Genomic DNA, 144,179 nt, shown 5'->3' on the forward strand with positions numbered 1-144,179 from the left:
CCACGCGATGAGCAGAATCTCAGAGAACTGGAATTGCAACGACTACTGGCATCAGCTGGGAGAATCTTCACTAATTTGTAGCTGGATTAAGCAACCTGATTAAAATGCCAATCTCGAAGCTGCTTCACTTGGATGTCAAGTGTAGTAGCTTGCAGTAACTTAAAGTTGCACATCTTAATTTCAATTTATGGATTAAGAGCGTCAAATTGCAAACAGTAGCTCATGTTCTGTCGACCTGAGCGGACGGAATCTGCGATCATTCAGTTAATCATAGTTGATCATGAAATATTTACTGTAAATATATGTTCTGAATCTCCAGTCGACTCGAGCTCCTTTATACAAAAGAGAAATGTCTTTCTTAATAATGATAAGGCGTTTATAATGTTAAACTCGAGAAAAACGATTGGAATATTACGTGATGACAACTATACAGGTCTTTACTTTCGCAGGTTTCATCTAATTCTTGTTAATCTGTTTGGATATAACATGTCAATGTGAAATGCACCAATCTTTTTAACATCTGTGAATTTTATTGTCTATTTTTTATTTTTCAATATTGAAAGTTAATTCAGAAGGTAAAATGTAAAGTCTATATAAATAGATATTGATTCTCTGACGATAAGAAAAGTTAATGGATTAATTGCAATCTATTTAGAAAGTCAATATTGCACTTAAACATATAAACAAATATAACTATTTCTGACTTTTATACACAGTTTTTATACCTTAAAAGTATTCTTGCAATTGAATTTTTAACGTTGAATATATCATTTACCTGTTAAATCAACTTCATCATCTCAGAATCGTTAATTAGAGACCCAGCTGATCTTAAGGGAGAATGCATTTAAATGGAAACATATCAGTTTCTTTTAAAAATGAACATATTTAAACTTAACGGGAAATAGTCGGCATTTTCGGGGTTGATTTTGGCCATGAATATATGTTAATAGTCTTCAGAAGTACTAGGACTGTACGAAAATCGCATAATTCCTTCGAATATACGCCAAACAAGAATTTTCACTTCCTATCTTTATATAAGATGTAGTCTCAAGAAAAGAAGAGTCGTCATTTTAACTTTCAAACATGATTCTCGAATGATTAAATTTCGACGGTGAGATATGAACGCTATTAAGCTATTGACCTGCTAAGCTAAATAAAATCATGTTTCGGAGACTAAGGTATGATAATTGGTCGAACGAATGTTTCCCTTTAAATAAAAAAATATTGACTCTTTGAGACTATGAAAATGTACACAACCAGACAACTATAAGTGCTACATTAACATATTTAGATAGATACACTTTTTCCATTTTAACTATATATAGAAAAAGACACAATTAACTTTTAAAAGAAATAATGCAAATTTTTAGACTTTTCAAACATTAGACACATCTTGCCTATTAATTAATTGGACACATTATAACCAATTAAATTGGACCCATTTAAACTATGAAAGTAACCATTTCTTGATATTGGGTCAAATCAAAATTCAAATCACTTCAAACATAATATCTAAAAGTTTGTCCTCCATCATACAAGTACTTTTATTTCTCGACAATATTTATATCTCTTCGGTGCAATGAAACCTATTGTCACTCGAATTAACAATCTATTCGGCTATATTTACAATGTAGCATGCTCTCTATTAGCATATTTTGTCTAAAAAAAAATCAAACAAGATGTGTAGCCTCTTCAAACTCCTAGTTTTTCCTAGATTGTAAACTTTATTCCAAAAGTGAAAAGTCAAGTTTTCTTATCGTTGGTTAAGTGTTTTAAAAATTTAAATCGTGACAAAGTTACACCTATAATCAAATGAACAACGCCTAAATTAAACTATATAATGCATTTCTTTCATATATTATGAAGTTCATTGCACTTTTTATTTGTTAAAAGAAGTACGTTATCGTTGACTACACTTAAAGTAGGATTGTCTTCAATGAAATGATCCGTTTTTTTTGTAACGTGTGAAATAATCTGTGAAATAACTATTTGTTATAGTTTTTAAAATATTTGTTATAATTTATGGACAGTTGGCAATACATTGACTTATTATAGTACTTTCATGGAGACACGTTGATTTTAAGATGTTCAAGATCAGAATAAATAATGCAAGTGTCGCTTTGATATTCATTCCATGCTATGTCATGTTCCTTTTTCGTTTCCAAAGTTATGTAATATTGAATTTCTAGGTTATCATTCTTTAAATATAAAACAATACATTATTAAAAAATCAAATAGATGATTGATAAGCCTATTGATATAACATTTCTACGCCTTCTTAACCAGGTATCCATTTTGTGTATTTATGGTTCTCCCTCGAGAAATTTAGCATAATTATGCACTATTAAAAAAAGATAGATTATATCACCTATTCCGATACAGTGACTGAAACATATTGAATTTCTAACAATTTTATACCGGGGAGTCTGAATAAAACCTTCCGAGCCTTCCGAAGTTGGGGGTACGAAGAGGGGGCAGACTTACTTAATGAGGAGAAAACTATCTTCGAGGTTGAGATTCCAAATGCGGAAGCTATGTGGAAGTAGCATAGGCGCAAGTACCCCATGGTGTCTCTGGGTGAGTTTTTCCAAGGAAATTAAGAATCAACGTGGTGCATTCTAACGCATATTTTAAGGCGTAAACATATAAAAATCATATTTTGTTAGAAATGAATTGTGGGTACCACCCATCCCCCACTCCGTGCCACCACTGGCGCTGTCAATGTTTGATTCTGTCGGATCTTCATTCGAGTTTTGGACACAGAATCAAAATTGTTTTATTGTTAAAGATTTAACAAATGGACAAAACCTACCGTAAACCTTATAAATATAATTTTGTTTATTCTGTTCACATAGATTTCTTTGAAGAAATGTTATTTTGAAATATTAAATCTAAAGTCGGTTAATGGACAGTATAAGTGTTATATATATTTGGTATTCAGTATTATACAGATAATTTGTTCTATTGGGAGACAGTATACTTGTAAACAATAATTACATGTATATTAAATCCATCCCACACAACAATGGCCACTCAGAACATTATGACGTCTAAATGTATTGCAATTATGAATTAGAGAATAAAAATTATTATTCAGTGGCGTAACTTTGTCAAGTCACAGTGACGTACCAGCAGGTGGTGGGGTAGGGTGTTGGTTAATTATTTTGAAACGAATACTTATGTAATAAAGTCACGCTGTCAAGGGAGTAATAGACGTGATACATTGCTCGGTGCTGTCTGACACGATGCCGAATTCACCTCCTATACTTCTACAGTAACTCCCGCTTATAATACACCGGACACCATATCTATTCACAGGTTTACCAGCCTGATTTGACTTGCTATCCAAAGAAATAAAAACGGAGTAGATGATAGTAGAAGCAAGCGCTACACTGTTCCAGGCTAGTTTTAATCTAATCTAAACTAATTTTTCAACATTTATAAGAAATGTGGACAGTATGAGTGGGAAGTGAAACATATTAAATCAAATTGGATTCAGATCTTGCAGATTTTGCAGATTTTTGTAGCCCTATGACTTCGGTTTCCCTTTTCAGCTGCTTAAAATGCTATTAGGTTTGTGGACTCTGTAACCATAATTCAATTGATAAACCCAGTCGCAGAGTGATATGAGTGCCAATCTTGTTGTCCCACTATGTAATCATAATATATGTGACGATACTTCGCAAGTTATAGTTTATGCATTAATTCACCTAAATATTTAGGTTAAATAAATTGATCTATTCAACAGTGTAGGCGCTAACAATTACAATATCCTAACCTTTTTTATGTAAATTACCGTGATGAAATAATTTAGAATATTTCTGCATGTAGGCCTTCCATTATTCTTTTAAATCTTAGATTCTGGTGAATATTCACATTTCGCTTTCGCAAACTTCGCTTTCAAAACACTGCAGTGTGACTTCTGATATTCTAAAACTCTCTATGATTTCTATGTTTTTTTTTTCTATCTTTGAATTTGCCTTATTTCCACTGAATATCAGTTTTTAAGGCCAATTATCTTCTGACGTCATGTTTTTTTTTTCTCTTAATCATAGAAAGACAAATATAGATTTTTACCCTATGGAATCATTTCAAAGGATTTAATTTTAAAAATACATGTTCTCAAATTTGACATCTGAAAATCCAAATATAGATTGTGAATTTTTGATAGATTTTTTTGAAGTTATGTGATTCTTTATGACGTCATAACCAGTATCATCAGCCCATCAAGTGCATAATGCAATATAATTCAAAAAAGTGAAAAGGTCGACAAAACACGTTAAAGGGTTCATTTGTTGCTTAGCAGCTTACCGAATATTATAATTATGTTAGAATAGAGATCACCGAATTATAGATTTGCCCGTTGGAAACAGTAAGGAGAATTTTAAAGAATGGCCATCATCCGACAAGATTTCTAGCAAAAACAATTACAAGCTGCAGAGAGTAGTGAACATTTTGGTTTGAATTAGCAAAGGTATTATCTTGTCTCAAGGCTTCCTGATCAAACTTTTTTAAATTTTAAATCAAGCCTTCTATTCAAGGCGCTGTATTATCAAAAAATGTTATTAAGTAGAAAATGCAACCTTGACAATATTTTTTGATAAGCAATCAATAAATAATATATAATATTGATTTGAACAGCTGTAAACTACAGCACACAACCAACATACGTCACGCATCTTATTTTCCCTTATAACACACAAACTAGGTTAACAAGATGAAAAAAAAAAATAAGTTGAGATTTTGAACACGCGCATTGTTGTGACTTTTGAATGTACACGATGTAAGACACATGCTGGAAATTTATTACGTAGGTTCTTATGTCATTAATTTGAAAAAAAGGTTTGCTAACCATGGGAACACAGACTAATAAAACGAACTGAAAAATAATTGAATTGAGTTTCATGTCCTACTTTTCTGCAAATGATCAAGAAGAATAAAACCAAACTGTATTGCGAAAACAGTGAATTATATTTACCACGACGATGTACAAATCAAATCAAATTGTAACGTTTTATATACGTTTTGTTTCAAGGGGAAGAATTCTCGACAATTTCATTTGACCATTGAGGATGCTTATGAAAATTGTTTAATTCAATGTAAATTGTCACTATGATCTACGGTGCGATGCCTTAAGGGGGTAATAAAACCCATATTATCCTCTCTGTTCACCACTCCTGCCTGATCCACCCACCGCCATGTGAATTCCTCATATTCTTCTTGTAGTGCCCCTCTTTAGTAACATCCTATGAAAGCTTCTCTCTTTGAAACACTTCTTTCCACCATCCACTCTGACCTCTTCTTCCTCACACTATCTCATTGGTCCAGTACCTTCTCTCTCTGTATATCTGTATCCATCTCTGCCTCTGATAATTCACTACCCTTTATCCAATACTCCCGTCCCTTCTCTCTCTCTGATTAATATTCTCCCTCGCTAATTTACATGTACATGTATTACTCTCCTTTCGACCTTCTATTCCCCTTGTTTCCCTACTTCCTCTATACTTTTCAATCGTTCCTCTTCTTCTCATGTTCTCTTCTTACTTCCCATTTTCTCTCTCCCTCTTCTCTCCACTTCTCATTTTCGCTTCTCCCTTCCCTCTACTTCGACCTTCCCTCTACTTCGACAAATCATTGTTTATTTGTTCTATTCTACTACCACTTGTCTGTTGTTCCTTCCTCTCTACCTCTTAGTCCAGAGATAACCAAATCGTTTATAAAAATAGACCTTTTTGTTCTTGGTCATACTTTTTACTGTTATGGTGACAATAAAGACAATATACTTGTTCTGGACTTGTATCCTGATGGTCTTGACTTACTACCGATGGACATAAGAGTTTCCTTTAGAGCATGCATACTGTAAACAAGAATATTTCTTTTTAATTTCGCCCTCCACTTAAGAGGACTATAAACGGAATTGTCTTAAACATTCAATGTATTAAGAATTAGAATAAATATGATTATAAATTTAATCCTACAAGCACGATATAACTCTAATATTATTAAGATATTATCTATTTGGCAGATAATTTTTCAGTATTTGTATAATCTTAATGATTTATTTTTTATACCTATTTACTTCATTAAATTTTAATTCGTGTTTTTAATTTTTTTTTAACATTTGTTTACGGTTTATACTGATTACACTTAGTGGTTATTATGATTTGTTTCTAAAGCTTCAAATCGTGTCGACAAACACTGTAAAGCTTCAGAAATTATATTTCAACTAATCCGATTGTCGATAGCAAAGTCGTAGAAGTTGTTGAAGTACATATTGGAGATAATACAAGGCTATATTTTACCTTTTTTCAAAACGTACACCATCCTTTAATTTTTTTTTAAAAATCCATTTAGTCAACCAGCATCTTGGAATTTCTTTTGAAAGGGTGATTTACCTACTGTTAGTTATTAGTAGTTAAGGGGTGAAATATTATCTCATTCCTGAAAATATTTGATCGATGAAATTGTTCAATCAACAAGGTTCTGTTATAATCGAAGCATAGGCAAGACAACCTTCTTCTATTGACGTTTTGTCAAAGAGTTAAGTTATCAATAATGCAGATATGACCCAGAAGAATAGCCAACACACGGTAGTCAGGGTTCTAGCATTGGCCGAGAAGAATACCTGACATCCAGTGGTCAAGGTTCCAGAACTGACCGACAAGAATAGCGTAGTAAAGGTTCCAGAGCAGAAGGAGAATTATAGCTGACGTCCGGTAGTCAAGGTTATAGAGCTGATAGAGAAGAATAACTGACATCCAGTTGTCAAGCTTCAAGAACTGACCGAAAAGAAAGAACGAAACCAAGTAGTCAAGGTTCCAGGACTAGAAGAAAAGTCGACATCCAGTAGTCAAGGTTCCAGAACGGGACTAGAAGAAAAGTCGACATCCAGTAGTCAAGGTTCCATAACGGGACTAGAAGAATAGTCGACATCCAGTCGTCAAGGTTCCAGAACGGGACTAGAAGAATAGTCGACATCCAGTAGTCAAGGTTCCAGAACGGGACTAGAAGAATAGCCGACATCCAGTAGTCAAGGTTCCAGAACGGGACTAGAAGAATAGCCGACATCCAGTAGCCAAGGTTCCAGAACGGGACTAGAAGAATAGTCGACATCCAGTAGTCAAGGTTCCAGAACGGGACTAGAAGAATATCCGACATCCAGTAGTCAAGGTTCCAAAACGGGACTAGAAGAATAGCCGACATCCAAACTTCGACTAACTTAAGAATTTTTTTTATTATTGTTTTTCTTATAAAGAAGCAAAAAGACAAATAATGCACGTTATTTAACATGTATTTAGCATAGTTTTGGTTATACAGAACTGTTTATTTATAAACGTAATTTGATCAGCTGGTGATATTTTCAGACAGCTCAGTACAGTTTGATTAAAAAATCAATGAAATGTAATAGATAAATTATTATATGCATGTTAAAATATGATAGCAATGTACCGGCATATTAATTAGATATAGGACATTTCAAGCAAGGTTACACAAATGTTAATTTGATAAAGCGCTGAAACATCAAATTTGAGTATTGGAAATAAACAGCTTTAGAGTTGTGCCATTTTTGACCAATCATACTTTAGTCTCGGAAACGGGTTTTTTTTTTTTTCGCTTAGTCAATCATTAACAGCTCAACGGCGAAATTGGACCTTTCTAATCCACCTGTGTCCTACACTACACTTTATAGAAAAGACATGTATAGAAAAAGAAATTTGAGATATTTTTGAGGGAATTTAACGACCTTCGTCCATTTCTAATACTTCTGAAGACTATAAAGTTTATTGCTGTATTATGATTTCATATTCATATTTTATTTAGACGCAGCGACTCGGTTACCTGAGTCCGATTCCGACGCAGGTCATGATTTCTGGTTTCCCCTCCTTGTTCTCCTTAATATCTAAGATATGTCTAGTGGTTCGCATTGGGAAAAACTCCGTGTGCATAAAGTTGAACATGGTAAAGATCCCGCGACGTGGTGTAAGCCTGTCCGTCGGTAGTCATCACATTACATTTACGATTACATACTTCTGGTTACTTGACTCGATCTGAGTACATCCACTTGAATTGTGACTGGAATGTCGACATGGTTTTTGACAACCAATATAATTTTTTATAGTATAACAAATAATCTTTTGATGAGCATAAAAATGCAAACTTTATTAATTAATTAACAATTAACTATATTAGTATTTGTAAAAAAATAATTGTCTGTTCCAAGCAGAAATGCGTTTGAGGAAATACTGGACAAAACTAACACCAAACAAAAGGATTGGTTTCAGTCAAAGAAATCTCAACTACATCCGTCAGTCACGAAGTTAATTAAAGTTGAGATGTCATGATATCGTATTTATTTCTCTATTCCATTAATTTGGTTATAATTGGATTTTAATATTATGTAATTATTTTCACAGACAAAACTCACGTTGTACATGACAAGTCGGTCAAAGGAAGTACGTGTATACGCTGATGTAAACATGTTAAATCCATTCAGTGTTGTTTACACCATACAGTTGTTCTCTCCATTAACACCACCAAGACAATCAACTAACTGCTCATACTGTGATCAACAGTACTGGATCATCCCCTAAATACGTCAAAGTTGTCGTAACTGTTGAAAAACCAAGTTGTTCTCAGATTCTGTTTGTCTCGAGGTCAAATCGTGCTGACCTTGCTGAGGGGCTGACATGGATAAAGCGTCTAGTCGTTCGGATGGGACATTAAACCGAGGCCCCATGTGCTACAGGCTGTGCACGTTAAAGATCCCTCGATAGTTGGAAATCGAAAAAGAGCAGGCTAATGCCGCTGGCCTGGCAAAATTTCCATAAGTGCACCCTGCATGGCGTTGCCCGTCTTCATTAGCACACATGGTGCAGAAAAGTAGGACGTATAACTCCATTCCTTACATATCATTTCATTTTGCAGCCTTTCCCATATCAGTCTGTATCACTGGCAATGAAAACCGGGACAACAATGGGGGCCTTGTAACGGGATCTAACTCCCCGCCTTCAGAGTAGCTAACAAGCGACTAATTGAATCACAATGATTTCTGAATCACAAGTTCTATCATGGAATAAGAATATCGACTCGTTTTGGAATGATGCAATGATAGTTTGTTTTTCTGACTATAACTCCTACAGAAGACCGACCACGTCAAGATGTAAGATATTCATCAGATTGATGTAATCCCTGGACGCTTAAAATCAATCTATTTCAACTTTGGTATTTATCTTTCACAATAACTTTTACTAATTAGCAATTTAACCCATTTTCTCACACCAAAGATGACTTTCGACTCTCATTATTACTTGATTGATTTTGTTTATCACAAGAAAAGGTTTATCAATGTAATCATAAAAAGATGGATATCAATGGGTTCTCAACACAAACTATTGTTTATAGCATTTTGAAAAGACAAAAGATATAAAATTCTGGTTTCAGTCCGAGACCCAGTCATTTGGTGTAATGATTCTGTATGTCCGGGCCCTACAAAAGTGTGCCAACCTTGAAAATAGCAATGTATTTTTTCAATCATTCAATACTGTCAACTATCAGAAAACCTTTACAATCGTATACATGCCTGCTTTAAATGCCTTGCGCAAATGAGACCACTACCTGTACATGTAGCTGAAAGATCAAAGATTGGAGACTTGATAAGATTCATCCGTTTTTCACCTGTCTAGTTCGATTTTCCCCTATCATTTAGTATTGAACTTCCCAATCGTAGTATGGCACCAGAAGCTTAGTTATCACAAACACACTAACAACAATATTGATACGAATACAAAAATTATGATTATAATGAGTGATATTTTAGGAAACAAGAAGTATATTTTAAGATCACCAATATCTAGCGGGTATATAGAATTGTATTTTCTAGCTGATTAACCGACTTTACTCACATCTAGTATAATGTTATTTTGGTCCTAGCTTTTAAAAATAAAACTTAAGCCTTGAACCCCAGAACTTACCTGTAAACTAAACTGAAAGTAGGATGGTCTTCAACTAATGTCTGCGGTAATTTCACCATCGAGGAACCAAAATTATAAAGAATATATATCTATTAAATACAGGTCTCAATATTACATATTAGACTTCACCACATGGCAAATTACTGAAATTAGTTTAATAGTTTGCAAATAAAACAGAGCACAAGAATTCAGTTCAGGGAATTATATCCTCACAGCTTTTGGAATCATCTACTTGCAGTTCAGGGAATTATCCACTCGGAGCGCCTGTCCCCTCTGCCACTCCTTTGGCTCCGCCACTGCAGAGAAACTCATTGATATTACAGAAAGTGTGAATAAGACTTAAAGAAAACAGTTGAAGTATTTTAACACGGTGTGGTAGGAGTGGGAGAAGATAAGAGATTATTATTACACAAGTCGAATTCACATGATGTGACAAATTGAAGAACACTTTAGACTATTAATACACCACGATTTCATGATCTTGCACACCATTCCATTCCTTTACTTCTATAAAAAAAATTAGTAATTTTAAATTCTGAATGACAATAACACGGACATAGTTCATCTGGTCATCAACTAATAAAACAGTTACTACGGTTGTGAAACTCAAAAACTTACTGATTAACTTATTATTATCAATTTCACGGGGTTCCTGTAATCCCCAGAATAAAATATTTTTTAAAAAGAACTTTTGCAAATGCTCTTTTTTCTGAAAGTAATCATAATCAATTTTCTAGGGCTTCAGAAGAATCGCACGCCTTGGACAGGAAATCGTACTAGTGTAAATGACGCAGTAACTAGATGTGCATTCATATGTTTGCGAATCTCAACTGATTATAGATCATAATAATAAAAATAATTGTCGGGACACGAAGACGATCTGTTATAATTAAAAACGGTCAAAATATAATTTATTAATGAAGTCTGTGAAAACGACACATGGTAGCCCTGGGGTTAAATCTATTTCTGGAAAAAACACCCTTATTTAAGGAAATAATCAATATATTTGTGTCCATTAATATAATTAATAATAGTAAACATCGACGTCTGGAACTTTCTGTTTTTTTAAAGAGACACCATCCCACGCAAAAATGAAGCCATATAATAAACAGTTAGCAGTAATTAATAATAATTAGTTGGCGCTACAAACAATCTATCTTTACAATGTCAAGCTATGAGCTTCGTCTTATACTGCAATAGTCACCTTTCAAGTATCTCGAAAGTTTGTAAATGCATTGATTTGGTTGAGTTGTACGTTAGTGAATACATTCAATCAGAGATCTCGAAAGAAAATCCCTAACTAAAAAGCGACGATATTAACAGTCGGTCTGTCGAGGGTTATGATTGGTTGTATTCGCTGGCGTACAATCCAATCATATGGCTACATTCCATGATTAAGGAAAGGAGCATAAAATGAAGTTCGCAGTAGCTTGCCATTGTTCAGATGAGAACATTCTTATCTTTTTGATGTATTGTTGCCCATGGTATCCCTCCTCGTCCATCATACGCCAAATTAAGACTACAACCGAATTTAATGCATTATTTTCAGTTCGTTATGATATTGCTGTCAATTGTTTTGTGGGCAGGATAAGAAATGACACCATTGTTTCAACCAATATCAGTCCAGATAAGTAGGCTGCTGCTTTAAGATATTCCTGCTGTTTCAGACGGTGGTCAAACGGAAATAGGATTTACCAGTAGTGGGTGGCAATCATAATGTATAATCATCAATGAATATTATCACAGCTTTATACTTTATATAATATATTGATTCATTATACCAGTCACGTTACATTATTTCTGCTTCGTGCTTTCTACTTCCGGCTTTCGAGCAGTCCTTTGTCTTTGAAACTCCCATCACGACGTCTGCAAAAAAACTTATGATACAACTCGTCAGGCCGTAAGAAATAAAGACTTAGGTTTTATTAAGTAATTTCTGTTATAAATATTTTACATTAAACAAAATTAGGCTCTCAATTAGACGAAAATAATTTCGCCCACATCTGCCAGTTCATGTGACGGGATTGCAAAATAGTTTTGTAGCTGATGTATGTGTATGGACACTTAAATTACAGTTTGTTTATACATAATTTCTTATTTTCGGCCAGCCTGAGGTTTGCAGTCACCTTGTAATACTATGAAACCAAAAGCAGATTATGATGTCACTATCGTGAAAACCATTCAAATCAATATTGAAGATATGGATATGTGAACTGTTAGCCTCATCTGAGATGTATCTGAAGTGATTGTTTCTAAATTCTCTTTTAGGATGAATACGGCGCTGGTATCAACATCAAATAGTATACGCTGCCATTTCTGATATATAATCCACTATATAATTGAGTGAAATTTAAATAGTCAGTCCTACACAGAGGATGATTTACGTACTCCATTTTCAATTATATGGCAATATTATAATATAATTTACTATAAAAGAAGATAATTTGATATAATTTTCTGTAATTTGAGTCTATAAATCTATTATGACCCTATCAATAAACTCGATTGGAAAATGTTAATCTTATGTCACACGTATAAGCTGCACCATACGACCGGGTAATATTACAGCATACTCTCTAATTCCATAATATCCGTCGTAAAGAATTAACTTATTGACCCTTCTGGATTACTTACAACCTTCTGATATTATTGGGCTTGATGTACAAAACGCGCCAACGAGAGGTATTTCTGACATTAAGCTATTCCCAGCGACTAGAGACAGAATTTCTGGCATATATTCAATATTTTTCGTGTTTTTGGAAACTCAAATTACCATTGTTCTTTAGCCAAAACAGAATAACGCAAAGGCCTACTAAAGCTTATCTATGATTTCACTCACATATATAATTCACTAGCGTCATATCCGGTTGTTTGAAAGCATGCCGCACAGACAGGTAATTTGCGTATAAAATCAATAGGTTTTGGACTACATGTTGTATTAGCAGACGTAAGAGGTCGAGCTGCACTAATATGACCAATCTATTATAACCTAGTGACGTACGTAACAGATCGTTGACCAAGTAAAAAAATAAAATAAAAATAAGTAGTCTGAAAGGAATTTAATTTTCTTTTGTTTATTGACCTATTGAGTATCGAGGATAGGCCTACGTAATAAAGTGATAGCCGTTAAGATCGCACAGAAAACCTTATGATAGCGATATTTACACTATCATATCTTACTAAGATTTACAGTACCGGTAATTACAGAAAATACAGTCTTCGTGGATGAAAATAGAATATTTACAGGTTAATGGTGTTATTATGCGCACCTTTAAGTATAATTTTGTTCATCCCAAAATCGTTTGATTTAACGATGTGAGATTTTAAGTATGAATCAATCAATCATTAAGTAATTAAATTAAATGACTTGTAATGGTCAAGTTCTAACATGTCGTTAACTTGTGTAAACATCAATAACCTGACAGGTTTAAGTCGGTCAACTATCAATAGAGATATACCTTATATATAACTCTATAGATGACATAACATCCTATATATATATTTTACTAATAAGATTTCACATTTAAATAATTCCAATTATGTATGAATTAATAAATTTCCATATATTGAGTTGTTCGATATGAAATGATTTGGTGTTAAATATTCTATATTTTTGAAAAGCCAAACACCGTCGAGTATTTAAAAATTAAAAGTTCATAGTCTAATGTCTTTTAGATCAGACTTTCTAGATCAGACTTTCTAGATCAGATCATAGTCTAATGTCTTCTAGATCAGATCATAGTCTAATGTCTTCTAGATCAGATCATAGTCTATTTCTAGATCAGACTTTAGTTAAATGTTTCTTGCGTAAAATGTCCTTTAAAGATCATAAGTTATATAACACATCAGTTTAATATTAATACAGAATGACATGAAAAACAACAATAATAATAAACTATGGTAATGGTATGAAATATTGTAAAAAATAATACAAAGATATATGGATCCGAAGGTACATTTTGACGAAATTGATTCGGACGGAATGCTGATTTTATAGTTCTTTGGATGGAATGCTGATTTATAACATAAGATTTTGGCTTAAATACTGATTTATAACAAAATGTATTGGCTAGAACGCTGGAAATTTCCCTGGCATTTTTAAGAATAAAAATAACTTTTCATCAAACTTATGAAGAAGTAGGTGTGTCTTAATAATTACCATGAGGAACTAGTCAAATTTGAATCTGAATACTATTTCTGTAATATTTTACTAATTTTTGAATAATTTTTCATTTCTGAATAATTACTTATTTCTGAATAACTACTTTTTTCTGAATAATTACTTTTTTCTGAATAATTGCTCATTTCTGAATTAGGAAGAATTACTAAATGCTAAATAATTACTTATTACTGAATGTTTTGTGAGATAAAATTTGTCCGAATTTCTTTAAGTTCTGTTTAATTGAAAAAAAGTTCCATTTGGCAAGTAAGATATTTTTTCAATTACAAACGCCACACGTAATATAAGCTTTTTTTTTATGAAAAAATAGAATTTTTTTTTTGTTTTAGTTAATTCTGTAATTCACTGTATGAATTATAAATAAGAAAACTCGGTCAGGAAAAACAATAAATAAAATATCACAACTTGAAACAATTAAAAATATAACTTAATTATCAACAATATATCAGCTCAATATCTAATATGGTCGTATGGTGGCAGATAATCCACGTAAAGCCCAGCGTGAGGCTGCTACTCCCTCACGTCTGACATCCATTTCCATCACAGGATCTCTAGAGGCTATACGCGAATTATATACCGGACATTGGTAGGTTTCATAAGATTTAGTAGAGTCTTGAGCACCATGTTTTTCAGTAACCGGTAAACATGTCAGATGAACAACTGGTAAGGTAGCACAGCTAGTACGTGGTGGAGCATCTTGTAGTTCTCCGGTTGTTTTCTCCCAGGCACAGCCCCACATATATATACCATAAATAAACATTCCTTCGTGGGGAGGATCACGTAACTAGAAAATAATATGAATTTCAATTTGGACATCTTAAAAACTCTGCTACGGTCTGGTGGCATTTATGAGGTAAAACTTAAAAGGATGTCTAATGATTGCATTGTTGCAAGGGAAACAAGTACCAAATACGAATTGATATCTCAGACCACAATAATTGTTTTGTCACAGTAAGTTGTAAGCTTAAATGGTAAGATGCCAGGCTGTAGGCAGACAAAACCTATTTACTTTACAGAATATCTTAAAACTTTTAAAAGTCCTTATGAAATGAGGTTATAATAGGAGAATCTATTACTACTTACGTGATCTTTATCTCTAGAAGTAACCTCTGTTTGAAATGTGAATTGTTCAAAATTTCCAGATCTTTCACCAGAGAATTGTTTGGTATATTCTTGTTTTAATAGACTGAGTAAACCTCTAGGATTAAAGAAGGCTCCTAACCAATATGCTGGCATCTTTTCTCTACCCTGTAATGTTCATATTCAAATTCTATAAACATTATACAAATAACTGCTAATAATAACTACATTAAAGAAATAAATGGATGGGACTGGGAAGGTCATCTGAATAACCTCCAAAACTAGATTTATTACAATATCACTATTACTATATTACTATTACTATATTACTATTACTATAACTATATGCTTATTAAAACTACAGTGACCAACCATAAATTATGAAAGTTTTAGTTATTGTTTCAAAACTGACTACTTACCAAAGTTAATATTTTCTCAAAATGATAACATCTATTCTGTAATTCTGTCAACCATTGTCCTAAACCCCAGGTCAATGGTGGAGCAGACACACCAGACATGTCACACCATATTTGGGGAATACGGAAATGGTACAAGTCGTCTGCTACAGATAATATATGGTTTGAGACTTGATCACCCAGTATGTTTGTCTCAGTTGCCAGTTTGATCGCCTGCAAGAAAAATCATTGCAAAATTTGTGATTTAAAGATGCAACAATCAGATCAAATTCCTTCAAATTACAAAATATCATAGCCATTATGCAAAATAAGTAAATAGATGTGTATACAACTTTGTTTCGCCTTCAGAAATAAGGATTATGAATTGAGTATATTTATGTAATTAAAACATGAAAAATAGACAAAAATAATTCCCAAAAGCAGAGTCTTACTTGTACAAGCATTGCTGCATTATAAGTATGTATGAAACAAAACCAAGAAACTTACCTGCATAGATCCCTTAATTTCTGTCAATAATTTATACATAGTTTCTAACTCTCTAACAATGAAGTTATTAAAAGGTGTAAAACCTCCTATCTTCTTTAATTTGTCATTAATAAACTCCTGAAATAATAATCATTACAATTTACAATTAAACTTGAATGTGTACATAATAATCTAATCTACCTATATGTTTAAATGTCTACAATTATTAAGTTATAAAATCAGTAACTAAAAATCTTATTTTCAATTTCAAGACTTTACACATTAAACTATAAGAAAATCACACAACAACGCACTGATGTATATTAACCAGAAATAATCAGTAAATCATACCTTGGTATAAGCTTTTGGAACCTTGGATAACATGGTATGACATATTTCCCATAATTCCACATCCTTCCTCATTTTAAACGTAGCATAACTTGCTGTAGCAAATACTCCCTGTCCCACCACAGACGGATTATTACTTTGAGAACTAATTCCAGCTAATGGTGGTCCTAAAAAAAAAAAATATTAAATATTAATCACAATGAATGATAATTTATGAATTTTTTTTTCACAATGCCAAAATTTTACATATAAACTTTTCTGTATCTTGTGAACATAATATTACTGGGATGTAAGTTTTGAGATTCTAAGGAATAATCTATTATAGTTATAATTAAGAAGTTACCTTTAAAAGGTGTTGGTGGTCTAGGGAATAATTTATGAGTTAAAGTAGGTGAAGATGGCATTGCATCAAATATTTTATTTAATCTTGTAAAGATGTACTGATCATCTCCTAGTAGAGTCTGAAATATAGAAAATAAATTTATAGATTTTACTGAATGAGACCAGGAACCTGGCTCCATAATTTTATGATATCCTATTGTTTTCCTTTTTTTTAACGATAAATTGAGTGATAATGTACACATCAATATAAGGTATTAGTTATTCCCAAAGTATAGTCAATTGAAGATGCCCATATCGCTAATTTTATATTTTATAGATTAACATTCAGATATATTTTTGTTAAAGTCAGATTGTCATTACAAGACTTTAGATTAAGACTTCAAAATAATAGATGAAAACTTTGTAGATAAATGAAGAAAAAAGGTAAACTGAAATTGTGAGATCTTACAAATAAATAATATGTATATGTTTCTTTTACATAGTACAATTTTCACCAGTCATATTGATATATGTTTGTAATTCTATCAAACATCCAACACTTTTGTCATGCATACAAGCTTTATTAAATGTCAATAAATATTGCTATTCTAACATGAAATTAAAAGTTTTCTGATAGTATACTACTTTTGTGTCACTTTATTTTTAGATATATTATTTTACTTCTTATCTACCTAAAAATGTCTCTTAACATTAAGAATTAAAAAATCTACACTAGCTATTTTACAACAAGGTACAATCTACAAAAATATCTAAATAGCAAGAAAAGGAAACAAACCCAGTTTTCTATGTCCTATAGAGAAAATAATGAATACACATAATTTCATTACATCAAGCCAGTTAAGGGTGCTTTGAACTACATATATAGGAAAGCGTGCATTTTGAAGAGATATTTGTGGAAATATTTTATGTTATCAATCCAGATATCTGATTTATACATAAGAGATTTTTCCAATGAAGGAAAGGAAAGAATAAATAATAGGTTCTCGAGGATCTCTGTAAGGTTATCTCAGACCATAGTCCGAATAACTAATATACAATATAAAGAAAGTGGTCTTGTGTTGTACAATAATTGCATGTGAAACTTATAACTGCTATTCTTATTCACAACCAAATGAAACTGGTGATCACTATGTACATAGCAGAAATTGGACCAGCCTCTTGATAATTTTTTTTTTTCAGATTTTTCCCATTTACATCTGGTTGACTGGTACAAAGAAATGAGGAAAAAGGACTTAAATAACTAAATATATATACCTCTACATTAGGATGAAGATGACATGCTTCAGGTACATCTAAATAATGATGATTAATACCATCTAAAGCCTGTATCAAAGTGTTCAATCTGACATTGGTATTAAAGAATGCTGATGGTACACGATACTTCACTGAAATTAAACAAGACATAAAATAACTCAAGCTTTCAAAATCAAAATGGAGGAACCTTTGTGAAGGTGTTTGTTGATGCATTTGATTCTTATTGATTTAAATCATGTTTACAAACCTCCTTGTTTGAAGTTTTGTGTTTTGTTTATTACACTCCCTTAAAGATTATATTTGTTATTCAAGTTTGAAGAATTGTTTTTGTTCAAGAACAGTTGATACTTACATCTGGCAACTTCAAAATCTTTCTTGATAGCCTGTGGTGACAGCCAGTAGTCCACAATAGCACATAGACTTTGTTGATCATAGCTGTCTGTTATATGACTACCATATAGAACCTCTGATAAGATGTATCTAGCACCAGTCCAAGAGGTAGATCTGGTAACATTGGAACCGTCTGCTCCAACTGAGACTATAGGATCTTTAAATTCACTAGCAGTAAACCTTAGTCCTTCCTGTAAATCAAAAATATTCTGTCAACTGTGCCCAAAGAATAAAGCAGAATACAATTTCATGACCAGTTAAGCCTGAGAAAAACTATAATAGCTTACAATGTTAATGTTGAGGCTCAAGAGGCCAACTGTGTATATATCCAGTTCTTTGGTATTCAATTGTTCAGCTGCTGGTGTTTAAACAGTTAAATTCAAATACTGTTATGCTCTATCAATAAGTAGTCAGGGTATATATAAAATTCCATATAATACTAACCTGGAGTTCAATAAAACCAATTTGTTTGAAATCTTGTGGACAATTCCATCCACCTTGACCAAATCTAGCTCGTAACTGTATAGTAGCATGTAGGTAACATAGATTATGTAATATAATAGGCCACTCAGCTCTATTACCCTGTTTTAATACATCATAATCTAACGATGCAAATGATCGAACTAAACTATCTCTCATTGTCTGGAATGCAGTAAAATATTATTAATGATACAATTACTGTTAAAATAATTAAGAGATAGTTCTGCTAGCAGTCTGACCATTGTGAACATGTTTACCAGTACTTCCTGTAGAGATTGTCACATTATCAAAGTCATAATGTAGCATTAAATACTTGTAGCTAGTGTCCTATATTTACTATGCCATGTTACAATCAGATAACAAAGCCAGGGTAATATATTGATAATGCCCGAGAGGGGGCAAAAAATGAGGCAAGTCCTGAGGCTTCCCAGAGCCAACAGAAGGCCTGAGCATTTTGAGGGCTTAATTTTCACATCCAAATAAGACTTATCACAGGCTGGAGATAGGGGCCATGACACAATGGCCAAAATAAGTTTAAGGAAATAGTTGTATGTTGCTTTCAAGAGAAAAGTTACAGATGCTGTCATTCTTTTCATTCTATTAATTCTATTCTCAATTGTGTTCTTGAATATACTCACCTTGGGTGTATCTATAACTGTTTTAACAGATTGTTGTAATAATCTATTGGGTATAATTTGAGGTGTTGTTTGAGATGATATCCACAATCTAAACTGTTGATCACATTGTTGACTGCCTTCACTTAATAACTGTTCTATAATCAGCAATAATCCACCAGCATTGTGAGCATTATGTAGCAGAATCCAGGAGCCCTGAAATTAGTTGAACACATTTCAATGAATACACAAAAGGCTCTTTTAAACGACACCCACATAAGTAAAATTAGTGTCAAACAGGCCTAATTTTTTCTTCTCAATATAGAAAGAGTTGCAAATGTAGCAAGATGATGATTTACAAATTATGGAAAGTACTTATAAACACATCAAAAGCAAAATTGATGCTAAGAACTTCCATAGGGCTATCCATTAAGTTTAAATATAAGCAGAATTTTCTTTTGAAATGGGTGGTTACATTGAATAATAATGGGATTTCAAAGGTATGATTTAAAAAAAATTACTTTTTTGTTCATGGGCACTTGTATTTGAAAGCATTTTGAACACTACATAGTCTAATCATGAATAGATATGAAACTAGGGAGTAGGGTAATTACCTCAGCCATTGCTTTCTGTATTTGTTTTTTAACATATTTATCAGTAGCTGGTGAATAGTCAGTTAGGTTGATGACAATAGATTTAGCTTGTTTACGATTAGCGAAATCAGTAAACAGTTTACTAGCTAGATCACCCTCAAAACTAAACAACAATATAATAGGTATACTGGTACTACTCTGTCTCAATAAACTAGGCAGGTCTAGTGGTATTTCACCAAAGAATCTGAAAAATAAGTAACAGCAGTCTAGATAAAAAGTTGAAGTTTATAACTTATCTCTTGAAAGCACAATGATGTCATTGATTTGTACTATTCCAATTTTTAGTCAGAAGCGTTACATGACCTTGCATGTGCAAAACCTATTCAAGGTTCTTTGTGATAGTTATTTCACACAACTCAGGGTTTAAGTTTGATTTGAAATTGTAAACACCTAGTTTTAGTTATCAAGAAATCAACAATGTTTAATCCTGCAATCCTTGTCTTAATACCAAAATATTAAACATAAAATACATACTTCTTGCCCAGAACATTCTGTATGAATAAAGTAGAGGCTTGTAATAATCTATCACTCCTTATAGCACGTATTATACATAATCTCTGGATAGGTTTAAAAAATTCATCCATTTTATCGGGTAATGGTACAGTTTCAGGATTATCACTTTCACATAGATTACGCCACTGTGTTTCACGACCATCTTTAGGCATTCTGTCAAACATTTCTTGAAACCAATCAAAATGTGATGCCAAGACTTGTAGATTATGGAATTGGTCATCTGTCATCCAATCAAATGGTTTTTTAGCTTGTAATACTTTACTATCTACACTATGACCTGCAGTAAAGGCTGACATCACAACTGACCCAAAATTAGGTGAAATAATAAATTCTCTTTCACCTGGTCCCACATGACCGTGTGATTCTTCAACCTACAGTAAGACATAATTGAAAAATCAACACATCATCAAAACAATATATCAAAATCAATTAGACATTAACAATAGTCCACTCTGACATCATCTTACTATGAATTAGGGGAAGTATGTAAATGTTTCAATAATGTTGTACCAGTACTCTTCCTACCTCAATAGCTAATAGTAGCGCATATATCTGTCTATCTTTCTCTAGTAAACCTCTAGCTGTAGAGAAAAATGAGCTACTTGTGATCTTCTCTATTACAGCTTTTATAGCAGACCTGAAATATTATATATCAGTTTTATAATTTATATCATATAACAATGCCTTACTAATCTTATTGAACTATGATTTTTGTGTTCTTCAGTCCAAACATGTGAACTAACTCGATTCAATTCAACTTAACAGTGAATTCATACAAAACAATGTAAACTAGTGTCCAAAAGAAACCACCTGTTTGCAATGACATAAAAGAAAAACTAAACAATGCAGAAGTTTAGGATTGGTGTTATGCTTTTGAGAAATCCTTTCACAACATCTGTACAAAAATTTCATTTCAATAAAATCTGTACAACCAATATGACAAGCCTTTAAAGATGGGTGGGGTCAAAAAAAGAACATTTCGTTAGAACACTGATCACAGAAACAACGGGAAATGTCACACCACACGTCACAAAGTCAAGTCAGTAGCGGGTATGTCCACCGTGAGCATCAATACATGCCAGAACACGCCTACGGACTGATGCCGTCAAACGTATGATGACGTTGGGAGTGATGCGTTGCCATTCCTCGAGGAGACATCGTTCCAAGTCATGGACGTTGACTTGAGGCACACGGCGACGTCGGATTTGCCGATCGAGGTGGTCCCATAAGTGCTCGATGGGATTCATGTCCGGTGAACATGCGGGCCATGGCAAAACCTGTACGTTGGCGTTGGCAAGGAAGTTCTGTGCCAATCTTGCTGTATGTGGCCTTGCATGTTGGAAAAGGAGTCCACGAGGCTGTTGCTGAATAAAGGGCACCACAACAGGCCGTAGGATGTCATCAATATAACGCTGTGCATTCAGGTTTCCACGAATTACGACAAGCCTCGTTTTGATGTCACCACATATGCCACCCTAAATCATTAACCCTCCACCTCCAAACGGCCGGACCTGTTGGATACAGTTAGGCACCAAACGTTCACCAAATCGTAGGTATACAAGCTGCCGTCCATCGTTTTTGAAGATGAGGAATCTGCTCTCATCAGAGAACATAACATGTGCCCAGTCCCGCCGTTACCAACGTCGAACTCGCCTGGCCCAGATCAGTCTGTTGTTCCGGTGTCGAGGCGTCAGGAGCGGTCCGCGGTAGGGATGATGTGGCCGGATACCATACTGCCGTAGTCTCCTGTAGACGGTCTGTCGACTGATCCTGTGTCCCAGTGCTGAAGCCACCGTGGACGTCGCTGTTACGGTGCGGTTCCTCAGGTGTAATACCCGAATGTAACAATCTTCACGAGGCGTGGTTACTCGTGGTCTTCCACTCCTGGGCCTGTCTGACGTCTGACCTGTCTGACGTAACCGCTGCATCAACCTGGTGATAGTGATGCGTGCGCAGCCCAACCTTCTGGCGACGGACCATTCCAACGGCTCTCTCTCTCTCTCGATGGCTGTCAAACGTGGCATATCTTGTGTTGTTTTTGTTACTGTGATATCAACGTGTCTGATCAGCCGTTTTATACAGTTTTTATGCACGTGCAGAACATGCTAGAGAGGGAAATGTCACTTACATGAAAGTGATCACGTGTTCCCGGTATTTTTATCGACTATGCTGTGTTTGGGATGTGCAATACAAATTGGCATGTTTTCATATTAGACAATTCACTTAGTAAAAAACAATTTTGAAAATAAGTTGGTATCGTTTCTTTTGGACACTAGTTTATTACCAACCACATACAAATCTATAACTTTTTTGAGGCAAGTCACTGAGGATCTAACTTGTTTGACTCTTGGTCATGTGATAGGATAGAAAAGATGCCTACAAGAACAAATTACCATGGCTAAAACAAAATTGGTCAAAATGAATTCTACAATAGAAAACCCCACAGACAGTACTTATAAGCACATTAAGCACTATGGTTTAAAGATAGCTTACCTTTCTGAATGACTAATGGCACCTTCATACAATGAAAGATATTGTTTAAATGATATCTGATACAAAGGGTTGATTTCTCTCATGTACTGTGTGGTATCAAAACAGACAGCAGCTCTCTGTGCTATACTTCTAAATCCTTCTCTAGCCTTCCTAATAGACTCCACACTGATATCTATACGATATTGACTGAAAATAAGTGAAATGAATTTTAAATTCATACTGTCCATAGTCTCAACAATAACTTCCAAAATAAGTTGAGAGCCATTTTTACTGAAGACTTGTTCAGTTGGTTTGTTTGCTCATTGCTGTGTCTGAAGATAACCCCACTTCCAAAACTAGATGTCCTAATAAGGATTCTGTATCTAAAAACATGTGTCTGTCTGCAGCCGTTTTCTGCTACTATATTTCTACAGCAGGTTTGAAAAGTGACACTATTACAGTAATGAATATAGATTGTTCAGTATTAAACTTACCTTTCCAGAGTTTCATCAAATTGTTTTTTAAAATCAGCCAGACGTTTAGTTGATTGTAAATCTTTTAATAAAACAATATCTGATGATAATAAATCTTTCATCTGTTTTTCTAATCTATCTAACAACTTCATATTCTCAAATTTCTCCTGAAAATCATTCATCACAACATTCAGAATTCTTCGCAGATCTATCTATGTACCCTTCTTGAAACAGGAATTTTTAAATATCATCTTGGAAAAGACATAAAGATAATTATTGTATGACTATAAGACTATATATATCTTTATAAGAATTTCTGGCAGTCAATTGCAAAATAGTTGAACAATTAAGGTAAGAGTGAACATTGTTCAATTTGACTATATGATATAATAGCTCATGTTTCGAGCTGACGATTGTATTTCAAGGGTTCAATGAAGGGTCTTGAAAAGCAAAATACAAAACAAAACTGTTACCTGTCTAAGCTGAATTCTTTCATTTTCTAATCGTGATTTTTCGTGTTTCATAAAGGTATCCAGTAATTCCTCTTCAACACAATATCGTGATTGTTGATAGTATAATACTGATGTATAAGCTGCTAGTTTCTGTGGTACAACATGTGGTTCTACTGTTGTATGTAAATATAATCTAAAGCCTGGTTCACATTCTACTTCATGATCTTCAACCTAAAAAAATGGCCAAAACTTATCAATATACATACATGTATCAATTTACACATCAAATAACACTGTAATAGATTTTCATGACCACTAGTCATGTAAGCACTTTTACATGTCTAAATGTCTAAATGTAAAGGCATTACAAACTCATTAGGCCCTACGCATTTTTATTATATCACAGGAGTTTGTATATTCAGCAATATGATTTGTTAGCAAACAACCTAATCAAAGTACATGAAAATGTCTAATAAAGTCAGAGTATTAGACAGAGTTTGTAATAGCTTGATATGTGAATTTCCATGAACATTGACAGTTGAAACCTCTCAAAACCAAAATCAAAAGAGCTAAGGCATCAAAATACAAAAAATTGATTCTTCCACACACCCACTTCTAAATCTTAATTTACAACTTATAATCAATACTTACAATGACTTTAAATCTGGTTTTACCACTAGTAAATTGTCGACAGTTCTGTATAGTATCATGGAATCTTTTATCTGTTTTTAATGCTACTACATCACAATCTGTGACTAACAGTGGAATACCTTCAGATAGACAATTATCTAGCTGTGATCTAAGTTCCTGCAAAATAAATATCACAATCATATATATAGTAAACTGAATTTTGTGATTTTTATTACATACCGGTACAACAAAATTCACAAGTGTGATCTTAATTCCTGTACTAAATGTATATCACAACTAATAAATAAACAATTTGCGATATTTAATTCAGAAATATTAACATCACAAACATTTTTAATGAACTAATTGTGATCTATTTTGTTTTTGTTATCACAAGACGAATTGTCATATAAAAACAAATTACTTGTGATCTTAATGAAAACAAATTACTTGTGATCTTAATGCCTACAATATAATACAATATATAAATATCACAAACAACAATATTGACTCCATATTTAAGATTCAAGAATTTATTTCAGATTTATGACAAGCTGAAAATGACTCTAAAGTCATTGAAAAGTATCATTTTCAAGAAATGTTTAGAATTATTGCTTACATGATATTTGACTTCCACTAGACCTTTTGATTGAAATCTAAGTTTTAACCACTCTATAACTCTACTAGTAGGATCACAGATTAATGGCCAAGCTGTAGTCGTCTCTTCTTGCATCAAGAAACATGAATTCTCTAACATCAGTTGAGTTGTTGGTAACTGCATTATCTTGAGTTCCATCTCATCCAGCTGTGAAAAAAATTAATTAAAACAAATATAACATCATTAACCAATATGTAATTATACAAGATATCCCTTTTTAAGCCATCAGAATATTAGTGTTGCCAACTGATAGAGTTTAATTTCAGGTATCTGACGACTTTTGGTATAATCTTTAAAAGAGAAGTACTACTTACAGGAGTATATAAGAAATCTATCAATTCTATATTTTTAAATAATAACTGTTTATGTAATGGTAATCCATGATGTTCACAAACTTGCATTGAGAATTCTCCCATTCTTTTTCTAAATTTTAAACAGAAAATGATTAAAAAATCTGATTGACAATCAAAAAGATACTTTTCAATAGATAAAAATAGACTTGGATGTGCTTCTTCAGACAAAGACCCAGTTTTTGAATGAATCTGTACAATATTTTAGGATGAATTTTATTAAAAATATTAAAATGGTACTTGATTGTATGAGGAGGAGCAATGCTAGCAGATTCACTGAAAGGGAGGCGAAGTGGAATGATTTGATAAAACTCAAATTCAAATTGATGACAAGAGATGAAAGATGGTACAGGAATCATTAAGAGAGTTGAAGTGAACTGAACTTACCTAGTATCAATGTTGGTGGCACCACAGTAAGTTAAAAAGGCTGCAGCAGTTAAACAATTAGCTAATAATAATTCATTACTATCATTATCTTTAACATATTGTCTCCATTCTTCTTCTTGTCCCTTTAAACTACAGTAATAAATTTAGATCAAATTTATAAATTCTTATGTTCTAAACATCATAAAATAAGGCCACAAATGTTCTTTTTACAATTGCATAGATCCTTAATACACACCTGCTTTGTAATATCAACACCTGCATTATGCATTATACAACTGTAAAGACACCATTTAGTTATCTGGTTTCTTGAAATTTTTTCTGGTTTCTGACAAAAGGGCTCCATTCAGTCAAATATCACAGTGTGATTTTATAGTTATGACTACTGAACAAGCGCTGTAGTAGTATAGTAGTTTCAATCTTGGCATGCTTGGTTGAGGTTAAACATATCATAGCTTTTAAAAGAAAGAATCTAGTCACCTTTCAACCAGTTCAGTAGCAGCTTTTAACCTCTCATTCATAGATTGTAATTCCATTTCTAGAGAATGTTTTTCCATCACTGCCTCATCAAATTTACGTTGCAAACCATTTTCTTCTTCTTGTATTCTAGGTAAATCATCTTCAGTTAGATTTTCATCTACTGCATTAGGCTGATCATCATTTTCAGGCTAAAAGAAATTAAAAATTCCATATGCAAGACCAGAATTTTGTATACTTTGGAAGAAATTATAAATTTTTTAAAAGCCTGTCAATGTACTATAAAACTTAGTTATATAATGAAGCAATAATTATTCTCTGTAGCTGATGTCTCAGGAACCTTATGTTTTTAATATATTACTATTGTAATTAGATCATAATGATTATATATAAGTAAGCTTTGTACAGTCTGTCTTCACAGAAATTTAAAATACAACAAATATTGAGATAATCAAAACCACTATAATCATTTAAGTTACAGTTGTGATTAAATTTTTTAAATGTGAGGATCAGCTATTTAGCAAATATTGAGTGAATTCAAAGAAACCATTTAAATAGGTAAACTAGCTAAGTTATGCTAACAAAGGACAAACATCCACAAGAAAAAAGATAAAAATCCATCTTTCCTACATTTATAACCTTATTATTTCTTAGATAAATAAAATCAAGGGAAAGAAAATAAATAAAAAATGGGCAGTGGATGTGTTTTTTTTATAATCTTCAAAATATTGTCTTAACACCAGATAAAGCTTTGATTTCATGAAATGTTATCATCAATTGTTGACGAACTGGAAGTGTTACAGATGCTGAAATTGAGCTCTGTCAGTTGTTAAAGTATTAATTTATACCACTATATACTACTAAAATACTGGAGCTACACATGGATATTAATACAAACCCTAGATACAAATCCATACTTTAAATTGAAATTCTAGATAAAAGAGTATATATTCAGAAATATATTAAATAATTGTTATTGATTATAGAAATAGAGTAAACAGTACTTCAATACAGATATGTTACTTTAAAAAATACAATTTCTATCAATATTTTGATGTAAACAAATAAATAAATAATACAATTAAAGCCAGTTATATGTAAATTGCTGCTACAAATAAAATACTTTAAAAAGCATCTACTCATTACCTGATTTTTAAGCCTTTCCTAAATATTTAAAGGTAAAACATTTAACTTCCATACTTTTTGGGGTCAAAACTATAATTTTCCCTTGAACTAATGAACAAGAGCATCCTCATTCAGTTTAATACTGTGGTCTTTATTATATATACTAGTCTGACTATTAAAAGCTATATCCCATAGCATAGCAAAAACATGCATCATTTGCATTAGTATAGCCATAGCATATACTATACGAACCCAAATATATTTCAACTATATCAACACAACACAATAAGACAATTTACTTACTTCTTCTTCTTGTTGACGTTGTTTTCTTTCATTTTCTTCTATTTCTCTTGCTAGCTCTTGTTGACGTTCTTTAGCTGCCTTCAATGGTGAACACAATCGACAGTACTCTACGATAGCTATACTATAATTAACTAAAGTAGCACAGTCTTCATTAGAATATTTAGCAGCTGCAATAGTAATACCAGCTTGTCTACCATCTGGTGATGGGGTGCGTTTATGTTTATCTGAAAAAGAAACATAACGATTTTCAAGGACAACAACTTTGGATATGAATTTTGGTCTCTAAACATATACAGTTAGATGAACTGTAATAATAAAGACATCTGAATTATTCAAGGTTACAAACTTTTAAATCCTGATTAACATCCATGACCATGATGAAAATTGTTTATCTAAGGTTTAAAGCTTGATTAAAAAGAAGAAGTGGTATGAGTTACTGAATAAGTTATTGAATATTACCTGATGTATCTAACATTGAGGCATCACCATATACTCCTAGTTGACCATCTTTACTGATAGCTAAATAACTCTCAACAGCTGTAATAAACAATATGATTCTTAATGTATTAAACTGTGACCAAGTCTTAATATTAGCCAGATATAATCAAACTTATCAGATTCAATATAGCAAGTATTTAAGGCACAAGTATCAACCAGTAAGAAAAGAAAGTTACCTCTGAGGACATCTTCTGGTAAACCATCTTCCCAGGGTACATTGCGTACCATATCAACAAACTTGACAGAATCACTCATAGTTAATAACATTCCCTTCCAAACAGATCTATCAAACCTTTCTCCTTCTTTCTGTTTAGCTGTATAAAATATATAACATCAATTAGTTTAACATTGAGACAAAAAGTTTGATAAAATTTCTTTTTTCCATTTCTAGTTAGATTTAATGTGATGTAATACCATTATACAATTGACTGAATGAAGTAAACATTAGAAAATAAAAATAGTTGTTTTGTTTTAATATTTCTAGTTTTCAAGATTTATTCTTTAAAATATTCATTCATATCCATTATAAAATAAGGGGAGATTAATTTTAATAATTTGCAAATGACATTTTGTTTTTGCATCAGTATGACTAACAACTTCTACATTATTTTTTTTTCAACTAAAGATTTAAATGTAAATCTGATGGTAAGAAAGACAAAATTCAAATGAAAGTATTGTTGATGAACTATTGTCACTAATGTTGAAGATTCAGATAAATTCTATAAACTACTCTTCAATAAAATCTACTTAGTGTTTTCATGTCAACTGTCTAAGACAATGAAAGCTAAAAATTTGTTATTTTTGGCAAAATAGAAAGATCTCACATAAAATTAACTAATTTTAAACTGGAACAAAAGAAAAATATATTTTTTTTATTAACAATTCAGTAAGATAATGAAAATAAGATATACAACTGTTAAACATACACAATATTACTAAAAAAAACCTATATTATAAGGCTGTTGAACAATGTGTCCTGTATCTATATTTGACAAGTGGTCTCATGGTGAATGGTTTTTATCAATAAGTTCCAAGAGATTCAGGAATACATATAGGCCTACTGGTATGTCAATACTTCTGTACAAAAAATTAAACAAGGGACAGATGAAGATTTGAGACTAAATAATAAATAAACTATACTTACATTTTTTAACTAGATGTTTAGTACTACTAGAACTAGAAGATATCCTACTTGACATGTCTTCCTTGCCGGTATGTTCGCGAACTTCTACTATTCTCTGTGATGGTAGACGTTTACCAATCAATGTCATCACCATCTCCATCACCTGTCCCACTAACATTGGTGGATTAGACATAGATCTTATAGTTTCTATACATGATCTATCTATCTTATTCTTCCATTCTGTTACCTAAAATACAATAAGTTTTATGTCTAAATGCTGCATGACTATTGAAGACAGTGTACAATGAGGGAACTTTTGTCAGAACATCAACATGAGCTTTCCTATTCCATTTTGATACTAAAGAAGGAATGTACACTATCTCTGATACTGAACATTTTAAAACAAACCTGTCCCCATCTGATTTAAAAGCTAAGGGAAACAAATCAATAAAACAATTTGGAAAAGGGTTCAGAATGTGTTCAAACTGTTCCAAAAAAAGTAGACAGAATTCAAAATGGAGGAGAAATGAACAGAAGATAAGATAGATAAGATTTGAATGTTGACATATCTTTTTATGTACCGTTTGGTTGAAGCCAGAATTGGAACAGAGAACAGACTGAACCTGTTCAGAACTAACCAATCAAGCCCTACATAATAGACACTATACCTGAGATTTACTGTGTTCTAATCTATGTTTACAATCTTCTACAGCTTTAACAGCTAGCGTATATTCTTCTTTAGCTTGAATATGTCTAGTTTTTAAATTAGCTTCTCTCATTTTATCAAACTCTGCATCATAATCATCATATTCTTCTACAAATAAATAGTCAAAAAGACAATAACTTAACACTGGTAAATAGTGATGACAGTTCAAAACTGTTTCCAAAGTAACTAAAACAAACATCTACAGACAGCAAACTATAACTATAAAAACCACCAAGCTTGGCTTGGCCGAAAGCTCCACTGCACTGTTCCTTTCAAGTAGTAATAGTTTATGATGATGTAAATATAAATCAATGACAATGGAGAAGTTATGTGTTTACAATGAAATGCAGAAGATAGCCATGTAATAAATCTTACCTTGTTTTAAGAGTTCATCCTCTTCAATTTCATCAGCTTCTAATTCAGTCAGATGTAGATAAGCATTCAGAGATTTACTAAGCCCTACTTTAGCTTTCAGTTTCTCTAGAACTGTAGCTTTCATTGTTAGCTGATGGAGTAAATTAGCTGTATTCTTTCTAGCATCATCAAACTTTACATTAGTTGATTTGATAGCTTTCTTCATAATTTTAGAATCAACTCTGGTTTGATCTAGAGTTCCTAAAACTTTTCTGAAAAAAGAAAATCAAGTGGTAACAGATAGAAAGTAACTTGAATCAAATAATTTTGATTATCACAACATTCAATTAGTACCCCTTATGCCTCTTTCACAATTGGTCTTGCTGATTTTTTTGGGAATTTTTTTAAGATCAATGCTTGAAAAGAGGAAAGATGACTTATTCAAGTAACCAGACTTTCACATGCCAACTGAGATTAGAACCCACAACCACCTTATCTCATAACAAAGCGTTAACAAACTGTGTTTTTAATATGGCTTTTAGCATCACTTACTTGAGTTGTTCTACCACTTGTGTTCTTTCTTTAGATTTGATATTATATAACCATCGGAATGATTCTTTAAATCTACGATAGGTAGTAGGTCCAACATATACTTCATTTTTACCAGGATTCTCATTATCTCTATGATTTAATCTGAAATACAATATATACCAATGGTTCATTTATTTTTTATTTAATCTGAAATATACCATATACTCCATTTCTATAATTTGATCTGAAATATAATATATACTCCATTTAATCTAAAATATAATATATAATCCATTTAATCTGAAATATAATATATACTCCATGTTATGATTTAATCTGAAATATAATATCTACTCCATTTAATCTGAAATATAATATATAATCCATTTAATCTGAAATATAATATCTACTCCATTTAATCTGAAATATAATATATACTCCATGTTATGATTTAATCTGAAATATAATATCTACTCCATTTAATCTGAAATATAACATATAATCCATTTAATCTGAAATATAATATATAATCCATTTAATCTGAAATATAATATATAATCCATTTAATCTGAAATATAATATCTACTCCATTTAATCTGAAATATAATATATAATCCATTTAATCTGAAATATAATATATAATCCATTTAATCTGAAATATAATATATAATCCATTTAATCTGAAATATAATATATACTCCATGTTATGATTTAATCTGAAATATAATATCTACTCCATTCAATCGGAAATATAATATATAATCCATTTAATCTGAAATATAATATCTACTCCATTTAATCTGAAATATAATATATAATCCATTTAATCTGAAATATAATATCTACTCCATTTAATCTGAAATATAATATATACTCCATGTTATGATTTAATCTGAAATATAATATCTACTCCATTTAATCTGAAATATAACATATAATCCATTTAATCTGAAATATAATATATAATCCATTTAATCTGAAATATAATATCTACTCCATTTAATCTGAAATATAATATATAATCCATTTAATCTGAAATATAATATCTACTCCATTTAATCTGAATTATAATATATAATCTATTTAATCTGAAATATAATATATAATCGATTTAATCTGAAATATAATATCTACTCCATTTAATCTGAAATATAATATATAATCCATTTAATCTGAAATATAATATATACTCCATTTTTATGATTTAACTTCATTTTTATGATTTAATAGAATCTTCACTTGTGTAAAAATGAAGCTAAAGAAATTCTTAAACTTACTTGATACGTTCTTGTAAGATCAGTTTAGAATAAGGTAGATTAGGAACTTTTACTGTACTTAATTTCAACTGATCTTTCTTCTTTTCATTGACTCGGAACATAGTCATATTAATATCTGGTCCTAGTTCACCAGCCCATGGCATCTGTTTGCAGTCACGTAATACAAAACTATGTATATTGGCCAGGCAACTTGTTACCCCAACACTGAATGAAAAAATTTATAAATATTATTATTGTCATTTACATTTAAAACCAAGCAAAAACATGTTGTGCACAAAATAGTATATTCTTGGAAGGTCAAATCAAAATTAGATTTACAAATGCAGATAGATTGATAGATCTGGTAAAAAGATTAAAATAAGAGGATCTGAAATAATGCTTATTTAGATTTTAAACTGCATTATATGATAAAAATTTACCTCAGATTTTCAAATTCCTCAGTAAGTTGATGTTTGGTGATAAAGTATGATGCTTCACCCATTAAACCTTCATGCGGCCAGTCACACATCCAGATACTTTGACAACCATTTAATATACCAGGATATAATCTATAATACAATATATATATTTCCTTTCATTTACATAACACATTTCAAATAAGTTGAATCAAAATTTGAAAAATGCATCTGAACTTAAAACTGTTATATAAAAACTGTGACAAGAATTAAGTAGACATATGGATTCTTGGCCCTGTACAAGGTAGTGATATCTTAACTAAACAGCAAGAAACAAATCCTCAGCATGCTGAAAATTTCAAGGTGATCACAGGCCACATTGATGTTTTCAAAGAGTGCCTGTGCCGTTAAAATGCTCAATAATATACTTACTCTGATGCTGATTGTAGTAAAGTATAATTTGGTGGTAAACATAATATAATATGTAAATTACACTTGACTCTGGATACAAAATATTTCATAGGATCAACAGACATAGTGGGGAATTCTCTCTTCATGGCTGGATGTATTGCCTACAATTATATTATAAAGTTCTTTCAGATTTCAAGATCAAATACCCGACTGAAAAATGCAAGTATATCCATTAAATCAAACTGTCAACTGTAATTATCTAGATACGTTTTCCTGGCTGATAGATCTCAAATTCAGCTATTTTAATTATGAAAACTGATACAGCTAATTGAAATTGAGCTCTATCAGCTGGTAAATTAAACTACCACTTTAAGTCTCAGGATTGCACTGGACCACAGTAATGAGGACAAAACCACCATTCAGTGTTCAATGATGGGAATTTTTTTATTAGAAGCAGTAATAACAAGCTTTATATTTTACTATTTGAAGCTTTCAGTTGTCTCTAGCAACAATATAACATATATAGTGTGCAGCATAGAATATTGAATATGTCTGTATCAAAATATATTATATACCTGGAGAAGGCCTTCCATTTCATCATTAGAGAATAGATGAGGATATTCACCACTAATTAATAAACTATTTATAGCATCTAAATATACTGGTTCACTTAGATCTCGGGACTAAAATAACAAATAACATCATTATACAATATCAAAAAATCCTACAAACATGTGAATAGATGATCAAAATTAAATAATGATAGAATAATAAATGTACTTGTGAACATCCTGAGGTGATTCAAACAGATACACAAGCAATTCAATATAGGGTAAAATACATATTATTAGGAACCATACAAGCCAGATCTATTTTATGTTCATTATTCCTTCAACTGCTTTAATATATAGAAAACCTATAGTGTCCCTAGATGTGAACTTATTATCAACTTGACTCTACCTACCGTAAATAATAATGTTATAATCTTGTTTTCTGAACCACTCATTCTAACAGCTGATCTTAAACCATCAAAGAAACTACTCTGTTTACTGTTATCTACTTTATGTATACCAATATTAGCTACATGTAATGCTAATTTACATAGAGTAGATAGATGACATCCCACAGCTCCAATTAATAACATGTTACCACTGAAATACAAAAACAAATAATAAGGAGTCATATAAATATATAAAATCTGTATCAAGTGAAGTGACAGACAGCTTAAAATTGATGATAACTCTCTAATTTATCCAGAAAAATTCCTATCAGCCATAGCTCAGAACCATTATATAGAGATTCAACACTTTCGGCATTTGTTTTATTCAACAAATATTGCAAGAGGTAAAAAATCTAAAAACTCAGTTTTTCAATATTTCTTCTTTTATGACAGAAGTTACTCCACAAACAAATTTTAAGTCATCATTGTCAAATTCCAAAGTAAGTCAAAAGATTTAACTTACCCATGGTGGAAGCTCAGAATTCGATGCATTTTAACAACATGAGCTATAACATAGTCAGATAACATTATATCTAATCTTACATTACCAAACTCTTCATTATACCGTGTTAAATGACTATTTAAACAAGTATGTATATCACTTAGTTTATCTATTGGTTGTAAGTTTACCTGAAATATAGCACAATATATAATATATCCTAATATTCTTAGTGAAATTACAATGGATGGATGTATGTATATAAAATAATTTCAACATCCTAATTTTCTGAAACACTGTGGGCAATATGGGAAATTCTGCAAAACAAAAACGCAAATTATTCTTCTCCAACTCTCCAACTTCACTTTGGCTGGAATAGCTAGGAAATCTATGACCTATACAGCTAATGATTATAACTGTCAATCATTTTTAAAAAACAATATACAATAGGCTCACTTTTATCTGTTTACTTGGAGCAGACGTCATTGGTCTTTGATACATTCTGGAATCTATGGGAAATGTTACAAAATGTTCATGAAGATTGCCCTCCAGTTTAGGGAATATCTGAAATAAAAGTTTTCATGTGATCAATAACATTTACAAAATAGTTTCTAGTCATAATAGAGTACTCTGAAGTTTTCAAATTTAACAAGAGCAGTCTGCATCATTGCATAGTAAAATAAATGGTCAAAATTCACAATGGTCAATTTCACAATGGCTAATATCATACAAAACCACACGATAACTTACCTTTTCAATAAGTTTATCTAATTTATCATCAAACCAATTCAAATCTGAAGTTCTACAGATTCTATCTCTCATTATTCTCTGTGTTTCATGTTTCCATAGTGATATTACCATCAGATCATCAGCTTTACTTTCATCAGCAAGTCTTTGTAAACACTGTAAGATACAAGCATATTTTTGAGTCTATATTCAATGGCAGTCAGTTAAAAGGCGAATCAGAGCTCCCCTTTAGAACTAAAAAGCATGCTATCATTCTTCACAAAATTATTAAAAATAGTGATTAAAATGAAAAGAAATAGTCAAATGAATGTCATTGTTAACATACCTGGAAACATTTAGTAATATCTTTTAATGTGAAGAGATAGTGATATCGGCCTGGCATTGGTGTAGGTCTTAATACACTCTGTATTTCTGTTAATAATTCACACGATGCCTGAACTAAACCGTTATGTAGATCTAAATCTAGACCAGTAGCATCTTGATCTGTCATATTGGACTGTAAGAGAAAATAATTAGTAGGTAAGGATTGCTTTATGTAAGAGTTTAAGGTAAATGAAACGGAGCATTGTCAGCCATTTACACCTTTATCTCATGTGAAAACAGAATATCAAAAATACAAGAAGAGTGACAATCAAACATTGAATCTGAACTAAATTAAGCTACTTACATCTAATATACCATTAACAATAGACTTCAAAGCTTCATCTTGTGGTGCTGGTAGATGGAATACAGCAAAATGGCGCTTAAATCAGAAACAGAAACATCAATAAATAAACATTTGCTCAAAGGACTTATAATAATACCTAAATCTAAATGTCCATAATTTGTAAACACCTAACTCTCAAATCTTAAACAATATTATGATAAAAATTTGTTAGTTGAAATTGTCTTTTAACAATAATTAACCAGAAATATTTGTTGAACCTACCAGTAGTCGTTCTGATATAGTTCTATTGTTAAAACCAGGATAATCACTTAGCGCCATTCCTGACAATACTGTTAAACCCTCTATAGATCTCCATTCAAATGGTTTCTGTAGTGTACACAATACCTTCTCATCTAACAATTGACGTAATAACTGTAAATAGAATAAAGGTAAAGCCATCAACCAACTGTTACAAAGCAAAATGCTTTCAAAATAATCCTATGAAGACCATTGGCTCTTCTATGAATCACATGTTATAGGGGGGTCACAAGCATTTCTTTCCCAATGTAAAACATTAAGATGATTTGAAAGCAGGGGGTGTGTGGGGTGGGCCTCAGTTTTTGGGCCCCCCTACCCCGAGAGGAAACACCACTGATCTTAACTTGTTCTATTACCTCATTAGATCTCTGTACATTATAATCATCTGGTACTGGTAAATTAACATCATCTATAAACACTCTTAATTTCTTATTATCTCTTGCTCCATACACAAATCCTGAAATAATTAGAAAAAAACAAAATTTTTAACATTTCATAACTGTGTGAAGTATATTACTACAGTTAAAACTTATGACAATTTCTCGTCTAAAGTTTGCATGTCTAAAGTCAAGAGTTGTCATAGTAACATAGTGTAAAATAGACACATGTAATATGACAGTTAGATACCGGTATACTAAATTACTACAGCATATAGATAGTCACTACAATTTGTCGTATTCCAATATAAACACTTGACCAAAATATGTTCTATGTTTGGCATCAAGAGGTCATTAATTGGAAAATGAACCGAAAGTTTCCTACCTTGTCTATGATAAATATTAGATTCTATAAATTGTTGTAATTGACTAGCTGTAGAGGCACCAGAAAATACCAAACGTTTACATATTGTTGTTTGTTGATCTGAAAAATAAAAAAAACAACACATAAAGCTTTATTGACAAATCAGTACAACAGTATGTAATGAATATTCAATAATTTCAACACATTTCAGGAGATCATTTCAGTCATTTTGTACAAATTTTTATTCAACTAACTGTCACAAACTGTTGAACTATATTGATCTTTAATATTTGAAGTATCTGTAAATGATTTACCTTGAAGATCTATGAACTCATTGATTAAACTAGTTTTTCCTGAACCATGTGGTCCTACTAGTAGTACATTCTGACCAGAAGCTGCAGCAAACTCCATCAATATTCTAGTTCTTATCTACAATAATATTAAAATAATAACATCACAAATATAAGAGATACTTAGACAAGGTGTATGGTAAGTCACACTGCCCTAAAGAAAATCAAATTGTAGCCAGTCAGATGGTTGGACTTGAATCCCTTTCTCATAAATGTCCTATTCCATGCTTGTTGCTGTCGCGAGTGGGCCATCGTAGTAAAAAAAGAACTTACTGAGTTAACAGAATCAATGAAGACTTCACCTAACATATCTTGATTATCAACAAACACAGCTTCTGGTACTCTAAATAAATGTAATTATGTATATATTTAACTAAGACAGTTTTTAAACACTGAAAACATCACACAGTCAACTTTTCATAACCATTCACCTCCAGACCATGACTTGAGAGAAAGGGAAATCTTATATCCAAATATCTCATTTGTATCTCATAGCCATATAGTATCAGTATCAAGATAAGAAGAATAAGGAGTTACCTTGAATGCCAGGGATCCCATTCTCCAGATTCATCAACATAATAATCAAATACACTGATATCATGGTCATCATCTGGTAATCTAAATATCATAATATACAAAACAATGTTACATAGTAAACATTATAGTGAAATATTAACATGTTACATTATTCCTTATAGCACAGTGGAAGACATTATCATATAAGGCATCAATGCATTTCTGGATGCTTCATTCATATTTTTTTTTATTAGTTTCTCCACTTACTTTCAATGATCTGCCCAAATTAATACGCGTCTCTAGGCTATGCAATATCCATATTATGTAGAACACAGGGAAAAAGAAATCAACCTTTTATGTCATCCCACTCTTAACAGTAATATTGATTAGTATTTATTACCACATTTGATATTGGGACAAAATTCGGCAAAACATGATTAAAACAATAACTTTGTCACATCATGGATGGAAAATGTAGTAACCACCAGAAGCAAAAACCTTTAACGATTAACACTTCTGCTTTTCAATTAGATTGCATTTTGTTACATTTCCCAAAATGGTATAAACTAGTAAACATAATAGAAAACATACGCTGATGACAATGTTTTTAATAAATCACTAAAAGCTTTTCTATCATGTTGATCTAATAGTCCACCAAATGTCCATATCAAACAAAACAAAAACATTCTCTCTATATGCATTTCACCACCAATTTCTATATTATCTGCTAACATAGCTGATAGCAATCCTAGACAGGTCTTAAACAGTCCTACTTCACAAAGTTTTAATTTGGGTCTACAAAAATAAAATCAAACACACAAAATATTAGATTAATAATAAAAAGCAATGTCATATTGTAGTCTGGAATAACTTTTTAACAAGAGTAACCTTCCTTTTAGTCAGGCAGAGTTCTGTCCCATGCTAATTTGCCCTGGAAGGACAATAGCCTTAAATACATGTTATCTGTCTGAATCCTTAACAAACCCCCTAAACATAATATTAAAGAGAAACTGTCAGTATAAAATATGTGTATTTGAAAGCATATGTATGTCCCAAGTGACTTACTTGCAATCATGGAAAACAAAGTTGATGATAGGATCTAAACATTTCTGGAAAGCTCTTTGTAATACCTGTAAATATAAATATCTAAGTTCTAGCACATGATATTTTTAAATAACTGCAATTTGTCTTCTAACTAAATGATAGAGTCAACAAGATGGTGAAAGAATTTCATTAGAGACATTCCTGCATTTACTTTATAGTTTAGCATACATACAATGTTCACCTTTAGTGGCTTTACTTCCACAGAGACTGAAGCCTGAATCTCAAAACAGTTTAGTTTCCACATTCTCAATTTGTCAACAATTCAATCTTCACAATGTCAAGCTATTGCGTCTCATACCTTGACATCATTAAGCACTTTCCTTGTATCACAGTCACTAAATGATTTGATTTGATTTGAGCCAGAAAGACTGTAAATATTCATTTTCTATGTCATCAGTATATAACATAGAATATAGCAATTATAAACAATTAAGAAGTGTATTAAGTTATTAAAGAAATATATTCCAGTGAATAATAGTCAAAACTTAGTTTAACACACCAAACTTAGTCAAATTGAGATATAATGTGCCATAATGCCAAAATCAATAGACAATATTCCTTAAACACAGAAAAACAAGATTAATGACAACATGAACTGATTACCTTCTTAGTACTTCCATTTTTATCATAAATTGTGAGCAGCTTAATACAAGAATATTAAAATCAAGTGAACATCAACATGAACACGTGCAAATTAAATAGAACGAACAAGAATGAACAAGACATGTGCAATGAAGTGAAATTGGATATAAATAATACTTCCTTTCGAGCAACTTGTACCTAATAAAATTGATAGAATTAATGTAGTGAAATAAATGAAAGTTAACTGATGATATTTTGAACTGTTGACCTTAGTTCTGGATTTAAGACTTGCATTAAGCAAGCTCTTCTGCAAATGTTCTTTGTTCATATAAAAAGCTAGTTAGAATGGTAACAGAAATCAGTCCTAAACATTGAGCTCCCACAAATAATGAAGGGTTCACTGTACCAAATCTTAAAAATCTAAGTAAAATTTTGATTTGTTGATAACTTACATGAGCTTCTTGTTGTGTTCTATTCTCTAACCATGCTTTAGCTATTGGTTTCCAACCTACAACATCTTTATCTAGATACACTATACCCTACAAATATATTCAAATTTTCATAATATTGTCCAAGGGTAACTTTTTTCAAACAATTAAGACAAAAGAAGACAAATACGCATACATTTTTTCTTGTGGCACTAAAATATTGTTTATGAAGATAGGCAACACCATACTGTGTACAATGACGCAAATTTTTTTTCAATAGCTGAGACTATTTTGATTTACAACACTTAGGCAATCTTTTTGAAACTGACAAGAGCTCACAAGACTTGTTTAATTATCCTGTCCATATGATTCGATACATTTTCTAAGCCAGCCCCTCCAACCTGCATTACTGACCACAAATACCTGTTTTACCATGGCTAACTTACCGTTCTGGCTATAGTAGATGGTGAACTATCACATAGACTATCAGTTTCAAATAACAATATAACATTATCAGATAGGAATAACTTATCACCATTCTTTAAATGTAACACCTAGAAATAACAATATAACATTATCAAATAGGAATAACATATCACCATTCTTTAAATGTAACACCTAGAAATAACAATATAACATTATCAAATAGGAATAACATATCACCATTCTTTAAATGTAACACCTAGAAATAACAATATAACATTACCAAATAGGAATAACTTATCACCATTCTTTAAATGTAACACCTAGAAATAACAATATAACATTATCAAATAGGAATAACATATCACCATTCTTTAAATGTAACACCTAGAAATAACAATATAACATTATCAGATAGGAATAACTTATCACCATTCTTTAAATGTAACACCTAGAAATAACAATATAACATTATCAGATAGGAACAATATAACATTATCAAATAGGAATAACTTATCACCATTCTTTAAATGTAACACCTAGAAATAACAATATAACATTATCAAATAGGAATAACTTATCACCATTCTTTAAATGTAACACCTAGAAATAACAATATAACATTATCAAATAGGAATAACTTATCACCATTCTTTAAATGTAACACCTAGAAATAACAATATAACATTATCAGATAGGAATAACTTATCACCATTCTTTAAATGTAACACCTAGAAATAACAATATAACATTATCAGATAGGAATAACTTATCACCATTCTTTAAATGTAACACCTAGAAATAACAATATAACATTATCAAATAGGAATAACTTATCACCATTCTTTAAATGTAACACCTAGAAATAACAATATAACATTATCAAATAGGAATAAGATATCACCATTCTTTAAATGTAACACCTAGAAATAACAATATAACATTATCAAATAGGATTAACATATCACCATTCTTTAAATGTAACACCTAGAAATAACAATATAACATTATCAAATAGGAATAACTTATCACCATTCTTTAAATGTAACACCTAGAAATAACAATATAACATTATCAGATAGGAATAACATATCACCATTCTTTAAATGTAACACCTAGAAATAACAATATAACATTATCAAATAGGAATAACTTATCACCATTCTTTAAATGTAACACCTAGAAATAACAATATAACATTATCAAATAGGAATAACATATCACCATTCTTTAAATGTAACACCTAGAAATAACAATATAACATTATCAAATAGGAATAACTTATCACCATTCTTTAAATGTAACACCTAGAAATAACAATATAACATTATCAGATAAGAATAACATATCACCATTCTTTAAATGTAACACCTAGAAATAACAATATAACATTTTACTAACATTTCATTAATCAAATTTTTATTTTTGCAAACTACACACCGCTGTACTAAGGACAGTCTCTGTATTATGAGAACCTAAATAACCAACATTATATGACATTAAGTTACCTTTTCTCCAGCTAAAACACTATTGAAATTATCAGCCCAACTTGGTATCAGTGGTCCATCTAAACATAACCATGTAGTGCTCATATTCTAAAATATAAAGTGTTCATACAATAAAATTCACTGTCATATTTACAGTTCATCTATAAAATCTGATACAATATTGTCACAAAGTCAAGATAAGTTTGAACCCAACATAAACCTTTCAAGTTTTGCAATGCAATGTGCCATCAAAGAAATTTACTACTATCAATTGCGGTCAAATGAACTACAGTTAAAAAATACAGAATACTAAACTTACCCTATTAGCTTTTTTACAAGCAGACGTAAAAATACCATCCACCCAATCATTATTCTGATTCAAATATCCAAACATTAATGATGAATCATCCACAACTAGTGGATTAATACGTAATAATTTATGGTTAGTTTCAATGGGTTTACTGGTATTACTGCGATTAGATATATGTGATTGTCTAGAGAGTCCACGAGGTTGTACACATAGAGCATCTACTAATGTCTGTATACAGGTTGATTTACCACTACCTGGAGCACCAGCCACTATAATACCTATAAAGAAATGACAAATTTGTTCATACGTTCATTAATTCAGAAACTTAGACATCATCCATTGGCTGACAAAAAAAAGGTTGCAAATCTTGCCAACCACGGTAAACCAAGGTGAAATGTAAAATGAGGCATCCCTTTCAGACAGTCGACTTGGCATTTATCAAGAATTGCTTTTGACATTTCTGACACAGATCAGACTCCAAATCACAATGAGCTGGTCCAATGAACTGAATATCTTACCATTAGAAACTTGTGATAGATTATGTAACTGAACACATCTATTAATCCAAGGTTTGGTGGCTATTAATCCTGAATCTGCTGCTTTATTTTCTAATGCTACTTCTAGATCAAATCCTCGAGATTTAGCTGAGAGAACATTTCTAGTTGTAGGTACTTCAGGTAAACCATTAAATACTTCTTTTAATATCACTTTAAACTGAGCTAGATCCTGAAATAGATAGAATTGACAGACAGCTATCTAGTCTAGAATTGCCATTTTTGCAATTTGGTACCAACTTACATTTACAATATCAACCTACATAAGATAATATGTCTCATCATTTTCTCCATCCTCTTCAATAGCTGAGACACAAGCAGAAAAAGTAAAGTAAACCTCTATTTCTTTTTACCCATCAAAATTTTATATTGATTTGATTCCAAATAGACAGTTTTAAAATACTTACTGTAGCAGTCATCCTAGGTCCTAACACCTCCTCTATAGTATTACAGACTACTGAATGATCTAATTTACCAGCAGCAGTCATTGGATTAGGTGTACCAGCTTTACGTGTCTGAGCCTGACCTGGTAATTTAGCTAGACTTCCCATACCACTTGGTCCACCTGCAAACAAGAAAGATAGATTTGCATGCTATCTTACTTAGCTGCCATTGAACATGAGACTATTCAACAGATCAAAGGTTACCACATTTACCACAGTTTAACATTCAAACCATCCAAAGTGAGATAGTACAGAATATCTAAAGACAAAACCACCTAAAACTTACATTGCTCCTTTCATAAAATCAAGTTGCAGTTTTGTTAACAAATTTGTGACAAAAAAATGAAAACTTTTAAATAAGTGATAACCTACTAGATTGTAATGGCATATTGAGTTTAACTGTAGCTTCTGAGGCTACACTTTCTGATCTTGATTCTTCACGTTTATCTTTTTCTGTTGATTTCTCATCTCTCAGATATCTTCGTTTCTGACAAGCTCTCTTTAATACTCCAACTAGAGATGATATGGTGAAATGATAGTGGAACTCATGTGGTCTGAAATTTTACAAAAACATATATAACAACTTTACACAACAATATTGAGGACAAAATCATTTCAAAAACTAAATTGAAAACCAAAAGCAAACATTATTTAATAGGCACATGCTGCATTAGGCTTTAGACTAGCATTCAGGATATGTATTATACATAATCTATAGTTTAGACTTCAGGTTTACAAAGGTGCAAAAGAAATGTTTTTGTATAAGCAATATCAGGAAATCTGTTTGAAATTAATATTCTGAACTTCTGGAAACTATATGAGTATGTAAACAAAATAATAACATGAAGTAACTTACAACTGATCTTTAACCAATTCTGATAAAACTTTGAGTCTATTAGCTAATATACCAGGAGCCCGGAATCCTAAAGCTGAACATTTACATTTTAATATCTGACCAATATCTGGTCGTATTAATGATACTGTACGGAAACTAGAGCGTAGTTCATTAGGTAGGGAACAACGAGGTGGTGTTACGTCTGGGTTAACTGTCATAAATAATCCGACAGTTGTCTTGATATAGATCTGAAATATGTAACCGGTAATTTTAATTTTTTTTTTATATTATAGTATCATTATGGAAAAGCAAAGATTATACAAAATGGCTGATGAATTTAGCAATTGAGAACTAATCTGAACCAATTAAAATCTTCTAGTTTAAAAATTCAGATACTTACGTTACATCTTGTCCTTCCATAAGACTTGTTGTTAATATACTAGATCTTAATGATAACACTGTATACTTACATCCTGTCCTTCCATAAGACTTGTTGTTAATATACTAGATCTTAATGATAACACTGTATACTTACATCCTGTCCTTCCATAAGACTTGTTGTTAATATACTAGATCTTAATGATAACACTGTATACTTACATCCTGTCCTTCCATAAGACTTGTTGTTAATATACTAGATCTTAATGATAACACTGTATACTTACATCCTGTCCTTCCATAAGACTAGTTGTTAATATACTAGATCGTAATGATAGCACTGTATACTTACATCCTGTCCTTCCATAAGACTAGTTGTTAATATACTAGATCTTAATGATAACACTGTATACTTACATCCTGTCCTTCCATGAGACTAGTTGTTAATATACTAGATCTTAATGATAACAAGACTTTCTGAGCACATTCCATTAATACAGCTATTGCTTCACTATTTAAATTCTGAGCTTCATCAAAACAACCCCAACAACCATCCTGTTTGAAATAAGTGTAATATACAAAAATTATTATTTTGTCATTTGTAAAATGAAGAAGTGTTTTTTTTTTATTTAAGGTAAGTTAGACACTTTATCACCAGCTCTCAACATAGTACCACTTGAGAGTACAAACAAACATTATGATTTATCTTCTAAATTAGCAATAGTCATCATGTACTGCAAGGATAAGTAAAATATACTAAGTCATGAAAATTTACCATGGCTAAGCCTTGTACTATTTTGCCTAGACTTCCAGGGTTGAACGTTGTAGAACAGTGGAACATTCCAAGAAAGTTGCCTAGGATGTTTGCCAAACCCTGAAATAGAAATGGAATTTTAATCAAATAGAAAACAAACAAGATGCCAAAATCACAAATAGACTAACGTATCTTTTTAATAAAATATATGGCAATCTGAAACCAGTCAATTGTTAGTTTTTTACAAAAATCATGAGCTTGATATGAATCAAGAAAGACATCTGCTGTATTATAATATCTACTGTACCTTGACTGTTTCTGTTTTTCCGACTCCAACTGGACCAGTAATAGAACTACCATGGTATTGTTTTAAAGCTTGGGACATAGTTAAGAAACATCTCTCTGTTAATGGTGTTAATGCTACACCTATATCACTACCATAGAACTCATTACCATAATCATAACTATTATCTAATATCCATATTAATGGCTCTGGTTTGTCGTCTGCAGAAGAAAAAGAAAGAAAATATAACTAGACTTCATTAAGGTTGTAAAGTTATTTGTTTAGTACAGTGTTACTTTTTCTCCTGTTGGCTACTGAAGATAAGCAACTCCATTCATTGCCACAGCATCACTAACCACATATTATCTAATATTAGATTAATTTCAACTTGATGAGGCAGAATTAATTCACATACCAACAGGATGTAAATAACATCTAATACTTCTTCTCCATTCAAAATCTGTAACTTCTCGTAACTTTCTGCTAGATAGATTCTCTAGAATATCTCGTAAGAACAGAGATTGCTGAAAACAAAAAATGTCCATTTCTTTAAGCTTTTCAGCATTATAGAAGGTGATCACAGCACCAGCACAATTTAAACAAATATATCATCATAAACACAAGGCATGACTTATGGAATGGGGCTGGTGTTTGTGAGTCTGACTATATGTTTTGCTCAACCCATGAGAACTGTAGATGTTTTGGACAAGAATTTGCAACCGACCAAATTCATTTGGTCTCTTACACTATGATCATCATTTTCAAGTGAAATTTAAAATTTTGCAGCCAAGACAATACATTTAAGTAAACATGTGCAATCACTAAATACAGATTATCCATACTTACAGCTACCATACATTCTAAACGACCTTTATGTACAGGTAACATTGCTTCATCAATACCCTTCCAAGCTCCACGTGATAAAATAGAGGATAGTTTACTGGTATGGGAGACATATTTCCTCAGTGTACCCTGTAGTGCTTTACGATCATATTTTACTTCACTAATACCAGTTTCACATTCTTTAGTCCAATGATATAACATTCCCATACGACATACTTGAGCTGGGTACTATAATGAAATGAAACAGATCATCAGATCAATGAAGACTGGCACTGCATGAGGTAATTGTAAACAATGGACATATAACCATAAGAACTATTAGTTTTCAACTAATATGGGCAAAATAGAAGGGAATAGAGATCATTTGGTTTTACTTACCATCGTCAATTTCCAGCAGTGAACAGCCCTGATTATCAGCCTGAAACAACCTTTAACAGTTCCTAACAGGACAAATTCTGATGAAGATGAATAGTGCCCAAGTACCCCACCTAATGATTTGAAAATGAACCACTAGGGTTCCAAAAGAAGTACACAATCTTATGATATGTAAAATAAGAGTGAAATATATATTTACCTTAGAAGCCCATTCATCCATTGCTATACCACTATTACAATCATTGATAATACTTAGATTCATCTGGTGTAGAGTTTTACCTACTGATTCTTTTAACTTATACAACCAACTTTCTACACCATCAGTTAATGTTACCTATAAAACAAACTCATTTTTAACACTTTGATTAGAAAGTAAGAGTGAAAAATTATTTTTTCTTGTATGGCCAAAAAAATGGATGCAACCAATGAGTAAGTTTTGCATTTTGAATTATATGGCTCATCCAGTCTATCTTCTAATGAACTTTTTTATCATTACCAGAAGACACAAAGAAGAAAAGCTATGATACAGTATAATTGTACCTGATCTTGTAAAATTAATGTTTCTCCATCAGAACTATGTACAGCTTTAGCATCCATTATAATAACATCATCTACTAGTCCTTCTGATGGTAACATAGTAGGTATGTTCTGTAGTGAGGCTGGATTTAAACTCTATATTAAATACATCAGATTATATTAATATTATGAGAAATTTCAAAGGAGATGCTGATTATCTTAAGAAGAAGGTTGAAAGTGATTTTATATTCAAATAATTATTGACATTAAATTCCTTGCCTTATCATATTTCTTGTAGCAAAATAAAAAAAAAACAAATTTGAACCTAAAACCAATAAATAAACTAAATCAAGGTAAAACAAACAGTAATAATTAACAGTAAACATCATACATCTGTACCAATACAATACTTTAGAGGATATATAATATATGCATGCAACTAATATATCATAGAACATAGCTCTAAATTCAATAGATATTGAATTAATAGTGTGCAATTTCAGATCACACGTGATTCAGAATTCAACACTGTCAAAAATCACTCTTCAATTTCTTTCCAGAATATGTTTAGTTTCAAATGTGTCATCAAAACTGAATAAAAGTTTGTAAAGCATATATAATAAATAACAACATCAACATATAACATATTTCTTACAGATCTAGATGTATCTTGACTTGTTCTAGATTTTGTTTGCCCTGATGATTTCTTAGCACCTTTTTTCTTGTCCTTAGATAAAGAAATTAATTTTATATCTTACTTAGCTGCAGACAGTCTTAATAGTGGGTTATGAGGGAAATTTTGATATCACCAATGATCACAACGCAAAATGCTATAAATGAATAAAGACCTTAACCATAAAAAGACAAAGCTAAGACCTGACAGTAAAGATTCAAGAAATGACAAGAATTTTTTCTAATTTCCTATGAAATAAAAATTGATTGCAAAAAGAGCATTTCTACCACCTATTATAATCTCTAATCATACTTAAAGCTATCATCTTTTAATTGGAGTATGATTTGTTCCTGTTTTTTTTTATTTTTTTTATTTGAAAAAAACATGTTTATTCTATTTTTCACACAACTGTTTGTCAGATTTGTTATGGTAAATTTTGCCTTGCCATTAGACTATAAAATAGCAGCTTTTAGAATATAAAAGTATAGTCAGTTAACTATTCTAAATCTATATCATACTTTAAACATGATAGCTTTAAACTGATGATTGTGAACATTGAAAATATTTGAAGCTCTCCATAGAAACTGTCATAAAAATGCTTCATGGAAGAGGAAAGAGAATAAGTACAATATATGACAATGGTCTAGAAATCTACAGTGCTGAAAGCTGATATATCTATTACATGTTTACCTCATCACCATATACATCCTATTAAGGTAAGGTCATAAATCATTAGCCTACTTTCAGCAACAATATGATCCTCAAGAGGAATATTGAATTCATTAACCTTACCCAGTCTATACATTTAGATCAATGCAAGTTATGCAAGTTACTTAAAGTGGTATAAATATTTGAAAGTCTATGTAGAGATGTAGATGAATTATACATATAAAAATCAGAGTTGCTTATTTATGAAAAGCTCGAATCTTTGGTTTTTATTTTTAACGTAACTGCAGATCATCAGGGATACTGATTCATATTGAAAGAGCATTACTGTATAAAACACATTACAAAATATAATGACATCTGTGATGTGTTATCCTTCAATCTAATTGGTTCTGAAAACTTCATAATTTCATAAATTTAAAAGTGAAGAAATAAATGAAATAACACAACTGAAAAGATGTGAAACTTACGTGTACTTGTGCTAGACGTTTATCTATTTTGGGTGGTGTATTGGTACGTGCTGATAATGGTGATATAATACTAGGTGTACGGGTACGAGGTGATGTTTTCCTACCAGAACTTAATACTTCATCGCTATCATCATCATTATTATTATCACCACATTTCTCCAGTTTAACATCATGTATCTGACTGAAGATAGATCTGAAAACAACCAATGAAATGATTGTGAATAAGGTACAAAATGGCTTCAATATTATTTCTCAGCAAGCTTATTAAACATTATGATTAGAACATTAAATTATTGAGAAATATATCAGGAAGTTCCACAAGAAACTTTTCAATTTCTAAACAAAACAATTCAGAGAAGCAATAATCACCAAAGATTTGACAAATCTATTAGGACATTTGACAGGACAGTAGAGTGATAGGGCATTTGACAGAGAGCTTTGACAATTGATATGGCATTTGACAGATCTACAAATCTTAAAGTACTTACCGTAAGTGAGGTCTAACAGACTCCAGATCATTTGGTCGACTTAATATAGATAATAATATAGTATCAGAGACAAAATAAAACCTGGGAAAGGCTTTTCTTTTATTGTCTAAATATATAACTAATGATTTAAAACAGATCTCTAACTCTTCTTGCATATGTCTTAATACAACCCCTTTAGGTACTTCTCCACCGTAACAACACTGAAAAATCAACAATAATAATACAAATTTAGCAGATGACTAAGTTCTACAATACAACAAAATATATCTAATAGTAAGGACTGCTAACTTTTCCCTGCCATTGTTAACACAATATTGATACAGGAATCTGGTAAGTATTTGTCAGATTGTAGGAGACATTTTAAATGTTCTAATACGAAGCAAACATCAAGCATTATCAGCTGGCATAGAAAACGTTTTGAGGACTATATCCTTTATGTTTGCCTTTAATATTTACACATTATTTATTTTTCCTGTTTAAACTTACTTGAAGAACATTTCTGGTATCAAAGGCTCTTTTCATCATCTTAGTCCAACCTTTATCTATTCTAGAAAATCTCTTGGCTTCTTGAGGCAACTCCTGAATAATTTCAAATGTTTTGTTTTACCACATACTGATAATCTATCTTAGAAGTCTTAAAGATCAATTGAGAAAGCCATTTTCTCAATATAACAGCTCATGTAAAATCGTCTTTCTTAACTAATATTTAACACCATCAAAGGGAAGAAATGAAATGTGTTATGGTTTGTACTCTCTAGTTCTGCCTATTTTTGTCTGGACAAAGATTCCAATTCATTTCCACATGTCAAAAGAATATTTCATGAGGGTCCTTTAAAATACAAAGCTTAACCAAACTTGATCAAAGTACAATATTAAAATTACAATAAGATACAAGTGTCTTACTTTAACAGCTAGAGAATTGCTAAAAACAGCTTCTAGATACTGCCATACATCTTGTACTTCTAACCACAACTCTAATACTTCTGCCACTTCTTTTAATTTCTCAGCCCAAGATGCAGCTTCATCTCGTAATGGACCAATATATCTTGATGTTAACATACCAGCCAACAGAGCTTGAGCATCTTCTAACTGCTCCAATAAACGCTCAGTAAATGCTTTATCTAAATACATGGGGCCACGTTTTTTGTAATGTTCAAAATTCAAGACTTGTTCTGTCCATTCTTCTTCTGTCTGTCTCATTTTAATTTCAAGTTCTAATTCTCTACTAGCACCACGACAGATATCTTCTATTTCTGATTTATATCTAGATAAATATACAGTCATATATCAAAATAAAATATTTCAAAAATCAAATGAAATGCTTATCAACCAGAAATAACAGTCTCTGTGTTTTGATAGTCTTTAAGCGATGTACTGGGCAAGGTGGGTAGTTGCTATTCAGACTTTAAAGGAATTTGTGTGCAGACATTTACAATCTTAGACTGTCTCAGTAAAATCAAGAATTAGAGATTTGGATTTTTTTGTTGTATCTGAATCTTAGATTCTTTATGCTTATCACACGCCAAAACCTTTACTACTGAGAGAGAAAAAACTGGCAAAGTTGAATCCTGCACCTTCATATCAGCCAGCAAGCATGCTAAGTCATCAAGGCGTATAATGTGTTAGGAAACTTACTTGATTAATTCAATATCTAATAGATGACATAATTTAAATACATTAGCCTCTAACTGGAATGAACTTCCTGTCACCTGCATCACTTGTAACCAATGACGATTTCTTATTTCCTGAAAAACCAGACGATATATCAGTTTTTGTACAAGACATAGTAATATGCACTTACTACTTGGCAACAGGTCATATATTTTAAGCATATTTCAGGTATAAATTCTTCATCAGGATAGCTAATAGGGATAAATACAGAAAGAAAATTGTATTGAGCAGCCTTAATATTTTTTAATTCATCTAAAGTTTAAAAATCCTAGTATGTTGGACAACACAAAATTGGTCAAAAATCTACACAAATTCTAACTTGTTTTTTTTTTTCCAAAATGAAAATTGAAAGCACTACCTGTTTCCTCTATGAAGCATAAATAATAATAAAAATATATATATATATATAAAAATACCAATTATTTATTTATCATATGTTATCAGTATAATAGTGAATGGTGCTGTGATAGGCTTATAGATATTGCAGACCCATGTTAATAAAGCAGGGACAATTTGTGATGTAGGTTCAAGGGATGGACCAAAATTGTTTTTGTCTTGCCAGGTCTTTTTGTGCTGAAGACGTGTATAATACCAGAAGCAAATAATTTGCAGACCCTTGACTAACTAATAAAAACCTATATTTCTCTTATATCATTACTCACAGTGAGTTGAAAATGTTCATCTTTTTTCTAGAAAACAGTAAACAATATGAAAACAACATTCACTCATTCACATCCAAACCTCCAAGCTTTCGACATCAGACATTATTCTTTCTTAATTTCATTTTGGTTGAAATATTAGGGCTTGTTTTTAGAAAGGTCAGAATTTAATGGTTAATATTGCTATTAAGATAAATCAACCAATGCATTAGCTACAATATTTCTTATATATTAAATTGATGTTAAGCTATACTCAACTCCACATTGGTGAGCAAAAAAACCTCATTCAAAATACAATTATTTTCAAAACATCTTGATTTTCGACAAACTCAAACAGAATTTCAATCAAAAGACAACTACAATAATCAAGATAAATATAAAACCAACCTTTGAAGCAAGATTATGTAGTAGAGGAAATACTTCTAGATATGTTTGTAGTTTAGTTTTTAAATCATTATAGGCATCCCAATCTTTGAGTTTACTTGGTAGAGCTAAACATTCATCCCAGTAGGTCTCAGTCTAAAAATAATAACAAAGATACAGGCTAAATATACCCTTCATATACTTTGAAAGTCTCATTAGTATTCATCAGTCAACTCTGTGAGAATATTGATAGGAACTCTTCTCTACTATAAACAGTACAATGCAACATAATCAAAAAAAAAACACAAAATGAAACAAAATAATACTTGGTTATGATTAGTTCAAACCCTGGTTGGAGTCACGAGGGAGATTGTCCATGTTTTAATTTAAAAAAAAAAAGCCATGATACAAAGGATGAAATATATACACATAATATTTACCTCCATTGAAGCAGCTTCTAGATCAACATCAGCCCATAACGTATCTCTAAATTTATTGTCAAATTTAATAAACTTCTGGAACAATCCATACAGCTGACTTAATAAATCTAATTCCTGAAATTAAAATAACAAAGACAGGAATTTCACCTTATAATCACTAATTTTTCTTCATTCATCAGTATACTCAGGTAACTAAATCCAGTGATTGATCAGATTTTCCTGGATGCTTCCAGTTGATAGCAGACCTACGAAAATCCAATGCTCCTAGATAGGCCAACTGTCATTAGCACAGCTTTCTTATAGCTAATGGTAGAGCTTCAATACAATAATTATTGTGGTTAGTGACGCTGACAGGAATGTCCACATTTTTAGTGCATTTGTCAACACAGAATCCCTTTCACATAACTCAATAGATTCATATGAAAACTTTACCTCGCCTGTTTTGTCTAATTCAGGGAATGGTTTACATGGAATACCAAATAATTTGGAGACAGAATCTAAAGTCTTTCGTTTGGCATCATACTGGGTATATCTATTCTGGAAGTCTTGTAATCTAGATACAGCTTCAGCTGGTGGGATACCAGGAACTGCTGGTCCTTGTGCATCAAATGCATTTCGGAACTGTATGACTTCTACTACAAATGTCTAAATAAAAGAAAGGAATTTGTTAGCACAGAAATAAATATAATCTTTATACTTGAAGGCTGTAAAAAAAGAACATAATATTGACTCATAAAATAATTGATAAAAATGGCTTTAAAAAGTTAGCTCCGAAAGATTATAATGAATTAGAATTGTGAGTGTTCACACAGTTAACTCTTTTGCTGAGTTCAATATTATCATTATAATTAAAAACATGATTACCTTGACTTGTTTATCTAGTTCTTGTTCAAATGCTCCTCTCCTTTCCTTTAATAATACTTCTCGAACTTGATCAGCTAATTCTATCAATTCTTGCCATTTCTCTCTTAATTCATCAACTTGTTCTACCTCATTACGTGGTAAACGTAACTCAAATTCTCTGTAATTATAATAATCATCCCCAGATCAATATTTATTGAAAACAGACGAGCGTCGAGCAGTCATATTTTGATATCTTTCGATGCCAAGACCTTGACTCAACTCAGTTGATTGATAGCTGTTTTATCAGAAGCACCATCAACGTTTTTGAAGAACTCATGATGTTTAATGCACTTCGATTTAACGACACATTAAGAAAAACATTTCCAGTGTATATCATACATAAGATTACAAAAATTTGTAGCCTGCCCAACAGAGCTCATAATATTTCATTTTAACACAGAATCTAGAAATCATGTCGGAAAGTCTTGCCAGAAAATACTTTGAAAGGCCACACACAGTTACATAAGTAAAGTAAAAGTAAACTTGATCATACCTTAGTTTAGAGTACATAGTTTCAATAGGTAAATAAACAGCATCTATTTTATTTTCCATATCACGTAGATCTTCTAATAGATGTAATGAACTGTTTAACTGATCTAATGATTGTACAAATTGTTCTAATCTCTTCTTCACATTCTCTCTATAACTTACTGCACTGTCCAACTTTTTCTGAAATAGGAGTACAGAGTAATATATTAATCTATTATTATACTAGTCACGTTCTGTAATTCTAATATAGAGAGTTTCTTGCCCCTAAAAATGTCTTTTCAATTCTAGCAGTTGTCTAAATTAAGCTATGTGAAGAAACATTCCATACAATTGATATATAAAATACTTTAAGAGGGAAACAAAGGCAAACTTCTGCTCATGAAAGATTTTTTTAATATTTTTCCACAGAAATAATTTTCCGAAAACAAAAGAATGTTAATGATAAATTTGATGTATGGTTTGACTTATTCACACAATTCAGATAAAATTCAAATGAATGTCAAATCAATTCATAAAAAAAGAATTTACAAACCTTCGCTTCTTCATGTAGAACTGTAGCAAATTTAGTTTTCCACGCCATAGCAAATCCATGAAGAGCATCTTTAATAGGGTCTGTATAGAGACAGACTGATCCAACTGGTAATATAGTGGGTATATTCAATACTTTCTTCTCTATAGATAGAAATCTCTCCACTTCTCTCTTGATAGCAACAATACCAGGGTCCGCAGCAATAAATTCATGGAAATTACCATGCATATCATCTTTCCATAGAAAATTATAGTAACTAAAGTGATACAGATGTTTATGAACGTAGTTTTCTAGTTCTGAAAAAAAAAAGATTAATCAGTGCCTGTGGATTATGAATCTACAGTTCCTTGTCTCAAGCCAAGAACTAAATATTTCTGCAATTCAGTCCACCTAAAATCAGAAGGGATCACCCAAACCTAACCCTAGATGGGCTCTTAGCCATCAGCTTCATGACTAAAGATGAAAAGAAGACAAACCTTCTATAACAGAAGATAACTGTTGTTGTAATTGTATCACTGTATCATCAGTTGATATCTCAGGATAAAATTCTTCATCACCATGACTACCTAACCAGCTTATATCTACAACAAAATTATAGCAATTTCAGAAGAACAAGAAAGAGAAGAACAAGTTCCAAAGTTCATATAAACGTGGAACGTTCAAGGGAATGTAACAGATTTAAATATTTAACGACTTCATATTTTAGATTAAAAAATTCATCTATGTCATGACTTAGATAATTTGAAATGGGATTTCTCATTGACATCCATAAGATACTTACTTTTATTAGCCTGCATTATAGCATTAGAGACATCAGTAATAGCTTTCTGTACCACATTTAATTCTGGCTCTACTATTATATTAGGTATATTAAATTTGACTTGAATTTCAAACCTATAACAAAATAATATTCCATTTAATCACTTCTGACTTATCCTGTATTTGGTAACAGACATGTGGACACTTCATGTGAATACTCATTTCAATCCAAACCAATTAAATTAACAAAGGATGAAGTCAAAAAACTTACTGTAAATGTGTAACTTCTGAAGGATCTTTACTATCACCAGACCATGTCATATTAGATAACATAGACATACCGGTATCAGGTCGGTCTGATAGAGCTGATCCTAATCGACTATAGGGTGTATCTCGTCTACTACCAGGGCGAGGTGATATTGTACCCTCACTGGAGAAAGTTGATCCTGGTGTAATAGGTCGGAGTTGTTCTACTGTACAGCCTGAAGCATCAGCTAATGTTGATAATGATCTACAGACAGAACTCAATACAGCTTCATAGACTTGATCATGGTAATATGCTAAAACATAAAATATCTAAATAAATATGAAGTAAAAATTCAAATATCTAAAACTAACATATTGTGCACATCATCTGAACAACTGGTACACATTTTAATATCAAGCACATTTCTTTATATCTGGCAGTTTGGTTAAAACCCTTTCTCAGACTAACTTTGTTTTAAGGTGTACACATGATTGGGGTTTACAAAGAGACTTTCTTGACTTTGGATTCAACTTAGCCACAAAGACTACTACAGTCCAAGAATATTGATGACAAATATCATTACCTATGAGTTTATAAACTAAAGCTTCCTCTAATACAGCTTTCTCTTTCTCTCTCTGTACTTCTTCCTCATCAATAATTAACATCATCTTTTTATCTTTATTTCTACCTGATTCACCCTATATATTAATATAAATATTATACTTTAACTACTTCATCAATAATTAACATCATCTGTATATCTTTATTTCTACCTGATTCACCCTATATATTAATATAAATATTATACTTTAATTACTTCATCAATAATTAACATCATCTTTTTATCTTTATTTCTACCTGATTCACCCTATATATTATTATAAATATTATACTTTAACTACTTCATCAATAATTAACATCATCTGTATATCTTTATTTCTACCTGATTCACCCTATATATTAATATAAATATTATACTTTAATTACTTCATCAATAATTAACATCATCTTTTTATCTTTATTTCTACCTGATTCACCCTATATATTAATATAAATATTATACTTTAATTACTTCATCAATAATTAACATCATCTGTATATCTTTATTCTGATTTTCACATGATCTCAAATGATCATATAATTCAATTTTGAATTTTGTCTCACCTCTTTGATAAACCTTTTGGAATGCTAAAGCTATCAGACAGAACATTTATACTCTGTATGCTTTTTAAAACTGCTACCTTATGAGTTGTTTTAGTGTCAAAGATTTAAAAGTGTCTAATTGCTAGATTTAGAAAACCTTTTTATATCAATCAATTTAATGAAAAAACGCAAAACAACAGAAAGCAATATTTGAATAATTTAAAAGTAAGAAACTGAAATGTGAAATATATAAGAAAGTAAGATTTTGTTAATGTAGTAGGATTGAAGGAACACAAAGAATTTCCTATTAAAATTTGATAAATCCAATCAACATTGCATACATAAATAGAGAATAAATACAAACTAGACTTTGTTTTCTCTTGGAAAATAATCCTCCTACAGATTTCAGCAAATTTTTCTCATTCTTGGGTTTTGTATTTCTGGATTTTGACTGAAGAGACATCTTGGAATTATTGGAACTTTTCATGGTAATAGAGTAATCCTGAAAGCCAGAAGTGGGTTAGAAGCAAACAAAGCGAAAAAAAGAAGATAATTTGCAGGAATAAAAATATAATTGCTCAAAATCAGACAATGATTGTTCAAAATCAGATAATAATTATCTAAATAAAATCAGATAATAATTATCTAAATAAAATCAGATAATAATTATCTAAATAAAATCAGATAATAATTATCTAAATCAAATTAGATAATAATTATCTAAATCAAATCAGATAATAATTATCTAAATAAAATCAGATAATTATCTAAATAAAATCAGATAATTATCTAAATAAAATCAGATAATTATCTAAATAAAATCAGATAATAATTATCTAAATAAAATCAGATAATAATTATCTAAATCAAATCAGATAATAATCATCTATATAAAATCAGATAATTATTTAAATAAAATCAGATAATGATTATCTAAATAGAATAAGATAATGATTATATAAAATCAGTTAATGATTATTCAAATAAAATCAGACAGCATGATTATTCAAAATCTGACAGCATGATTATTTAAAAAATCAGATAATGATTATTTAAATAAAATAAGATAATGATTATTCAAAATCATGATAATGACTCTTCAAAATCAGACTATGATCAATTATATTTTTTTCATTCTTCTGCATATGGAGAATAACAATGCTAATCTTTTACTTTCTAAACTTTATTGAAAGGGGAAACTTGAATTTCCATTATATTGCTGAGGCTTGGCAAAATTATAAATGAATAATTTCAGCAACAATTTATTGAAAAATTCCAAACATGGTACAGAAATAAAAAATTAAGCTTAGCATTGCATAGAAAGGTGAAAGACTAGATCACTACACTACTGAAACAATTGAATTTTGAATCTTGACTAAGTCTTTAGTTCTAAAACTCAAAACACTAGTCTACAGTTTATACCTTTTTCTTACTATCAGTGCCGTTTATTTTCTAAAAATGATAAAAGTGATATTTGAAGATATCTATTTAGGTTGTGAAAATATTGATTGATAGTACAAGATTTTTAGTAAAAATTTGAGCTAAAACCAGTAATGGGAATATCACAATTCATAGGCTTCATACAATGGATTGAACTAATGTGGTCCAAAATTTGGTCCATTGTGTGAAAATTATGATTTGTAATACTTGCATAACCAATTTCTGCTCCTAGTTTATTTCTCAAGATCAGTTGGTGCTGTTGGGATGGTTGCTTATACTATAGATCTGTGCAATACAAGGCTAAACTAGAGTACCATACCACCAAATTCTATACAGAGACATCAAGAGAATGAAGGAAGATTCAGCTAATCACTAGAGTTGACTAACCTTTTTGGTACTGAGTAAGTTAGCCACACTCTGTAAACCTTCTACTACTGTCTGTACATATTGATGTAGCTGTTGAGATCTATCCTCTATACCTTCTAACATTTTATCTCGGAACTCGACTGGTGACTAGAAGAAATAATTTTCAAATGTCATTAAACCATTATAAATTCATTTGGCTTTTTGCAGGCTGATTTACTCATTGAGGAAGCATTATATGAAAACTGCTACCAATGTACCAAACAGTTATTTTGAATTTTAGGTTTCATTTTGTAGTTTGGATAGTTTGTACTTGGTTTTTTTCATAGTTTAATTAGATTGTAAGAAATATTTTAGGCAGCCATTGAAAGAAAAATGATCAAATTTTAACTAATCTGGGACCTTACCAATATAAAATAACATTATCGAAAATAATATGAAAATTTCCATCACAAACATACCAATTTTGACATATTCAGGTCTAGTCAAAGAAAATAACTAAAATAGGATTTCAGCAATATGCACAAGCATATCAAATTTGTATCAAAATCAGGGAAACAACATTATACTTTGTGGAAATATAGTAGAAACTTACCCATGTTTGAGAAAATGCTAGTTGACTATCATATAGATAAAATTGACTAATAGTACCAATAACACCTAGTACTTTATTATCCATTAATTCGTTGACTTTCTCCTCTAAATTCTGTAGTTTACTAGTAGCTGTATGTATCTGATGTAGGAAAGCATCTGAAATAACAAATACATGGTCAATTCAGAGGGCATTTGATGATAATAATATATTGATGCCAAGATCATGCATTCTCACAATGGTAAGTTTATATGGGATTTAACATAAAAAGAATTACACACAACTATCATTGTGGTCCTTATACAAATATAATGAAAGTTGTCTCCCTTTGGAGAGTAACTAATTAAGCCTCAAATGTTAAGGTTTTGATCATAAATTGATGAGCCGTTTCATAATTGTGTTTCTGTGTAAATTCAACTAATCATGGTAGAAATTCTGGACAGATAGATAAGGAGACAACCATCCAAGCAATACCAGCATAAAAATGTTTAAAAAAAATTCTGCAAAAAGGTCAAAATTTTATTTAACTAACCAATATTCATACTATTCCAAGCTAGTGTATTAAGACCAGGCTGTAATTGTTGTTGTACATTCTCTATATGTGGTGTAAATAAATCACGTAAAGATTCAGGTATAGACTCGCAAACTGATCTATATTCATTTAATACCAATTCTAAATGTCCTTTATAACTTTTAAATCTTTCTTCTTGCTGCATTATATTCATAGCTGATTCTGGTATCTGTATATCTAATCTTGTTAACCATTTAGCTTCATGTATTAACTCTAATACTCTGTTAATATAAATCAATTACAAGACCTTACAAAATGAATATGCTAATGTTGTCAGCATTATATGCAAAGAAAGATTTCTCCTTTGTAAAGTCATTTTCTCATGCCGATAACCAATGGTGCCAATCAAGTTAATATCTGCAACATTGAATTATTGATACTAATTGTGCAGATTTATAAGCCATAAAGACACCTGATGTCATTGTCAAAAAACAATGTGGATGAGCAGCCTACCTCTCATCAGAGTTGACAACAACTTCATTAGTATCAGGGTGATAGACAAATAATGTAGCTCTCAGACCACTTTTAGCTAGATCTATTCTGTTCTTCCACTGGGTAAACCAGAGACTTTCAAATGTAACTAGAGCTGTAGCTAGTCTGTTATAAATCCTAACTATTCTACCATACTCTGTTAACTGAGTGACAGCTTTAATATCTCGAAATACTTTCATTGGATCTTCTATACGTTTTAATAATTGACGTGACCAATAGATGGCTCCAGCTACTGGTGGTGCATTACGTACTGTCAATGGATGATCCTATACAATAACAAATAATAATGGTAAAATTTAAGCAAAATTCACGGAACAGAAAAGAATGAGAAGGGCAATATTTCTACTAGCACTAGCGATCTCATTGAATGTAAAAAGTAAATTTTTCTTAGTACATGGAGAGTCAAAATAGTGGTCACTTTGCATTATATTTGTAATCATAAAACTACTTTCCAACATTATTGAAACTTACTTTATTTTTCTCATAAATTTTCTGAACATCTTCTAAATCTGATTCATACCAATTAAAAACTTCTACAAATTTATCAGAAATAGTACCTCTTATACCAGGTCGACTCTGAATGGGAGCAAACCTTTGAAAAGAAAAAATAAACTAGTCTAAGAAAGTTTTTAAACAAAAATATGTGTTAAGGAAATAAACACTGGCAAAATGATTACAATCGCACTAACAGACTTTCAATAATTTATTTTGATGAAATATTTGTATGTTATAGATAATTAATTCTTACTTTGTAATGATCTCTAATCCTTGTTGTGTTTTCATCTTTCTAACAAATATAGCATGCATATAGGCTGCTAGAAACTTCTCTAATTCTTGTACAATATTTATGTAACTATTATAATGATGATCAAATTTCTCTTTATCCTGTAACAAAATTCAACTCAAAATACATAAAAGGTGAACTAAATTTAACCTTATTGCGATCTTTTTTAAAGTAATACTTGTGTATTGAAATTTGTTTAATTTTAGGTGGTTATCAAACATCAAACATATTTCATGTTGATTTATATGGACAGGATTTTGAATTAAGCAATTCTTCAAAGACTTCTGCCACAAACATTTTATTTACTGATTTGGATCTGCAAGAATGCTCAATATTTATAATTCATATTTCCAAGTTCAGTTCAAATAACATTACCTTTGATTCAACATCTAGCAGAGTTTTAGTGGTGACATTTTCACTCATAGACTTAGTCATGTTGGACACTTGTTCTTCTATTATACTACTAATACTAGGTCCTTCATCTTCATCATCTTCATTATAATATCGACCTAGATAAATAATAACATCATATAATTATACTACTAATACTAGGTCCTTCATAATCATTATAATATCGACCTAGATAAATAATAACATCATATAATTATACTACTAATACTAGGTCCTTCATAATCATTATAATATCGACCTAGATAAATAATAACATCATATAATTATACTACTAATACTAGGTCCTTCATAATCATTATAATGTCGACCTATATAAATAATAACATCATATAATCACACTACTAATACAAGGTCCTTCATAATCATTATAATATCGACCTAGATAAATAATAACATCATATAATTATACTACTAATACAAGGTCCTTCATAATCATTATAATATCGACCTAGATAAATAATAATATCATATAATTATACTATTAATACTAGGTCCTTCATAATCATTATAATATCGACCTAGATAAATAATAACATCATATAATTATACTACTAATACTAGGTCCTTCATAATCATTATAATGTCGACCTATATAAATAATAACATCATATAATTATACTACTAATACAAGGTCCTTCATAATCATTATAATATCGACCTAGATAAATAATAACATCATATAATTATACTACTAATACAAGGTCCTTCATAATCATTATAATATCGACCTAGATAAATAATAACATCATATAATTATACTACTAATACTAGGTCCTTCATAATCATTATAATATCGACCTAGATAAATAATAATATCATATAATTATACTACTAATACTAGGTCCTTCATAATCATTATAATATCGACCTAGATAAATAATAACATCATATAATTATACTACTAATACTAGGTCCTTCATCATCATCAATATATCAGCCTTCTTTATATATGTAGCTGAGCTGACTAAAGATAAAGCAACACTTACGAATAATTGCAAGTTCTTCTTCAGTAAGACCATTTTTAGTGTTGACTACATCAAATATCTCATCTCCATGATCATTGTGGGAGATTTTCTTGCCTTCCTCTTCTTTTTTATCATCATCAATAGTTTCTTCATCTTCAGCTATTGCACCTAGTTGATTTCTATCAATATTTAAATCTAACACTGGTGTTTTACTGTATTCTTCTTTTAACTCTACAACATTCCAAATAACACGATGAAGAACTACAACATTCAAATTAAAATTGTAGGGTAATAGATAGCATAGCTCTATAACATTACAAATAACATGATGAATAACTACAACATTCAAATTAAAATTGTAGGGTAATAGATAGCATAGCCCTATAACATTCCAAATAACATGATGAATAACTACAACATCCAAAATAAAATTGTAGGGTAATAGATAGCATAGCCCTATAAGTATAATATTCCAAATAACATGATGAATAAATACAACATTCAAATTAAATTGTAGGGTAATAGATAGCATAGCCCTATAAGTATAACATTCCAAATAACATGATGAATAACTACAACATTCAAATTAAAATTGTAGGGCAATAAATAGCATAACTCTGCATATCAAGTACAAGTCAAACAAATTGATTGATAATGTATAGCACAAAAAAGTTGATTAAGAATATATTATGTCTATCATACCAATTTATTGTACATATCTGCAGCAAATAAAAAAAACAAAAACTTCAAAATCAATTTTGACAATTATAATTAAGGGTCAATTCTTTCCATCATTATAAGATTGACTCTCCAACTAACCTTGAGCTTTCTTTTCTTGAGCTTCCTTTTTATACCTATATTTCTCATCTTGTTCAGGTTCTTCTATCACTAAATCTTCCTTTCTTGGTCTAGGTATACCAGTGGACACTGATACCATTCTATATATAGAAAAATATAACATATTTATACAAACTTATTGGACTTAAAGACGACATATACATGCACAACCTTTAAAGTTTTCAAACAATTTCATGAATAAATAATACATTTATATCTTATGACAAAAGATTCTTATTTTCAATATCTAAGATTGTATAGTTGCAATCAAATTACGAAAAAGGGAACTGTATATCCTTTTAGTTGTACCAGCATGTGCAGAAATTGCTTTGCCTCATTATGTGTGTCTGATGCTAGATTTCTTGCTACTGTAGAGTGTCTTAAACATAATTGCAGTATTGTCAAAAGGCCACCATCCTCTAAAGGTCTGGTAAACAAAATTCTGATAAATACAAAAAAAGTTGATTCAGAATCAATAATTACCTAGAATATTGAGACATAGTGTTCATCACATCTAACAACTGTCTAATTCTACCACAGAAACTGTCAAAATGGGACAAGATAGCATCTTCATCTGTTAGTGGTACACCATGTCCAACATTATCACCAAATAATGATAGAGTTTTCTTAGAAGGTGAGAGAGTAGGTCTGGACATACTGGTAGCTGTTGTCTGTTTACTGCGACTTAAAATAACAAGTTAATTATCAATTCAAAATTGATTATTCATATGTGCCACCATTCAAACCACTGAAAAGCATCAGTGAGCTATTGACAAAAAGCTAAAACTCTGCTGGGCTATTTTTCTTACCTTAATTGCAGACACTAGGCAAATTTTTCAAAATATTATAAAGAGCTAAAATTGAGCTCTATTAATTACGTAAGCTTAGAAAGGATATAAAAAGTCATACCTGGACATTAAACTAGCACCAACAAAACTACTAACAGAGGAGAAATGAGACAGATTGGTAACATTGCCTAATGAATCCCGTAATGATCGTAAAGCTTCTCTATAAAAACTCTGTAGTGTTAGACATGATCTTAATCTACCATATAAACTTTTATCTATTACTCCAATATCTTTACTTTCTTTTCCTTTACTTCTAGCTCCCTGTTATAATAATACCATGTTAATTAATATAGGGGGTTCTTACAAGTGCATCAATGATCACTGATCTCTCAATAGGTTTCTCTAGCATATAGGGCAAAATCTGCTTCTCCTTCTAAGAAACAGATTTGTGGTAACATTCTGTATACAAAAGTTGAAAGATTCAAGATAAATACCTTTAGTTTCGATTCAATTTGACTACGTAGTAATTTTTGTTGTGGATCAGTCATGTTTAAATTATCTCTGTTAATTTCTGTTGATACTTTCTTCCATAAATAATCTTCATCTTCTACTATATTCATAGTACATTCTTTAATATGTTCTTTACAAGCTAATACTATTTGATTGGTTACCTAATAAAATGGAATAAACAGTCATTACGCATTATCTTCAGGCAGAAAAAATAAAAATAAAACGCATAAATATTATTATTCTATTAAAACTTCGTCATAAAATTAAACATTTTTATTTAATCACAAGTGCTTTGTAGTGTCAGTTTGCATATGAATTGGAAAGTGATCATTCAGAAGTATTGAAGCATTTTTCTTCAAATTTGAATTCAGGGTTCTTGAAATTTTAAATTGGGCACATTTCTAGTAGCATGACAAAATGGTGATGGTTAAATAGGCCTCATGTCTCTAAGATATAACATATTTAAATCTCTAGACGCCCTAATATACATTTACTTACTTTAGCTAAAACTATACCCAGAAATCCAACACGACCATAATATCTGGATATAGATTCCATTTGTTTAATACTATTAGTAAGTCCTGGTATAGCTGTATTCATAATCGAATGAGGTGTGGCATCATTGTACAGCTGATCAAAATGACGTCTCAAAGATTCTAAGTATTTCACTTTATCTTTGGTATCGTTCATAGCATCTGTTATACTGAAAAATACAGAGAATTAAACAATATCTCTTATGACAAGAAAATTGTCAATGCATGTACTTGTTAATATTTTGTCTATTTGAAATAAATTTGTGTTGCACATCATTTTGCTCTACTTATTGGTGAGCAAAGGAAAAATTTAGCAATGACCAACATTTTTTTCAGATTTCCTTTTTACGAAGAATCTCAGGTGACAGGGGAAAGTTCAAATGAACTTAGTTGATTAACAAACTGATAGAGCTCAAATTTACTTTATTGATTTTCATAACATTGTTTTTTCTATATTAGCTACAACTGAGCTCTATGAGATAAAACTTGTTTTAATAATAGAGTACTATGGTATATTTACCCAACATCTATAATTTTCCATCGACGTAATAGTCGAGATTTAGCAGTAATTAATACACCAATCACGGCTTTACATTCCTTGGATTTTAATTGTTCGGTTAAACTTGTTAATAGTCTTTGTCTTCTACGCCATCTTTCTAATTCTGATAAGGGACCAGCATTAGGATCCATAAATCTGTTGAAGGAAAAAAAATAATTTTGAAGTTTCACTCATATTAAATTGACTCAGATGTGGATAACTATCAATCAAGTTTGAAATATCAACTCTAGGTCATTCAAGGTACAAATCTTAATAATAAGTAAGTAAGGAGTCCACAGAAATAAGAAGGAATTTTCCTTTAACATGAATTTGATACTTTGCACAAATGAATACAAATTGTGTACTCTTACATGACAGTCTTTCCAAATCTACAGTTTGCCTTCATACCCTTCCCTTCTTTCACCCAAATCAATGATAAATGGACAATACATTGGAAAATTCTACATGAATGAAACATATTTTCCAATTACAATAATGATGTCTAATTATGATACAAACCTTTCATCTGATGTATCGACTATTATAGTCTCTATTGTATTCATCCAATCTGTCACTAGCTCTTCATAATCACCTATAATCTGACTATCTAATGCTGCAGCTCTTTGAAGTTTAAAATCATTCAATACAATATTCTCAGGTAATTTCAACATCTGGAAAAAATGTTAATATGAGAATTGTTGATATAAGTTTACAAGAATCTTAAAAAATCTTAATTTTGGATTTTTCTCTCTATAAGCTTATGATGAGATTAAGATTTCTAATTATTCTTATTTCCACAAGTACCATTACTTTATATGAAGTGCTAAAATAGCATATCAAGATATGATTGCATTATTTCATTTAAAAATTGTAAGATCAAGTACAAGAATGACACTATGATAACTTAATGAAGTTACTTTAGTCCATATTAACTTATAAAATAAATCAAATGCTTAAATTGGTGACCTTAAATGTTAATCTTAAAGAGGTGTTAAAAGAGCTATAATCTAAAGTATTATTAGATACTAACCAATTGTTTGGAGGAATGCATGGATGCTGTCGTTTCATTTAAAGCAGTGACAAATTTGTCCATGTTCTGAATCAAATTTGATTGACCTTCTTCATTGCACTGTCCCCAATCTTTTTGTGCTCTTATAAGAGGTATGTAGATATCTGACAATAATGTATTTAATGTTTCTATTGTGTTATGTTTCAGTTCACCGCAGAATATGTCTCTTTCCATTCGTGATGGATCAACATCTTTTTCAGTTTTGTTACGTAAAAAGTACAAAATTGTGACACTATCCAACTCCACATCTTTTAAAGCAGCCAAATTTCCTGTAGAATGGAGTTCTCTTGTGGACAATAACCCATTTTCGGGCCTTTCGCAATAGAAAAATAAACGACATGGTCCTCCTGATCTTAAAAATTTGTTAATCAAACTCAGTGTGGTCTCTTCACACATGAAGTCTTCCAATAAAGTAGGATTGTCATAACCGCCAATTTTAAAGCTTTCTTGGATTTTTCCAGCAATCCACCAATGTCTTTCATCCATCTTTGAGATCGTATGTGCTTTCACACGTCGAAACTAACTATAATTGACAGTTTGGAAACTTTTTCACAAGTAACAACATTGAAAAACACTTCTGCTTGAAGTCAGCCATGTTGTTGTTGACAACGAAATGCCCGGATGAAGAAATCTGAAGGTGCGCGTTCGAGTTTGGTTTCGAACATAGATGAGTTCAGCAGGATCAAAACTATAAATACTGCTTTTTGAACTAATGCAATGTGTAAATCAAATACTTTGATCTCATTAAAACACTTCTTGATTACAAAACTGTTCAGAAAACACAGACAAATTTCTTTCTAAATTTTATCATTTTGTGATGGTCGATTTGACGAGAGGCGATTTGTCGGTTGACCTTGACCGGACAGTAATTTCACTTTATTCCATTATTGGATCATTTGGGGTTTAACAGTGACAAAGTCCTATCTCCGACCATAGTGAGCTCGGAATATAATTTCACTAATTTTCAAAGCAAAATTTTACAATTGCATGCCATTTGTCATAGAATGCCTTTTTCAGTACCGTAGGACTTTAAAACTCTAAGTTAAAGGTTGGCAAGTTTGATAATTTCACATTTGAGGAGGTAGTTGTAATGTAGGCCTACAAGACCCGTCTGAGCACTTGACACAATTCAGTTCTGCCTGCACTCCTTCCTTCAGTCCCTGAGAAATGTTATACCTTGTCACATCACCCACGGTTATTTTCAAAGAGGGTATAGTTAAGATTAATCCTAGAATGTATCAAGAATATCTTATAAAATAAGGTGTTGGCAAAGACTTAAAGTATCGTATTATTTCTTTTCCAGCTGCTGAAAATTAACAATTCAGGTTGATGTGAAATGTTAGAATATTGTTATATGGAATGAAACATCTAACGACACATACAAAAGATAAACCTTATAAATGTGATCTCTGTAGTAAATCATTTACCAGGAAGTATGGTTTGGGAAGACATATAAATACACATACTGGAGAGAAACTTTTTAAATGTGACATCTGTAGTAAATCATTTACTAGAAGTCATGATTTAACAAGACATTGTGAGACACATTCAGTTGTGGAACCATACAAATGTGATCTTTGTATTCAATCGTTTACTACAAGCTGTAATTTGACCAGATATATTTTGATATATTTTAATAGAAGTCATGATTTGACAAGACATGCTAGAACACATTCTGGAGAAAAACCTTACACGTGATTATTGTAAACAATCATTTAGCATGAACCATGATTTGACTAGACATATTAGAACGCATACAGGAGAAAAACCTTTCAAATGTGATTTTTGTGATTTCATTTGCTGGCAGGAAATTGCTGCAAGGGGTGAACTGAAAAGACATAACAGAACGCATACTGGAGAGAAACCTTATACTTGTGATTTTTGTTGTAAATCATTTGCTTCTAGCAGTGAAATGATGAGGCATGTAAAGACTCACACAGGAGAAAAACCACATAAATGTGATGTTTGCAGTAAATCTTTTGTTCAGAAAAGTCATTTCATTTGTCATATGAGGATACATACTGGGGAAAAACCTTATGAATGTGATGTTTGTAGTGATTCATTTTTTCAGAAAAGTCATTTAACCAATCATGCCTTAAAACATACTGAACTTAAACCTTTTATGTGTGAATTTTGCTACAAATCATTTTTTTTAAACCGTAACTTGACAATACATACAAGGACACACACAGGAGAGAAACCCTATCAATGTGATTCTTGTGGAAAATCATTTATCAGCAACAGTAGTTTGACAAAACATATCAAATCACACAGTTGGGAGAAGTAGGGCTGGGTATTGATAACCAAATTGAGATCGATTATCCATGGCATGCTAAATATTTTTAGTTAATCTTCTAAATACTACATAACAATCTAGCCAAAGTTTTAATTCTATGGGTTATTTTTGTATTATAGAAGATGATGCAGTTATTACTATTATGATGTCGTAGGTAATAAATGCATAACAATAAAAAAAGGTTAAAACAGAGTGATATGTTTATGCTAAATTGCAGCAGAATTGATTTGAATAGTGAAAAATGATATGTTAAATGGAAATTGTGCTCTATCAGTTGATAAAGCAAATATACGTGGAGGACTGCATCACTTTATGAAAAAAATTACAGGTGACATAAATTAGTTGAGTCAACCATTTAGATACCTGTATGCCTTTCACATTAAGTGTATTTCTATTAAAAAAAATCTTTAGTCTTAAATATTAAAGAAAAATACTTTAATAACAAGAGATTAAAAGAACATTGAGAGAAAGGTAATATTTAAATTGAACAGGAATAATAAAGCAGTAATAACACAACATAAATTATAAAAAAAATGACATTAATAGAACAATTATTAAAGGGGGAGTGAGTGTCAATTTTAATAAAAACTGGAATTGTGATCGCCCTGTCTTCCAATGGTCAATAATATTAAACCTACTAAAATAACTTTCCTTTGCTTCCTCTTCTTAACCACTTAAAATTCTATTCAATATGATCAAAGTATTACATGAATTTATATTAATATTGTGAATGAAATAATGGCCTTTACATTAATGTTAATCATTGTTTTAGATACTTCATTTTTGAAAATAATAATCTTCAGTTTCAACTCTGCTTTGAGACTATTACAGAGTTGGCACACACTCCCACTTTAATTCTTCAAAAGCTAAAATAGATATTTCATTGATATATGTAGTATGATGACAGCTTGCATACATCATTCACTGAAAACCGCCTCTATATAAACAAGATTTTATAAAGAATGATTGGTTTAACTTATTTCTACAGGATTTGACATGAAACCATGAAAACTCTTTTGGACTTAAAACCATGACAACAGGAATTCCATTGTCATAATGCTTGTAATTCCCTTGCTAAGAAATGAATCGGACATTGTTGTGTCCACTATTTTTTGTTTGAATGTAATGATACCTTAACCGATGATCAAAAGCACTTCTACATAAAAAAAAAAAAACAAATGAAAAAATAACATTCACATTGAAAAATATTTTGGTCCTTTACAATTCTGGATTTTTCTGTTTTCTAAAATATTTTTGTGATTCTTTAGGATCTGGAATTATCTGAAAAATCAAAAAAATATTCATGACATTACTGATATGGTATGGATTTGGGAGGTCTTTATACTGATCTAGTAAGCTTTGGTTAATAAGATTTTGTTGGAAAAATTAAGCAACTGATGGCAATTATTGACAACTAAGATTTTGGGTCATCATTATTGTGCTTATTACAGCGACTGATCAGATCTTCCCCAGCAAGAAGAAAATGGTATTTAAATATTACAAATTGAAGTTAAGAGCAAAGTAATTCTTTAATACTATAAACTTATATCTGAGAGATTATCTGATAAGTACTGTCAATGATGCAATTTTGGCTATGAACTTATCAAGGAAACTGTAAAAAAAAGCTTTCTATTCTGTGTAACATAAAATAAATAGAAATATAACACAGTAGCTTACAGTATCTCCTCCAGGTTTCCATCCAGCAGGACAAACTTCGCCATGTTGATCAGTATATTGAAAGGCTTGAACTAATCTTAATGTTTCATCTACAGATCTTCCTACTGGTAGATCATTCATAGTAACTTGTCTTAATATTCCTTTAGGATCAATGATAAACAGTCCTCTAAAATACAACATAAATAATATTGATACAGCCATCTTCATGTTGGAAAGGATTCGAGGACCTTGAACCATTTTTTTGTCTTGAACACTCATATTTTTACCATCCTTTTTTGTCTGTTCCTACTCCAGAAAACCGTCTAGGTAATGATGTCACAATCTCACAAACCATTTAATACCAAATTTTTACGACCAAAATTTTGTAATTTGGTGCAGCAATTATGATATGGATTCACTTTTTTTTTTATTCCATGACAATTATTTCATAAAATTAAATCTAGAGATAATGTCCACATTTGCTTATACTCTTACCTTAGTGAATGTCCTAAATCTTGTAAATAAACACCATAAGCTTTTGATATTTCATGAGTTATATCAGATAATAATGGAATCTTCAATGGACCTAAACCTCCCTTATTTCTGGGTGTATTTATCCTGGAAGACACGTCATTTCTTTTTATTTTGATTTATAAAAAAAAAATAGTTTAAAAACCGCAAGACTTTCTCATGATGATTCTAGAAACAAAACAAATTTAAATACAGAAAAAATTACTTGATTGATCTTCATTATATATTATCTTTCATTTCAATTTCAGACTAACAATTTTCCAGTTTACACTGTTTAGAATTTATCTTGGATATCTTGTTAAGTCAAATTAATGGCTAGTCAACCATATTGTAAATGGGTATGGATAATTCAATTTAAAGATCAAAGCTAAGTGGTTTGACTAACACCAGCTGATAGACAGGATTACCATGAACCCTAGTTGTTATCCTAAAATATGCACATTTCTCTCTTTAAATGTAATGATAATGCTTACCAAGCTAAATGAGTGAATTGGGAATCCACGGAACAAGCTATCACTTGTGTATTAACTTTTTTAAATTCATCATTTCTATCACTGAAAGCAAGAATTTCTGTAGGGCAAACAAAGGTGCTGAAATTAAAAGCAGAATATAATATAACAGTCATTCATATAAAGAGGATAAATTTAAAACACAAAGGTATCAAGTTTTCAATTGGGCAAAACATTCCCAGTTTTACTAGTCAAACCACATTGAACTTTTCACGAACTATAGAATGCTATGGAAATAAAGATTGTCACAAACTATAAGCTGCTATGGACCATCTCTAATGAATTTAATACGAATGTCATATCAATTGTTTTCATCAGTAATAGATAATCAAAACTCTGGTTATTTGTACAGGCAGTGAACTTACAAATCTAAAGGATAGAAGAAAAATACCACATATTTCCCCCTATAATCTGATAGTTTGATGTCTTTAAATTCACCATTAATCACTGCTGTTCCATTCCAATCTGGTGCCTGTTTCGAAACTGAAATATGATTTAAAAATAATGAATTAATTTGTGCTATGCATAGTGCTTTGCAGAATTTAATTATGTTAACCTATGTTAACCTATGGTCAGCTTTTATCCTATCTTTACAATATTCACACAACCGTGGCAATCATGTGTTTGGTCAAGGTATTCAAGTTGATATGCATAACTGTACAGTGCCATGGAGTTAAGGATGGCTCTTTAACACATACAATGCATATGGATTCGTATAGGAATCATAATGTTTAAAAAGACAGAATTAATAGAAGAGAAGGGTCGGAGTATTCGGACTATAAAATAATAATAACAATAATAGGCTGTAGTAACATACTTATAACTTGACTCCAATGAATCGCGTGTCCCGTCGTTCGTTTAGTTTCTTGTGGGAATACATGACCTGCGCTAAAGGAAGTGCAAGACTCATCAGATGCACTTGTTAACAAAATGCAAGTGAGAAAAAAGAAGAATACACTAAAGCAGCTTAGCAAGTCAGTCATTTTAACACGTTGAATTAGACCTAATTATCCGGTAGGAAAGATACATAAAATCAGAGGTAGATAAAGTCTGGACAAACTTGACTATTGAATTATCCAATGTAAAGCTTGAGCAGTAAATTTTCCACATTTTCGTAAATCGAGAACTCTCAAAATTTTGTGAAATTAAGGTTATCAACGTATTAGGTCTACAATAAATATGTTTTCATCTTAAAAATTAGCAAAGCATTTGAAAGTGATATGCTTAATGTGAGATTTGTGCAAACAAATAAACCAAGGGTTCGAAACTATCACTGTTTTGTACAGAGGCCATTTTTATTTCCTAGGTAGCCAATGTAAACAAAGGTGAAAGGTAAGCTCTTCAAATTGCGTACAGTCTATAATGAATTTATGGAAAAATAAAATAACATGACGCATAATTGCATAAAGGTCAGTGATCTGCAGTTTATACAGCGCCTTCATAATGAATTGTATGAATAATTCAAATGCCAATATTTTCATTTTCACATTTTCACACAAAATCAGAATGTAAAAACCTCTTCTAGTTCTTATCATTCTCCTCAAAATATAAGTGATATCGCTTGACCACTGATATTTGAATTGAATTTTCTCAGTTTCTATAAATTGGACGTATAAACTGTAAAATAAAACTAAGAGTCTAAAGGTGCGGGCACACGAGTGGTCTTGGTTGGAGATTTTTGTCGCCGATTGGAGTTTTGCGTAAAATCTTGCGCATGCTTCTGCAACAAGATTATCACGTCCCCGCCAGGATTTATAATATCAAACAAGTTCATTAATTTGATCGTCTGCAAGACAGACTGCATTATCCAATCAGATTAGTTTTCCTTTCATTTGCATGCTCTGCAAGTGATTAGCGACATAGTGGAAACTCTTGACAAGACTCTTGTTGGCAACCATACCATTTGTGTGCCTTTTGCCTAATAGAACATGGTGCAGAAAAGTAGAAACGTAAAACTCCATTCATTTCATTTCTAAGGCTAATATGAAAGATATGGTTCAATAGAAGGAAGGATCTAGTTCAGAAATTGTGATTGGGGCAATGTTTTTATGACATGAAGACTTGTATAGGGCAAGGCAGGGATGGGATGACCATTTCTTGCATAAGAATCTACATGGGCTAGTTTTAGAGTTTAGAGCAGTTCTTTACTGTACAAAATAAAACAAAAAAAACTCCTCCGAAACATAAAATGTATTTTAAATTATGGTTGCCATAACTCTATCCTTTGCCTAATTATTAAACTGTAGCTAGTATTGAACACAGTTACAGTGTGTAAGCCTATAAATTATAGGTTAAAACATTAAGAAAAGAAATTTGAATTAATTACAAAAATATAACATAAAACAATATAACAAATGAAAAAATCAATGAATTTTGATTTTTGTTTTAGACAACTGAAAGCGGGGAAAATGTGAACAATTTATTATTATTTTTTTCTAACCTGTTTTCATGAATGCGATCTGCAATTGTAACTACAACAGATTGAAATAATTACATATTGATTACTTGAGATTTCTGTAACCCTTTATATGAAGAGAGAACTGTTTTTGTCAGGGGTTTATATAACCTTATTTAACACAATAAGACAGTTTATAGAAAAATGCAAAAAGTCACCTTCAACAATGTTGTTATTGATAGGAAAACCTAGTTTTTTTTTTTACTAATTGATGTTGAATAAGTAGACTTTGAATTTTATGAATTTTATGAATGCAAAACTGATTGTGGACTGTGAAAACTGACAGGCATAATATACGAGAGAGAGAGAAATTATATTAAATGGTTACCGTACTTGTTTGTATAATTGCATGTTTTGTGAAGAGATTAGTTTATAACCCTTTTTCTTGTGTATTAAAAGTTTTAGATTTATTCATATGAAGGATATTTGCAAGATAATTTTCACTTTAATTTCCAATGTGCAAAAGATCCTAAAAAGACATAGCCTGCAGCACAGAGAATATTGTTTTGTCTGAATTATTTAGATGAATTTTTCACGTAAAGTTTTGACTTGCAAGTGTGAAATATTGACAGAATCTTTATGAATAGGCTAGGGGTGTCAAAATAAATGCATCAAAAATGACTTGGGCTTTATTATCACCATACAATTAAGAAAAAAGACCATAAATAGTTCTCTGTTTGTGCTCATAGGTACCAGTAACTGAAATTGATTTAAGTTTTAATTTGGATGTATGATTAAAACACCAGCTTAAAATTACAATTATCTTTTTTATTCAAGATAAGTAATAATCATATGAAAAATTGTCCATGTGTTAACAATTTTGTAGGTTTGAAAAAATAAGTGTATTTTTGGGGAGTTTCTTTTTGCCCTTCAAATGACATTAAAGAGTGATGCATTTATATTCTATAAGCTTACTTGTATTTCATTGCAATGAATACAATATTGTGAAAGTTTTTTTTTAATATTAAAATTGAAGACTGTATTGTCATTAAAACATTTCCATGTTTCTATTGAATATTTGATAAGTAAATATAAGTACTCTTTGTTTTTATTGTCATGGAAATTATTAAGTGTAATAAAATAAATCAAGGATAAAAAATCAATATCAAATCTTTTGTGTTTGTAAATCAATGACCTACTTGTACCTAAATATTTTATGTCAAATAAAATAGAAAATCAGCTAATTTAAAAATGAAAAAAAAAAAAAAATAAGGAGTCACTGAACTAAATGATAAGTAGTTTGGAGATTTGGGTGGTTGAAAGGTAACAAGTTAAGGTACTATCCAACAGAAGGCACTGGCAAAGGGTTAAAGCAATGTTCACGAATGTTAAGGTTAATATGTTAAAATGAAAATTTGTACTCATAGTCCAAAGACCTAAGGTTATTAATAAAAATTAAGAATGTTGACCTTTCGGTAACACCTTATGCCGCTGTTCAGCTGGGTTTGCCAAGTCTGCAATGCTGTTAGATAAACCTACTATTGGGATAAGTATTCAGGAGTACAATAAGTCATTGAAGATTTTTAAACTTTCACTTTCTGATTGAAAGGATTAATTTTGATAAAAGTAGGTGTGCCAAACAGAACTATAGTAATTATTCACAAAAAACTTAACCAAGATAAGATTAATCTGATTTATTAAAATTTTAAGTCAATATTAGTGTTGAACATTAAAAATAATGATGATCTTTTAACGCTCATTATTCTTTTGAAAATGGATGTTTCTTAAATAAAGAAAATGCTGAACAATCTAGTGCCATCATAGAGTTAAATCTTCCTTTTTACGATATATGAACAAGAAAGATTGGATTGAGAAAGAGTGTCTTTCATGTCTTAATTTGTTATGAGTTGCAGAAGTGAAATTATTGAGAAATGATGTGGAATCAATATTTATTGATCTACCGGTACTGTCTAATAGTTAGCATTGAAGTAGAACTTACTAGATTTCTCTTGTTAATGTTAGGATTAAGCGTACAGATAACAATCTGTCTTGCTATTATATGTAGGCTAAGTTGATAGATATTTATCGACTATCTGAACACTTAATGACTCTCAATGTTGCTTTGTTCTACAACTTCTTTATGAAAACAAGTTTTCCATCACTATGGTAGCAATGTGACGTTTAAGATTGACAAATAGGTTATGGATGTGTTATAAACTGTTTGTTTTTCGTTACCAATATAAAATTTTTGTTTGAGTTTGTGTGTGTTTTAGTTCTCTACAGTGCCCTTACAAGTGGAAATACATGACAAATTGAATAGTATTTTCAAGGTTTAACTGGTTTTGTTTATTTTCTTTTTTTGACAAAGATTTAACAATCAATCATACTATTGAATAATGTCAACAGTCGAGTTAATGAACTGATCATACTTCTTCTGATTTAGCTAGGGATATTGTGTAGCACGTCAATTTATAGGAAATACATTTTTTAAGAAATTGGTTAAGTAGATTTGTTTGACAGAAATGCTGAACTGTAAAATTTATATTGTATTTTGGTCAAATCTTATAAAGATTATTAGTAGTTAGATTTTTAGTACAGTTTACTAATTTTTAAAATCCAATTTTTAGTTTCCTATGAATTTGAAATAGATGTTTCCTTTTAGCTAATTAATGAGAGTTTAGACATACTTAATCACAGAGTGGTATCTGGTGCTCCGAAGGCACATGGCACTTACTTACTTATTGTGTTGGAGCTCAATGTTGTATATAAGACAATCTGAGAGCCATCTTTAGATTAACTTTAGAAGTAACTCAGTTTTATCATTGTTTTTTAGTTGTAAGAAATGACTGAAGTACATGGTCCAAATATTACTCCGCCTGCTACAAATGTGTCAAAACTAGAAGATGATGATGATGATTTTGAAAAACAGTTAGCCTCATTTATTGAAGATGAAGAAAAGAAAGATAAGGTAGATATACATTTTATTATTTTTTTGGTTCACTATATTCACAGAACTCAGGTCTCAATAGATTAGAGCTCCAATTCAAATGTACATGAAATGAATGAGCTGGTGATCTGCAAAAATACGTTTACATTCAGGCAAACAACTTTAAGAGATTCTAAAAGTTCTGACTTAATGGAGCTGACCTTGCACCAACGCCATTTTCATTAGCACACTGGTACAAACAATTAGGACGTAAAACTTAATTCATTTTATTTCATTTCATTTTTTGACCTTGCACAAGATTCCTTGCAGTATATCTATATAATAAGTTATAGATATGATCTTTTTGGACCCCAAAAAAGGATGCAAAGTTGCAAAACACAGTTGCAGAGTGGCATCAGGAGGAGTAACATGCTTGCTTGCGACAGACCCATGTCACTAGACTTTTTCTAGTGTCCAGAGATTAAAGATAACAGGTTGAAGGTTGGCTCTACAGACAGAAAGTCATCAGACTATTAAATTATAATAAATATATAAAATAAACAATAACAGTAAATAAAAACACAATGAATAATGTGTGGTTTTGTGAGATCAAGCAAACCACCCCACTCTGAGATTCTTTAGATTTTATTGCTATATACCTGACATTCAGGAAATTGAGGTCAAAGAGAAATGTTTGAAAGGTTGTGATGCCTCAAGGGTATTTTTTACTTTCTATTTATTGATTAAATCATTTAGTATCATTGATTAGGTCTTTTAAAGAATAATTAATTCATTGAAATCATCAAACACACTTTAATGAAACTGTATGACAAGGTGATAGGTTTAAATTTTATTGCTTATTTAAATGAAAACAAAAACTTTAAAAAAGAAGCTTTTGAAGACCAATATTAAGCTAAAATCAAAATGAAATTTTTTACTTGTTTTGGTATGAAAATTACTAATTTTTCTTTTAATACTTGAATTAAGTTCACATTTCATATTTGATTTTCGAAAAGACAAAACAACAAATACAGCTATATAGTGGTTGTTTAGCTCAGCCCAATTTGGTCAAATTGTGAAATTGGTAGTATTCATGCTTGATGTAACAACCTTGGAAGATGGTTGCTGTGGTTACCATTCCTACCGTTCAATGACTATTTTTGTCTCTTAGGATAAAGAAGAAAGAGGGGAGATAATAATCAAGAAAGAGAAAGGTGAAGAGGATAAATTAGAAAAGGAACAAGCAGGAGATAAAGATGATGATTATACCTTTACTAATGATCAACGACGAGCCATGGACGAATTATTGGCACAAAGAGAAGAAGATGACTTTATTGGAGGTATTTAGACTAGTACCTGTGAAATGAGTTTCAATATAAGTCTCTTTTTTTTTAAATTAATAAAGTAACCATATTCTCTAAAATGTCAGTTATGGACGTATCCACAACATTTATTTACATATTTGGCAACTCTTATCATTGCAGTAAAGCTCAATCTACCTCAGTAATAATTAGAGTGAATCCTTGTGTCATGGCTAGCCTCTTTATATTGATGTTTTACTTCTGGGTTGTCATTTAATCCTAATATTGCAACATGTATAGTCCATAGTTTATTTCTCCGACTGCCATTGGACACTTTCGTGCTGAAAGTACATGTATAACTGATTCTGCCATTTTGTTTTTGTAGAAGAAGAACCACCAGAATATAATGTCAAGGAAAGATTATTACAGTTAAATGCTGAATTAGCGAATGATCCCACCCCTCTAGATAGTGATTCTAGAGATGTCCGTATCAAATTCAAAGACAATTTAGTAGATTTAGTGGCACCCCCACCTGATTTTAGTGATGAGGAAGCAGAACCTACTGTGTCTCTTAAAAGTCTCCAAAAACATAAGGAAAACAGTGATAATAAACTGAACAGTTCTAACAATACTAACAGTCCTAGAAATAAAAAGTGTGTCGTGGAAAGAGAAGGGAAATTTGAAGTGCTATCAGCTGATGAAATGACGCCCATCGAAAGAGAGTTATACATACACGAAGACACAGAAAATACACCCCCAAATAAAAATACTAGAATCAAACAAACCAATAGAAACAATTCAAATACTGCAAATCAAACAAAACAACCGACACCTCCTTCTAAACCTCGTCCAGCAACTGCTACCATCAACAGCCCTCGACGTAATGTCCGTCCTAGTTCATCAAAACCTCGTCCAAAATCTGCGTCTGTGACACTTAATAACAGTTCAGGGTTAGAGAACTTTGATTATCATTCACCTTATGCCTTACCTGATGATGTCAAAAATCAATTTAAACAGCGAGCCAAATATCTAGAAGAAAAAAAGCGACAAGAAGAACAAGAAAGAAAAGAGCATGAACGAGAAAAAGCTGAAACTGCAGAAAGTATGTTCCAAGCATGGTTAGAAAAGAAAAAAGAAGAACAAAGGCAGAAAAGAAAAGAAGAACATGAAAAGAAGAAGAATGAAGAGAAGGAAGATAAGGTATGTAAGAACTACGTATGATTGTGTTAGTAAAAAACATTATAGCGTCTGTATTGTCCAGGTAATAGCCTGGTTAAAATAAGGGTACTTCTTGGTAAAGGACAAGTTTGTGATCTTCTTGTATCTCCCACTTTCAGTTTTCTGTTGTGTTTAGCTGGATTGTTTTGAATTACCAGATGGCTTAGTTCCAAATACCAGTATTCTTTGAGTTCTTGAAAAGAAAGAAGTCTGGCCTACAACCTTTCTACCATTTTCAAAAAATACTTTACCAATGGGTTATGTGCTTGATCATTGGAGCATTTAAGGAATCGCTTAACAACAGTCTAAAAGAAAATCTAACTATAAATCACCATCATGAATTTCCTTCCATTCAAGATTTACTTAATATGCTTCTGAAACATGGGAAGTTTAACCAACACTCAGTCAAATCTGCAGCTTCAATAACATCAATAAGCAAATACAGAGAATGATAATTACAAACAGTACCACAAAGGACTTCCATATTCAATCCTTTAACTTTACCAAAACCTCTATTTAAATATTGTGGCATGATCTTAGCATGTCAATACAAGAGTATCACCCAGCTTGTTGCAAGGTTGAATATCTCGGTTTAAAGTCACTGCATGTAGTCAAAGTAGAATTAAAATTAGTCAATCAAGTCTCATAAAAACGTAGAAAGATCATCCCTGCAACCTTTTCCTAGACTTATCATACATAGTTCTTCAACTAGTACCTATGTCTTTGAATTCATTACCTTATTTCTCTTAATAAACCTGGGATCAATAATTAACCATATTTTGACTGAGTGATCCTATGTTTTGATATTTCAAAATATACCCTTGTCCTTGCACTGTCACTAGTAATTATATTAATTTATTATGTATGCAAGCATGAAATATTTTTTATATCATAGAGTAATAATGGAGAGAAGGTCAATAATTCAGATTCAGATTGGTCTGAAATAAGCGATCAGGTAATTTCATTATATGATCAATGTACTGACCAGTCCTGTCATTTCCTATTATAGTTTTTAATTTGCACTAATTCTATCTTGGTGATTGGTCCTCATTTCTTTCTATCTTTCATTTGTCCCAATTTCTTTTTATGAAAATTTATTGTTCACTCAATATGCATAAACCTATGGTGTAGAAGCGTAAATCATTAGTTTTCTTGAATGCTTTAAATTGTTTTATTCTGGTTTCACATTCTCATATCTGACACACTGAAAATCTGCACATATTCTTCAGTTAGTAATGAATTTTAGGATCACAAATTAATGGATATAGTTGTTAACCTGTTGAGCTTGGAGTTCTGGTGGTCCCTGTTAATTTCGAATGGTTTGAAACTTGGAACTGTTCCCTACTGTCAGTAATGAAAGTCAGAGGGGCTTCAACAAGTTGACTAATTTTTAGATATGAAAATTATGTAGTAGGCATAATATTCATTGGTTGACAGCATGGAATTGAAAACAACATTCATATAAATTTAGAGCACAATAACAGATTAGGCAATTAGTAGAATTAGGTGATAAGTGATTTGTACCCATCTTATTCTCATTTGATACTAGTTTATTTCTTATGTCTTCTCTTTATAGACACCTATCACTTTCACACCAGAATGTTTGTTGTTAATAAAAGAAAGTTATGGCAATAGTTTATTCCTCTGATTTGTATAACAAACTGAACTTAAAAACAATCAAAGAGCCTCAAAACCAAAAAAACTATAATGAAAAAGGATTTGGCTTTATTTTCTGAAACAAATAAAGGATTATATTTAATAAAAGTAGATTGAAAACACCATGAAAATATAAGTCATTGAAGACTGGTTTTTCAAGTTTTATAAAATCAATAAGCTAACATATTGATATTTATGTGAAGTTTTATAGCGTGATTATTTTCCCAATGAGTTTTATTGCAAGATTAATTCTTTGTGATCACATGTAACAAAGTCAATATGTAATAAGTCAATATAAAATAGAAGTCAATAGATATCGTAATAAAACAGATATTATTAACTTTTATTACATTTAAATTAACTTTTCCTATTCATGGAAAACAAGGAACTTCCAACCTTTGATTATGTTTCCTTTGAAGAATTAATTTTCATTGATTTTGATTTTGGAATAGGTTGCTTATTAAATTTAAAATGTGCATTTGGAAATCATTCTAAATGACAAAATTGTAATGTTACACATGCCACGATGATAATCAGCCAATCCATTGATTTGTTCAATGAAATATTCAATATAACCTTATTTCAATATGAAACATTGACTTGTATTGCCACCTCATATTTTAAAGTATTTTTGATAGTTTAGCATCTTTTGACAATTTCGTAAAATTACCATAGAACACAAGATAAAGAAAAATATTGTCTGATCATAGATGACAGTGACATATCTACATGTCCATGATATTTTTTTTCTATTGAGAATTGTCCTTTGTAAAATAATATTTCAAATTAAATATATCCTTCTAATTCATCAACCTCAGCTCATCTTGATATCATGTAGATTTTTGATTCTTTGATAACTGATTTGCTCAGAGCACCTTGATTTTTAGTACCTTTTAGATAATTCATAGATTTGATATTTTTCAGGCAAAAGAAAATGAAGCAATATTTAACCAATGGATGAAACATAAACAAAGTCAGCAGAAGAAAGAAAAGTTATTAAAACGAAGACAACAACAAGAAATGAAAGAAGGCTTTGTTGTTCACAACAGAGAAGATTGTGAGAAAAATTTTAGAAGGTAAATTTCTTTTAGATTCTTAGTTCATTAGATTTTCTCTGGGAATTTTATGGGTTTCTTGTTTTAACAAGACCTTGGACAATTTGAATATGGGTACGATTTGAGTTACGCCATTGATATATCAAAAGTATGTTTGATAGTGACTTGTCTATGCAAAATAGGCCTCTCATTTTGTCAGAATATTATCAAATTTGGTATGTAGGTATATCTCAATCAAGTTTGAATTTAGGAAGGATTTGACAAATATTTTTAGTTACGTGCCTTTGATATACCAAAAATACATTTAAATATTTAAAAGGAGCTTGTGAATGCGATAGAGGAGTAGAAAATTTTGGGGTAAATCAACAAATGGGTGCCTGTTTTGTGAAACACATAATAATTGTCTAAAAGACCATCAATCAATCACAGTCATATAAATATGTTGATTATAACTATATATATAACTATAAATATATCATTGTTTATCTTTTATTTTCTGATAATCCAGAAAAATTGCTGGGATTCATCTACAATTGGTTCATTCCATATAATTTCAGGTGGTTACGGAGAAAAAATGCTGAAATCAGACGAAAGAAAAATGCTGAAAGACAGAAAATGCGTTATCTTAGATTAGCTTCACGTAAATCTCGGAAATCGCAAGCTTTAGCTAGGGCCATCAATCAATCACAGTCATATAAATATGTTGATTATAACTATTAATATATCATTGTTTATCTTTTATTTTCTGATAATCCAGAAAAATTGCTGGGATTCATCTACAATTGGTTCAAAATCATCAAATTTCAGTGAAAACTGGTTTTGAATGCTGCCATATTAATTCAGACTATATATTTGCATTTTGATTGATTTAACTGCTTGTTCCACTAATTTGTCTTCATCAAATTTTTAGCATCTGCATTTTCGTCTATGATCAAGGCAATAACACAATGGTACACAAAATTTTCAGAACATTCTCTTATTTTTAAGAGGCAATGATTCAATTTTTGTTATGTATATATCAACACAATTTCTGAAGCTAATTTTGGAGGATGTTACCAGAATGTGATGGCCAGAACTGAGCTGTCAAATTAGAACTGGGTTATACATGGTTGTCAAGGTGTGAAAAGTGTTACCCCTGGTTACCAGGATTAGAACTGAGTCATATTTGAGGTGTTTTTGTGGGCTGATTCGATTAGGTAGTACGATTTGGTGCAATTTAGTACGATTTGGTGCAATTTGGTTTAGATTAGCAGTGGTCCACAAATGCGAAATTCAAATTGGCGATTTAGCAATATGGCTGCCTCTGCTGACAACCAATGAAAGACAGCTATTTTGATTACATTAGCAACATCCACATGCCGCCATCTTGGAAAAGCCTAATCAAATCGCCTAACCACCATGTGGAACGATTAGGACGTTTAGGTAAACTGTCTCACAAATGTACCGATTGGTCTAATCGTTCTGGCTCACAAACGCACAAAATAGCTAATCTACCTAATCAAATCGACCCACAAAAACGCCAATGGTTGTGAGTGTTTAAATCGGGTCATACTGAATTACCAGGGTGTGAACTGGGTCATATTTGGTTGTGACATGGTTGGAACTGGATCATACTGGATTGCCAGGGTTAGAACCTGATCATACTGGATTGCCAGGGTTAGAACTGGATCATACTGGATTGTCAAGGGTTAGAACTTGACCATACTGGATTTCCAGTGTTATAACTTGATCATACTGGATTGTCAAGGGTTAGAACTTGGTCATACTGGATATTCAGGGCTAGAACTTGTTTGTCATGTTAGAACTGGGTCATACTGGTTTACCAGGGTCATTCCAAATGTCAGGGGTTTAAAAATTTTGGGTTCTAACATCATTTATCACACAATATTTAAGGCTGATACACAGGTGATTTATTAAATGAATTTTCAACCCGTCCAATATGTTGTCTGTGATAATATTAATATATTTATTTATTTTTATGTACTGTTCTATTTATTGTATGATACTTGTACATTCCAAATCTGTGAATTAATCAACATCAATGTTAAATGCATTTTACACTATTTTATGCTTCTTTATGTTGATGTCATATATTACCTTTTAATACACTTCTCTTCATTTTGCAGTTAGAAATTAAACTGTATTTTCAGACATGATTTAAGAAATTAAACTGTATTTTCAGACATTATTTTCAGACATGATTTAAGAAATTAAACTGTATTTTCAGACATGATTTAAGAAATTAAACTGTATTTTCAGACATGATTTAAGAAATTAAACTTTTTTTTCAGACATGATTTAAGAAATTATACTGTATTTTCAGACATGATTTAAGCCCTATAACTAAATCCTATAAAGGCAATATATCTGTAGATCGTCATATACAAGTGTCTGATTTTTATGAACATTTGAAGTTCTCTTACAATGTAAATCAGATGTAATATATCAGGAATTAACATAATCCAGACACAAGATCTAATTTTCTATGTTATATATAATAAATTCTATTTTACTATGTATTCTCTGTGCTATTTCTGCTGGTTTTCATCTGTAATGTCTTATTGTTGCCATATTGGGTCATATTATAAAAGTACATGGGAAATTTAGATGTGGATATAAAATGGTATCTGTCATTTCATTTTGTGAAGACTAATACTCATTAGCTTGACTAACAAAATTTCATTTTGTGAGACCATGGTTTGGTTGGTCGCAGGTATGGTAGACCTATCCCTTTATAAGGTGGTTAATTTCCAATATTTAGAATACAAGCATACTTGCAAAGAAGAAGATAGAAGAACATACGCCTACTACCAGCTGTCAGAAATGATAGCAAAGTCTTTGGTGACTTAATAATGAATTTTTAAAGATCAAAATAAACCCAAAATCTGTTACATGAAATTATCATTGAAATTCAAACATGAACAAGGTCTCATCGACGTACACACAAGGGCATTTTACCTCTGAAACCGTTCATCAGATTAAAACCGGTTTCGAACATCAATACATACATGCATACCAAGTATCATTAAGATCGGTTAAAACCTCTAGCCTTTATCATGCCTAAAAGCCAAATTTGACACGTTTATATTAGGTCAAGGGCAATAACACCGATCATCCAATTGATACCAATTTCAAACTTGACTGAGATCTCATCAATATATATTATATATTTCCTAAGTCAAGGGCAATAACTCTGAAACCGTTCATCCGATTATTACCAATTTCAAACATGACAGATCTTATCAATATATATATATGCATACCAAGTTTCATTCAGATCAGGTAAAAACAGCAATATACATCCACATTTCCATGTGGGCATATAATAAAATTGCTGCACATGTTCATAGACATCATAAACATTTTGTAAGTGGTCTGAAAGGCAAAAGTTGACCTGTACAGATATTTTTCTACAGGTCACCTTCCAAGATATTTATCAAACTAAAGCAAATTTTCATGTACATGGGAGAAATATGCTTCCAGTTGAAAAACATCTGTACAAGACATTTTCTAAGACATATCAGCAGGATGGTTCTAAATACAAAAGAAAAAAACCAAGATACTTTAATTTATATCTTCTCATCAGGAGAACAAAATATTCCATTTTTTGTGAATATTTAACAATGACTATGTTACATCTTTATAATACAAATCATACAAATAAGATCAGGTCTGTACACAAGATGGCCCAGTTGTCATTGGGATTGTTCCAGGGTGGTTTAGGTGACTATTAAGATCACTGTTTTTAAACACTGAAAATGTAGCTCAAAGGTTGTGGCTCTGATTAGAGGACATGTTGTGGCTCTGATTAGAGGACATTTACACTATGGATAAATTCTGGAATCACACAACTTAAGACATGCAATCAGAATCAATGATTTGAAAATGTATTTTCCTATCAGCATTCCTGTGCTTAATTTTTAAATATTTTTTCCCCAATATTTGAAAATCTTACAGTCACATGCTAATTTGTTCTTTGATTGTAGTCGTTGCCCATTGATAAAATTATTTTGACATATCAAAGAAACTATGTTTACAGGAAGGACATAGGTTTCATTCAGACTTGGAAGAAGATAGCCCAATACCACTTTTTAAACAAATCAGCACAAAAACATATACAGGAATTTTGACAACCACATTAAGTTATGCCCAAACAGCAGGAGTTGATGTTAATTTTACATCATAGCAGACTTTATACATAGGTGTTTAAATCTCTTTATATCCAACATGTATAGAATTCCTCCATATAAAATTTTAACACAGCAAACTCTTAATGTTACACTCAAAGACTTGAATGTAAATGATGCTTGAATTATAATCAACAGTTTGTCAACAAGTAAGGCTGAAATAGCAATCATGGCTAAAACTTCCATCACCCATTTCCTTCAAAGCATATTCACACTGTTTTATACATATATAAATCATGCAAATTATTTCATTATCAGTACATCCAATCTAAAATAATACATCCCATTCAAACCAACTTTCATGTTTATGAATCTCATTTGACATTCTCCCTCTCGCAAGACCTCTGCACTTTTTGTTATATCACAGATCTTTAAAACAGTATGATAGATCATGTTTTAAGTCACCAGGTCAACTTTTCTTGAGAGGGTAAAGGTCTTTTAATCTGAGCACTAGATTACTGATATCTTCTCTTTTATTGGCCACTACTTCATGGAGAAACCAGTTATCTAAACCTTTCATAGGACAACTATAATCCATAATTGGGCACTGAAAAAACAATTTATGAAAATTAAATAAAGATTAACAACATCGGTTAAAATGGATCCTACAAGGGACATCTCATAATGTTCCAAGGTAATTACTTGCTTTTATTTAAAAGAAAAAAAGTTTTGGTAAGACAAATAATAAGATTCCTTTTTTTTTTTCATACAGTTAATTTTTTTGAAACTATTTCAAATTAAGCACTACTGTTCAGTTAAACTTGCTAATGCTAATTTCTTGACAAGTTTCAAAGAAATCTCTGAATGAAAATATCTGAAATGTTCCAGTATGTGTATATAGCAGCTATAACAGTTAACAATCACAAACCCAGAGTGCCAGTAGATGATCAAAAGTGATGAATTAACTGAACTTAAACCCAGAATCCGTATAAAATACAATTGATGAACGGGTTAAAAAATAAAATAAACCTACCTCAAAGAAACTTTCAACATATTGTAAAACATAGATACCACAGTCACTAAAATTATTTTGTTGGGGTATTTTAGGTGAGATACCTCGAATATCTTTAAAATTTCTTTCTGTACCTTTCTTTATATCCCATTCTACTTGTAAATATCTAGAAAATATAAAGATATATTATCAATCATTGAATTGTTCAAAATCAATTTTTTTACTACATACTTATTATTTTGATTGTGCTATTTGTTTACAATTTTGCTTGGGTTGTTTGTTTACAAGTTTGCAAACTTTTAACACTTTGCTACTAATTTACCTTTTTGCTTGGACCAAATGTTTTCTATTTTATTCACCATTAACCAACTATTAAATGTGAACTTACTCTTTTAATATTCTACAAACAGCAGATCTTGAAGGTCCAGCAAGTGAATCAAATACTAGTATACAGGGTCTAAACATAGAAATGATTCTATATAATGATGATAATTTTCAGACTTGTATTCGTTGATAAAGAGAATGTAAAATCCAATGACATGAATAAAACATACTGGCTCTAATTACTATAAGGTGACAATGAAAATTGATGCACAAACATATTTTATATCATTATATAGCAGCTTTTATCTCAGTATCTCACTCAAGCAAAACTTTACTTTTTTTAAACATTTTACGGCTTACGAGTTATGAATTTTCATCATAAAATTTTTTGAAAAAATGAAAAGTATTTCCGAAATATAGACTAATCACTGAATTAAACAACTATAGAAAACAATGACTTACTGTTTTTTACCAAGACAGTATTCTCTGTTATCTGATTCTTCAATACATTTCTCTGGATCTAACGGTATCCCAGTTATAACCTGAAATTATAAACACAAATACTTTACAACAAACATTGATTACAATAATAATAATAATAATTTATTTATTTAAGTGTCACCGTCCATATATACAGAGAATAACAACAATAAAATAATTACAGCATTATAAAATGGACGCCAGCCAGCTTCGACTTATGAGACACCTTAGAATTATATCATAAAACTACATTCAATGAGACAGGTAAAACACAAATATACAAGTAAAATAAACATTATGATAAATAAAAAGGCTCAGGGTATCACAGTCTGTTTTCTACGTTCAAACATTTTAAAAATACATGCGGCAAAATATGGTAAAATTCGTTCGTTTGTCATTAAAAAACACAATTTATTTACATTATTATAAAATAAAAAATCTGCATTAATAAAACAGGCTTCGGTACATAAAACATTTCTTATATCAGTGTATAATTTACAGTTAAAAATAAAATGCTCCTCATTTTCAATTTCCCCATTATCACATAAAAGACACTTCCTTAAGCAGAGAGGTTCGGGGGGTCTAACAAATCTTCCAGTTTCAATTCTCAAAGGGAGTGAACCCGCTCTAAGTTTGGACAACACGCGTCTGTGAGCTCTATTTTTAATAATTTTGACATACGGTTCTGTTCCGAATTCAGTTTTGTACATGACCGGAGTTTGTTTCCATTAACATGTGTGCGGTCATTCCATACATCCCTTGACCACTGACCCACTTCCCTTTCCCATAGACTATCCCACACATCATCAATACATACAGTGTCACTTTGATCATTTAATACATGTAGTTCTCGACCGATACTTAATACTCGGTGATCCCAGGAAGACTTACGTCTACTGGCCCATTTATGTACAGTTTTACAAAGAATATTATCGTTGAGTTTAATTAACAGCTGATTAATTTACTATAATAATGATAATATCTGGTGGGATAAATGATGACATATTTTGATATTTGTTGTATTTGATAAAGAAAATAGTAAAAAAACTGACATATTGATACAATCAGCTCTTTTTACTACTTCCTAACTATTCGATATACCTCGACAAATAACAATAAGAATCTAAAATCTAGGGTACCTTAGATCTAGTAAGAGGAGGAGTTGGAACACGAGGAGCTGGTTCTGTAGCTTCTTCTTTTTCCACAGCTTGATCTTTATCTTCTCCTGTTTCTTCACCTTCTTCTTTTGATTCCTACAAAGAGAGGTCAATATTGAAAGACATTTATTTCTATTGGGTACATATCTTATTCCATCCATTGCTTTCAAAATCAATCATGAAATCAGGATTTCAGTGTTTCACAAAGAAAATATACATTTCTCAAAATCCAGTATTCGCTCCATTAGAAATAATTTATTTCCAAGTTGAACTTGTACAAGTTTGAGTATTTTTAGGCAAACAGAAGTCTCAGAGGAGTTAAAAGACCGGTGACTATCTCATAATTTCAATTTACCTGTGTAGTTGTTGTAGGGGTATCTTGACTAGTATTATCAGTATTATCGTCTGCATGTGTAGAAGTAGGAGACATTGAGGAGGCAGCAGCTGCTTTATGAGATGCTGGTACAGATTCAGGTGTTTTTAATGGCACTGGTAAGAATGGACAGAATTGAGGCTCTTCTAACCCAGGAAAACAAATAATGGCCAGGAACCAATGAGAACTGAAAGAAAACATACATGTATTTCAATTATTTTCAAACCTAATTCTCACTAAATTGCCATCCTTTTTAAGATTGTCACTGTTGTTTATCTATCACAACCTGTGAAAATATCCCCATATATCTAACAACTCTTTCCATACTATCATTTCTGACCTGTATGAAAATCGTAAAAAGAAAACTGAACCTTGTAAGCCCAGATTAAAGAATTACCACTTCTGTTCAACCCACAGCTGTTGATTTGACTCTATTTGACCAACAGGACGTCCGAATGACCACAGATCTATATCAAGTCAATCTAAGATGTTGTGTATTGTTTAATGACTTTCATATCTATATATAATAATATATGATGCTTAAAGAAAATCCTTTAACTTACTGTTCATTAATTGGTACAACAATAAAATCTTTTTCAAATATATCTACATGTCTTGTCCATGTTTTAACAAGTGAATGCCGTTTTATATGTGGTCTGAAATACACAGGTAAAATAAAATAAAACAAAGCAACATTTTAGAAACACTGCAATTGGAGAGATTAAACATGCAGCATGAACTTTTAAACCACGAATGCAAATTACATCTTCTATTGATGAAAAAGTCTATATGAGATCTTTATACACCTTTTAACAGTTAGAAAACAGTCCTTTCTCAAAAATGTGTCAATAAACTTTATTTAATAGTATTATTCATAGCGTAATCAATTTCAAGAACTGCAAAAAAATATTTTAACAGATTACTCACTGTTTATTTCGATCAGCTGTGGATTCAGCTGTCTTTGGAATTTTTTGTGTTAATCTTTTATAGAAGAATGAACTAAATATATGTGTTCTTTCTCTATCTTTTTCACTCAACTTCTCCAACAATAAATATCTAAGTGATAAAATAAATTGAATTAAGGACAGTTAACATTTCTATAATAACAGGAATCACCAATAAATAATGGAAAATTGGAATGATGCTGATAGCAGCCAAGAATGGCCAGTCACAACATAAAAAAGCTAGAAAAACTTCTGAACAATCCCTTAAAAATGTTTCACACAGACTTGATTGAGACATTATTAGTAATAAATTCTAATACCGTTTGTAAAAAAAAAATTCACTGAACCTACTTTAAATAGAAATCTATAATAACATCATTGAGAAATTCCCCTTCATTTAAACAATACAGATCTTCATTTGTTATAGTTAATGCAAATTTAGTTGGTGGTGGTGGATATGTCAATAATCTACAATATTATATACTTTTCATTAGTACTTTACTTAGTCGAACAATTAGCTACCTCAAGTTTAAATGTCTCATTATACTGATATGTTATAAGAAAAGGACAATGGCACACATTGCACAATAAAGTTAATTCTGGCAGGTCAATTGATACAGGGGATATTTTAATGTGCATGTCTTGCAAGCCTGTATCACTTTTTGGAAAACTACTATAAAAGTATATGGATGGTAAAAATAACAAAAATCTTACTTTTCTATAGGACCTGAGAAAGTGATTCTTGGAGGAGTGGGTGATCTCTCTTTATAATCACCCTGATCATTATTCTCATTCTCATCTGGATTATAATCTTCTTCCCGATCATCATCATCAGCACGATATCTCTGATGCCTTTGATCTGATAGAGGACGACTGGGTCCTGGTGAATTAACAGCTTTACTAACAAATGTCCTCTTCATACCAACTTGTAGCTGCATAGCTGGCGTTAGTGGTGTAGTCTTTAATAACAAGTCATTAGCTTCTTCATGAGATAGATCAATGTAGAAGTCGGGACCAGATTGGCTTATCATACGGTATTGATTTAAATATTGTTTAAGTGCAGTTGTATCATCTAATCCATCTAATATGATCACAACATACTTCTTTTTACAACCTACAATTATATATTTTTAACATTTATATAACCTACAATCATATATTTCATAATCTATAATTACACATTTTTACAATCTTCAAATATACATAATGCAACAGTATAGGAACTGTCCTTCAAACAGCAGATCTGCAAGTATCAGCCACCATATATCATAGATACTGAATAAATACTCAACTATATCACAAGTGAACATGTATTATTGACTTACTATAATCTTCTGGATCAAAATAAGTATCATCAGAATCAGTCATTTTTAGTCGTTCCCTCAATCTAGTGCCACAGAGTCGTGTTAAGGTAAAAAACATCACAAATACTGGAGGATTTAAATGACCTTGACATTGTATAATGTCATCTGCTGGAATGTCAAAGGTTATTTTCTCACTTCCTTTCCTTTCACCTTAAAAAGAAAAGTCATTTAATACTGTAAGCACAGTACTAGCCACAAAGTTTTGTATCTCTGCCATCAGCCATTACCAAGCCACGATGTCATCTCAAGTTAATATCACAAATTTCAGCCTTTATAGCGTGGATTTAGGTGTATCATCATTATAATAATTACAGTCAAGTAACCTAATTTCGTGCTAACCTATTTTTCGTGCATCTCCGGAAATAATTTACATGTGCGACCTCGCGTGACCTCTACATTTGCTTGTTTTGATAAAAATGGGTTATCTGTACAATATCAGCTAGCAGATTGAGTCAAGTAGTAAAATGTATTAATGTTACTTTGACAAATACAAAATGGTGGATTTCAGTTATTACCAAATACAAATTTTTATCGGGCGAATTTCGTTATAATCCCAAGCTCTAATCGGAATTCCTTGAGTCGTCTGCTAGAAAGAAGTCCAATTAACGAAGTAATATGATAAACTAGAGGATTCTGTGTCAGCAGAAAAATTGTATGGAACACAATTTGGGCCATATTCTTATGTTGTTTCAATTTTGACGAAATTCTGTGTTGAATCCTCATATGCACGAAAATAGGTTTTACCAATGTATGATAACATATTTTTTTTTAGGCTAATTATATATTAAATAGAGCAAGCAAATGATTTCTACAAGTAGTAAAATGTATTAATGTATACTTTGACAAATACAAAATGGCGGATTTCAGTTATTACCAAATACAAATTTTTTATCGGGCGAATTTCGTTATAATCCCAAGCTCTAATCGGAATTCCATGAGTCGTCTGCTAGAATGAAGTCCAATAAACGAAGTAATATGATAAACTAGAGGATTCCGTGTCAGCAGAAAAATTGTATGGAACACAATTTGGGCCATATTCTTATGTTGTTTCAATTTTGACGAAATTCTGTGTTGAATCCTTATATGCACGAAAATAGGTTTTACCACTGTATGATAACATATTTTTTTTTAGGCTAATTATATATTAAATAGAGCAAGCAAATGATTTTTACAGGTCTTTTAAGAGGCATACTAACACAACTACATGTTCATACATGCTCATCTCATTTTGCAGACACGTTTCGATTACAAAATCCTCATTGAGTTATATTATTGACAATTAAATTGGTAGTCTGCTATATAAAACTACTGGCAATGGACATTAACCAACCAACCAGTTAGTTTTTGAAAATTTTCCGCTATAGAACATAACATGTACAATCAAAGTAAGCAAGCATGTTTATAAGAGTATAATACTTACTAACAACATGACATTCAATACCAGATTCTGTCAATACAATAGGCTCTAATGGTTTAGTTTTTAATGAACCAATACGAATACTTCTCGCTGATAATGATAGATTAATACTATCAAGTGTACTACAATTTTTCACTGGAGGTTTGGGTGATTTCCCTTTACCTTTCTTTACCCTCAGCTTTCCATTCTAAAACAAGATTAAAAATCATCTATAAAAATCAAACATTGATACTAAGTTACATACCAATCAGCTGCATGATATGATTTCCAATCACTTTGGAGGCAGTAAATGTTAAGGGCATTCAAGGTTTTCAAACTTTTTACAAACAAAAACATGTTACAGTATCTGTTATAGAATCATTTTTCTTCATACAGTCAGCGCTGTTCTGGAATCATTGAAATAATACATACATCTGAATTAACAAATTTCACCTTATCTTCCATTTTATCTCTGATAGATCCAAAACGTTTTTTAACAACATCATCTATATGAGGAAATATAGGAGAATCATCAGTACTATTCAAATCTTGTAACCCATTATTAGTCTCATTGGAGTCAGAATATTCATCATCAGACGATATTGTTACTGTTACTGAAAAAATAATATCAACATATAATTAGTAGATTCAATATTGATGACTATAACTGCATTTCCATTGAGAATTGTAAAGTAGAGCTGAGCATGCTGTTTTTACACTGAGTTTAACTGGTTCCCGAACTACTTGAGCCTTGATCGCAAAGTTGCACATTATTGACAACTCATGACCTACAAGATTATCGTTTAAACCCATAAAAAAACAAAAAAGACTGGAATACCATTAAACCCCTATAAAGCTGGCTTTTGCATTTCCACTGAGTAAAGTCAAAGTCGGCTTTAAGCTAACTTTCATTTAACCCTCGCAAAATTGGGGAATGCAAAAAGTGAGCTGTGAACACTATTACTGATTAGCTTAAGATATTGGTCAAACGAATGGCAAACCTGTTTCTTTAAGAATAATCATAGTAAATCAATATTTCACTTACCATTAAGAGGTCTTCGAGGTTTAGCATATCTTTTTTGACTTGGTTTAGCTCGAATAATCTTTGTTTCGGGTCTTTCAGGTGCACTTAATCTAGGATATTTATATGCCTGAGACTGATCATTGACTTTCTGTCCATAAAACGCTTTCCTATCAATAGTCATACCAGCATCATTGTTCCTTAATTGTTCTAAAGTATTGAATCGAGTACCAGGAGGGAATTTACGGGCACATCTCTCACACTTTTCCAAGTCTGAACTAGAATATCCACAAGATTTACATGCAGCATATCTGGCCTCAGTATTCTGAAATAAATGATTTGATATATAGACATAATGATTCTTGCCTCACCTTCAATAATTGCTGTGGCTAGAGGTGATAACAATGCTCACCTTTCCAGAATACCTGATGCTACTTTACAACTCAACACTCATTAGGAGAGTTTATGTTGATAGTGAAATTTTGGACATATACACCATTATATGTGTATTCGTCTAAAGCCAAATTTCCAAATTTAAGTTAAGAAATGTACTTACTTCTAAAGGTCTTTTTAAAGATGGGTTCCTATCATCATCTGTTCTTTCTAAAACAATCAGATTTTTAAAAATTACAAATATCACATAATCATGCAAATTGAAAGAAATGAGTGAAGCCAAAATAAAGAATGAATTTCAATTTCACTATAGTATTGTTCTCCGTAGAGATAGCACCTTCTCTCTTTTTTTTCTTTTTTTTTTCGCTTGATAAAGGGATTAGTCCCGAAACGTAGCTACATTTACTCTAATTGTATCGACTTTTTACCTACTGTTTTGCTTGTTATCGTGTGATTTATTTTCATTTAGATTTCATCCATATAATTTATGAGTAGATGGATTATGATTTTATATTGCATATTGAAGTATTGTACAGCCATTAATACGACCCCAGTTAAAAGGTATGTATGATTCATACCTGCATTTTCATCTTTATCAATATTAGATGTCTCTGGATGTAGAGGTCGTCTAAAATGTAAAATTAAAAAATATTATGAATGAATTAGTGAAAGACATCAGGATTATGAAAGCAATAATACTGTCAATGCTGAAAGTTTTTAAGGAAGTGTTTTCCACATAATTGTTTCTGTAACATAAATCACTGATAAGAGATACAAGGTTGAAAAATCTAAATGAACCTTGAAACTCCCTTATATGAATGGCGAAGAAAGTTGTGATTTTTTTCACATGAAAAACAGTGCAATAATTAGAAAACAGGAATGAAATGAAAACTCTGATTTACATTTACATGGATCACTCGATAAAACATAATAATAATTTAACAAAAATCTTACCTAGCTAATAATGTAGAATTTGGAGCATGACGCCAAACTCGACCATTTGGTAAGAGATCACCCCCTTCATGTTTTATAGGTGCTGGAGACAAGTTCTGTCGACCACTTAAACTAACCATACTTCCTGCTCTAGGCTTGGGTCTGAAATCATTTAGAAAAGTATTATTATTTTCAATGTTGGCATAAAGTATACTTCTATCTGACTATCTTAAAGTAAGCAAATTCCAGAATATTTCAGATGTTTCCAAAGTTTAATTCACATACGATGTGATTGTAGCCAAATCATAAAATTGTAAATCTTCAACTCATGTAATTGTCATCAATTTGGTAATATATCTATATCAATTTTTAATTTTTGTTACTTTCTATTTTAAGAATACACAGCTAATTAACAACACCATTGACTTCAGAAGGTATATCAGTTAGATTTTATGATATCATGATCTATTGTTCATGAATAGTTTGCTAATTACTTTATTTCATTCTGCTTTCAAAGAAAGGTAATTGGAATCATCAAACCAATAATTACCTTCTTTCCTCTTGTGGCTGTTCTGATGTCATGTTTAATCCTGTAGCATTTCCTTTTAGAAATCCTCCTTTACCTTTAGCACCACCACCAACTATTTTAGATTCACTATCAGAATCAGTCTGGAATTCTGATGGTAATGCTAAAAATCAAAAATATAACTTAGAAGAGTGTTCTTAAATTTTTAATGACCAGACAACAGTTAAACTATTTATAGCTAGTAATAAAGTTAAATTTTAAAACGATTTGCAATTTTTATGATTATAGGGATTGTAAAGAGGTTTTCTAAAAAATATTTCCATTCTTGTATTTTCTCAGTATAATTTTTTATTCATACCTTTAGATGCATTCTTTGGTGTTGGCACAAAATTGACACCATCCCACATAGCATAGACATCTTTACCTTGATTAGATCGGATTAAATATACCATGTTAACAATAGGTCCATTTTTATCTTTAAAACTAAGGTTATCCATAGAGATACTATTTAGAATGTTATTTGTCTTTGTTGGACTTTCTTGAGAACTTTCACAACTATCTGTCTGTTTTGAAACATTTGACACAGGCTTTGACAGACTTTGATTTTTGGAAACATTAGAAGGATTATTCATGTTATTATTTTGTACTTGATCACCAGACTTGTTGCTCATAAATTTAGGACGATATTGAAGCAATCCTTGAACTTGTTTTTCTTTCAATTGTTTTTGCTCTATTGCCTGTTGAATGTAAGCCTCTACAGCTGGATCATCACTAAATTCTTCATCATCTTCACATTCTTCTTCTTCATTATCATAGCATTCTTCATCATTGTAGCATTCTTCGTCATCATAATAATCACCTTGATTTTGATTTGGAGGAAAATTGTTTGGATTCTGGGCTTCACGCAGTCTCTGCTGCATGACCAACTCCATATATTCTTTACTGTTCAAATAATCTTCATCTTCAGAGTCATATTGTTCTTCTTCTTCATTCATTCCTTCTTCATAATATTCTTTTTCATCTTTCATTCCCTGACTAGATTGTTGAGAATTTTGATTTTGGGGTATGGGATTTGTCTGTTGTGGCACATTTTCTGTTGGGGTCAATTTCATATTCTGCTGTGGTGGAGGTGTCTTCTGTTGACTTTTTTTATTATGTGCTGCCTGATTTGGAGTAACTTGTTGTAATGGAGAAAAGTGTTTTAAGTTTTCAGGTTTCGTTTGTTGAGACTTGGGATTATCAACATTTGGATTTGGAGTATTTTTCAGTTGTATTATCTTACGATTGTTAAGTTCTTCGTGCTTCTGCTCTTGCAGATACTGCTGCTTCAGTTGATATTGCTTCCTCAGACTGGCAAGTTGTTCTTCTGTAGGCTCTTCATCAAACATTCCTTCTTCATCTTCCTCAAAATACTCTTCGCCCTCCATCTCACCTTCCATATATTGGTAATCTTCTTCACAATAATTCTCATTACCAGCCTGATTGGAGTAGTTTTCAGAGAGCTGTTCACTGTACCCTTGAGGTATTTCACCTTCTTCGTATTGGTCAACTTCACCATCTTCATAACCTTGTTCCTCATCATCATAATACTCCTCATCTGGATACGGTTCCCCATTCTCACCTTGCTCCCTTAACTCTCCATTATCATCTTGACTAGGGTCACCCGGAATTGAAGCTTCTGGAGGAGCATCCATGATACACTTAATTCGTCCATCTGCCCCTTTTACAACATATTGCATTCGACCATTTGGCCCAGGAACAAGTTCTGAGAAAGTCTCTTCATCATCTTCTTCCTCAAATTGTTCTCCACCATCATTATAATACTGGTCATCATAACAGTATTCATCTTGTCCTTCCATACCATCTCTATCAGCATCCTTCTCACAATCCATATACTGCTGTTCCTGACCATCACTCTGTTCTTCTCCCTCAAAATATTCATATTCTCCTTCATCTTCTCCTTCCTCATAGTTCTGGATATCTTGATCCTCATTATGCTGTTGATCCTCACTGTTCAAGATTTTGTCACTATCAGCATTCGTTTTTGATTGATTTTTTTTCTCATCATTGGCTGCTGTAGAATCATTTTTACTTCCTGATTCTACATTATCTCTGAAAAGCAAATTTTAATGACGTTAATACATGAAAAATACTTTGGCACTGCGGGAATTCATTTCTTTTCTACAGTATATGTATAAAGAGCATAATCTGATATTGAATCTTATGAGATCAACTGCCTTTGACTGTAGATCTTCATTTAGATTAAGATTAACTTCTTTAGTGACCATGCTGAATCAGTGAACAAAATCTTAGGTAAGCATTACCACACAAATATTTCCATTGCATATTTACAACATAGTCAATAAATGTAGTTAAAACTGATTGTTGGAGTGAAATTTGTTTCTGCGATCAAAGTTCGAACTTCTATTGACATTAACAGAAACAATGCTATTCCAATGTTAACAGTACCTATAAGCTTATATCTTTGTGTACTACTAATAGACAAAATAAATTGTAACAGGATTCTTGTTGTTTCGAAACATCATAATTCCCCCTTTTATCATTTACTATCAATCATGCAATACATACATTGGTTCTGTTTTAACTGTTGTATTGACTGCAGCAGTAGAAGAGACATCTTTATTTGATGATGTGGGATTGACATTAGTTTCTGTTCCATCTTTGGTCTTACGGCATTCTGGTTCCTTTTTTACCTCTAATTGACAGTCTTTCTTACAGTTTTCTCCATTCATACCTGATCCTGAAAATCATTTTCTTTATATGGTAAGTTTCTACATCATCGATATGTCTACCTAACAATAACATTACCCGTACACCTTGTTGCCTACACTGAGTAGAATAATGCTTTGGGTTAAGTTGTCATTGAAATATCCTGATTTTTTAAAAGCTATTCACTGTCTATAGTACATGAAATACTCATATTGTACACCTGTATTATTGTAGCAGGTGTTATTTTGTAAGCACTCAGCAATGGTTGTTAATATGAAGATGAAACATCTATGTATCTGTGTATTTAAAGGTGGTATTAAATAACAATATAGCACAGCTTCTTCTGGTCAGTGTTATTGGTAATAACAAGGAAACAATATTTTAAACATCATTGTCCTAATGGCAATGCATGACGTGAGTTCAATGAAGACTGAAGTCGTAGAAAGAATAAACAAAGGGATATTAATAACTTTCTTAGCAATTCTGATCTAATATTACCTTTCAAATCAGACATGTCTTATGCCATGTCAGTGCAAAGCATAAAACAGCTCAATTCTCAGAATCTCAGCTTTTATGTGATAAAAAATGAAAAATTAACTCTCAGTAATTTTATTTTCAGCAAATAAATGCCGGTAGTATATTGTCGTGATAGTTAAATGTTTGAAAATAAAAAATATGATGTGTAACCAATTGAATTGATTGAATTCTTCAATATCAAAAAGGTTGAAAACTGTAGAAATCATTGCATGAAATCAAAATCAAATATTTTCATTATTTTGTTAAAAAATTCAAATGTTTTACGACAACCGTATGTGTAAATAGACTTGATTAACTTGCCTTTTGAGACAATATTTTTATTTTGTTTTTTTCATAAAATGAAGATTTGATGACATTATATTTTTTTTCATTTTTCATGTTTATATCATTTCTGTTGATTTCTTTTTATTTCCACGAATTTTTTTCTCACTTTAAGGTCAATATTGTAACAAATCACATATTGAATATTGGAGTTATCTACCTTGGATTCAAGATGTCTGCGCCCATGAAATGTTCAATGTTGTGTTGTATTATCTGAACTTTAGAATAACAGCTAAGTTTTTTGAGAGTAAGTTTGATGCATCCAGTTTTAGTATTTAATAATATGTATGAAAACATAAAATCTGGAAAAATATTATATTTTATCTTTGCAAAAAGAAGACTTAGTCCGAAATATCTTTCTTTACTTTACGATGACAGTAAATTAGTGTTTGGCATCAACACTTCTATCTTCATATCACATGACTCTGTGACCTTATGGAAAAACTTTTGTGGAACCGGAGACGCCACGTAAATGGGGTATTCGGTTAACTTGGTGACGTGTCAACTTGAGACAAATTTTTGTTGGTTAACTCGGTGACAAAATATCACTCGGCGACACTTTTTGCGGAGTCAACTCGGTGACAGATTTTGTCATAATAAAAAAAAGAGTTCTCTTAAAGGGAGACAATAATTTGTTCTGTAACAAGCAATAACAATACATATTCAGTGACATGTCAACTCAGCGACAAATATTTGTTGGTTAACTCGGTGACAAAATATCACTCAGTGACACTATTTGCCGAATTTTGTCATATTAAAAAAATAGTTCTCTTAAAGGGAGACAATAATTTATTCTGTAACAACCCAACCTTTTTCATCTTTCCAAATATATTTTGGTTTTGCAGATCTGAGATGCAAAAAGAAATACCCTTTTGGCTTTTACAGTGTCTAGTTTTTCTGCCTTTAAACTGGACAGACATATCTCTCCAAATAGCTATCAGAGGCTAGAATAGAGACAGATTTTACTTTAAAGGGGCATTCTGCTTCTACAAATTGTTTTTTGTGGTTGAAGCGTGTAATACATCAAACTGCATGCTAAAATGTAAAGGAAGGTGTGCCTTACCTTTTGAGAAATTTAAATTTCCCAGGCTCCACTTTTACTGTTAGCCAATATTTGATTATGAGAAATGAATTCTGATTTGATCACCAACATACTAACTTGAAAATTCAACATACTAGCTTGAAAATTCAACATACTAACTTGAAAATTAAAAAAAAAAAAAATGAATGGCCCTAATACGCTTCCGTAAGATATAGAGCAAAACATCTGACTTGATTCCAGCCCCTGATAGCTATTTGGACAAATGTTAGCTGTTGTAGAGACAGAAAAAATAGGCCCTGTTAAATGAGGACTTTCCACATCTCTGGAGCTGCAGAGGTCTTAACCCTATTTAGATCTGCAAAACCCAGATATATCTGAAAAGATGAATAATTTTGTAGTTTAGTCATAAGCCGTGTTTATACAACCATAAAAATTGGCCTGCTTGAAGTGAACTGTACTTGGCCCGGCTGCTCAAGAAAAAATGACAGTGTAAACAGGTTTAGAGGGCTCGGCACCAAGTGAGATTCAAGAAGGCTGAATCCTGGAAGAAGATGTGGTCTTGATACGGACCGAGTACGCCACGGCTAAATATCAGTGCAGTGTAAACGCGTCATTTAAGTTTTCTTTAACGAATCCATCCATTTAAAACTGCATACGCAGCTAAAAGTTCAAAGGTCGCAGAGTCACACTATACTTACAAAACGAAAATTATGTTGATAGATCAAACATTTTCCACAAATATACATGAGGTAGTCGGCAGCCATTGCTGAGTTGTCTACTCATGAAATGTTAGTCAAAGCAAGGAATCAATGAATCTAAAAGAAACAAAACAACTTTGTTTATGTATTGAATACTGTATCCAAAGAAACATTTTGAACATAAAAGAAATTTTTTGACAAAATGAATCCTCATGTCCATATGTTGCCATACTGTAACATATAAAATGTAAATAATATTTAGCTGTTTTCTGACACTATATTTAATTTCCATTAAAGTTCAATAGGACCAGACTCTGAAATGTGAAACATGTAGCTGAGACAGAGATTTTTTCAGCTATGCCAATACGTGATTACTTTTAATGTTTTCAGATATATCTGTGTTATTATCGTCATGGTGATTCAGTATTCTCCAGTATTAAATTGTTTATTGAAGACAATTAGTTTGAAAAGGTAGTAGTTTAATCATCTCTAGATATTACCTGATCTCTGAATTATACAATATATTATTCCAGCTACTGTTATTATTTTACAATCAAGATACTTTAATTTGGTGAAAAAAGTGTCAAAAGTAGTCACAGCAAGTGATGTCATGATATGGAAAATGACTTTTGTTCTGGTTTGAATTGATTGAAGACAATTGAAATGTGCACTTCTTAGTTCTTATTTGAAAAGTGATATGGATAGCAAGAGTATGATGTGAGCTAGTAAAGAAAATAATTAAATTACCATATCATTCTAAACGAGGACAGTCTAGAAATTTCAATTCAAACTCGGGAACTACATAAAGTACTTTGTAAGTCAAAAGAAAAATTTTCATGGTGGAAAAATGTGTGAAATTTGTTTTTTTATTGTGACAAAATAGCTAAATTTATTCTCTGAAGGTTATATGAAGCCCTGTTCCCATTTGTAAGATGTGGTCACATAACCAATGATTGCAGACAGTTGAATTTTATTATTGTCTTAGCTTGTGGACAACAATTGTCTTGCAATTTACTGAGATACGGTACCTAACTGCTTTGAAGATAGTTTCTTTAATATAAATAATCTTTTATTATTGACATTTCAGATATTTACACCAGTTAAGAGTATTTCATTATACATGTAATAAGTGGTCTAACATTGTAACAGAAAATAATCAATATGATATGTAGGTATTCTATTGCATCTATTTAATTTCAATACATTTTTATTCATTTTTAATTATTTTTTACATAATTCAATAGAGCTTTAAGCCTTAATATTGTTTACTTTTAATTATCTTAAATTTATTTCAAAATTGACTAATTGATAGTAAATTAATTACCCTGAACCAACTTTAAACTTTATCTTAGGAACTTATAGATGGCAGTTAGAACATATTCACACTACATACAACAGTGATGAAAACGGCACATACAAAATATGATTTGATGACAAAGCTTAAGACTAGGACTGGGTATCGATTACCAAATTGATATCAATTATTGATGGCAGGCTATCGATCAATAATCGATAAATAATCGAATTAATTCAATTGAGAAACCCTATAATTACTAAATTAAAAACGAGACAAAATCCTTACAATTTCATGGGTTTTATTTGCTTCATAGAAGTATATTCTTGGCTTGATCAGTTATTATAGTTTATTGTGGATAAGTTATGCATTAAGTGAAATGTGGAAGAGATTACTACTTGTTAACAGGTATAGTGGAGAAAATGTAACTTTGACCTATAATCAGTTATGAAATTTGATAATCGATAATCAAAATTATGAATTCCTAGCGACGATAATCGATTATTTTGATCATTTTACCTAGCCCTACTTTAGACTTGTTTGATATTGATATAATATTTCAATTACTGTACAGATAAATATATTTATTACATTGTAAGTTGGTGCATACAAAATATAACAATTAGCTTTTACATTTAATATTTAAAATTAATATTTTTAAGGATTGAAATGATTCTGATTTGTTTATTTGATTTTATGTGGTGCATACAGAACTATGTACAAGACATATAACAAGCCCATAGTTCATTCTAATATATTTTGTTTATTACAGACTGGCTAGGACTGTTACACCTTTACATAAAGTACCATATAATGAACAACTGGTAGTAAGTTCTTTAGTACCATACTTTTAAGTACAACTTCTGTTGTAGTTAATGGAAATAAAAAGCTTGTCCATGAATAAGTGATGTAAAATGTACTTTGTAGGCAGATTATAGGCTATTTTGTCATTAGCTGCTGTAATGAAATGTTTCCCAAATTCTGTTTAAAGTTTAAAGTGATATATAAAGATTTGTAAACTTATGTTTATATTTAACCAATAATATAATGACCATGTCCACAGATTTGAAGATAGTCTTAAGTAGTCTACATTACTACTTTTATTACAACCAGGTTATCTGTCCCGTGAAACAGTCATCTTATGTTGTGTTTAACAATTGTATACTTTCACTTTCTAATTATTCCATGATATAGAAATATAAATGATAATGATAATTTTCAATATTATAGAAAAAGGAAAAAGTAATGAGGAGAGTTTTAAAGAAGATTTACAATATAATAAAACACAACAGGAAAAGTTCGACAGAATTTTTAGATAACCAAGCAGAGTTAAATAGTGGTCAAATATGTGAATTTCAAGAAGTAAAACCTTCAGTGAGTAGAAAATCTTATTTCTAATTTTATTATCTATTAATTACCAGACCTAAAGGAAAAAGTCATCTAACAAAATTTTTTACCATCTGTTATTTTATTACCCTTTTAAAGGCAACGGTTTGCCATTTTCAGGGTTTGCCTCAGGTCTTAAATATTTGTAAATAGTACAGAAAATACCATAATTCGATCAAAAATAACATGAACTATGGCATAACCTCAAGAAAAGACAAGTCGTCATTTTAGCTTTCAAAGGATGATAAATCTGGACATACATGGATTGAAAGGCTCAAAGTTTGAGGAAGAGCTATGAACACTGATTAGCTTAGCTAAAAAAAAACTGTTTCTTAGACTAATGTACGATTGGTCGAACGGATGTCAAATCTGTCCCTTTAGAATATGGAACTTATATTTACAGCCTGTAACAGAAGGATATCGTAATAAACATGCTATACTGATTGGTTTCGATGTCAACAAAAATATTATAGCAGGGTATCCATTACAGAAACAAAATGGTATGTATAGTACATTGGCTTTCAAATATTATATGCTATACCATTACCAGTTCAAAATCAGGTTTCAAATGGCTAGTTATTGACAGGCAAATATATTTGTGCAGGGAAGCAGTCCACAATAATGTTAGGTAGTTTAAGTAGTAATGGTTACCATACAGTAACAGCTAATATCCTTTCAATTACTCAAAATAAAGTAAACTGCAGCCCATGTGTCTTGATGTGTACAAATATCTTTGATGAGATTATTGTGTTGTACATGGCTGACCACTAGTCAGTAGAATAATCTCTATGTGACTTTATTATTTGATTGGGAATCTGATAATATGATAATATGATGTGGATCATTGTGTTAGGGGGTATTTATAAAATATGTATTATTAGAAATTGACTGGAAAAAATCTCTATGCTGCAGATAGTTAAGAAATAGATCACCTTTCTTGTAGAGTAATGTTGAGTAATATAGATGTAGTTATGTTAAAAGAAATATGTAATTTGTTTTTAACAGATGATCAAATCCATGTTAAAGCAGATAAATTATGTATTATATCAGATCATCATAAATATATCAATCAGGTGAGTAGGTAGAATATATTATATAACTTTATCATGTGACAAACTTTACTTTTGACATAATAAATCTGTATTTTATTTCTCTATAAGAATAACAAGATGTATCCTTCATGACCTTGATTCATCAGTTTCTATCAATTCATTGTATCAACCATGCTTGGTATATAGTCACTATATTATGGTCAAACAAAGAAGGACATGGTTTATGAAAACATAACTGGACATTTTTGTAACAATTTTTTTATCCAATAAGATGTACTACTGTGAAATTTTTATGTTATTATGTAATTTGGTCATGTATACTAATAATACTAATAAGGTATTATTTTTGATTTCCAGTTATTAGAAGAGTTTATTAAGAGACCACCTCTACCAGCTGAGGAATATAATGGATTATGGAGATCAGGTTCAGTAAGAACTACTACTACCGGTGAAACCATGTTAACATTAACAGTTAATCCATATCTTCTTTCACAGGTACTCTTTTAGCAGTTCAAAGTTTTAGGGTTGAGGGATTCTTTACTTTGCATCAATTAGAGGGAGAAGAGAGAAGTTTCTAGATTTTACAAAAATATTTGAAACATAAGAGCAAGTCTGCACTCTGTGAAAGGCATCACAGAACATCTGACTGCATTAATAAAATGTTATTGAATTACTGTAACATTATTATACTAAAAGATTCATTAGAAAATCACTTGGCCATGTGGTCCACTTTTTGATCTAAAAAAAGGATGAAAATTAGAATTTAGATTGAATTTTGCATACTAATATTTGTGCCTTTCACTATTCAAATTAGGAAGATTTAGAAATGGCTAAGAAAAGTTATATAGAGTATTTTACTGATGGAAATGGAGCCCAAGCTAACATTCACTCTCTGTATATGGAATTATGGTATGTTATACTAGACATAATATCATAGTATGTATTTTTTTCATAAAACTTCTGCTTATCAGCAATTTGATTTGATTTAAAATTTCAAACAGCCATAATTGAATTTCTTAGATTAAAGATTTTAGGCATTATTTTGGCTGAACAATTATCATGTATATTACATTACACAAATTCTGACCCTCCAATGAGATTGACGATTAAATCACCTTCCAAATTTTCCATCCAAATTCACCCTCCAAATAAAATTGACCTTCCAAATTCACCCTCCAAATTCACCTTCAGATCTGAAAAGGATGTAGATATCTGATTTACCAACTGAGCTGATAAATTGAGAATCTGATCAATGGCTAATACTGCCTTCTTGAACATTTCAGTTCTTCACGTATACCACGACATGCCAATTCCCAGCTTCTACATCTAAGTGGACAGAAATATATAACAGAGAAACTCAATGATAAAGAGTTTAGAATAACTCCCTATTCCTTTTTTCAAGTTAATACCCATTGTGCTGAGGTCTTATATAATAATATTAGTGATTTGATCAATATTAATTCTGGTACAACTCATCTACTAGATATGTGTTGTGGAACAGGTTAGTCTTGTTTTTGAGAGAAAAGGGATATAGGTGTCTTAAAATTTGCTTAAAGAGCTGATAAAGCTCAATTTTAGCAATTTTTAACACTTTTCAGGAATAGAATCTGGCGTCCTGTTCTCCTTCAACAAAAAACAACGGATATCACTCACTATTACCTTGTAGCCTAATTTTCATGGTAGACTTTTTATTGTAAAAGAACTAGATTTGCTTTAGAAAATTAGTATATCTTCTAATTGCTCCTGTGTTCAAGTTTAACTACAAGTAGATTGAGAATTTGATTATGTATTTTTGATATATTATAAAGCAGATATTAAGACAATTTTATGTTAATACAGACCTTAATATATTTATTATAGGAACTATAGGAATATTATTATCAAATTATGTAGATCAAGTTTGTGGTATTGAAGTTAGTAAAGAAGCTATAGAGTGTGCTAAAGAAAATGCCCTCTTAAACGGTAGTGATTTTAGCTCATAACTTGAAAAGCATCTTAGAAAATTGAATATACAAATAATGGCTCTCCAAAAATACTGCTTTTCTATTTCCTTTATTTCACATGGTGTTTTAAAATACTGAATATAAGATCTTAGTCTCCTGATTGGTTTATTACTAAATCTATTTTAAATACAGTTTTATTAATCCATCACATTAATGCAATTTTTAAAACCTTTGATAGAATGACACTTTTAATATCTTTATGGTTATAGATGTGAAGAATATAAAATTTGTCTGTGGTACTGCAGAAGATGTATTAAACCAACTTATTTTAGAGGACTCTCCAGTATTAAAGGCTGATAATTTAGTAGTTGTACTAAATCCTGGTAGACTTGGCTTTAGTGAGTTAATGATCTTTTAATTCTGATACAATAAGTGGCAACCTTTAATTGCATTGTTTGTGATTCTCATGCATAGTGGTATCAATATACTATCTATGTACATCTGTTGTATGATATGTATTCTGGAATAGCGTTATCTTTAGCATTTTGCAAAATGTTGATGGTTCCACTGATTTGTATTACCAAGCTACAAGTGTAATCATGCCTTTGCTTAGTTTAAGAAGCAATCAGGGCATTCTGTAATCAACTTTCTTTAATGAATATTATTGTGTAGGATAAACCTTATATAGCCAGAAGATCACAAGAATTAGATGGCAATTAGTTTTTTTAGTTTTTATTCTTAAACACATCAACATTTCTATGATCATAACAAGTGCAAGTTTGATTCATAAAAGAAGCTGTTTGTATGTTTTGTAGAATCAAAATTTATTAGAAGATTGAGAAGAATATCGGCAATAAACCATTTTATATTCGTAACTTGTAAACCATCTGGTGTTATAATACAGAACCTAGTTCAGTAAGTATATTATATTTATAACATGTAAACCATCTGGTGTTATAATACAGAACCTAGTTCAGTAAGTATATTATATTTATTACATGTAAACCTTCTGGTGTTATAATACAGAACCTAGTTCAGTAAGTATATTATATTTATTACTTGTAAACCATCTGGTGTTATAATACAGAACCTAGTTCAGTAAGTATATTATATTTATTACATGTAAACCTTCTGGTGTTATAATACAGAACCTAGTTCAGTAAGTATATTATATCTATAACATGTAAACCATCTGGTGTTATAATACAGAACCTAGTTCAGTAAGTATATTATATTTATTACTTGTAAACCATCTGGTGTTATAATACAGAACCTAGTTCAGTAAGTATATTATATTTATTACATGTAAACCATCTGGTGTTATAATACAGAACCTAGTTCAGTAAGTATATTATATTCATTACATGTAAACCTTCTGGTGTTATAATACAGTACCTAGTTCAGTAAGTATATTATATTTATTACATGTAAACCTGCTGATGTTATAATACAGAACCTAGTTCAGTAAGTATATTATATTTATTACATGTAAACCTTCTGATGTTATAATACAGTACCTAGTTCAGTAAGTATATTATATCTATAACATGTAAACCTTCTGGTGTTATTATACAGAGCCTAGTTCAGTAAGTATATTATATTTATTACATGTAAACCTTCTGGTGTTATAATACAGAACCTAGTTCAGTAATTATATTATATTTATTACATGTAAACCATCTGGTGTTATAATACAGTACCTAGTTCAGTAAGTATATTATATCTATAACATGTAAACCATCTGGTGTTATAATACAGTACCTAGTTCAGTAAGTATATTCTATTTATTACATGTAAACCTTCTGGTGTTATTATACAGAACCTAGTTCAGTAAGTATATTATATTTATTACATGTAAACCTTCTGGTGTTATAATACAGAACCTAGTTCAGTAAGTATATTATATTTATTGCATGTAAACCTTCTGGTGTTATAATACAGAACCTAGTTCAGTAAGTATATTATATTTATTGCATGTAAACCTTCTGGTGTTATAATACAGAACCTAGTTCAGTAAGTATATTGTATTTAATGTAGTTACTTCCCTTGTTTGTAAAGTTTCCTCAGTAAGGTTAGGATCAAATGCGATTTTATCTAATTGAATTGTAGACGAACACCGTAATGTCATTTAATATCTTTTCATGTTTTTCAGGCTAATGATGGACGATACAAAAGGAAATTTAGGAGAACCATTTTCACCTCAAACATCAGTAGCTGTTGATTTATTTCCCCATACAAAACACTGTGAATTAATTATATCAATGACTAGATAACATAAATTAAACTGAATAAAGGTTTAATATTTTGTTTTAGTTATTTTCTGTAGACTAATCAATACATTTTTCAAATTCCCAAACTCTGTTGAATACAACAACCATGTCTTAAAGGGAGTGTAAAGAGGTTTTCTGAATTTCTTATGTGTATGGGGACACTGATAGCATCAATTTGCACCATTCTAATTTTCAATTAGACGTCTGTGGTTTCTGTTTTGTGACATCACTAATTGTGAAGGGCCTTATGTGATAAAGCATATTTTGTGATGAATGGCGTCATCGAAAAAAATGGTTTTAGAGGAATTGCAGGAACCACAAACGTCTGATTGGAAATTGGAATGTGGAAACTGATGCTATCAGTAACCCCGATATGCTTTAATGCTTTAAAAAAAAAATTAGAAAACCTCTTTACATTCCTTTTAACACCATTTTTGCTGGTCCACTCTATTTGACACTCTATTTGAGCTTTGTTAATGAGTTTTGACGTCCTTGGCAATGTCTGCATCTCGTATTGGAAGTGAGAATCAAACAGTTCATAATTTTTTGATTGGTTGCGGACATATATGATGAGGAAACTGTTGGTATTTATTCTAGGGACTACATTATAAACATTGGTAAAGGAATGAGGTGGGTTTAACATTCAACGTAGTTGGGGATAGAAGAAAATTTCGGGAACAGCGAGTTTCGATTTCTCCCTAGAGTCTATACATTGATATTTCCGTCAATTCAGCTTGCTTGCGACTATGTCATATTCATTTTGACCATTAGCCTGTGAATATTTGAGTATATGAAACCTTCTTGGTAGAGGCTAGAATTTCCATGCATAATGGTATTTATCCAGTAAAATGGAACCTATTATATTTTCACAGATTCTTTATGAGATTTCAATTGAGTTTGTAGAAGTTATAATTTCGACGCAAGGCGTTTGGATTATTTCACTTGAATAAATCGGCTTTTCAAGCAGCTAGGATAAACTCTGACTCCTTATACATACATGTATGTTGGTATGATCCCCTGCCAGTTCGTAATGGATTTACTGCCATGAATGAAAATATTTTGCAAGACGTAGGAGACAGGGCAAACCAACATGCCCTCTAACATTCCTTCGGTCCGTACGCCTATGGTTTGGCTATCTTTACTCTTTACCAAAAGTTTTCAAAAACGTTATAGCCTATAAAATGCTAATAATTTTATTGGGGAATTTTGAGCAGTACAATACAGATAACAGTTTGAATTGAAAGTCCATGTTTATTGAATTCATCATTTTTTAATACCATGTGAATATTCCGACTTCAACTTTTTTTTTATTTTTTATTTTCTATTATACATTCACTTAAATAAATAGGACTCTTGCACTGCGCACAACGTACAAAACATTTTCAGAGTAGACTTCAAAGTGTTTCGATCAAACTTTCATGTAACTACATCATTCCCCACAAAAAAAGACTAATATTATATTGTAATATTATGATTATTTATGCTAGTTACAGTCAAACTTTCAGCGTCTGAAAATTTTACCAGTGTCAAATCTGTCTATTTTGTACTAATGTCTCCCTATACATATTAACAGGTTTCATGTCGTTAGTAAAATGATCATATTATTAATATACCTGAATACTTGTTAAGCTGATATTTACATAAAGCAGAACTTAATAGGATTAACTCCGGATTAATATAATCATGTATTTTGTTGCTAACTGAAGACAAGAGCAAGGCGGAGTTTTATTCTATCACCACGGTACTGGGGATTTAAGACTTGCGCGCGCGCCTCTATCAAAACTATGTAAACGGTTTCAATCGATGCAGTTGGCAATAGTCTGCCTTTAGACTTGAACGAGCAAATATTAGAGAGCGCATTACTGGTGTCACTATTTCAAATATTCAACTTTCAGTGTGAATACGGTGCAAAAAAGCTATTTTTAGGTTATTGAAGTTCAATTATTTTAATTTACCAAAAATCACGTCTGTGCGTTTTCTTTTAGATTAGAACGAGTATATTCTGTTTTGATAATTTTGGTATCATTACAGCACGAGTTATTTAAGCGTGCAAAACGTGTGTCTATTTTACTTAGCCTACTATTTGGATTACGTCGTCTGCACAGAACGTATCGCTCTTCTCTCTTAACACACTGAGATTTAAAAATGGCAGAAGAAATGGAAACTATGTTTGAAAAGCTCTCGAAAGCTGAAGACTGCAAGTCTCTTCTCAAGAAGCATTTAAGTAAAGAAGTTTTTGATAAATTAAAAGATAAGAAGACAACTTTAGGAGGCACTTTAGCTGATTGTATACGATCTGGTGAGTACATTTTATCTTTCTCAAAACAACATAACAAGCATGTCGACATTTTAAACCTAGCTCGATAGAAAAATCATAAATATCATTTGCATTAAGCACACAAGTCATAGTTCACATTAAAAAAAAGATGAATTGAAATTTTGAAGTACTAATATTATCATAATGCCCCCTCGATTGTATACAAAGTATACGCATTTTTAAAAACGTTAAATGTATTATATTTCATTTGGAATGGTGCCCAATAATGATCAAATACAAGTAGGAGATTACAAAGTTTTGAATTAAATGGCAGATTGCCAGATTTATAAACAAAATTTTAAACTGAAATTCCTTGAAATTCCATACTTTTCAACTGTGTCTTAAAAAGAAACAGACTGTTTCAACAGATTATTTTTGAATTAATTATATATGCTATCCACGGCTTCCAGATGTTTAGGACATTTCATTACCTTGTCGATCTAATGATATGCCGTTGGTACGAACCGACTCCAACCCATCTTACAAAATATGTAACAGAAGTTCCTTTACATCTACCACACCCCACTGTGTCACGTAATTTAATATACATTAAATATACAGATACATATCAATCAGTACATACTATAATAAAGATACAATACTAGATGGTGTATAGGACTTGAAGTCTTTTATTGAGGCATCGACATTATACCAATATTCTGATATTACCTATGCTATACTTTACTTTGTCCAAACATTAATGCACAATTTATTTTTGGGTCACGTAAATTCGATCGAATATCAAAAATGCCAAATAAAACCCACTTTTTCCAAAACTTTGTGCAAATGGAAATATAGAGGTATTGGATTAAACTTTATTTTGAGGAGATTACTCTAGTTTTGCCCCTCATTGTATGCCTTAGGATTAATCAACCACTTCAGCAAACAAAGTAAAATTGTGCCGTCACTAATTTGGCTATGTTATGATTCATACGGCCGATTTTTTGTGTGCATAAATTGAAACAAGTCTTACATGTTTAGAAACATAATAAGAAGGCTTGGCATGTAACATTTAATAAATTGCAGTAGTTGCACACTGCACGAACATCAATTATATTTAAATTGGCCGTATGCAGTAACCTACTTTAAACAATATTACAAAATATAAACCATGTATGAAATAAGTGTATGACACATGTTATTTTATGTAGATCTATATAATAGAATATAATAATAATATATATCAATACTTATGTTTCGCACTATACAAGTTTCAAATTAATTGAGTATATTCAATTCATATACATTATACCTATTAATTTCATTGGAAATGGCAACGTCTGTCATAATCCGAAAGATCAGAACGACTTTGAACTTGTATGTAAATGTATAATATTACAGACGTGCATTTAGGGTAACAAGCTATCGTCAGTCATTATAACGAATCGCAAATGCTCCACCTGAATAAAAACATAACAACCCCTTAACTTTTCCTCTTCACACGCTTTTTAGAATTTTCGCATATATTTTATGTGTATCAAAATTCAGATGGTATAAACATTTCGGATTATCTGACTCATAAAAAATTCCGATAAGATTTTGTTTTCACAGTTAAAATGCAACAAAATTTTTTAAACTTTTGCTATTAGGTAGCTGTTATACGTTCAATACTGTGAAATATTCGACATATATAGTTTATACAATAATGGACAATTGGTTTAGACTACAGTATTAGTAGTTGAATAACATGAATTATTCATTGTCTACCGTTATTTATTGTCAGCATTGCTTCCTAGATCAATGACCTGGTTTAAAACATTTCAAAATAATACAAGATTAAGATTACCTAATCACTACACGTCTTTATTTAGTGCTGACAGTTCCAGCTTATTAAATGTGCATATATTTTTTTAAAAGGGCACTCCTTTCAAATACCTAGTTCACCAAACGAGCACATGGTGCGTAATATGTCGCTTATTCGTGTTTTTGTATAAAATAATTCTACTATATAATTCTTTAATAGCCACTAATTTCACCCTTGTCATTAAAGATTTTATTATTATTATTACAATCATTTCACACTGGTCAAGAGTAAAAGTTGTATTTTGACAATGATCAAATGGGGAGATACCTTTTAAAAAGAAAATTAGATATTCGTTCATCTTATGACAATCCATAATCTGATTATATCCTGAAATTCGATCTTCATGTATCATATATGTATTTATATAATTAGTTTTTTTTATACTTTTATAATAACACAGAAATAAGAAGATGCAATTTGAGGCAGGGTTAATGGATGTGTGTAGTAAATTATCTCCATTAATTAACAATTTGACTAGAAATTGTTAAGTTCATGAAGGCATTAAGCAAAGATTCTTTACCAAACATAAAATTTTTAACATATATTCAAGGTATTAGTCACAATACCTGTTCCAGTTATTATGGAGCATGGACACTGTTCTAGCAAATCCCTCCCCCGAAATGTAGATTGTATGACGTTGCTGTCTTCAGTTACCCAATGGGGAAAAAGAAAGATTCATGTGCATCATCTAAGATGTGGTTTATCTGTATCATAATTATACCCTGTTCAATTTTCTTTTAACCTTTATGTTCTTCCTAATTAATAAGACATTATAGGTCACTAGTACTTCTATATTTCCCAAAAGATACCAATATAATCAAGGTTCAAGGTTTGCATAATCTAAATATTTTTAAATGTCAGTAGTTTCAAGAACATCTAGTATGATTCTTCCCATTTAAAAAATTACACCCATTCTTATGTATTATAAGATAACGAGAAAGGCAGCGCCACCTGAAAGTTCGGTGTATATTTGGTGGCAACAAATTGTTGAACACTGGGTATCTTGATAATTTGTTAATAAAGAGAGTCACTCTAGACATTTGTCTGTGAACGAGTAAAAATATGCACCACATGACAGTTTCTAGAATGTCTTTGGAACTGACCAAAAGGTGGACCATGCCAGTTTGCTAATAATTCTGTCGAAGCTGTATCAAGTTTTTATCTACATATAGTAATGGCTATGTCACGGTTTGCTCACAATCCGCGATGAACTGACGAAACTGTTTGGTCACAGTTTGTTGTACAAAATTACCGATGAAGTGGTGAAAGGCTGTGTCACAGTTGCCACGACAGTTAGCGATGAACTGACCGTCACAGTTGCTGTTGTACAACCAGTGAAAAGGCGAAAGGCCGTGTCGCAATTGCTGTGGGTACAATCAGCGATGAACTGACGAAAGGTTTGGGTTAAAGTTTGTTGTACAATAAGCGATGAACTTAAGAAAGAGTTGGGCTGGTTTTTTGTACTATCAACGATTAACTGGCTGTCACAGTTGCTGTTGCAGTCTGTGATGAATTGGCGAAAGGTGTGTGCAGTCTTGAGATGAGCTGGCTGTAACGAACGGGTTATACATTACTGCTGTTCGGTTGTCATATAGGGTTCACCACCATTTTGGCTATGTAGATTTCTATGTATTTGGGAATATTCCAGTAGTATTTCAGCAGTTTGACAGAAAGGTATAATTTGTAAAGAATGTTGATTTTAGTTACCTACTGGTTGATTGTAACATATGTAGGGCCTACCTGTAAAATGCACACAGAGAACAGTATCGCTATTGTTATTATTTTAACAGGTTAAAACAAGTCAATTGTTTCATGGTTTCATTGTCGAATAAATTTTCGGGGTATTTTTAAAAACTATTAAAATACTATTCGTATATTTCAAGGGTATGAAATCGGGTCCAACTACGATTTGTACTCTTTATTTGATATCCACCCTCACTCTACCCCTTAGTTGATGCGACATTGGTACGAGCAAATTTACTGCCAGGGCAACGTCAGAAATTAAAAGTTTAACTAGATATCGATCGGAGGGCCTAACGTGAGGAGCCAGTTTCAGGTTCCCATGCCATATTTGAACATGACCATAGAGAGCAAATTCCAATAGTCATTGTAAAAGCTTATCAAGATATGATAAGAGGACTTTAGAGGTCATTAATTTATGCAGAGTAATGTTTTGTTTATATGAAATAGAATTAAACATAGTTACAGTAGGTATGGACTTATATAACCTATCTTTCTTCTGATCTTAGTATACATAATTTACAATGGTTAACAATATTTTAATCTGTAGGGGAAACTTGATATCTTGGGAAAGGCATTACGATATAGATTGTGGACCATGAAGGGCAAAAAATAATTGAATCGAATTCAGTATCCTCAAACTACGTTCAAGCACAGATTTACATTTTTAAAGATTTAAAGAATGAGAATTCGACACCCAGTTCATTTAAAAAAAAACCTCACCAAGAGAAGTGACGTAATCATTAAGTATACGTCTTGATGATTTGCCCCTTTAAAGCTACCATCTTCCATATTTCAGTTAGTTTTTTCAATCGTATTCCAGTCTATAGATTTATATAATAGTCTGGTGAACAACCTACATCAATAGAATTGCCCACACGTAGAAATATTTAATAGAAATTTGATAAGCTTGGTATGGTAGAATAATTTGATAAAACAATTTTTGACTACCTTTCTACACCTGTTGACTATTACCAGTATAGTTTTCGTTTTAAATTCCTGGGTACGAGAGGAATTGCTATGAACTAATAGTGAAGCTATGTTGTTTAAAGTATCTCTTTAAGATTTCGGCTCTGGTTTATGTTTCTCAACATTTGTTTAGACAATTTTTATTTAACACTCTGTCTCAAATTACCCTTACTGACCTTAATAAGATTACTTTCAGAATAATTTCAATAAACTATCGCTTTCATTAAATTATTCTTTTAAAATACACGATGCCACTTTGCGTTTGAACTGAATAGTATTTGTATCAAAGCACGTTTCTATTGACATACAATTCATGGATGTCGGTTTCGACCCAAGCACCACGCTCAACGCCCATGTAACTTAATTGAGAAGTTGTTCTTTTTTAGCTTTTCATAAAGCATAAATTTAGCTGAATCAGTAGATTTATTAATTTGTCGTGAATCATCATTATAACCTATATTATATATATATTTAACAGAATAACATAAATTCAATATATTGGCTATCATATCATTATATGGCATGACTTTAAATACATAAATAATATTATAGTATATAATCTGGTTGAATATATGAATATATAGGACTGTTTTAATTTACAATAAAAATAGGGAGGGGTGGGGTATCTAACTAGTAACGAATTGACTAAGTTTTAATTCTCCTAAACGTAAAAGATTACACAATTTAAGATTATTAAATTTACCACATTTTGGCATTTTTCTTAATTTTTGGTTAATTGAACCTCGAATAAGATGTGAATTCATTCGGTTACATTATATTTGGCATTTTTGCCTGCTAAGCAATTTGGTTTTTGCTCTCCTATTCTCTGCCTAAAGCTTTCGAAGGTCAAATCGACTCATCATTTGCAGTATGACAAATATTTGCTGTGAACAATATTATGACAGTTTTCTGTGGTCAGAATGTTTGTTTACTTGTCTTATCTAAGAGCATGCACACGTTTCTAACATATTGTTATCAGTTATAAATATGTTATCAATGAAATGAAGGTTTTTTCCCCGAGTTCTTGTTATTGGCATTATTAGTTGTTATCAGTTAATGAAATGATTAATATACGTGATAGTTAGACAGTATATAATGTCTACTATTTATTGAATGTATATGATATTGTTATACCTTGTCATCAGTTGATGGTATACTGTGCTAATTGGTAGTCAGTCAGAATAGAACTATTTCCCATTTTTGTTTGAATTCTATCCTATTTGTGTTTGAATTCTATCCTATTTGTGTTTCATTTCAATCCTATTTGTGTTTCATTTCTATCCTATTTGTTTTTCAATTCTATCCTATTTATGTTTGTGATTGAAATAAAAGTCTCTTTAAAAAGGGGTTCATCTTCCAATCCGAGATTCCATTGATTGGCTGCATAAAATTCTTGGATGACGGTGCAGGACGCCCATCGTTTCAAAAACCCAAGAAAAACTTTTCCCGATTATGACGAAACACTTTCTATTAGCATTTGGCTAAATTATTCAAGATGACTACATTCTATGGTTTATTTTCCTGGTATTATAGTATACAACCGACGATAGGCGAGAATTCGGCATGGTGCAAATAGAAGCTATAAGTGTATGTGATACATAACGTAAAAATGCGAGGAAACCTCTCACTAACGTGAACAAGTTATTTGACTTAACCGCACTGATTTTAGTTTTTGACTATTGAACTTCCAACAAAGTTATATTTTGGTAAATAATGTGTTTTTCTCATTAGAATTGATGTTATCATGCGATAGAACCTCTGCAGTTAAAATAACTAGAAGAAAATTTAGGCCTGTTCAATGCTATAGATCACAAGTTTCTTGGGTTTGGTTATAAAATGTATGGCCTACAGCTAGTTACTAGTTGATATAAACGAGAACGAGAATGGAGGGTGATCTTTATCAAATATACCATTCATCTCAATTTACAGTTTTAACGGTCAGTTAAGTGGATTTGTTTAGACTATTTTATGAAAGCTTTACTCATGGTACTGATACTGAGCAAGGATGGGCTGTTGATTTATTTAAAGCCGAATATGTATTTCTGACACAATCGCTTCCATTAATGACGCTAGGCAATAAAATATGTCACCTGTTAAATATTTTAACTTGGTTCAGATGACCGAAGCAAGCATTACACAACATTATGTAAGATTTTTCTGGAAATTATCATCATACTGCCACACTAAGGACAAAGGAAAAGTTGCAGTGGTTATCTCCATGAAAGTGAAAATTTCTTGTGTGTGCAAGATGATGAATTTGAGTCGTTAGTCGTAAATCTTTGAAGAATTCATCAAAGAAAACCACCGACAGAGAATAACTTTGTGTGTATCGTCATGTAATGATATCTGGATTCATTTTAGAGATAACCGTAACATGTTACATTGACAGTTGAATGATGATCTAGTGCTAGATTTAGCTGAGAATACAACTTTCTTCTTGTGATGATGGGAAATACTTAATTTCTAACTTCAAATGGTGAAAGTACTGTGGAGTTTTAAGCTGATGTATATAACTTCTGAAAGGAAATAGTTTAGAACCTCTTGATTTGGATATGTAAGACAGAAAACGTCATACAGTATCCTATAAGAGAAATTTTGCCAAGAATTTTGCGACTAACCATGGGGTCTTTAACATAAAAAGAACAGGAAATAAAGAAAGTTGCAATTTCGAATACAACTGAATGGCTACTTTTGAGAAATAATTTAGTATAGCCTACATTTTGATTGATACTGATTTTGAGACTTTCTATGAAAAAGATTTCTCCACTTAAAAACATAACAAAGAGCAGCAGCTTCTTAATAGTTTAAGATGTTTAGCCGTAAGAAAACATCAGAATAATTGACACTTTGCTATTAAATTACCTTGGCAATTAACCAAGATTACTTCTAACTTTTCAATAGAGCCTACTCTTGTTATATATTGTGTAGTTATTTCGTTAAAAAAATATTAAAAAATCTGAACATAAGTTTGTTTTAAAAGAAACTATTGATAGGACAACTTTGTACGATCAGTTGTTAAGATGTAAAAAGAAACATGACATACTTCCATGGGAAGCTTTGTACAATGGTATCGTATCTTTTATCATTACTTTAACTTCAAATTTTGAAAATTCCAACCCTGCTTTGTAAAAGATGGATTGCCTCTCATTGCTGGCAATGTCAGTACCAATTTATAAAAAGAATATAAAAGGAAACAGTATAAGTAACTATATACATTATATCTTAAGATGATGATAAACTACAAACTTGCCATTTTTCTCTAAAATTACATCATACATCTGTCTTATATCACACTTAAAATATATTGTTTCACATTATAAGATGTTTCAATTCTTGATTGAAGTTGGGTTACTCTCTAAAATATGAATTTACAGATTTATTGTAGCTTACATCAGTATCAGTTCAAATCATCAGTAAGTGTATAATTCTTCTTGATTTAAGTTAGGTTACCCTTTAAAATAAAATTTACCGTTTTATTGCATCACAAGTCTGTATTATTTTAACATATACTACGTGTAGTTCAATAACCCTTTAAATTTATAATTTTACTATTTTATTGATATGCTAATTCAAATGATTGCTTGATACATTGATTATAGTAAGGTTGCCTGATGCATACATAATATTGTAATTCGTGTTTGAAGTAAGGTTGCCATTAAATAGATAGTAGTGCTTTTCCTTTCTTTGCATTTTATAATCTGTATCATATCTAATTATAACATGTATTTTATCAGGGTATGTATTATAGGGTAGGTAATTCCTGTTTACCGTTAGGTCTTAATATAAAGTACGCTATTGGTACTACTTTGGTACAGAAAGGTTGTATTCAGTCCTTAAGAGTATCGTGCTGATTTAGCCAGAAAATTAGCACAAATGCTCTTGTTTCTCTAAGAGCGAATTTCTCATTAAACATTTCTACATATACACAAATTCAAAATACCTTTCATACGTAAGGATACATTTTGATGTGTTGACGTCAGTAAGCGTGGAATATGTCGGCTGTAATGTGTAAGAACTTGGCCTATTTTTGAAAGAACCAGACGGATTAATAATTAGTTTTATATATAAACATTTCAGGTTTTACAATTCTATAGAATCTGGTAGAACCCTTCTACCACATACTAAGTTCAATTTGTTAGTGGTTAGTTCTTTATAATAATACAAGATTAATTCTCTATAATATACATGACTAGTTCTTTATAAAACATACATGACCAGTTCTTTATAATAATACAAGATTAATTCTTTATAATATACATGACTAGTTCTTTATAAAACATACATGACCAGTTCTTTATAATAATACAAGATTAATTCTTTATAATATACATGACTAGTTCTTTATAATAATACAAGGTTAGTTCTTTATAAGAATACAGGGTTAGTTCTTTATAATAACACAAGGTTAGTTCTTTATAATAATACAAGGTTAGTTCTTTATAATAATACAGGGTTAGTTCTTTATAATAATACAAGGTTAGTTCTTTATAATAATAATACAGGGTTAGTTCTTATAATAATAATACAGGGTTAGTTCTTTATAATAATAATACAGGGTTAGTTCTTTATAATAATAATACAGGGTTAGTTCTTTATAATAATAATACAGGGTTAGTTCTTTATAATAATAATACAAGGTTAGTTATTATAATAATAATACAAGGTTAGTTCTTTATAATAATAATACAGGGTTAGTTCTTATAATAATAATAATACAGGGTTAGTTCTTTATAATAATAATACAGGGTTAGTTTTTATAATAATAATACAGGGTTAGTTCTTTATAATAATAATACAGGGTTAGTTCTTTATAATAATAATACAGGGTTAGTTCTTATAATAATAATACAGGGTTAGTTCTTATAATAATAATACAGGGCTAGTTCTTTATAATAATAATACAGGGTTAGTTCTTATAATAATAATAATACAGGGTTAGTTCTTTATAATAATAATACAGGGTTAGTTCTTATAATAATAATACAGGGTTAGTTCTTATAATAATAATACAGGGTTAGTTCTTTATAATAATAATACAGGGTTAGTTCTTATAATAATAATAATACAGGGTTAGTTCTTTATAATAATAATACAGGGTTAGTTCTTTATAATAATAATACAGGGTTAGTTCTTTATAATAATAATAATACAGGGTTAGTTCTTATAATAATAATAATAATACAGGGTTAGTTCTTATAATAATAATACAGGGTTAGTTCTTTATAATAATAATACAGGGTTAGTTCTTATAATAATAATACAGGGTTAGTTCTTTATAATAATAATACAGGGTTAGTTCTTTATAATAATAATACAGGGTTAGTTCTTATAATAATAATACAAGTTTCTCTGAGGGTGGATTTGTAGTAACTGGATACCCGAAGTTACTGGATATCTAATCACTGGGATCCAATCACACCAGATTTTTCCAAAACATTTCATAATGGAACATATCTTTATCAAGATTTTAGTCTCGTCAAGCATTGAACTTGAATGACAGATCGAAAGAGAAAATCCAGACATTGCCGATATTCGATGTCCTTTACACACATACACTACCATTTTTAGCAGTGACAAAGTGATGAATCATATTGATTGTTGATTTCCATTGCCAGTATTATTTAAACATAATCTGATTAAAATACAGATCTCTATACAGATTAAGTCTTCACCAAATGTGTCTGGCTGGGACACATAATTGCTTGCGATCAAGGTTTGAATGGCTGTTCTGGGCAATTAACTCACCAAGTGAAATGACTAAGTCGAATAACCTATGGATTGAATATTAGATAGGGCCATGTAACTTTGTGCATTGCATCTCACTCTGACCATTGTAAAATAAAGAGTTTATTATCACCAACCCAACCCCCTATAATAATTGACATTTTATTGAGTTTTAACTTAATATACAGTAAGATTAATTTCTTTTCACCCAACTTCATAATATTATTGATATGTCTTATCAAATTTGTTATATTTATTTGGCAACCCAAATAACAATAAAAAATACCGAATCACATGAAAAAGGAGCTACAATGAAAAAAGAGAGTAATAGATTTAATACGGTCATTAATCTGTCTTTCTTGTCTGAGTTTCTACTAAGAAGTCTGCAAGATCTTATTGTAATTTTTCCGGGTTCAGATGTATTTCAAGACGTGGTTTCCAACCTATTCAATTTACAATTATTGCTGACTTTAAAGACCGTCGAGGACTATGGAGCAGGCAAGAATTCTGTCAAATTTCTGAATATTTTGAAACACCGTAAAATAAATATAACACAGGTTCCAGTCATGCCATCGGGTCAGAAAGTAGACAAAATGATTCAATAACAATGTGAATGTGGCAATTTCATATCCGCTGTACCACTTTGTACTGTCTACTCTCTACTTTTACGAATGGTTCAGCGAAATTACATTTGACCATGTAACTTCAATCAGTCGCCTATGTTTGTGGTGTGGCATGTAACATTCTTTGAAACTATCAATTCAATCAGATCTTAGTTTTGCTTCGGAGGTCAATCAGTCGTCTTTTGACTAGATCAGCAGGCCAGTTTATGATCACTAGACTATGACCCATGTTGCTCATCTGGTCGAGGTAAATCAGTTGAGGATGATTAATGGTACGAAGTGTCTGGTGTTGTCTTTATGGCTGATATTAGCAAGTTAAACCTATTCCATTATCAATTCTAGCATTCATCAGGGACCGATTATAATTCCGTGTTCTTAATTTTTATTTGACAGAGCTATAATATAACATTGTTTCTTCATTTTCTCTTCAATTGGTTTTTGTGAAATTTCGCAACAATTGATATTTTCGTTTACTTTAAATGCTGAATTTTTATACAGGTTTCTCGTGCGAGTTTATATTCTGTTACCAACCTGTGATATTTATTGCACATTGATCGACGATCACCAAAAAAATCTATCACAGGCAGGTGTAAGTCAGCAAGTTTTGGACTTTTCATTGCAGGGTGTGTTTCAGTGTCCATCGACTGCTGATGCAAAATAGTAGGTTTCTTTTTTGGGATGATTTGCCCATATGAGTTTTCTGAAAGATTAATCAATCATGTTAATTAAGAGCCATCGATACTATTGTTATGACGTATTTCTGAAAACAGAATGATGAATGGAAACGTATTTCTTCTGGGGCTGTTAAAATAAAAATGATATTCCTGCGATGATCTCTCATCAATTAGTCACTATAATAACTACTAATAAATGATAAGTACCAAGGGAGAACTATTGTATTATACCACTAGTAACTGAGATATCAGTCACAGAGATATTTATTCTAATTATTATTAATTTATTAATTGCTTCCTAATTCATAAACTTATTCCAGGGGGTATGCCAAAGATATTGTCATTTATGGACTGGCCCTTTCCAGTTAATTTCAAAGTGTTGATTTATTGACCGGTTTATATATTATATGGAAATTTGTGTGTTTAGACTTTTGGGTGACTTGAACTGTACAACATAAATACATTCTTTATCTCATTACATTGATCTGAGTTCGATGATTTCACATTTGGCTTAAATATGAATTCCCCTATTTTCATTAAAAATGAAAATAAAAATGCTAATACTTTTATGATTAGAAAGTAGGGGTGTTCTAATGACTTGAAACAAATACCAGTTTTTCTTACGTGTCAATAGTTTTACTCATAATTAAAAATCATGGACATTTATGATTGGTTAAAACTGTTAATTATATGCAATAAGAACGTAATGATATTATTAAGAATTCGTGATAATTCACTAGAAGCACCAATTAATCAAATAGTTTGCTTAATTTGATACTAAAAAATAAGGAAATCCATCTTTAATATATGATTCATGAAGCCTTTCATCTGATATAGTCTATGAGGCCCTATATCAACTCAAAAAGACCGTATATATCATAGTATAGTCTCCTGAAAAAAAGTACTGAAATTGTGAAAAGGTTTTCTAAATTTTTACATTTGTTTCAAGAACACCGAAAGCATCAATTTGCATCATTTCCAATCAGACTTCTGTGGTTCCTAAAACCTCTTAACAGTCCCTTTAAGATACCGTTCCATTAGTTGGGCCTATGTACATCGCTACCACAACATTTTAAAAGCCCAAAAGGCAAGTTTTCTATTAAACATAATTCAGTTTGACATCAAAATCTCTTTGAATATTCTATCTCTTCCAGAAAACAGTATGCATGAGTCATCTATTAGCTTGTCGTATGATGTCTTATTACCATAGAGCACCATTCCTGATAATACTGCCAGAATATTGGCCATTCTAACTGTTTAAATTATAGCTATGAGTCAGTTACACTGTATTTGGTTTGAAACCTTCAGTAAATTGCGTGCTGTAAAATGAATTGATGAGACTCTATAGGTTTTGTATGGTGAACTATGACTTATATTCTGTTATTGATAACTTTCTTAGTTACAATGCTTCTTTATTTATGATTGTAAGATAATACATTTGAGATATCATTAAAGGTATAGTCCCAGGTAGAAATTGTAGCGTTGAGTAATGCATTTGTAGTAAAATAGTTTTGAATGCTGTATTAACCGAAATGACTTATAAAAGCGTGGAAATATATCTAACAGTTCTAATATTAAGCCATTTTAGACGCGACTTCGAACTCGGGTAACATTAGGTATACACTGTAGATTCAATAAATTGAAATATTTTTAAAATGACATTTTTGACATATTAGCCTAATTGGTGTAAAGATATAATGAATTATTGAAGTGACAGTTTACTGAGTCTCACCCTTTCTATTGTGCACTGCATGACCTTGTCCGTCAACATTAAACTAATAAGTCTAAAAGGAAATGATTATGGTGTAAAACCTCAATTTTAAATATTTAATTTGATATATAAGAAATAAACAAGGTGTCTTATTATTTCAGGTTAAGACAAATCCAAATGGATTGAAACATTGTTAAAATTTAAACCTTCCTGTTGACTATTATAGCTCATAGCAACCAGGTATCCAGTTTATTGTCATGGACAGGTTAATACAGGTTTACGTATCTTGGATTAAATATACCAGGATTTAAAGAAACAACTTAGAATCTATTCGTTTATCATTCCACGATTGTCTTGTAGAGAGTAGTATCACATGATCTGACTGGTTTGGCATATAGTCTTACTACAGAAATCGTCCTAATTGCGCCCTTCTGTTGGTTTATAGGATTCAATCGCGGATAATTCTGGACACACATGGATTTGAAGGCTCAAATTTTGTTGGTGAGCTGTGAATACTATTACTGATTGGCTAAGATAAAAAAAAAACTAAAGTATGAAAAATGGCGCATCTGTCCCTTTAAATCAGATTATCTACAAGCCAGTCTGTGCAAATACAAGCCAGATATCTCTTTAAATGTTTAATAATGGTACGATATATATCAATGGTAATGTTGTATGCACCCTACTGTGGTTCATATTATATTTCTTCTTACCTCCTAGCAATTAATATAATATGACAATATATTGTTACTAACAAACACCTCTGTTGGAAGCACTTTTATAATCGAGTTTTCTGGATAGTGGATATTCTGAAAACACTTTATGCATCCGGGCCATTTTCTGGTCATTTCACGCCACGCTTTAGAACCCATTTGTGAGGACTTGGCCATCTAAAAACGATTTGAATTGGCTCTTACGATAAAATTGCATGGTGTCGGACGAAAATTTCCACCTTGTTATTGCTCATGTTCTATCTGGAACTATTCAGTTGATCATGTTTGCCGTAACGGTTTTCCCTCAGGTTAACTGGAACGGATCGGGTTAGATACTGTCGATTTGACCCCACATGTAGTCTTGAGACCATAATAAATTTTATTATTTAAAGTGTGCCCCTGTGATTAAACCCTTCCAATATTATGTGAGTGAAATATTAATGCCACTATAGACCCGCCGAACATTAAGTAAAACGCATTATCAGTTGATGTTAAAAAGATGGTTTCCAGATTCTAAAACACTGTAGATTCTTTCATTGTACTTGTGTAGGTACTTGTCATTTTTTTATTCGTAGATTTGTCGAGAATAATTTTGTTTAACAGTCTAAATACTGGAAAGATAATGAATAATTTTCGTGTCAGATAAGAATGCTTGTATTGATTTGTTGTTAAATATATGTATAGTATACCCAGAATTAACACGTAGTCTTAAACTCTATTAAAATATTTCTCTATTGTTTGGTTACTAACAAACATTAATTTAATTAGACTTTACAACCCAAATCAGATCAATTTACATTCGTATGGACAATTGATTGAGATTAAAATCTCTACATAGGCACTGACCCAGGTCACAAAAAAAAAATTGTTTTTAATAACGATTGCATTTAACTATTCGGCACGATTATTTTGTTGTAATTTACATTTAGTTACATCGTAATACAAGTATTAGCATGTACAATAATTAATACGCCCTGCATTTCAAATAGGAGTCAATTGGAATACATAATCACACAAATGTGTAAATATGCATAATACTTTGGGATACATAATCATGTACGAGTATGTGTATCCCAACTATTGATGGGAATACAAGTGTACCCTTCTACTATGAGTGGGATACATCATCATTCGGATATGACTCCCTGTATATACAGATACATAAGATTGAAACTTTGTTGCCCCTCATTATTAACAATATTGCGCAATTGGTGCTCATAATATATTCGGAAACCAAGTTTGAGGATTGAATTTCCTCTCTAACATTTCTAAGTATATCAGCAATAGTTTTTTGCTGTAATGTCATAACATTGTTTTATAATCTGTGAGAAATATTTTACAAATGAGCCTTACTATGTAAGTGTAGTAGGTGTATATTGGGTAGAGTTTATTATATTCTAAGTCCTCTTGAGGCGTTATAAATCTAGTATATACCTACTTCTGATAAGAGCCTTCATATCAGTTTATTAAGAATTTAACACCTGTGCCTATATGAATGATAAGAGAGCGCCGCTATGATATTATTTACCTATCTCTAACGTTTCCATATGTTTTGACTTGATCAATGTAAAATAAAACTGTAGAATAAATAAGTTAGAATAATATTTTTATTATGTTTAAGAGTGAAATAGAAAAATATTTGGAAGACTTCTGCCACTTGATATCTCGATAGTTCTTGTTATTCTATTGTCTAGTCGTAGAGATGGGAATTATAACTTCGACGCTTTGATCTTAGATCCGTCCGAAGACAAACACTACAGAAGCGTAGTCTGGGGTCGGGTTTAAATAGTAGGGAGTCTCTTTTCACGACCATGCCAAGGTTTAAGAGCGTGTTTTGAGGTGTGGTAGTCAGTTCCATTCAGTTGTTGTAATGCAGTATCATATATATATATATGAACTGCAATTATATGTAATGTAATATAATGGTGTATACCTATTAGACAAATTCTGAAATAAATTCAATTATAATTGACTATAATTGTATTTAACGACTTCACGCTTGTTAGTCCAATATAATACACCTTTTAAAGATCTATATCAAATGACTCAAATTTATAGTTTTTTTTTTTGTAACAATAATCTAGAAGATCTAAAATGGTGCTTTGCACAAAATAAAGGACCAGCGTGTTTTTCAGGGACATCCTTTTCTAAATTTAAAATATGTAATCTTCTCTACACTGCAGATTGACTTGAATTGTTTTTAACTAAACTAGACTAGCTTTAGTATAGTCAAATGTTCTATGGGTGTATTCGCAGCTACATGGTTAAGTTCTCCTTCTATTGTACATTTTACTTGCAAGATCATGCCATATGCGTTGTAGTACATCATATAGCTTATAAAAATCAAATGTCTCTATTGTAGCACGCATAATAGATACTACATCAATTGCAACTCTTATGTACTTGTTACCGCTTTTTGCAACACGTATGTGTACTTAAATTCTATTGTAACACGTGTAAATACTTGTACTTGTAACATCTATATAGAACACGTATGTGTACCTATGCTTGAAACCTCTATTGTAACACGTATGTGTACCTATGCTTGTATAACATGTATTATAACACTTATGTGTAGCTGTGTTTGGGTTTGTAACCTCTATTGCAACATGTTTAAATACTTTTAATTTCTCCATGTTATCGGGATTTTAAGACGGTCTATTTGAATTGTTTACAAATGAGTAAGAAAACTGCTGACAATGTTTCAGTTAAACGGTATTTCTCTATCGATTTTCTGTTCAACCTAATTTCGTTCACCAGTTGCTTGCTTATTATTTCTACCAGTAAAGAAGCTATATTGGGCTATATTGTTAAGTCTGTCACAAGCTCGTCGTGATTTCACTGGATTTTATCTGGTCGTTACATCATAAGGTCGTCGACTTCTGTTATTCATGGTATCAGTTTGACCTGATCTAGCCAGATATCAGTCCAGAGAATAATCTTGTCAGATTGTAGTTGTTTTTATGTTTCATAATATTTGTACATGGGTAATTATAGTGTACAAGCATCATTGCATTTTTCTTGTCGTAAACAAAATGAATTTTAATTTTACACACATGTCCTTGTGAACTATAACGAACAAAGACATTATTAGACAATTTAGGAAACTAAGTCTCTGTGATACAAGATATTGGTAAATTTTCCCATTTTCGACCTGCTAGCCGTAACTTGGCATGGAAAGACAATTGCTAAAAGGCGGCCCAAGGATTAAGTTATAGGGCGATAACGCAATATATAACCTAAATAACCTTAATGTAAATTCTAATTCTCCTATTCTTCCAACAACTGTTATTTCTATCAAATTTATTCAAACAGATAGTTTTCACTCACAGTTCCAGTAAGTTTGTAATAAGAGCTGTGAAGTGTCAAACCAGGTGAGCTAAGGCTTTCAAATACTCCAATATTTACGAGCTTGCACTTAAAACCTATAGCAATTAACACTCCTTGAAGACTGCTCTCCAGAAAAAATGAACAGAAAAAGACACGTACATGAATCATTTGACTTGCTTCTTGCACTGAATCTTGACTTTGAATTAGTTGTGGTGAAGATAACGACTACATGACGTACATTAGTCTTTGAAATACATTTAGAAAAATATTCGATTCGAGTTTTCCTTTTCTGGCTTTCAAAGGTATGGTTAAGATAAGTACATAATATAAGAATATATAAAAATATGTTGGTTTATATTTTATCACGTACAACAGGTAGCCTTTATGGTGTTGGTGCCAAGGATGAGATCTATACTCCCAGACTGATGCTCCTTGTAGATTCTTATAAACAACACAGAGTTTTTAATAGGATATGAAAACTGTTGTACAACAATTCTTGAATACAACAACGTCACTTGCAATATGTTCTGACAGTTTGGTACATACGAGCAAATATAGCAGATGCATTCGTAATCTCTCGAATCATCACAAAAATGCACAAGTTGTTGTATAGCCGAGGCTAAACCAATTATAAAAAGTATCACTTCAACAGTGTGTGTTAAATTTATTAAGTTTGTACGAAATCAATGAAGAAAGAATATTAGTTCAGAAAGGAAGTTTAGTCGATTGCTGTATGGCAGTGTAAAGGAGAAAGCTAAATTTATGATGTTATTATTTTTGTCTGGTCGTTATGACATTCAGATACATTGCTAGTTTACATCTAACACATTATCTTACTACATACTCTAATTTATCTTACAACATAGCACATTTTTATAGCAGTAATACAACACTTTAAAGATAGTTTATGTTTGCATAATAACAATGAAAACACATGGGTATAGCTCTTATCGATTGCAGGATATTGTTTTTGTAGTACTCCATCTACCTATATGGTGACACTACTCTTAATGAAAATATGTCCAGTTGCTACAAAATGTGCATGTATAGGCATTGTTCACAGGCGTTTAGTACAACATATCTTAGGTCAATAACATAATTGTACTAAACTGTTGTACTATACTGTTGTACAACACCTTTATGATAAGAAGGACTGACACATATTGTAACATATTTATTATGTCTAGAACTTGATAATATATTGTATAATTTCTTGGCACCTTTAAATTGACAGTTCTCGGTACCACCCACCTATTACCTCATCATGTTAGAATAAATCTCAATTTTATCACATTAACATCTGATTCTACTATCATTTTGTACAGTATTTTTTATAAACAAAGTTCAAACTTCAATCTGAGAAAGTGGTCTGTATTATATTTACTGATACTCTGTATACTAGATGTAAGGGCTAAGGAGACAAGAACAATTCTAGTAAAATGCAATTCTATTCTAGATGTTTTTTAAAGACTTTTTGTGGGTTACCTCTCCTGCAATCTGTGATATTACGAAATTTCTTCATTAAATACTGTTCATTCAAAGGCGTTTAAACAGGATGCTAGATATGGTTGAATCAATGACATACAACATGTTGCATAATGATTTCGCCAGATTGTGATTGACAAGTGAACTCACCCTCAGAAAAAATAGCACAAAACTAAATGTCGTAGATCTTTATTACAATCAGATTGAGCTTAGGTATTTTGTATGTTTTGACTTGGCACAATACCATTTTCCTTTAGAGATTAGGGTGATTAAAGAGTAACCAGTTACTATTCAATATAAGGCACTGGCACAGAGTTAAAGTTATGTTTACAATAATTGTGATGCTAATATGCAATGAACTAAATCAAAGATGATCATAACGGTTATCCTATAAATCTTCTTGGACCTAATAAAGAAATTCATAATACTTATAATCTACATTGACTGCTTCAAATTTTCTGGAATAATGAAGAAAAGCGATTAATGGCTGCAGGTATAGAAAGTAAATTGTTTTAGACTATTATATACTATAAAGTACAAAGACAATGAAAATGAGAATATTTAATTCTATTAGATCACTGTACATCATCGGTCGACCACGAACAACTATATCCTGTAGATTTTTATTTTTCGAATAAGCTATGACTAATTTTTTGTAAAAAATAGTGGGAAATTTATTTTGTAACTCTGTGTAGTATCTTTTGATAATTCGGGATGCTTGGCAAGAAATGTTATTGAATGGAGCAACAAATGGGATTATTTGAGAATCAAACTGTATATTTAGTCCACAGGGCGAAATAGTTTTTAGTTGGTTCATCCAAAAGCTCTCCCTGTATAGTCTTGAACTTTTAGGGTTGGTGTCTTCTTCTGCGATTACCTTTTCAATGGGCGCCACAGAGTATAACTTTATCTACCTTACTTTGCACTTAATTTGTACAAATTCTTCGTGATCATCATGAACTTTGACTATGAAACAATATTCTAAAAATGGCAAGAATGTGAGAACGTTTACATCTAGTTTTGTATTGAATAGATCAATAAGCCTTATTATTATTCCCCACATATCACAACAAGTCTGATGGTATTAAAAGCTTTATTAGTACTGATGTTTTTATTAGTATCATTACAGACTGGAGAAATTAATATTCATCTTCAGCACTAGGAACATGAATCTTAAGACATTCTTTGAAGCGAAAAGTCAATCGACTTGTGCAGTTTTTTATTGATCTTTTGATATTCCATTTAATTGGGAGATTGTTTGAACAAGTTCTCATGCACTAGCTATCTCAATATTAAAGGGAGAGTCGTGTCAACCTTGCAGCATCTTTGAGCAACTGGATTTTCAGTGACTGCTAGCAACTTGTAGTAACTATAGCCCGCGTACATTCGAGCAAATGCGATCCATACGGTCGGGATCTACGATCATCTACTTGCTCCCACTGTAAGCAGTTAATTTACTTTCATATCGATCGAACTGAGGTCCCCTATCATTCTATGAAGCCGTGCACAGATAGTTTTCTTACTTCTTATTGTACTAAAATAGGTAGAAAAATATGAAAGGAATGTAGAATGTTAAAAGTTTCTTGGCTAAGTTTGAAGATAATTATCATGGTATAAAATAGGTAAAATATTTGATCAATGTTCTAATTAAAATAAGTGTAAAACGTGTGTTATCTTTATTATGTACTTTAATATCAATTACCCTAGGTCGGCACCTCGACCGCTTTAAAGATACACAGTAACGATCAGGGGTGAAGAGGTGGGCTTCATGATTCATTGAATCAAGGTGATCTAGATATTAACAATATCACATCGGATACGTTGCAGTTGTCATGAATTGAATGGACTTTTTACGTCCTACTATTCTACACCAGTTGGGCTGGACGGGGGAAACACGTCGAAACGTTGCATAAAACTTTAACCAGTGATTGTTGTTCCATAAAGCTGTGTCTATATATTCTACACCAGTTGGGCTAATGGGGACGGCCATGCATTGTAGTGTGCAATGAGGAAAGTTATGCCGAACAGCGGCCTTAGCCTACGTTTTTCGATTTCTAACTGTCGAAGGATCTGAACAGCTTATAACAGACAGGGCCTCGGCCTATTTCCAATTCGAAGGTCATCACTGACGGGGAGCGTATTTTAAAAATATCATTTAGACAAATACTGGGATCGAACCCTAGACCTCAAGCAACCCTGAGCAAATGACAAATGAGCACATCAGTAGCCTATCATATCTTTTGGAATATCTGCATGAGGTTTCTGAAAAATCTCAGTATTGCATTTCATTCATACCTAGGCCTACCATACAAGTTAATTTTTACGTTAAAACCTTAATCTATTTCTTATTTTTATTACATTGTTTATTTGATAAAGATGAACAAGTCAACAGGTGTAGAACTTAAAGTGTAGAGAGTTACCTTCCTTGTTTTAAAGCTTGTTATATTTCTCTGTAACCTGACTTAACTAACATTGATATTGGAACGTTGGCGGTTGTTAGTTAACATTTATTGGATTGTACTGGGGTTTTCTCGTCAAGTTTTATAGATTATCAAACCGTTATTCAATAGGTTTCTTTTGGTATATTATACAGGAAAACATGTGTAGTCATTATTGCAAAGTAATTTTTGTCACCATGCATTCTGGCTGAAATAAAAGTGCCGGCTAGATAGTTAGATTAAGACTCAACTGGTGCACTTGGAACAACCAACATCTTAAGAAAACAACAAAAGAATGAAATCAAAATGGTTACCGTTATTGCACAACTCTTTTGTTTTCTTGGCATCATTAGTTTTCTCTTTTTCATGCCTGATTCCATGTCGACCGCAGACGAGAAGTTATTTTGGCTCAATTCGCCAATTCACACAGTAGACATAACGAAGAACTAACTTTATGAGACGTAAACAGATAGTTTAGTTGAGTGTTGATTGATGACTCGTGATAAAATAACACAGAACTATGTCTTTATTATCAGATTTTTACATTTTATATTTTATTTTTCAAAACATTTCACATCGTGTGTGTTAGTGATAACGATTTTCACAGAAAAAATATATTGATGATATTGATCATTACTGAAAAGGGGAATGCTCGCTTGGAAATACATTATCAGATCAAAGAATTTCGATTTAATGATTTTTTCATTGAAACAAATCCTCAATAACGAGAAAAGCTATTTCAATCTAGCCATAATGTATAACAGAATCAAACATATCGATACTTGTAAATATCTAAATCTGGAAATACATAACCAAACCTAGCAATACTTCAAAATAGTACAAATTAAGCATTAAACATTGAATAAATATATATATCTAAACCTAGCAATACATTGAATAAAGTCAACCCTAGAAATACTTCTATATATAACTAAACCTAGCAATACATTGAATAAAGTCAACCCTAGAAATACTTCTATATATAACTAAACCTAGCAATACATTGAATAAAGTCAACCCTAGAAATACTTCTATATATAACTAAACCTAGCAATACATTGAATAAAGCCACTATATATAACTAAACCTAGCAATACATTGAATAAAGCCAACCCTAGAAATACTTCTATATATAACTAAACCTAGCAATATATTGAATAAAACCAAACCTAGAAATACTTCTTTAGAAACTTAACTAAACCTAGCAATATCTTGAATAAAGCCAACCCTAGAAATACTTCTATATATAACTAAACCTAGCAATACATTGAATAAAGCCACTATATATAACTAAACCTAGCAATACATTGAATAAAGCCAACCCTAGAAATACTTCTATATATAACTAAACCTAGCAATACATTTAATGAAGCCAACCCTAGAAATACTTCTATATATAACTAAACCTAGCAATATATTGAATAAAGCCAACCCTAGAAATACTTCTATATATAACTAAACCTAGCAATACATTTAATAAAACCAACCCTAGAAATACTTCTATATAACTAAACCTAGCAATATATTGAATAAAGCCAAACCTAGAAATACTTCTATATATAACTAAACCTAGCAATATATTGAATAAAGCCAAACCTATAAATACTTCTATATATAACTAAACCTAGCAATATATTGAATAAAGCCAAACCTAGAAATACTTCTATATATAACTAAACCTAGCAATATATTTAATAAAGTCAACCCTAGAAATACTTCTATATATAACTAAACCTAGCAATACATTGAATAATGTCAACTCTAGAAATACTTCTATATATAACTAAACCAAGCAATATATTGAATAAAGCCAAAAGCAAGAAATACATCGAATAAAGCAAAACTTGGCTAATTTTAGCAATATGTGAATAAAGCCAAACCTTGAATCATGTTGGAATATTTCAACCAAGCTATAGATCTACATTAAAATATATAGTCAAACACAGCAGTAAAATAATATATAGCTAAACCTAGTCAAACACTGAAATATAGCCAAACCTAGAAATACATCATTATGTACAGCCAAAAACAGTAATTCGCAAATAAAAGTCAAACCTACCAATGTATTGAAATATAGTCAAATCTATCAACCTATACAAATACGAGATAAGAGCTAAACCTAGGAACATCTTTACATAGAACCTTATTCATCTTAATGTAGTCAAACCGAGGAATGCATTAAAATAGAATGTCAATCAATGTTGAAAAATATTTTTGTTTCAGGAGTTGAAAATCTGGAAAGTGGTGTCGGTATCTATGCTTGTGATCCTGAAGCCTACACTGTGTTTGCTGATGCATTAGACCCAGTCATTAAGGACTACCACAAAATTCCAGACAATAAAGCAATCAAACACCCAGCCTGTGATCTTGGTGATCCAGAAAAACTAAAATTTGAAGATCTAGATCCCGAGGGAAAGTTTGTTGTGTCTACCAGAGTACGAGTAGGACGATCTCATGATAACTTTGGATTCCCACCCATACTTACCAAAGAGGTCAGTCTATTTTTGTAATCTACCGACGACACAACGTCTACTGTCTAACATTTTAAAGAAAAGATTTTAGTTACTAGCTTGCGATAAATGGTCTCCTTAACATGACCGGAACACCTTGGTCAAAAGCCAAATATTGTATGGTCCATTGTTTTTTTATACCAATGTCTGCCTCTGGACAGGTCTCTGAGTATTTATCAGTACTGATAGGTCTTGAGTATTCTCTAACATTGATAGGTCTTATCTTTATAGCAAAGAGAGGATATGGAGAAGAAAACGACTGAAGCATTTGATGGTTTACCAGAAGGACTAAAAGGATCTTATCATCCATTAGAGGGTATGGACGCCGATACTCAGAAACAACTCACTGAGGATCATTTCTTGTTCAATGATCATGATAGGTAAGCTATGTGATAATCTTATTATAGATGCTTTCAGATGTTACTTTAACAAAAGATAATTCCTTTTGCATCACCCGAATTCAAAGAGAAATCAGGTAGAAATACATACCATACTTTCTACACGTCCGCCGGTGATTCTTGTCAATAAGCATGACCAAATCACCTCAATTGGTTTCTTCTTAGCATAGCCGTTTTACGGATGGGCTACCAGCTGGCCAAGATAAAGTTGAAATTTTGGATTCATAACATCTTTTTAGATTCTTGAGAGCTGCAGGAGGGTACAATGACTGGCCAACCGGAAGAGGTATCTATTTTAATGAAGAGAAGAATTTCTTAGTTTGGGTCAATGAAGAAGATCATTTGAGAATCATTTCCATGCAGAAAGGTGGCGATTTAGGGGCTGTTTATAAACGTCTTGTTACGGTAAGATCTTGATTTGATGATAACTATATAATGGGGAAGCAGTCAATGCAAAATATTTTTTGTCGTAGAAAAACGAAATTATTTTGTTAAGTCTTGCATACTATTTACCTTAATACGCAATGGTGTATCACAAAATGTATCATTTGAAGCGTATACACTTCAAGATAATGTTGTCTTTATTTTGTACTTTACTTTCCTTAAGTGATGTTTCGAACCGACATGTTTTCTGCTAATCCTTTCCTGGTATTGAGATCAAAAGGCTTCATTCTCATAATTCATTTCATAATTTTAGGCAATTAAAGCATTGGAAAAGAAATTGACGTTTGCTAGGAATGACAGACTTGGTTTCTTGACGTTCTGTCCAACCAATCTTGGTACCACTCTAAGAGCTAGTGTACATGTTAAGATCCCCAATCTAGCTGCTCAACCCAACTTTAAAGAAGTGTGTGACAAATATAATTTACAAGCTAGAGGTAAGATAATCCAGCATTTTACACTGAAAAATCTCGTTTGTAAAATATGTTCCCGCTTAAAAATTTTGTTTAGTTTTGTGGACGTGTCCATAGATGTTGACTAATATACCTAGTCACTGACTAATCGTAGCTGATCCATATGGATCATCTCATGCAAAGATCAAGTCACGGATCGTAGTGGTTCAACTGGTCCCCTTTCTAACACGTAGTTCATAAAAATATTGCATGCCTTATCTTTGCTGATACATGTGACTGACCTTGTGCAATCCAGGCATCCATGGTGAACACACAGAATCTGTCGGTGGTGTTTACGATGTGTCCAATAAAAGAAGATTAGGATTAACTGAATTAGAAGCTGTTACGGAGATGTACAATGGAGTTAAAGAGATTATTAAACAAGAGAAAGAACTCTCATGGTAAGTTTGATGTCCTGCGGTATGTCGGACATGCTCACCCATCCAAGTCGTTGAAACGTCGCTCATGGTTGTTCTTTGGGATTATATTCTTTGCATGATTGTAACGTGACGGAACCCATCGACGACACTGAACATCTCTAACACTATAGATACTGGTTGAGATTAAGCAATTAATCATGAAAGCAATTTAGTTTAGTACTTTGTGTTTGGGGTCGGTGCTCTTTTGAGATTTCTCCATTTTAATTTTTAATGAAAAAGAAAGTCAAAGCTTTTGCATTGTATTATTTCTTGTCGTGAAGCACGTAAGTTTTATAGTCACTTGGTGCTATCTTCTGGAATGTAACAACAGTCTATAGGCATTCTGTGATTCCCTCGATATGCTCGAATCAAAATTTTACAATTTCATACAAATGTGTTTATAATGTAGGAAACCCGAGTCTATAGAAGATATGTATGAACATGTTTCTAAGGCTAAGAACTGTAAATCCTTGATGAAGAAATATTTCACTAAAGATGTGATGGAGAAACTCAAGGACAAGAAGACTAGTCATGGTGCAACTTTAATGGACTGTATTTATTCAGGTTAGCTTTTATCACTTTCATATCATCATCTCAATTTGCAAGATAGGTGTTGGTTTTCATAGGCATATCATGGTGATGATGAGTATTCTGCAAGAGCTCCAATAGTTTTTTCATTTAGTTGGAATGGTCGCAGTTGGTTTTGGTGGGCAAATTTGTCAATCTTAATGTATTTTATTGGCCAATCAGCGTGGAATTGTAATGAAGAATATTCATCATCAAACGACAGTCTTCTCCTTTTGGAGCACAAGAGTAGAAAAAAAAACCATTTCATTTCATCTAATTTTATCTTCAATGGTAGCAAGAACTTGCAATTTTTTTATGAATAATATGTGTGACTTAATTCCAAATAATATATTTTAAGAGCTGAATTTGAAAGTACATAATTCTGTTTGTATCACGTTGAAATTTGAAAGAGAGATCACAAAATGCTATAATCTTAACCACACGAGAAAAACATCGTCCATATTTCAAGTAGGGCGATTTGATGATCCTTCCTCATTATTACAAGGTTAAACTCTACTTCATTTCAAGTTTTATACTAACATTGCACTAATTTACACTAACATTATCACACTTTTACAAGATCAAATGATTTGGTTTTGGATAGTCGGGTCATCCTTAGCAATTTTGGAAAATTGGTATCGGTAAATAAAATTAAAAATTGCCTCCGATTTCAGACTAAAACATGGAATTAAACCAATATATCCGGTTATTAGAACCTATAACAGCTTTTCAAATAGGGAGGTCTTCGAATGATTTAACACTATTGGCGATCTTAAATCTTAAAATCTAGTATCACCTATTGTCTTTCAAGATCATTTGCAAGAGGTTTGACCAAGGTAGATAGGTATAGGCTATCTTGAGAACTTAAGTTAAAATCAATTGATCTTGTAAATCTTTAAAATTATGTGTAAAAACTTACAATGACGGATTTCCATTTCTAGGAGTTATGAATCTAGACAGTGGTGTGGGAATCTACGCAGCCGACCCTGAATCTTATACTGTATTTGCCGATATTTTGGATCCAGTTATTAAGGAATACCACAAACTGAAGCCATCTGATACTATTACTCATCCAGCTTTTGATTTAGGAGATATTGAAAATCTTCCTTTCCCTGATCTCGATCCAGAAGGGAATATGATCGTCTCTACTCGTATTCGTGTTGGTAGAAGTCATAAAGAATTTGCTTTCCCACCTGTTTTAACTAAAGAGGTACGTACAATCTTAATTAGTACAAATGTTTATTATATACCAATAACACCATTTTTTTTTTTATCCATTTTGACATAATCTAGAAAAAAGTTTAAGTGAAAAAATCTGAGGTTATTATTTAAGCATCAATTTTTGGGTTATCGTATTTGTTCATGCGTATTTTGAGGGAAAGGTCGATGTGATTTGCTCTGAACTACTTCTGAAAGCTTAATTACAAATGCCGACATGACTGAGAACGTCACCAGGTGCGAGATGACGGTGAGTTCTCACAAAATCAGGTCTCAGTATGTATCAAAATTTATTCTTTAAATGTTTATTGTTTAAATTATTGTTTACAGGATCGAGTAAAAATGGAAAAAGTTTCTGTTGATGCTTTAACTAGTCTAGGTGATGAATTGAAGGGAAAATATCATCCTTTGGACGGAATGAATAAAGAAACTCAAGACCAGCTAACAGCAGATCATTTCTTGTTTAATGATCATGACAGGTAAACATTTGCCCCTTTCTTTTGAAATTTTGTTGCCGCTTGGTAGTCTGGGGTGTGGTTGGAAACTGATCAACAATTCAGGGAACTCTTCTACTAGTGCATTTTCAACTAATGTGATTTTTTCTGTAGATGTGTTCATTTGCAAGGCTAGTCTTTTGATCAATTTCAGTGTTTCCAAATTCAAGTTTTATGATTCGTTTTCAGATTTTTGAAGGCTGCAGGAGGGTACAATGACTGGCCAACCGGAAGAGGTATCTATTTTAATGAAGAGAAGAATTTCTTAGTTTGGGTCAATGAAGAAGATCATTTGAGAATCATTTCCATGCAGAAAGGTGGCGATTTAGGTGCTGTTTATAAGAGATTAGTCAAGGTGGGTATTAAAGAGTAGGCCTATTTACATGTAACTGATCATAGAACTAAGTCTAGCTGGTCCCATTGAAATTCATTCAGGAAGTAGCTGAACTCATTGATATAGGACAAGAAACTACCTCATACCCATTGATGATCCAGGTCATTCAGTTGATACGGCTCACCCCCTTAGTTAAACTTTATACTAATGAAAATAATTTATCCTATTGAACTAGATTATTCATCTGAACTAGGCCACCACATTGAATTAGATTATCCCACTGATCTAGCTTATTTACCAGAAAGTGGAGTTTTCATTCTCCCTAGGCCTATACGGCATTATAACATTTTGGAAAAATATCATTGTTTAATGATGCATCTAATATCATTTGAATGTTGAACATGTCATGTTACTGTATAATTTTAGGCTATCAACGCTTTAAGTGAAAAGTTGAGTTTTGCTAGAGAAGATCGTCTTGGATTCCTGACCTTCTGTCCTAGTAATTTGGGTACAACACTCAGAGCTAGTGTCCATATTAAAATACCACATTTGGCTGCCAAGAAAGATTTTAAACATATCTGTGATAAATTGAAGCTTCAAGCTCGTGGTATGTTTATATTTCGTATTATTCCAATTCTTTCTGCAAAGGAGTCACAAAGTGAGTTATATTTGTTCCATTACAAAAAAACGTCTGAAATCCTAATTTTAATAAATGTTGTTGTTTGTTTTACAGGTATCCATGGAGAACATACAGAATCTGTTGGTGGTGTTTACGATATCTCTAACAAGAGAAGACTTGGTATCTCTGAAATCGACGCCGTTAAGGAAATGTACAATGGTGTTCAAGAAATTATCCGAATTGAAAAAGATTTAGCAAGTGGTAAAGGAACAAAATCTTCATCATGCACCGTTTTGTAACAAGGGATGTAACTCTGTTTTTGCTCAGCTTTAAATTTCATGATTTATTTTAATATAAAACGTAAATATAACATCAAATCACAAATTTCTTTTCGAAATTTTTATTTTTGTCCCATTTTGTATACTTTTGAAACTATTTTGAATATTTGATAAATGGAATTCCGAACATTGTGTATTTTTATTGTCGATTTCGTACAACTGTCATTTTCTGGGATCTTATGAGCATGATACAATTTGGTATAAGAAAACGAACAATCTATTCAGTATTAATTTGATTTTGGAGTAAGGTGCTTTTATCACTCTATTTCATATTATATAATTGTGAGCTATTGGAAGGGGAAAACATTGTACATAGATTTTTAAAACTGAAAAATTTGGCAAGCATTTGAGCTTCAATCTTGATATATTTGAATGTGATAAACATTATAGCATAGATTTTTCACTTTCTCCGAGTATCAAATCTAATATACAGCCGTGTTTCTTTAATGAGTACACAACTAAACTCAAGTCGGCAAATGCTTGCCAAATTTGAAATATTATTCAACTAGGTGTTACTATTAATTGTATATAGATAATGTATTTATTATTATTATTATAGATCTGTGTGAAATATTATACCAAAGGCGTATTTATTCATCTCGTCGTTCAAATTTTGCAACCATTCTCGACAATATATCAAAAGCAGCATTAAATATTGCCTTTTTCAATATCTTATTGCTGGATTGGTTGTAGAGTTATGCGAGGACTGAATACACCACAATGTTGTAATAATGTTTATTATTTATGCTATTTAACTATGTTTGGTGTTAATATACAAATATATCTTAAATACATGTTATGTCGAAATATAGTCGTATGGCTTAATCTCATCAGCATTATGGACTTGCAAGCAGTATTTTCTCGTAAGTTTATGCAGAAATGCAGCATGGAAATGCATAACTTCAGCATTATGCAACGGTTATATTGTACACTTGTCTTTGATACGCATGCCTTTCATAAACAGTTAATAAAATTTTTCAATCTGGTACAAGTTGTTTCTTCCCGAAAAGGATATAGTGGTCTACTTAATTTCAGCGATCGTTATCATTTTTTCAGAATTAAAATCCGACGTCCAGTTCTTTTGGCTATAATATAACTCCATTTAGTATTCAGAGACGTACCAGGTTATTGAAAGTGGGCCACATGTAGTAGTACCAGACTATCATTACTGAGCCAATGATAATACCAGGCTATTGTAACTGTGCACAGTGTACAATTGGGATTACAATCTATTTGGCTGACTCCGCTACAAGACCACCGGTTGTGTCTGTTTATTCTTGGCCCTTGGTACTAAATTTTACTCTAGTCAACAATGTAATGAACCTGAGCCACTTTGAAAACAGTTTTAAACTCTAGATAAATTTTTCTGAAATATCCATCTGGGATATCGCCTTTAAATGAAATATTAAAGGTTTAAGAGTCTGTGAGAACAGTTTAGTTAAAAACTATTTCACTTTGGGGTTTGAAGTTTAAGCTGAACTTGACCAGGAGTTTGAAGATTAACAATGAAATTTGTTCATTGGTATTAAGGGTTTTCTAAACTTAAACAAAGGTGATATTTATAGCTTTGGAGTGAGTTGAAATCAGTGTAAGGCAGAGACCTCTCAACACCTATATTATATCTTCATTGTGACTGCAGACATCCCAGGGTTCACGTCTTCTTGTCATGTCAGCAACATAACAGAAAACATGTCATTTCATGAATAATTGAAAATTGATTGATTCAAGCTCTTTAGGTAAGGTTTTATTTATTTACTTAATCTTTATTGTTCATATTTTTAAGCAAATGTCTGCAATCGATAATACGAAAGAAGTAATGTAATGTATTGGAATAGCTTACATATTGGGTATAAAGCTGAAGAAATGATAATTATATAATATGATATGAATATAGCTGAAGGAATGATAATTATATAATATGATAGGAATATAGCTGAAGGAATGATAATTATATAATATGATAGAAATATAGCTGAAGGAATGATAATTATATAATATGATAGGAATATAGCTGAAGGAATGATAATTATATAATATGATAGAAATATAGCTGAAGGAATGATAATTATATAATATGATAGGAATATAGCTGAAGGAATGATAATTATATAATATAATAGAAATATAGCTGAAGGAATGATAATTATATAACATGATAGGAATATAGCTGAAGGAATGAAAATTATATAATATGATATGAATATAGCTGAAGGAATGATAATTATATAATATGATAGAAATATAGCTGAAGGAATGATAATTATATAATATGATAGGAATATAGCTGAAGGAATGATAATTATATAACATGATAGGAATATAGCTGAAGGAATGATAATTATATAATATGATATGAATATAGCTGAAGGAATGATAATTATATAATATGATAGGAATATAGCTGAAGGAATGGTAATTATATAATATGATAGAAATATAGCTGAAAGGAATGATAATTATATATGATAGAAATATAGCTGAAGGAATGATAATTATATAATATGATAGGAATATAGCTGAAGGAATGATAATTATATAATATGATAGAAATATAGCTGAAGGAATGATAATTATATAATATGATAGAATTATTGCTGAAGGAATGATAATTATATAATATGATATGAATATAGCTGAAGGAATGATAATTATATAATATATGAATATAGCTGAAGGAATGATAATTATATAATAGCTGAAGGAATGATAATTATATAATATGATAGGAATATAGCTGAAGGAATGATAATTATATAATATGATAGAAATATAGCTGAAGAAATGATAATTATATAATATGATAGAAATATAGCTGAAGGAATGATAATTATATAATATGATAGGAATATAGCTGAAGGAATGATAATTATATAATATGTTAGAAATATAGCTGAAGGAATGATAATTATATAATATGACAGAAATATAGCTGAAGGAATAGAATTATATAATATGATAGAAATATAGCTGAAGGAATGATAATTATATAATATGATAGGAATATAGCTGAAGGAATGATAATTATATAATATGATATGAATATAGCTGAAGGAATGATAATTATATAATATGATAGAAATATAGCTGAAGGAATGATAATTATATAATATGATAGGAATATAGCTGAAGGAATGATAATTATATAATATGATATGAATATAGCTGAAGTAATGATAATTATATAATATGATAGAAATATAGCTGA

The 144,179-nt window shown here is 31.3% G+C and overlaps 7 protein-coding genes across 7 annotated transcripts; 4 read left to right on the forward strand and 3 right to left on the reverse strand.

Moving 5' to 3' along the window:
• Positions 1–13,806: 13,806 nt before the first annotated feature.
• Positions 13,807–67,276, reverse strand: LOTGIDRAFT_229063 (hypothetical protein; the record flags this gene model as incomplete). The annotated part of the gene is made up of 96 exons (XM_009061942.1): positions 13,807–14,935; positions 15,235–15,399; positions 15,651–15,860; positions 16,134–16,250; positions 16,464–16,627; positions 16,804–16,921; positions 18,057–18,187; positions 18,409–18,637; positions 18,891–19,088; positions 19,565–19,756; positions 20,155–20,377; positions 20,668–21,077; positions 21,232–21,343; positions 23,200–23,385; positions 23,673–23,818; positions 24,125–24,334; positions 24,755–24,910; positions 25,184–25,198; positions 25,353–25,538; positions 25,706–25,814; positions 26,129–26,257; positions 26,606–26,793; positions 28,031–28,254; positions 28,490–28,567; positions 28,705–28,842; positions 29,673–29,898; positions 30,320–30,465; positions 30,733–30,983; positions 31,264–31,404; positions 32,520–32,723; positions 32,939–33,067; positions 33,347–33,486; positions 33,901–34,008; positions 34,290–34,476; positions 34,789–34,955; positions 35,221–35,328; positions 35,515–35,667; positions 35,837–36,007; positions 36,179–36,253; positions 36,440–36,589; positions 36,832–36,932; positions 37,238–37,336; positions 37,531–37,645; positions 37,840–37,909; positions 38,104–38,184; positions 38,674–38,877; positions 39,148–39,212; positions 40,221–40,307; positions 40,643–40,750; positions 42,128–42,214; positions 42,426–42,694; positions 42,935–43,142; positions 43,378–43,535; positions 43,786–43,967; positions 44,270–44,496; positions 44,914–44,997; positions 45,044–45,181; positions 45,402–45,500; positions 45,688–45,884; positions 46,079–46,187; positions 46,510–46,734; positions 47,081–47,215; positions 47,422–47,553; positions 49,207–49,399; positions 49,695–49,894; positions 50,181–50,273; positions 50,598–50,958; positions 51,330–51,439; positions 52,028–52,054; positions 52,412–52,543; positions 52,828–52,941; positions 53,260–53,472; positions 53,692–53,848; positions 54,224–54,399; positions 54,752–55,044; positions 55,225–55,329; positions 55,530–55,642; positions 55,779–56,067; positions 56,338–56,452; positions 58,320–58,349; positions 58,725–58,850; positions 59,296–59,450; positions 59,825–60,084; positions 60,317–60,621; positions 60,827–60,947; positions 61,104–61,240; positions 61,515–61,648; positions 62,537–62,746; positions 63,335–63,453; positions 63,836–64,036; positions 64,262–64,461; positions 64,635–64,811; positions 65,149–65,353; positions 65,704–65,877; positions 66,241–66,392; positions 66,752–67,276. The coding sequence occupies 96 exons, from the start codon at positions 67,274–67,276 to the stop codon at positions 14,609–14,611; spliced, it is 15,819 nt and encodes a 5,272-aa protein (XP_009060190.1). The 3' UTR covers positions 13,807–14,608.
• Positions 67,277–68,149: 873 nt separating this feature from the next.
• On the forward strand, positions 68,150–69,077 carry LOTGIDRAFT_154237 (hypothetical protein; the record flags this gene model as incomplete). The annotated part of the gene is made up of 2 exons (XM_009061943.1): positions 68,150–68,327; positions 68,449–69,077. 2 exons carry the CDS (start codon positions 68,150–68,152, stop codon positions 69,075–69,077), a joined length of 807 nt encoding a protein of 268 aa, XP_009060191.1.
• A 427-nt stretch (positions 69,078–69,504) lies between these two features.
• On the reverse strand, positions 69,505–72,785 carry LOTGIDRAFT_183148 (hypothetical protein). Its single transcript, XM_009061944.1, has 6 exons — positions 72,600–72,785; positions 72,148–72,265; positions 71,747–71,863; positions 71,238–71,360; positions 70,764–70,929; positions 69,505–70,367 (listed from the first exon to the last, which is right to left on the reverse strand). The coding sequence occupies exons 1-6, from the start codon at positions 72,763–72,765 to the stop codon at positions 70,305–70,307; spliced, it is 753 nt and encodes a 250-aa protein (XP_009060192.1). The 5' UTR covers positions 72,766–72,785; the 3' UTR covers positions 69,505–70,304.
• Positions 72,786–73,069: 284 nt separating this feature from the next.
• LOTGIDRAFT_229064 (hypothetical protein) lies at positions 73,070–83,053 on the forward strand (the record flags this gene model as incomplete). Its single annotated transcript, XM_009061945.1, has 7 exons — positions 73,070–73,114; positions 77,011–77,145; positions 78,275–78,443; positions 78,790–79,604; positions 80,518–80,577; positions 82,203–82,354; positions 82,891–83,053. The coding sequence occupies exons 2-7, from the start codon at positions 77,020–77,022 to the stop codon at positions 83,051–83,053; spliced, it is 1,485 nt and encodes a 494-aa protein (XP_009060193.1). The 5' UTR covers positions 73,070–73,114; positions 77,011–77,019.
• A 3,876-nt stretch (positions 83,054–86,929) lies between these two features.
• On the reverse strand, positions 86,930–91,217 carry LOTGIDRAFT_106350 (hypothetical protein; the record flags this gene model as incomplete). The annotated part of the gene is made up of 7 exons (XM_009061946.1): positions 86,930–87,067; positions 87,494–87,638; positions 87,861–87,929; positions 89,862–89,993; positions 90,370–90,462; positions 90,734–90,862; positions 91,102–91,217. Coding segments are annotated over 7 exons (822 nt in total), but the record flags the coding sequence as incomplete, so codon positions are not given.
• Positions 91,218–103,384: 12,167 nt separating this feature from the next.
• Positions 103,385–109,659, forward strand: LOTGIDRAFT_154241 (hypothetical protein; the record flags this gene model as incomplete). The annotated part of the gene is made up of 12 exons (XM_009061947.1): positions 103,385–103,413; positions 103,778–103,832; positions 104,236–104,379; positions 104,795–104,891; positions 105,397–105,464; positions 105,801–105,938; positions 106,258–106,352; positions 106,727–106,944; positions 107,304–107,405; positions 107,656–107,784; positions 108,202–108,301; positions 109,539–109,659. 12 exons carry the CDS (start codon positions 103,385–103,387, stop codon positions 109,657–109,659), a joined length of 1,296 nt encoding a protein of 431 aa, XP_009060195.1.
• Positions 109,660–111,810: 2,151 nt separating this feature from the next.
• Positions 111,811–141,962, forward strand: LOTGIDRAFT_183151 (hypothetical protein; the record flags this gene model as incomplete). Its single annotated transcript, XM_009061948.1, has 12 exons — positions 111,811–111,955; positions 135,408–135,676; positions 135,926–136,074; positions 136,332–136,497; positions 136,790–136,970; positions 137,242–137,386; positions 137,814–137,968; positions 138,913–139,181; positions 139,520–139,668; positions 139,873–140,038; positions 140,444–140,624; positions 140,751–141,962. The coding sequence occupies 12 exons, from the start codon at positions 111,814–111,816 to the stop codon at positions 140,933–140,935; spliced, it is 2,157 nt and encodes a 718-aa protein (XP_009060196.1). The 3' UTR covers positions 140,936–141,962.
• Between the last annotated feature and the right edge of the window lie 2,217 nt (positions 141,963–144,179).

Source organism: Lottia gigantea (genome assembly GCF_000327385.1).
Source record: "Lottia gigantea unplaced genomic scaffold LOTGIsca_5, whole genome shotgun sequence".
NCBI classification, from domain to species: domain Eukaryota; kingdom Metazoa; phylum Mollusca; class Gastropoda; family Lottiidae; genus Lottia; species Lottia gigantea.

What these genes read in the sequence shown, in the direction of transcription:
- LOTGIDRAFT_183148 (XM_009061944.1), bottom strand. Translation starts at nt 72,765, where the DNA reads ATGACTGACTTGCTAAGCTGCTTTAGTGTATTCTTCTTTTTTCTCACT. An exon ending in TTCTTCTATCCTTTAGATTT is followed by an intron (nt 71,864 to 72,147) that starts GTAAGTTCACTG and finishes TTTTAATTTCAG; the next exon opens with CACCTTTGTTTGCCCTACAG. An exon ending in GATTTAGGACATTCACTAAG is followed by an intron (nt 70,930 to 71,237) that starts GTAAGAGTATAA and finishes GTTGTATTTTAG; the next exon opens with AGGACTGTTTATCATTGATC.